The sequence below is a fragment of the Triticum urartu genome, chromosome 1A, assembly GCF_056163025.1.
Source record: "Triticum urartu cultivar PI428250 chromosome 1A, HENAU_Tu73, whole genome shotgun sequence".
Taxonomy (NCBI): Eukaryota; Viridiplantae; Streptophyta; class Magnoliopsida; order Poales; family Poaceae; genus Triticum; species Triticum urartu.
In genome coordinates this window covers 365,646,553-365,790,731 of record NC_141873.1, presented here as the reverse complement: position 1 = coordinate 365,790,731, position 144,179 = coordinate 365,646,553, and the positions used below count along the sequence as shown (strand labels likewise).

At 44.4% G+C, this 144,179-nt stretch overlaps 3 protein-coding genes, 1 long non-coding RNA gene and 2 pseudogenes across 4 annotated transcripts; 3 read left to right on the top strand and 3 right to left on the bottom strand.

Annotated features, from left to right (window-relative positions):
* Positions 1-14,510: 14,510 nt before the first annotated feature.
* On the bottom strand, positions 14,511-18,728 carry LOC147991255 (uncharacterized; annotated as a pseudogene).
* Positions 18,729-21,102: 2,374 nt separating this feature from the next.
* On the bottom strand, positions 21,103-29,361 carry LOC147991254 (uncharacterized). The gene is made up of 2 exons (XM_087538589.1): positions 28,489-29,361; positions 21,103-21,468 (listed from the first exon to the last, which is right to left on the bottom strand). Exons 1-2 carry the CDS (start codon positions 29,359-29,361, stop codon positions 21,310-21,312), a joined length of 1,032 nt encoding a protein of 343 aa, XP_087394715.1. The 3' UTR covers positions 21,103-21,309.
* A 2,037-nt stretch (positions 29,362-31,398) lies between these two features.
* On the bottom strand, positions 31,399-33,104 carry LOC125533515 (peroxidase 5). The gene is made up of 2 exons (XM_048696981.2): positions 32,556-33,104; positions 31,399-32,261 (listed from the first exon to the last, which is right to left on the bottom strand). Exons 1-2 carry the CDS (start codon positions 32,991-32,993, stop codon positions 31,695-31,697), a joined length of 1,005 nt encoding a protein of 334 aa, XP_048552938.2. The 5' UTR covers positions 32,994-33,104; the 3' UTR covers positions 31,399-31,694.
* A 26,738-nt stretch (positions 33,105-59,842) lies between these two features.
* Positions 59,843-61,247, top strand: LOC125533499 (peroxidase 5-like). Its single transcript, XM_087538184.1, has 3 exons — positions 59,843-60,183; positions 60,292-60,480; positions 60,570-61,247. The coding sequence occupies exons 1-3, from the start codon at positions 59,962-59,964 to the stop codon at positions 61,119-61,121; spliced, it is 963 nt and encodes a 320-aa protein (XP_087394310.1). The 5' UTR covers positions 59,843-59,961; the 3' UTR covers positions 61,122-61,247.
* Positions 61,248-62,000: 753 nt separating this feature from the next.
* On the top strand, positions 62,001-123,397 carry LOC147991253 (uncharacterized; annotated as a pseudogene).
* Positions 123,398-130,115: 6,718 nt separating this feature from the next.
* On the top strand, positions 130,116-133,407 carry LOC147991252 (uncharacterized). Its single transcript, XR_015612444.1, has 2 exons — positions 130,116-130,419; positions 133,120-133,407. It is a non-coding gene; the product is annotated as an uncharacterized LOC147991252 (long non-coding RNA).
* Positions 133,408-144,179: the final 10,772 nt, after the last annotated feature.

Sequence of the window (144,179 nt, the reverse complement as noted above, 5' to 3'; positions counted from 1 at the left end):
AAGTTCGATTTTACCTTGCAAAAATTAGAGGACAAACAACAAACTCGCCTTAGACTAAAAAAACTCGACATGTCTATTAACTACCATAATTTATGTTCTAGTTGCTGACCTGCTACAAACAATAGTCATCTTGCTTGTATGAATGGAGAAATCTCACTACCCGTGGAAAATAGGTATGGACAGAAATATCCTATTATACAATATGTTGATGGCACCCTGCTCATAATGCCTGCTGACAAGAATCAACTTATGCCTCTCAAATCCTTGCTGCATTTTTTCAGCATGTCCATAGGTCTTCTTGTGAACTACAGCAAATCATCTATTGTGCCCATTAACATTGATAATGCCACTGCACTAGACCATGTAGATAATTTTGGATGCAGAGTGGAAAGCTTACCATTCACCTACTTGGTATTGCCACTTGGAACCACCAAACCATCTTTGCATGACCTCGTGCCAATTAGAATTGATAAAAGATTATCTGGGGTGCAAATTTTATGAATTATGTTGGCAGACTGACATATGCAAATTTTGTTATTGCTTCAATGCATGTTTTTGCAATGTGATCATTCAAAGTGCATTACAATGTTCTGGAACATGTCAATAAATCTAGCAGAAATTTCCTATGGTATGGTAATGACATCAACAAAAAAGGAAAATGCCTTGCTAGTTGGAAGATGGTATGCAAACCAAAGAATCAAGGTGGACTGGGCGTCCTAAAACTCAGAGTTCAAAATATTGCACTACTGATCAAGCACCTCCATAAATTTTATAACCATGAGAACATACCTTGGGTAAATTTAATCTGGCAAGCATATTACTCAAATAATACAGTACCACATGCCAGTAGCAGCAAAGGATCTTTCTAGTGGAGAGACTGCCTGAGCCTGACGAATCTATACAGAGGTATGGCCACTTGCAAATACATAAAAGGTATTACTATTTCTCATTATGGAATTATGTCTGGAATGGAAACATGAAGCACAAATGGGCAGAAATTCACTCTTTTGCTATAGATGAGAACATATCTATCCAACAAGCAAAAAATGTGACTGAATACCACGACATATTTCAGCTCCCATTATCTATGATTGCCTATGATCAATTCAACTTGTTGACGGAATAACTGGATTCAATCAGTGATAGACAAGACAAGGAAATATTGACTTCCATGTGGGGGAATTCAAAATTCACAGCTAAGAAAATCTATAATGCCTTAATGGGAAACCAACAGGCGCCACTACCCATGCAATGGATTTGGAAATCATGTTGTCTACCTAAACACAAATTCTTTTGTTGGCTGTTACTCAGTGATAGAATCAATACCTATGAACTGCTTACCAGAAAAAAAAATCCACCTGGAGAGTACAGTATGTGTCCTATGCAATGATCATAATATGGAAGATAGAATGCATCTACTCTTCAGCTACCCTTTTAGCCAAGGCTTCTGGTGGAGCATAAACATGGAATGTAACACTGACCTAAATATTAATATGATTATCATGGAGGCTAGAAAAAGATACAAGTGGGACTTCTTTGTGGAAATTATTACTATTGGATGCTGGTCTATCTGGAACCAAAGAAATGACAAGGTGTTTGAAAACATACAATTCTTTTTTTTTGAGCCGAAACCATAGAACAATCGTTCTACAGTAATTTTCATTATAAAATGCAACAAAGTACAAATAATACATGACATGCCATGTCCGAGCAAGAATGTCAACCAATACCGGTTCTATGAAACATCGTAATGATTACAGATGAAGTGTTATCCAATTATTGATCATCGTGGCCTTTTCATGCTTAGCTCGAAAAGTAGTGATCTGTAGACTTTCTCTTAGGTAGAATTTCCAAGTAGCTAGATGAATCGGAGCCTGTCTGAAGATCTTATCATTCCTTGTAAGCCAGAGGCTCCAACAACCCAAAATCACAATTTCCATTGCAATATCTGTCGGCAGCTGATCCAGAGTGAGGAGTATTTCATCGTAGGTAGAGATGCCTTTGACTTTGGAGGGAGTGATTACGTTCCAACAGGTCCATGCAAATGGGCAGTCCCAAAATAGGTGGAGAGAAGTCTCCTCTGTGCCATCCCCACATAGAGCATAATTGTAATCCTCAAGATACATGCTTCTGCGATGTAGCATGTTTCTAGTACTAATCCTATCATGGAGAAGGAGCCAGAAGAAAATTTTATGTCTGATTCTACGCGCCGCATGCCAAAGCTTCTTAAAAATGATGTGAGTTGTGCTTGGTCCCATGATCACTTTGTATAATTTCATAGAGGAAAATTTGGTTGAGATACCACCAGTATACCAGTAGTCTCTATCAGCTGTGGATGATCTGTTCATGATGATCCCTTCAATGACATTAAACTGATTAAATGCTTCCAGGGATAAAGGCATGTGGAACAGTTGGCTGAGGTCCTCAAGTTGTTTCACATTACCAAGTGTGATTTCTTTGTTGATTGCAAAAGAGAACAGTTCTGGATACTGAGTTTGCAAAGGGGTGTCTTGCCAATTGTCTTCCCAGAATCTAATGGTGTCTCCAGTGCCAGCTTTACAAACATGCAGGAGCCTGAAAGTGGGTAGAAGTTTGAGCATTGCTTTCCACCAGAAAGATCCAATCATTCTCTCACTGGGTAAAGAGTGTTGATAATAAGACTCCCAGATAATATTCACCCATGGAATGTCAGCTCTATTGAAGAACTTATATAAGGACTTCATAAGTAGAGCTTTATTATGGGTGTGCAAATCAAGAACACCAAGCCCTCCGTGTGATTTAGGCTTGCAGACCTATTCCGATGATATAAGTGCAGCACCTATGTCCTGTGTACCATATTTCCTCCCAAAACAGTTCATGAGGTAGGAATTGATTTGCTTGATCACTGTCTTTGGAATCATCAGTGTGCACATGAAGAATGTTGGCATGCTAGTAAATACTGACTTTATGAGAGTAAGTTTGTCACCAGAGGAAAGCAAGGTGGAGCAGCCTAGCAGCCTATTTTCAATCCTCTTTAGCATAGGCACAAAATCTTCAATTCTTGGTTTGGCAGTGCAGAGGGGCAGACCAAGGTATTTGTGTGGGAGAGTACCAATATTACAACCCAGCAAATTTGATAACTCTTGCATCTTCTCAGGAGGAGTGTTGATGGATACCAAAGTGATTTAGAGTAGTTGATCTTGAGACCAGTGTATTCAGCATAATAGTTCAGTAAATGTTTGATTTGTTGGGCCTGTCGGATGTCTGCCTGAGCCAAAAAAATTGTTTCATCTGCATACTGAATAATAGGGTAGTCTGGGCTTGAGGTGTGCCTTAAAGGGGAGCTGATAATAGAATTGTGCATTGCTTCATTAAGCATTGACTGAAGAATATCAGCAACAATGACAAATATCAAAGGAGAGAGAGGATCTCCTTGTCTCACACCTTTCTTATAGAGAAATGTTTGCCAGGGATCCCATTGAGCAGGACTAAAGAAAATCCAGAACCATAGATCATCTTAATCCACTGCATCCATTTGTCTCCAAAACCTTTAGCCTGAAGGACTTGTATAATAGTATCATGACTGAGCATATCAAAAGCCTTCTCAAAATCCAATTTTAACAGAAAAAGTTCATCTCTGCTTTGGAAACACTAATGCACATACTCATAAGCCCAGGCCAAGCAATCTTGAATGCATCTGTTGTTCAGAAATCCATATTGATTCTTATGCACTAGTTTTAAGATAACCTTCTGTAATCTGTTGGCCAGGAGCTTAGTGATGATCTTGAGAGTACAATTCAGCAGAGAAATGGGCCTGAAGTCTGATGGAGTGGTAGCATTGTCATTCTTGGGAATGAGAGTAATAAAAGAGTAGTTGATGCTCTGTATATTTACATTCCTAGCATGAAAGTCATTAATGAGATTGTAGAAATCCTATGCAATAATATCCCAGCAATGCTTGAGGAAAGCAGCATTAAAACCATAAGGTCCTGGAGATTTATCAGCTGGCATATGTTTGATCACCTTGTCAATCTCTTCCTTAGTGAAAGGAACTTCCAATTCGGCAGGGTCATCCAGGGGATTCAGTAGTTGGTGAAGTAATAATGGATTTTGAGTGTCTGCCTGTGTGCCCAACCTGTCTTTAAAAGCTCTGAAGAGAATAGCAGCCTTGGCCTGGTGATCATGATGTTCAAAGCCTGATTCATCTTTTAACATGGCAATGCAGTTGTTTCTAAATTTAATGGTGTCTTTTGCTTGGAAATATTTGGTGTTGGCCTCCCCCATCTTGATCTTTCTAATTGTGGCTCTCTGTTTCCAATATTTTCTTTGATTTTCCAGAGTGTTTGCCAGGTGAGTCTTTAGGATGTCTCCGCCATTGGCTTCTTCCTCAGAAAGAGATCTAAATTCCTCAAGATGGCCATAGCATAAGATCAGGAAGTTAGAGTTGTCAATAATCTTTTTTAAGTCGGACATCTCCGTTGACCAGTTTTTAAGTCCTTTTCTCAGCCTCTTAAATTTAGTAGCAATGATCTTGGCACTGTCTAGTTCATTAATTGGCTGAGTCCAAATATTTTGTACAATATCTCTGAATTGGTGATGTTCAAGCCAGAAGTTTTCAAATCTGAAGATATTGTATTTAGGGATATGAGAACCAATGCAAATTTTGATGGGGACATCGTCTGAAGTGGTTTTAGCAAGAGGGAAGGCAAAAGTGGCAGGGTATTTGAGTGTCCATGCTTCAGAAGTGAAACACCAGTCCAACTTTTCAAGAAGAGGAGCATCCTACATGTTACTCTAAGTGAAATTTATGCCTCTGAAAGGGATGTCAATCAGGGCTTGTCTGCTAATGGCCTCAATAAATGAAAGCATATCATTAATGTTCCCCCCATCTCTGTTCCTGTTATGTGGATATCTAATGTAGTTGAAGTCTCCCAAAACAATCCACTCAGTATTATCTGGCAATTGAAAGGTTTGAAACCAGTCAAGGAAAATTGTTCTCTCATTTTGCTGACTAATAACCCACAAGTATAGGGGATTGCAACAGTTTTCGATAACTAAGAGTGTCGAACCCAACGAGGAGCTAAACGCAGAACAAATATTCCCTCAAGTTCTATCAACCACCGATACAACTCTATGCACGCTTGATGTTCGCTTTACCTAGAACACGTATGAAACTAGAAGTACTTTGTAGGTGTTGTTGGATAGATTTGCAAGATAATAAATATTACGTAAATAAAAAGTAGGGGTTGTTTAGGTAAAGACACAAATAAGTTAGTTTTAGTAAAGAGCTTTTTGTGACGAGAAAGTTATTTGTCCCTAGGCAATCGATAACTAGACCGGTAATCATTATTGCAATTTTATATGACGGAGAAGCATAAGCTAACATACTTTCTCTACCTGGATCATATGCACTTATGATTGGAACTCTAGCAAGCATCCAGAACTACTAAAGATCATTAAGGTAAAACCCAACCATAGCATTAAAGTATCAAGTCATCTTTATCCCATACGCAACAACCCCCTTACTCGGGTTTGTGTTTCCGTCACTCACACAACCCACTATAAGCGAATCATGAACGTATTGCAACACCCTACAGCGGGGATCCCTCACGCTTGCACGACACGGAGAGCACCATAGGACATCGCCAATAATAAAACATACAACTCAAACCAATCTTGGTCATCAAATAGCCCATAAGACAAAACGGATCTACTCAAACATCATAGGATAGCCATACATCATTGGGAAATAATATATAGCATTGAGCACCATGTTTAAGTAGATATTACAGCGGGTAAGAGAGAGGTTAAACCGCTGCATAGAGGGGGGAAGAGTTGGTGATGATGGCGGTGAAGTTGTTGGTGAAGATTGCGGTGATGATGATGGCCACGGCAGCGTTCCGGTGCCACCGGAAGAGAAGGGGAGAGGGGGCCTCTTCGTCTTCTTCTTCCTTGACCTCCTCCCTAGATGGGAGAAGGGTTTCCCCTCTGGTCCTTGGCCTCCATGGCATGGGAGGGGCGAGAGCCCCTCCGAGATTGGATCTGTCTCTCTGTCTCTCTGTTTCTGCGTTCTCAGATTCTTCCCTTTCACCGTTTCTTATATTCCTGGAGATCCGTAACTCCGATTGGGCTGAAATTTTAACACGATCTCTATCCGGATATTAGCTTTCTTGCGGCGAAAGAAGGGCACCAACCGCCATACGGGGTGGCCACGAGGGTCAGGGGCGCGCCTGCCCCCCTGGGGCGCGCCCCCCTGCCTCATGGCCCCCTCGGACATCGTATCGCGTGGATTTTTCTTCCCAAAAATCATATATATTCCAAAAAAAATCTCCGTCAGTTTTTATCCCGTTTGGACTCCGTTTGATATAGATATTCCGCGAAACAAAAAACATGCAACAAACAAGAACTGGCACTGGGCACTGGATCAATATGTTAGTCCCAAAAATAGTATAAAAAGTTGCCAAAAGTATATGAAAGTTGTAGAATATTGGCATGGAACAATCAAAAATTATAAATATGACGGAGACGTATCAGCATCCCCATGCTTAATTCCTGCTCGTCCTCGAGTAGGTAAATGATAAAAAGCATAATTTTTGATGTGGAATGCTACCTAGCATGATCTTGATCACATATCTAATCATGGCATGAATATTAAGATACGAGTTATTCAAAGCAATAGTCTATCATTTGACATAAAAACAATAATAATTCAAGCCTACTAATAAAGCAATCATGTCTTTTCAAAATAACATGGCCAAATAAAGTTATCCCTACAAAGTCATATAGTCTGGCTATGCTCCATCTTCACCACACAAAATATTCACATCATGCACAACCCCGATGACAAGCCAAGCAATTGTTTCATACTTTTGACGTTCTCAAACCTTTTCAACTTTCACGCAATACATGAGCATGAGCCATGGACATAGCACTATAGGTGGAATAGAATGGTGGTTGTGGAGGAGACAAAAGGAGAAGATAGTCTCACATCAACTAGGCGTATCAACGGGCTATGGAGATGCCCATCAATAGATATCAATGTGAGTGAGTAGGGATTGCCATGCAACGGATGCACTAGAGCTATAAGTGTATGAAAGCTCAAACTGAAACTAAGTGGGTGTGCATCCAACTTACTTGCTCATGAAGACCTCCGTTTGAGGAAGCCCATCATTGGAATATACAAGCCAAGTTCTATAATGAAAATTTCCACTAGTATATGAAAGTGATAACTCAAGAGACTTTCTATATGAAGAACATGGTGCTACTTTGAAGCACAAGTGTGGTAAAAGGATAGTAACATTGCCCCTTCTCTCTTTTTCTCTCATTTTTTATTTTTTGGGCCTTCTCTTTTTTTTGGCCTTTCTCTTTTTTATTTTTTTATTTTGTTCGTCCGGAGTCTCATCCCGACTTGTGGGGGAATCATAGTCTCCATCATCCTTTCCTCACTCGGGCAATGCTCTAATAATGATGATCATCACACTTTTATTTACTTGCAACTCAATATTACAACTCGATACTAGAACAAAGATATGACTCTATATGAATGCCTCCGGCGGTGTACCGGGATGTGCAATGATCTAGTGTAGCAATGACATCAAAAAACAGACAAGCCATGAAAACATCATGCCAGCTATCTTACGATCATGCAAAGCAATATGGCAATGAATGCTCAAGTCATGTATATGATGATGATGGAAGTTCCATGGCAATATATCTCGAAATGGCTATGGAAATGCCATGATAGGTAGGTATGGTGGCTGTTTTGAGGAAGGTATATGGTGGGTTTATGGTACCGACGAAAGTTGTGCGGTACTAGAGAGGCTAGCAATGGTGGAAGGGTGAGAGTGCGTATAATCCATGGACTCAACATTAGTCATAAAGAACTCACATACTTATTGCAAAATTCTATTAGCTATCGAAACAAAGTACTACGCGCATGCTCCTAGGGGGATATATTGGTAGGAAAAGACCATCGCTCGTCCCCGACCGCCACTCATAAGGAAGACAATCAATAAATAAATCATGCTCTGACTTCGTTACATAACGGTTCACCATACGTGCATGCTACGGGAATCACAAACCTCAACACAAGTATTTCTACTAATCCACAACTACCCACTAGCATGACTCTAATATCACCATCTTTATATCGCAAAACTATTACAAGGAATCAAACATATCATATTCAGTGATCTACAAGTTTTATGTAGGATTTTATGACTAACCATGTGAATGACCAGTTCTTGTCATCTCTCTAAATAGATATAAGTGAAGCAAGAGAGTTTAATTATTTCTACAACAGATATGCCCACGCTCTAAAAAATATAAGTGAAGCAAAAGAGCATTCTACAAATGGCGGTTTTCTATGTAAAGAGAAACAGGCAATCCAAACTTCAAATGATATAAGTGAAGCACATGAAGCATTCTATAAAGCCATGCTCAAAAGGTATAATTGAAGTGCAATGAGTATTCTATAAATCAACCAAGGACTATCTCGTACTAGCATGGCGCATAAAAGAAAAATGAAAACTAAATGCAAAAGACGCTCCAAGATTGCACATATCGCATGAATGAAACGAATCCGAAAACATACCGATACTTGTTGAAGAAAGAGGGGATGCCTTCCAGGGCATCCCCAAGCTTAGACGCTTGAATCTACTTGAATATTTACTTGGGGTGCCTCTAGCATCCCCAAGCTTGAGCTCTTGCCTCTCTTCCTTCTTCTCACATCGAGACATTCTCGATCATCGAACACTTCATCCACACAAAACTTCAATAGAAAACTTGGTAAGATCCGTTAGTATAATAAAGCAAATCACTACTCTAAGTACTGTTGCAAACCAATTCATATTTTGTTTTTGCATTGTGTCGGCTGTAATATAGCTTTTCCATGGCTTAATTCACTGATATAAATCGATAGTTTCATCAAAACAAGCAAACTATGCATCAAAAACAGAATCTGTCTAAAACAGAACAGACTGTAATAATATGAACATTCACCATACTTATGATACTTGAAAAATTATGCGAAAATTATTAAAAATAAAAAATTTGTATATAAAGACATTGCAAAAAGAATCAGAACCATTTGACGTTCCAGATAAAAATGTAAAATCGCGCAATACAGCCAAAGTTTCTATCCTGCACCGTACAAACCATCAAGCAAATGTAAACATCCTAAAGGCAAACCTTGGCACATTATTTTTATAATACAATGGAATTGTATAAGGGGGTAATTATTTTTATTGAAAATTTTCTGTAATAAAGATTCACAAAGTTTTCGTGAGCATGAACAAAGTTCAAGGAGCTCCCCCACTTCAACAATGCTTGTCTTTCTCACTTTCACTTTCCTTTTTGAAAAAGTTTTGGGTTCCCCTCTTTATTTTTGTTGTTTTTAAACTATATGAAAGCACTCAACAGAAATAAGTGACTCTCTAAAACTTTCGGGTTGTCTCCCTGGCAGCGCTTTCTTTAAAGCCATTAAGCTAGGCATATAGTGCTCAAGTAGTGAATCCACCCGGATACCAAGGTATATCAAAGCCAATTTTAATTAACAATGATTTGTAATTTAGTAGTGAGCACAAAGTAAAACATATCATGTAACAACGAAGTCTAACTCTCTTCCTATGCATCGGCATGTCATAAAAGAACAATTCATGCACACAAAGTAAAGGCCAATGCATAGTATAAACAGTTTCTTGCAATTTTGTTGTATTGGAAACATAGAGAGGTGGAGATATAGTTCCTCTCTCATAATAATTGCAAGTAGGAGCAGCAAGCACATGCATATTATATCTATCAAAATCATCATGTGCAACGGTATAAGGCAACCCATCAATATAATCCTTAATAAGGGTAAACTTCTCCGATATAGTGTAGTTGGGAGAATTCAAAAAGATAATAGGACTATCATGTGTGGGTGCAATAGCAACAATTTCATGTTTAACATAAGGAACTATAGCAAGTTCATCTGCATAAGCATAATTCATATTGGCATCTTGGCCACAAGCATAGCAAGCATCATCAAAAAGGGATATCTCAAAAGAATCAATGGGATCATAGGAATTATCATAGCATTCATCCTTCGGTAAGCATGAAGGGGAATTAAACAATGTATGAGTTTAAGAGTTACTCTCATTAGAAGGTGCGCACGGGTGATCAATCCGCTCTTCCTCCTTTTGTTCTTCGCTCTCCTCCTTATCTTTTTTATCCAATGAGCTCACAGTTTCATCAACTTCTTCTTCCATAGATTCCTACAAAATATTAGTCTCTTCTTGGACAGCGGAGACTTTCTCAATAAGTGCATTAATATCGGAATTGTATTCATAATTCTCATAGCAATATTTAAGGATAGCTAAATTTTCAGGTCTACAAACCGGATCATCAAAATCTTCAAACTCTTTAAACATAGATTCAATTTCATAAGCACCCATAAAAGCAACAAATTCTTCTATTTGTTCCACATCATAGTAATCATATATACCATTAGCATAAGAAGCTAAGGTTTTATTATCATTAAATTCGCATAAAAAGGGAAGGTGTGGAGCCTTCATCCTAGAGTAACAAGTATAATCGTATCTCAAGCATAGTTGCCTAGCATACCAATTCAATATATGAATTTGATCCCATAATAGTTTCCCTTTTTGTGTCAAGCGATAATCCCTAAAGTATTCGCGTTGATCCAACGTTACTCCCATTACATAATTGAATGGGGTTTTCTCAGGATTATTAAAGTAGTACATAATATCTTTCACATAACCAGCATCGAGGGTTTTAGGAGGTTCCCCATCTCCATGAGTAGCAAGTACACCTAATTTTTTTGGTATTTCGTGTTCCATATCCATAACTAAAGATAAAGAACAACTAAGAACAGCAAATAAAAATTACTTAGTGATAAAGCAAACAAGCACACACGAGAATATTCACCCCATGCTATTGCTCCCCGGCAACGGCGCCAGAAAAAGGTCTTGATAACCCACAATTATAGGGGATTGCAACAGTTTTCGATAAGTAAGAGTGTCGAACCCAACGAGGAGCTAAAGGCAGAACAAATATTCCCTCAAGTTCTATCGACCACTGATACAACTCTACGCATGCTTGATGTTCACTTTACCTAGAACAAGTATGAAACTAGAAGTACTTTGTAGGTGTTGTTGGATAGGTTTGCAAGATAATAAAGATTATGTAAATAAAAAGTAGGGGCTGTTTAGGTAAAGACACAAATAAGTTAGTTTTAGTAAAGAGCTTTTTGTTATGAGAAAGTTATTTGTCCCTAGGCAATCAATAACTAGACCGGTAATCATTATTGCAATTTTACATGAGGGAGAGGCATAAGCTAACATACTTCCTCTACTTGGATCATATGCACTTATGATTGGAACTCTAGCAAGCATTCGCAACTACTAAAGATCATTAAGGTAAAACCCAACCATAGCATTAAAGTATCAAGTCCTCTTTATCCCATACGCAACAACCCCCTTACTTGGGTTTGTGTTTCAGTCACTCACGCAACCCACTATAAGCGAATCATGAACGTATTGCAACACCCTACAGCGGGGTTCCCTCATGCTTGCGCGACATGGAGAGCACCATAGGAAAGCCCCAATAATAAAACATGCAACTCAAACCACTCTTGATAATCAAATAGCCCATAAGACAAAATGGATCTACTCAAACATCATAGGATAGCCATACATCATTGGGAAATAATATATAGCGTTGATCACCATGTTTAAGTAGAGATTACAGCGGGTAACAGAGAGGTTATACCGCTGCATAGAGGGGGGAAGAGTTGGTGATGATGGCGGTGAAGTTGTTGGTGAAGATTGCGGTGATGATGATGGCCACGGCAGCGTTTCGGCGCCACCGGAAGAGAAGGGGAGAGGGGGCCCCTTCATCTTCTTATTCCTTGACCTCCTCCCTGGATGGGAGAAGGGTTTCCCCTCTGGTCCTTGTCCTCCATGGCGTGGGAGGGGCGAGAGCCCCTCCGAGATTGGATCTGTCTCTCTGTCTCTCTCTGTTTCTGCGTTCTCAGATTCTTCCCTTTCACCGTTTCTTATATTCCCGGAGATCCGTAACTCCGATTGGGCTGAGATTTTAACATGATCTCTATCCAGATATTAGCTTTCCTGCGGCGAAAGAAGGGCACCAACTGCCTTACGGGGTGGCCACGAGGGTCAGGGGCGTGCCTACCCCCCTGGGGCGTGCCCCCCTGCCTCGTGGCCCCCTCGGGCATCGTCTCGCGTGGATTTTTCTTCCCAAAAATCATATATATTCCAAAAAAAAATCTCCATCAGTTTTTATCCCATTTGGACTATGTTTGATATGGATATTCTGTGAAACAAAAAACATGCAACAAATAGGAACTGGCATTGGGCACTGGATCAATATGTTAGTCCCAAAAATAGTATAAAAAGTTGCCAAAAGTATATGAAAGTTGTAGAATATTGGCATGGAACTATCAAAAATTATAGATACGACAAAGACGTATCACTCACAAGGTCCATAAAAATTAGACAGGATCCAGGAGTCTCCATTATGCTTGGAAGTGAATTGGATGGAGATGGAGAAGTCATTGATGTGGAATAAAACCCCAGAGAAAACATGATCATTCCAAGCAACAAGTAGGCCTCCAGAGGCCCCAACCGAAGGCAAGAATTCAAACTTAGAAAAACTTCTAGGGCAGAAATTCTTGAGGAAGGAAGGATCAATGAGCTCTTTTTTAGTCTCTTGCGAACAAAGGATGGAGCTTTTGGACTTCTCAATCTTGTTTGAAATGGCAGTTCATTTTTTAGGGTCATTAAGACCTCTAGTGTTCCAGTTTAGAATGGACCAATCTCTAGTTGGCTGAGGCATGAATAGAACCACTAAACTGAACTCTGAAAATCATACCACAATCTAGACTTGTCAGGAGGTAACAGAGCAGCTAATCCAAGCATGGTTACAAAAGAAAGGTTCTGAGTATAATAGAGGGGATCAGAATAGCTTAAGTACAAAGATATAACAAAGTGCAACTTCCACATAAAAACAAAAGTATTCTATCTCCCGAGCTGTGAAAGGAGCTCCAAGCTTTAGACCCACATCTTCTTCTTGTCCTTGGCCTTCTTATCTCCCTCCAGAGATGGGCCACCAGTCTGTCCCTTCTTGGCTCTCTTGTTCAGCAGCTCCTCAGTGGTGTCCTTCTCAGAAACCTTGCAAAAGGAGGTATTCAGACTCTTAATGATCTTAGCTGAAAGGACTGGTGGAGCAGCATGACATGCAAGACATTCTTTGTCTCTACACACAGATTTTTTGAAGCCTTTAGAAAGTTTTTTCAATCTGCAACTTCTCCTTACCTCTGTTTCCACCAGAGGAACATTGTCCTTTCTCTTCCTATTGTTATGAAGTTCAGAGGTGGAGGAGGCTGAGATAGGTTCAGTGCTGCCCTGATCAGCAATAGGTGAGTTATCATTCCCTTGAGCTTCTTGAGAAGGGGAGGACAGAATGAAGGCAAGTGAGTTTTCCATGGGGCATTGATCTAGGATTGCAAATGGCAAAGTGGTTGGGCATGTAGATGATTGCAGAATGATGTCCCAAACATTGGAGGAAATAAATTTAGTAGCCCATTCAAATTTATCAGGAGATAAGAGAATAACTGACAGAAAGTTGATCCATTCTGTACGTACCTGAATGACTTTGGTACTGCCAGGAGTAGGGGCAAAATGTTTCTGCCAGATAAGAGAGCCTTCTCTACCTAGCAAATCCTCTCCATTGAGAGGAAGATCAGTGTGGTTGCCAACATCCTCTTTGTTTTGTCCCAGTTCTATGATCTGAGAACCTGAGCATATAGAGTGATCCTGATTAGCATAAATGGGATCTAGAAAACCTGGAGGAGCAGACATGTCAGAGGGAGCCAATTCACTTGAAGCAGTTTGAAGAGCAGCAGACTCCTTGCCAGAATTATCAATCTGACCAATCAAATCTGGATGATGCAGAATTTCTTTCTCTGTAGCTACAGGTGCATGCTGAGGATCAGAGTCAGGTTCAAGGCTGTTGATCTTCCTCTCCTGAGAAATGATGGCAACTTTGTGACTAGTAGTGAGGAATTCATTGATCATAGGGTCTTCCACAGCATCTCTGTGGAAATTGGCAGGTTGTGAATGGTAGGTCTCCAACAGAGGATCTGGTGCTAGATTCAGCAAGTGAGCTGCTATCACCACTGGCACATGGGCCTCCAGGACAGGCAATTGGGCCGCATCTGGAACAGGTTCTTGGGCTGCTTCCTCTAGAAAAACCTGCTGGGCCATAGGAGCTGGAGCTGGTCCATGTGGATGAGCATCCAAATTTAAATATGGGATAATGGGCTCGATTAGCGCCAAGGGACCATTGGCAGAAGTACCAGTACTCATGCTGTTGTCAGTGGGTGCCAAAGAAACATTTATGCTGATGTGTGCCACCAGAGCCAAATTTTCTTCTCCCAAGGGTTCCATCAGATCCTGGAGTTCCATGAATTCACCGGCATGGATTTCAATGTCTGCTTCTTGTGGCATAGCCTAGTGACCCCAACCAGGCAAATCCTCCTGCTCATCATCCTCATCAATGTGATTGTTCTCATCCTCTAGTTGGTCTTCAGCCATAACAACATCAGCAAGAATGTCAAGCCCAAGTTGCAGGTTTAGTTGATTTTGTGGCTGAATATGTCCATGAACATCATCATTCTCATGTTGTTGCCGAGGACCAAGGAAATGATTGTGTTGATTTGGGTGAAAATTGGCCATAGGAGGGGCAGGGTGTGGGTTCCCATTTGGATCAATGGGGTCCTCATCTGGAGCTTCACCACCAAGAATCTGTTGCTGCAGAATGACCACTGGCACTGTTAAGGAGTCTGTCTGAAAGTCATATCCTTCTCGAAAAACAATGCTGGCTGGAATGTCTCTCAGTTCTTCCACTCTCACTTTGACCATAAGATTAGCTCTAGTACTTCTCACTCTGTCCCAACTCAGAAATTTACCAAACTTACTCACAGCATTGTTGACCTCTTGAATATTCCGCTGGTCAAAAGGGTATCCGCATAACAGAATCCACACATCTCTGTTCATCACCAGTCTCCTCCAGTTCAGTCCCTTATTGTGGGGTTGAAAAATGACATGCACATCGGTGAACTGATGCGGGCCATTAGCAACCAGGGCATCCCGATCAAAAACACTATTGAGCTTGACATAAGCTTGACCAAATGGGCATGGCTCGACCTCCGAAAACCCCAACTGCTTGTCATTGAGAAAGTCAGATAATACCTCTCTGATGGTGTCGAAAGCCACAGGAAGATTTGGCATGGGGACGATAGTTGCAATCGCCCACTCTTCGTGGGTTGTCGGCGCCGCCCCGTTAATGACCTTAATCCTTGCAGGTCGGCCCACAACATCAATGCTGTGGTGATTGGGCGGGATGAAGGGCGCTGGATCGAATGGGAAAGAAGCCATCGTTGAACTGTTGAGCTTCGGCGGAGTGGAGGAGGGGGGAGGGATGCGGAGCGACGGATGGTAGCAGCTTGGAGGCGATGGGAAACCAGGGAAGTGCTGCGGTGAATGCTACCAACCCGGAGTGAAAGTAGAGGAGAATTAAGTTGATTGGACTGATTGGTCGGCGGGGCGACGGCATGATTAGTCACAATCGCGGGAACAGTGAAAGGTTGCCTCGGAATTGCGATCGCCGGGCGATTTGGTGGATTGGGCTCGTTAACAGGGTTAACTGGGCCGCGCCCTGAGATAGAGTAACAATCCTTCTCTATGTGTCCCCATTTTTTGCAACGGCGACACTTGATACGGTTTGTGCATGCAGGCCTGCTATGGCCCGTTAGGAGGCAGCGTACGCAAAATGCAGGTGGGTCTATTTGAATAGGCGATGATCCCGCCCTATGAGCAGTAACTGCAGCATTTACCGCGTTTGAATTCGGATAGCACTGAAGGCTCGTTGATGGATCCCATGGATCACGCTGATGTTGATCCCGTGAAGATCTAGGAGCAGCATTACGAGAATGATCGAAGGTAGCAGGTGATCTAAGAGCTTGAATGTAGGATTTCCTAGGATGGTTACGAAAGATATGGGTCCATTCATCCTCCTTCTCTTGTAAATATTGATCGAGCTCCCAGCAAGAGTTCGGTCCACCATTGTCCCAGAGAATAAAATTAACATTGAGAAGAGGAATAGAGATGTTACCTCCCTTAATGATCGAAAAACCTACTTCCTTAGATGAGACCGAAAATTTAAATGACCGGTTTTGAAGCAGATGAACTCTGAACAGAGAAGCTCGGCCACCAAAGCAGGAAAGAAGAATGGTGCTTACGAATTCCTCAGTGAGGCGGATCTTGGATCTGGTGAATTCAGCGATTAGGAGGAACTCCTCCATATCCTTAACATCTTCATAGTTGATGGGAACACCCCACTTTCTCCAAACCTCCGCGGCGAAGTCTTGGCCGACGTCAAAATTCAGATCTGCTAGAGCAATGATGAGTGAAAGTCGGCGGTCACCACAGACGAAGAGTGCTCGGCGTTGGGGTGGGCGCCGGGGCCGGAGTGGCCACCGGCGGCTAGGGTCGCCTAGGAGTACCTAGGAGGTGGAGGTGGAGGTGGAGGTGGAGGCAGATTACAACCCTAATCAACCGCTGAAACTGTGGCCTGAGAGCTGCGTCCCGTGCTCGGGGATCCGTCCGTTCTCCAGCCAGTGGCGTTGCTCCATAAACATACAATTCTCAATCCAAGCATGCAAAGATAATTTCAAAAATACTTCAGAGGCACTATAATCAGGGCTAAACCCAGCATCAAGGAAGGCATACTCCCATGGCTAGATTATGTGTAATAAAAATTGTATTTTATTTATTTTACTAACCATTTTGTAACAGGCATACATCGTTCCATCTCTGTAACTAGACCTTACCCCTATTAATTTTAATGAACAAGGATCACAGTAGGGATTTTCCCTACTGTATTTGGTCAAAAAAAACTACCATAATTGATACCATCGGCAATGAAATTGCACGCTTATATTCTAGACTACAAAACTTCAAATCTATTTTTACAACAATGTGCACGGCTCACAGAAACCGGAGTACGCTGAGAACTTTAGAGAAGGATATGTCTTGGTTCGTGCGGCCGTGCCTAAATGGTCAACCCATAAGCATGCACTCACGTAGGCATGTACAGTAGGTGTTATTCGTTATTATTATTATTATTATTATTATTATTATTATTATTATTATTATTATTATTATTATTGTTGTTGTTGTTGTTGTTGTTGTTGTTGTTGTTGTTGTTGTTGTTGTTGTTGTTGTTTATTCAAAAAAATCATCTTTGAAAAAAAACGTTCACCACGCCTTACAAAGATGTTAACGTGGTGTAAAAACTGTATTCGCGTAACATTTCAAAAGTGTTCATAGCATTCACAAAAAATGTCTGTAATATTTAAAAAGAGTCTGGATGTTTCAAAAGAATAATCGTGGGGTTTGCAAAAAAAATACATTCTAAAAAATCTTCATGTAATTTAAAAAAATCTTACCACTAGAAAAACTGTACATGACTATTTTAAAAATGTTCACGTGTTTCTAAAATAGAGCCGTGGCATTTTAAAAAGTTTATAAAATGGAAGAAATGTTCATGTAATTCAAAAATTGGTTCATACCATTCAAAAATGTGCACGTGACAATGAAATAAAATTATTACATGTTCCAAAAAAATGTTTATGAAGTTTTAAGAAAATGTTAATAAAGTGTAGAAAAACATGTCCCCATAATATATTTAAAATATATATATATCACTTGTTACAAAATTAAAACATGTATTTTTGGAAAAAATATGTTCATCATGTATTTTTAAAAATGTAAGCGTGTACCAAAAAATGTTATGTTTGTATTCAAAATATGTACGACATGTATTGCATTTTTTATATGTGTTTGAAGAAAATGAAATAAAAATTAAAAAAGCGTGAAGGAAAACACAGAAAACAAAAATAGAAGAATATAGAAAACCGAAATATAATAAACCAACCAAAACCTTCCAGAATGTTCCCAAAACCGCTATTCTCTCCTGCAATTTGGGCCACGTCCCGCTAAGCTAGGAACGACTGGAGTAAGCGATAAATAGCCCTGGCGAGAACTGTAGGTAATTTCTTAGGAATTTTTTTTGTAACCCGCCATCAAGGCACTTTATTACTGATTAGGCGGTACAGCATCTGATTGCACTTGGGCAATCAGGAACGCAGGGATTACATCAAAGGAGAAGCTATCGCACTCCATATTCAGTGCTTTCTTTGCACACAGATGAGCCGCAAAGTTCAAACTACGATTAGAAAACACTAACGAGAATCCGTGAAGTTGTGAGAGATACGTCTTCATCTCTCTGAAGATATGTCCGGCCTCGGAGCGGTCATGTCCCGCTTCCCATGCCGTCACAATCATCTGGCAATCTGTCTCTAAGATCACCTTCTGGTATCCTTTTTCCATAGCCATACGCAGAACATCTCTACACGCTAACGATTCAATGATGAATGGGTTTGTTATAGCTTCATACTTAGTTGTCTATGCTGCGACAAACATACCTGAGTGATCCCTCGCAATTGCCCCAGCCCCCGCACACTTTTGTGCACATCCGATTGCACCGTCGGTATTAATTTTGATCCACCCAGTTTCAGGAGGATCCCATTTCGGCTGACGTTTAGCTTGTTGCTCCTCCATTGCGGGGATATCAATAGCTCTGACAAACTCTTGTATCAGCTGCATGGACCTATGTGGTTGGGAGCCAATTTCCTTGTGAGTGTACTTGTTTCTGTTGTTTCAAATCGCCCACAAAACCAACACAGCCACCGCTGCATCCTTCTTACACATGAAGTTGTGATCTAGTAAATCTTTCGCCCACGTCGTCACGCAGGGAGTTTCAGCTCAAAGAAATCACTTGCTGCATCCCAGAACAGCAGTGCATGTTCGCACTTTATCAGTGCATGAAATAAGGATTCATCGCTTCCCCCACACATTGGGCAAATTGCATCCGATCTGATATGGCGCCTGCATAACTCCCCATGTGCTGGTAACATATCCTTCAGTACTCTCCACATAAAGACTCTAATTTTTTGTTGTACTTGTAGCTTCCATAAAGCCTTCCATGTTACTTCTCCACCATCAGAAGATAAAGTCTGAACTTGTAAGCTGAACTTTTTGTCCATTGCCATTCTATAAGCCGACCGGACAGTAAACGATCCAGATTTCTCCCATGCCCAGCCCCAAAAATCTGGGCATCCACTTCTTGGTCGCGGCATGCTCAATATTGCATCTGCATCAGGAGCAATAAACATACTCCGAATCAAATGAGTGTTCCACCGCCCTGCTTCGTCGAGAAGATCAGCAACTATCTGTACTGGTTCATTAGATAGACGGCATATGGGTTTCATGGACACAGTCCCAGCTATCCACTTGTCATGCCATATTTCTGTCGTCCTCCCATCGCCGACGCGCCTTATCAGGCCTTCCTTCAACATGTTTCTACCAACAATGACGGCTCTCCATGTAGGTGATGCACTCCTTGGGCAATCTGCACTCAAGAAATCACCATTAGGATAATGCCTCCCTTTTAGTACCCGTGCACATAAGCTATTTGGCCTCTCCAATAGCCTCCGTGCCTGTTTCGCTAACATTACATCATTAAAAGTCTCCAAATTTCTGAATCCCATCCCACCTCTATATTTTGAGATGGACATTTTATCCCAAGACTGCCAGTGCATTCCTCTTTTATCCAGCGATCCAGCCCACCAGTACTTAGACATTACTGTCATGACTTTTTTGCACAACCCCTTTGTGAGCTTGAAACAGCTCATAGCGTAGGTTGGTAAAGCCTGAACCACTGTCTTAAGAAGAACTTCCTTTGCTGCACAAGAAAGTTTTTTCTCACACCAGCCTTGCACCCTACATCTTGAACACTCATGGATGTGTTCAAAATGACGTTCTGTGAGCCTACCAGAGGGAGTTGGTAGCCCAAGGTATTTTTTGTGAGCGCTTCTCTATGAATATCCAATGCATTTCTTACATCCACTCGAACATAAGCTCCAGAATTCCCACAAAAAATATCGAGCTCTTTTTCTTATTAGCTTGCTGACCCGAGCCTTCCCTATACACATTCAGAATTTCATTAAGCCGAGTTGCACTCCTTACATCGGCCTTCATGAACACAAGACAATCGTCTGCAAATAAAAGATGTGAGATCCACGGGGCAGTAAGGCCCACTCGGATTCCTCTGTCAATCCAACCGGCATCATAGTTCTTGAGCAGACATGATAGACCTTCTCCACACAACAAGAACAAATATGGGGATATGGGATCCCCTTGTCTAACTAGCGAGCTATATTTTGGGAGTGGAAATTTGGCTCCCAAACACTACTGATTTTTTATACATGTACGGATGGATGTTTTCCACGTATTTACAAAATATTAAGCAGTATGTTAATTTTATGGCTACACAAGAAAGATAAATTTCCCTGAAATAAAAAATGACAGAAGGCATGAGCTATCCTCATTTCCTCCAAAGACAGGAGTTCTATAAATTTTCAATCAAGTAGATGTACTCCCAACAGTAAACTGCAAATGGTTGTAATGAAAGAAGACATGAGGCCTGAACACAATAGAAGTTTGTACCAAACAAGAATCATGTGTAGTTTCCAATTCAAAAGGTTCCATTTTGAAGCATTATTCCTGTACATAGTTTTGTTTTAGGGCTAGCGTTTCAAATTGGTCGATCGATCTTGCTCCAGATCGCTCCCTCCAAAATGTGTGTCGTCTTCCGCTGTCCCCGCATGACCATTTCCTACTGCGCCTTGTCCTTCCACGTGGAACACTTGTCTACACATTTTTTTCCTTAACCCAACCGCATCTGCCTCCCTGTCTCTTTTCCATGTCGTAGCTCGCGCGGATGCACCGCTTTTCCTTCTCTACAGCCACCTCTCACCACCGCTGCAAGTTGCGATTCTCCTTCTCTGATGTCTACCTCCCCCACCCACAACTGCGGATGGAGAGGTTGTTGTCGCTGCCCTCCTCCCTCAAGGACCGGCAGATGCGAGCACCTGAATTAACAATAAATAAATCTAGAGATAGAGTTAATAGAGGGTCCCCAATTGTATTTTTTTCAAAAAGGAGGGATTCCCCGGCCTCTGCATCAGAACGATGCACACGGCCACATTTATTAAAAAGAGTAAATAAGGTTGAACAAGGTCTTAAAGTCTGCAGACAAAAGGAGCGGCAAGCTCACACAGAGCCTCAATGCCAAAACAGAAAGCCTAACAAGCCACACCGGCTGGCAAATTAACAGATAGGTAAACTAATCGCCTATCCTATTACATGACCGCCATCCAAACCGGTTGAAGATATCCCGCGCTACCATCTCCCACCGGACAGATCCAGTAACCAAACGCTCCCTGGCCTCCGACGGAGTGAGTAAGGACCACATACGGATCAGCGCAGTAGCTCGGAATAAAACCTGCAAAAAATGAATAGTTGTTGTTGTGTTAAAAGCCAAATCATTTCTGCAGTTTCAAATTGCCCATAACAACGCACAAACTCCTACACGAATGTGTCTAGCTGTTTTGGAGTCTATCCCAGCAAGCCACGTCCCGAATAACGTGTTGACCGAAGTCGGGGGAGTAATGTTAAAGGCAATTTGCACAGAGCGCCACAAGCCTCGTGCCAACGGGCAGTCAAAGAAGAGGTGTTTGATGGTCTCCTCCCGATCACAGAAACTACACCTAGTAGAACCTGCCTAGTTACGCTTAACTAGATTGTCCTTTGTTAAAATTACTTGTTTATGTACAAACCACATAAACACTTTAATCTTTAAGGGGACCTTAACTTTCCAAACCTCTTTGGAACTAGGAATCACACTTGAGTTAATGATATCAATATACATCGATTTAATTGTGAACTCCCCAGATCTAGTAAGCTTCCACCACAACTGATCGGGCTGAGGATTTAACTGAACCCCCATCAATCTCCGAACCAAGTGAAGCCATGCTTCCCATCGGTCACCCACAAGCACCCTCCTAAACTGAATGTTCAGCAGAATGGACTGCAGAACCGTGGCAACAAGAGCCTCACGGCGCTGAACAATACGATAAAGGGACGGATAGTGGGTCGCCAAAGGTGCGTCGCCAAGCCACGTATCCTCCCAAAATCGAGTGTCATTACCATTACCGACAATACACCTAGTTCTGTTAAAGAAGGTAGCTTTGATTCTCATGAGCCCCTTCCAGAACGGCAAATCATTTGGTCTCATAGTGACCTGGGACAGGGTCTTGGACTGCAAATATTTACTGCGTAAGATCTGCGCCCATGTTGCCTCCGTCTCAAGTGCCAACTTATACAGCCACTTACTGAGCAGGCATCTATTCTTGACTTCTAGATTTTCAATACCAAGCCCCCTTGGTCCTTTGGTCGACAGATAATATCCCATTTGGCCAGTCGGTATTTTCTCTTAAGTTCATCACTCTGCCAAAAGAATCGGGATCGATAGAAGTCCAGCCGTTTCCTAACCCCAACTGGGACCTCAAAGAAGGATAAGAGGAACATAGGTAAACTCGTGAGCACCGAGTTAATAAGGATCAACCGGCCTCCATAAGACATGAGTTTTCCCTTCCAGCAACTTAGTTTCTTCTCAAACCGATCCTCTATGGACTTCCACTCACTGTTTGTTAGCTTACGATGGTGAATGGGAATACCTAGATACGTAAAAGGTAGAGCCCCAACTTCACAACCAAACAATTGTCTATATGCCTCTTGTTCATCTTTGGCTCTACCAAAGCAGAACAGCTCGCTTTTATGGAAATTAATCTTAAGCCCCGTCAATTGTTCAAATAAGCATAACACTAACTTCATGTTTCTCGCTTTGGCCAAATCGTGTTCCATAAAGATGATAGTATCATCAGCGAACTGCAGGATGGACACACCACCATCAACCAAATGAGGCACCAAGCCACCCACCTGACCGGCCTCTTTTGCCCTTCCTATCAGGATCGCCAACATGTCCACCACAATATTGAATAATATTGGAGACATAGGATCGCCTTGTCTCAATCCCTTATGCGTTTGGAAATAATGACCTATATCATCATTCACTTTGATTCCAACACTCCCTTTTTGCGTGAATGCTTCCACCTGGCGTCACCAAGCTTCATCAAAGCCCTTCATGCATAAGGCCTGTTGAAGGAACGGCCATTTGACTTTATCATATGCCTTCTCGAAATCCACTTTGAAAATAACCCCATCAAGTTTTTTCGTGTGGATCTCATGGAGCGTTTCATGAAGGACCACCACCCCTTCCAGGATGTTCCTGTCCGGCATGAAAGCCGTTTGAGTAGGCTGCACCACGGCATGCGCAATCTGTGTTAGCCTATTCGTCCCAACCTTGGTAAAAATTTTGAAACTGACATTCAGAAGACAGATAGGCCGAAATTGCTCGATTCTCACGGCCTCTGTTTTCTTAGGAAGCAGGGTTATTGTTCCAAAATTAAGCTGGAAAAGCTGCAAATGTCCCGAGAACAAATCATGGAACATCGGCAACAGGTCCCCTTTAATAATATGCCAGCATTTCTTATAAAACTCAGCCGGGAAACCATCCGGACCGGGTGCCTTATTATTTTTCATCTGGGAAACGGCCTTGAAAACCTCCTTTTCCGAAAAAGGGTCGGTTAATATATCGTTCTCCACCGCAGTGAGTTGAGGTACATCTTCGATTCTAGACTCATCCAGAGACACACAGTTCTCCTCTGGTGGTCCGAACAATCGTTTGTAGTACTCGGTAATGTAAAGCTTCAAATTATCCTGCCCGATAATCGTACCCTCATCTTGTTCTAGCTGGAAGATTCTCTTCTTCCTATGTTTGCCATTTGCAATCATATGGAAGAATTGAGTGTTCGCGTCCCCCTCGACCACTCTTCGTACCTTGGCCCGCAGAGCCCACTTTAACTCTTCTTCCCGAAGCAGTTCTTTCAACCTCTTCTCAGCATCAAGCTTAGTATGAAGCTCGGTGGCTGGCAACACCGTGGTTTCTGCTTTTACATCTAAGGACTGAATGAGGGCAAGGAGTCGTTCCTTTTCAACCCTATATATCCCACTGAGATGTTTAGCCCATCCACGTAGGAAACTTCTCAGATGCCTAATCTTATTCTGCCAGCGCTCAAGCGCATTCCTACCGCCTGCTTCCTTAGCCCACTCTCTGGCTACGAGATCCAGGAAGCCTTCTCTTTCAAACCACACAAGCTCGAATGAGAACAAATTCTTGTTGCCCGAGTAGGTAGCCCCACCAGAGTCAAGAAAAAGAGGCGTGTGATCAGAAATCCCGCGAGAGAGAGCCTGAACAGTTACGAAGGGAAACTTCTGTTCCCATTCGACACTTGCGAGTACCCTATCCAACTTTTCAAACGTTGGATTTGGCATGGCGTTGGCCCAAGTAAACTTCCTACCTGAAAGCTCAATCTCTCTCAGATCCAAGCTTTCAATTATAGTGTTGAACATAAACGGCCATCTCCCGTCAAAATTATCATTGTTCTTCTCGTCACGCCTCCTAATAATGTTAAAATCACCCCCAACGAGAATGGGGAGCTGCTCAGAACCACAAACTCTAACCAGGTCGGCCAGGAAGTCCGGTTTGAATTCTGCCTGCGCGGCGCCATACACCGCCACCAGAGCCCAGTCAAAACCGTCGACCTTGGATCGCACCCTGAATTTTACAGCAAAATCTCCCATGACCACACTTCGAACTTCGAGAGAATCGCATCGAACACCAAGTAAGATCCCTCCCGATCTCCCTCGCGGCGGCAGACAATGCCAGTCAAACTCAATACCCCCCGATAGAGTGTTAAGAAAGTCTGGTGAGAAATTTGCTCTACCAGTTTCCGACAACGCAATAAAATCCAATCGATGCTCAACGGATGCATCTGCAAGAAATCTTCTTTTAGCCAAGTCCTTAAGACCTCTGCTATTCCAAAAGATTCCTCTCATATCTCGTCGTGGAATTTTTTAGCGGTGCGGATCCTAGCACTCCTACGCACAGCAGACGTTGGGTAAATCTTGCGCTTCCATTTGCGCTTAGGGCCGGTCCTCGCATCCACCCGGTCCTCACTCCCCGTTTCAGGGGGACCAACAACATCCATCTCTACACTCTCATCCTCCTCCTCCGGCTCCGGGAGGGGAGGTGCGAGATCGGCACAAAAATCATCAGGCACCCGAACTCCCAAGGCATCAATCTCGGAATCATTCATGGGTTTGACGGCAGCTAAGTTTCGAATCATATCTAAAGCCCTCTCGGCTTCTAGATCTAGCAAATCATTGATGGAGTTAGAAATTTCACCCTCATTATTACCTAGTGAAATCCCTAGTTGGTTCGCATTATCAACAATCTCATCATTTGAAAAATGCAATATGGAATTAGAAGTATTGACCGACATACCAGTAGTGACCTGGACGTCACGAAGCTTGGCCGCCCTCACGGCGCACCGTTGCTGCATGTCGTCCACCTCCGGACGGCCCTGAAGACGGCAGCTCAACCGTCGGCCCTCAGACGCCTGGTCCGGAATCCCGCCGAACTGTATAACCTCCTCCCGAGTGAAGTTGCCCGGGGATTGACCGCCTGTCACCCCCCGAACAAGCAGCTGCTCCCCACGGCTGGGAGAGGGCGCCGAGTCAGCTGATGGGGAACCAAAGGCCACCTGCCCCCGCTCCCCATCCACCCCAGACCTTCGGTCAGGAGTGATCGTCGGCGCCAACAGTGGGGCGGTCCCCCTGGGCGCGGAAGGTGAAGAGGGTCCCGAGGCCACCCGCCCGAAGCTCCCTCCATAGGCCGGTCCGGCCACCTGCAGAATCGGCCCAGCGACCGGTGAAGAGGGCGCCGAGGCCACCCGCCCCGACCCCCCTCCCGAAGGTATCTCCACCCTCACGGTCTCACCGACCCGAGCGAGAGGAGAAGGGGGCGCCGAGACCACCTGCCTCGACCCCCCTGCACAGCTCGAAACCACCACCTGTAGTTCCGCCGTCTCAACACAATCCGGCAAAATCTCTATCTCCGAAATCTCCTCCGCGCTAGAATCCTCCACACCCGGGCCCTCAAAGTCCAAAGCGGGTAGAGAGTGCTCAAAATCATCAAAAGACTCCACTCGCTCGCTCCAAAGCCTGGGAGGTGCAGTAGCAGGCTCAATAGATCCAAACCTCAGAGTGGTTGACGGCACTGAAGCAGAAGGCGCCGTCCCATCTCCGGTCGTCTGAGCAACAGACCCCGGTCCCTTGGACATCTCTCGTCCAGGATCAGCGGCCGGAGTCTCCTTAGCTCCTGCACTCTCATCATCCTCGTGCATATCAACATCAGTGGCAGCAGGTGCCTCAGCAAACAAGTTGTCATCCTCAAACTCAATCCTGAGGTTGTAAGCCTGGCCTTGATAAGCCCACTTGACCACATCAGGCACAAACTCAATGTCCAAAATGCTGACCAGTAAGCGAGCAACCCCATGAGCTCTAGTAAAGGCCATATCCACACGGTCCGGCTTTCCCACCATGATGCCCAAACTCGCAACTACCCTAGCATCCTGCATAGGTTTGGAAGGAGCTCCCAAAAACCGTAACCAAGCCTGGGTAAGAGGTGTACCCTGAGGTTCAATCAACTTCCACTCGTGGAACTCAAGAATGCCCTCAGTACCTGGCACTTTGCACATCCCGAAACTCAAGAGCCTCTGTAAATCCTCCACTGTCGGGAACTCAACCCTGAACAAGTTTGCCTCTAGACTGACAAGCTCCCAGTGGAAATCCCCTGGGGCCAGCTCCCGAAGCCGCTGCACAATCTGGGTCTCAGAGACTTCTCCTTTAGTTACTTTAACAATCCCAGTTGTCACACTCTGAACCTCATCAGTAACCTCCCTCTCGGTCGGAGACTCAAAGAATGTGAGCTCAGCACAGTACACTCCATACATCATAAGGTTCGGTACTTGCTCCCTCAAAAGCGGACAAACCCCCGACTGATGGGCTGGCTTGCCACACGTATCACATAAAACAGCCAACACTCAGCAATGAAATGGCCCTTATCACCACAACGGTAACATAACATCCTTTCTTTCTTGCGCGCATACTTGGCCGCTCTGTCTTCTACCGACATAGACCCAATATCACCATTAGCAGGGACCACCACGTCAGCCAGTGCCGTTACCACCTCCATAGCCTGGCAAGACAACTCAGGTTCCGCAGTAACCTCGCCAACAGGTGTCTGGTCCACAATAACAGGATGCTGTCGTGGACGATAGCGGCCACCACGGCCACCTCGGCCACCACGGTTACCACAGAAACCACCGCGGTTACGATGAGCCGGTCCAGACGCCCCTTCGACGAAACCGCCCGTTGGCCCCAGGAAGGGCCTCTCGGCCGAGCCATCGCTCTGCCCGGCATACCCCCGTCCACCACCCGTAGACGAGGATCCCCGGTGTTGTCCATCTCCATATGCATTATACCCATCATCACCCCACTGTCCACGAGGCGCCGATTGAACATCTCCACTAGCAGAAACCTGCGGCGCCTGTGCCTGCTGCAACACCGGCACTGTCGAGTTGTGCGCCTGCCTTGCCATGAAGTGCGGCGGTCTAGCCCCAGCCTGAATCGCCAACGGTCGTTGGCCATTAGAGGCCGGAGGAGGCGGCCTTGGGGTCGGGACACCGCGGCCCGCGACAACCACAGGGTTCGGCACCGGCGGCCGAGGTCCACCCCGACCCGCAGCAGGCTGCGACAACACCAGCGTGGTTGGCCGTGCACCGGCAGCGCCAAACCCGCGGCCAGCAGAGCCAGACCCAAGCGCGCCACCAGGTAGAGGCGGTCTTGGGCCGCCTACGTCCGGCGCCGCCCGGCCGGTTCCAGCACCCGGAAGCGTTGGCGCACCGCCCCGGCCAGCCCCGAGCGGCACACCCGCGCCGCCGCGACCCGTCCCCGCAGGCATACCACCACCGCCGCGGCCACCTCCGGTCGGCAACGTTGGCCCTCCATGACCCTCAGCGCCCGGAGCGGCAGGCTTGGCAGGGGGCACTCCTCGACCGGCCATGCCGCGGAGAGGGGGGATGCGCCTGGCACGCCCCGCACCACGATCAGAGAAACTCGGCCGACGCCCAACACCGCAAACCCTAGGTCTTTCCGATCGACTCCACACAGGAGAAGCGTCGATGCATGGGGGTGTAGACGTACGTGCCTGGTCACACCGGGCCTCATACCCGACGAACATAGGCCCAGCAACGGTCGGGCCCGGTTCACTCAGAACCGGCCCACCCCCAGGCAAACCGAAATCGCGGCCCAAGAGCATGTTCAAACGCGCCTCCCGCATGCCAGCGATCCCGACCGGCCGCCCCGCCGGCAACTGCGCCGTGGCCGTCGCCGATCGCCGGGATCCAGCACCAGAATGACTCGATCTCTTCTTCGTCTCAACTTTTATCCACGAATCCGGCCGAATCAAGTCAAAAACGGTGAGGTTTGGAAGGCTAACCTTCGGAAGGGGTCCTTTCCATGGCCGGACAGCCGTCGCCGCCGTTCTCCGATGTACGACGCGACGCACCATCTCCTTTCTGCCGTCCGCGTGTAGCCCAACCCTCGCCGGATCGTCCACCGGCAAGATCCTGTCCACCGTTGAGGCAACCTCATCCTCATCATATCCTGAATGAAATAACTCACAGAATAGATCAGATGGCGTCGGCGTTGGCGGAGAGGACACCGGCTCATCCCCATCCTCGCCCGCCTCGTCGTCTTCAGATCCGGCCAGCGCCCAGAACCGGCCACCAACCCGTTGATGAGCCACCGGCCCCAAGGACCGAGGTCCGGTGATCGCCGCACCGCGTCCCGCGGGGTATCCCGCCTTGTCGCCATCCATCCCTCTCGGTTTTCCATGAAGCCTCGTTTCCGTCAGGTCAATCAGCTCCGGTCTCTTCGGACGAAGATCCACCTGTACAGAATCATCAACCAGCACGTCAAATCCATCAATCTTGAAACGATGCCCTACCTCGATCAAGTCGCCGTCCGGCCAGAAGTCGCCGGCAAGGATGTCATTCTCCAAATCGAAGAGAACCAGCCAACGCGAATGAGGAGTAAAACGGACGCGGCCTTCAATCCAGATCCCAGGAACCGTCTCGGCGTAGAAATGAACACGCCATTGCGTGAATTTCCCCTGGCCCCGCCCGATCTCAGCCGGGGAGCCGTAGTCATCGCGCGATCCCGCCTCCGTCGCCTTTTCGCCCGACGCGAGGTCGGCCGGCGGTGGCGGGGCGACCGCCGGGACGCCACCCGGCTCCGCCTCGAGATCCATCTGACCAAGCTTTCTAGTGATAAGGGAGATCCATAGATTGCACAAGAAGTTGGAAGCCATGGAACGCCTCAAAAGCTTTGATTGATAAAGGCATAGAGAATGAGTGCGGACTTATGGTGCTATGGCACCACAGAGGCATGTATTTTCAAAAAAAAATCAAAAACCATATTTAGAAGTTAAAAAACTGTAGAAACTTGTATGTGTTCATTATGGATCCATAAAATTCTATTTGAAAAAAGATTGTAATTTATAAGCTGTACACCAAAAAATTTCCGGCCCAACAACAACAAAAAAGACCCATTTGAAAAAAAAATTGTCATATTTTGTACGCCACCTGTGAGAATAAAATGTTATGAATTTTTGCACATACGTAGTATACATGTGTATGTGTGTTTACAATTACTAGCAAAAGAGTCCGTGCGTTGCAACGGGAGAGAAAACATAACACACGTTCTTGACTCAACAACCATCACTCAAGAGCACAATAGGTCAATCTTCTTTATTTTTGCGAGGCATCATATTTGTGTTCTTAACTCAACAACCATCACTCAAGACCACAATAGGTCCATCTTCTTTATTTTTGCGAGACATCATATTTGTGTTGCCGCTTATCCTCCTTCTCACCCTCGCCGGCGATGGCCTCGGTGTTCACACAAAACAACAAAAAATGTGTGTTGAATATGGTTAATCATATGGCGTCTCTCTCTCTCTCCTTCCTCACCCTCTCTCTCTCTCTCGCTTTCTCTCACTCTCGCGATGAGAAATCTGTTGTTTTCCCCTGTGACATTTTTCAGAGATATGCATGTGCAGTTATCGATGTTTTCTTTTCCGTATATGGTTATAGTGGGGTGTTTATTTGCAATCTGGATCGCCGCCGGTATGAAAAAAATGGATCTTGCGCTATAAATTATAAGTTTGCTTCCATAACAATATTTAAAAAATATTTAACAGGTAAAATTAACATCATATTTAGATTCCACACATTTTTCTAATAAAATTTCATATATAATATGTTAAAATCGAAGCTATGGTTTAAAAGATACAAATAATTTAGAAAATCATTTGGTTTGACTCAAATATATTCCATAATAATATTTAAAAATATTTAACAGGTAAAAATAATATCATATTCATATTCTACATATTTTTCTAATCAAATTTCATATATAACATGTTTAAATCAGAGTTACGGTTTAAAAGATATGGATGATTTTAAAAAACATTTGTTTGACTTAAATATGATCCGCGGATGAATTATCTAAAACATCAGGGGGGTTTCAAAAGATGTAAAATAACGGTTCGGGTGTGACTTAAATCCGGACGGCGGGTTGATTTCAAGAAAAGACAGGGACTTTTGTGTAAAATACGAAAATAATGATTCGTTTTAACTTAAAACAGGATCGCGGGTTGAATTATCTGAAATAGAGGGACTTTTTTGAAAAAATATCATGACGGACGAAAGAAACTCAATTAGCTTTATTATTAGGTAAAGATAAAGATAAAGATTATTTTGGCGCTGCAGAAAATGATGTTTTGAGAATGGTCTCCAAGCAGCTTGGGCATCATTGGCATTTTCCACACAGAGAGTCCTACTAAAACTATTCACACAAGTCATAGAAATTCTTCCTTACAACGTGCCAACATATTTGAAGGAAATCACAATTGAAACTATCAGATGATTTATTGGGTTGCTGAGCTGCCACAACCCAATTAGGCAACTCTTCAGAATCATGACGAGTGGCAGTGTGGTCTTCTTCCTGTGTTGAGTGCGTGAGGTGATTGTTTCAAAAAAAAGGAAAAAGGAAAGAGAGAGAGAGAGAGAGAGAGAGAGAGAGAGAGAGAGAGAGAGAGTGCGTGAGGTGATGACAAATGAAGCGGAAGAATTTTAAATTTTCAGTAATCCATTTATTTTCCTTTGATATGTAACATGTTGATTTTCCTTCAAGGAAAAAGGTAGCATGCACGATGGCATTTTTCATGCTCGTTTTTTTGAAAGACATTTTTAATGCTTCGATTGATGGTCCGGACCATACTCTGTTCAAAGTTGAAACACGTCCGGATGGAGCTGACAGATGAATCCTTAATCTCACTACAAGATAATTAACATTGTATTTTTATTTATTTAGTATCATCAATTTGGCACACGAACACTCACAATTCACAAAGCTAGTAGTAGCTAGTTACAATTTCCTCAAAAGACACACACACACCTCAGCCGAGAATGAATCAATACATATCGATCGATGAGCAAAAGAATAGGCGGAGTACTACGTACATGGTCAAATAAGAACGCTAAGTGCTACCACGGGTCCACGTCCAATCCAAATGAATCCATCGCCACTCTTCTAAACAAGAAAGATGATCCTTGATGCATGTCGCCATGGATGGACCGATCATACGACTCTGCAGTTGGCCCTGATCTTGCCGCTGCTGCCGGTGAGCGCGCCGATGTACCCCATCTTGACCATGGCAGCGGCGAAGTCGCTCTGGAAGGTGGCCGGGTCGTTGGCGTAGGAGACCACCTGCACGGCGGTGTTCCCGTCGCTGAGCAGCGCCTGGTCGGAGGCGAGCAGGCCCCGGTTGGACATGACGCCCTTGTAGAACCCTTCGTCGAAGGAGTTGGGGGTGACGGCGTCCATGGGCACCAGCGGCCCCGGCGCAGCGGACGCGCCGCACTGCTGCGCCAGCTGCGCCACGTAGCCGGGGTCCATGGTCGGGTCCTGCGCCGTCGGGGACGGCGTCTGCAGGCGGCTGCTGAAGGAGCTGCAGTGCGAGCCGCCGATGGTGTGCGCGCCGGACAGGGTCACCAGGTCCTTCTGGCTGAGCCCCTTGGAGGCGAAGATCTTGGTGAGCTGGTTCACGTTGGGGGTCGGGGGCGGCAGGTTGCCGCCCGTGTCCTGCGCCCGCGACACGCCCCCGTCCCTCCGCCCCGCGGGCACCTGGTACGCGTTCCCGCCGGTCTGCGTGCGCACACACAGTCACCATCAGCGATTGACAGACTAAACAACGGCATCGTGTGCGCATGCAGGTGCAGCTAGTAGCGTCATGTGGTGCACAGAAAGAAAAGGAGAAAGGCAGGGGACACAGATGGCAGATCACATAAGCTTTACGTACTCAGATTCTGATAAACCCATATGATCATGTGCTGTGTGGTTTCCTAAAGCGACAGTTTATATACTGTATTAACCACAAAATGCAGCCGATTATATTAAAGCCGGGGCTAATGATGCATGGGTTTGCTTTACGGCACGTACCAGCGCGACGCTGTCCCTGGCAGCGAAGGCGAGGATGTCGGCGCAGGAGACGACGCCGAAGCAGGCCTGCTCCACCCGCGCCTTGATCCGGTCGACCACCTCGAACCCGCGCAGGCTCGTGTTGGGCCCGGCGTCCTTCTCCGCCGTGTTGCCCTTGGTGGAGTCGACCAGCACCGACGCCTCGCAGCCGCCCACGAAGCAGTCGTGGAAGTGGAGCCGGAGGAGGCCCGCCGCGAGGCCCGGGTTGCCGGACACCGCCTTGCTCACCTCCTGCTGCACGATGATCTCCGCCGCCGGGCACGAGCTGTCGTAGAACCCCACCCGCAGCTGCGCGCGCACCCCCGCCGTCGACGCCATGATCAGCACCACGTAGGAGAGTACCACCGCCGCCGCCTGGACCAGGCCCATCGCGCCGCCCCGTCTCATCTGGACCTCCATTGCCGCTTGCTGGTACTCGCTCTGTTGGCACTGACACTCTTTATACACTGGCTTAGTGGCTTAGCTATACTTCTCTGCTAAGGAAGGGGAGAGCTGATGAGTGGAGCGTGTTAAATAGTAGAAGGTTTACGAACGATTAAACATTGGAGGGAAGGGATTAAGGGGAATCTCGACCGATTGGCGGTGCATGTGCGGCCGGAGGAGGAAAAGGGTTGGTAGTGGAAATATGTGGTGGACAGAGTGGGGTCGCGCGCGGCCATGGCTTTTCTGCCATGATTGCTGGCAATGGAAAGGCTGCGAGATCTGCGGCACTCCAATATTTTCACCTGCATGCAGTACTATGTCAAGCCATGGATTCCCCCAGAGCTGCGTATGCACTCCATTTTTGCGAGGAAGATGAAGTGGCGATTGTTGCTGCATCTTGTAATGCCACGGCGGCGTCGTGCATGCAAGAACTGTCATGTCCTGACACTAGAACTAAAAAAAGTTGGCAGATACTACTGCTTGCGTTGTTGTTTGGACGATTTAATTACAGCCAAGACTGAAGTATGACTTGCGTCTCCTTGATAATTCAGCTCTGTCTGAGCTGGTAGTCTTGTTCATCTCCGGAACTGAGATTTGTAGTAGTACGTACTACTATATTTGTGACCAAACCAAGCTTAATCATTGAGGCCTCGTTGCATGTTGGGGGAGTCCGATTGCTCAATCTTAACTATATAACCTGAATGGTCCAATGAGTACCTTTACTCTATTTTAGATTTTAGATGCTGCTGTGTCTTCGTTTTTTCTGCATGTAGCAAACGCCTAAAAGGGGCAGAGGCATCGGATACACACGGCATGCATAGCTAGCAAATCCCGATTCCTGACAGGCAAGCTCCATCCAGTCAGTGTAGAGATGCAAGCAGAAATAGCAAATGCGCCACAGCTAGAACGAATCCAGCAGGGCGCGAATGACTGTCCCTATTTCTTCAAGCTTAACCATGGAACTGAGAAGTTACGACATTGTTGCAGAGCATCTATTGTCTGTAGCAACCTTAGCAGCTAGCTGGCCATGAGTTCTTCTTTTCGAAAAGGAGGAAATTTACTACTCTTTCGGCCTCTGCATGCACCAACTGAATATGCATGCGGCCACATGGTTTCAGACGTGGTGATGCATGCGATCGAATGCAGCAAGATAAGAATGCTATTTAGGCCAAGCGGAGATACTGTATGTTTTAACCAAGAACAAGGAAGTACAGATACAGATCCACAGATTAATCTGCAGTGCACATGCAGTGATGCAGACCGTGCGTGTTTGGTAGATCGGGCTCGGGTCATGACAAGACTTATGTGGACTCTTGCCGTCTGAGTTGGTCTGAGCTCAAGGTAACGACGGATCATTCGTCCCGGCAAAGACGCAGAGTGTGGATCGAGGGAGCAAGTTCAAAATTTTATAGGAGGGTTCCTCGATCGACATCACATGATAGGTGAATATTCATGTAGAAAAACATAGCTGACTGCGTTAACTGAGTGCGTTGGAAGTGGCGGTCGGTCAGATGCATACATACTCCCGCGCATGGCGAGAAGCAGGAAGGTTGTGGCTCGAGCGAAACGAAAGCAATGTGAACGCTGTTTTTATGCTATAAACCGGGTGATGTCTTGGAATCTTGTGAGTGGTGTAACCTTTGACATGCTGTCATCGATGATCACTCGTCGGCCCCTTTTCTTTCGAACAGAGAAGCATCGGCTTTCCGATTCACGGTGCATAGATTAGGCTTATGACGTAGCCTGCACATGGCAAAAAAGTTGGAAGGCGCGTACCGCGTACCGCGTACGGGTAAACCGTTGCCCCCAGCCCAAAACGGCTGGCTGCCTGGCTAGGAGCAGCGACATATTTTGCTGTCCGAAACCGCAACCCGGAACATGTCTATTCACACGGACAACCGTAAGCCATGGGCCATAACAGCAAGCCGGCAAGGAGAGCAAAAGATTTGTCATTTTCATTGATTTGTCATTTTAGAAACTCTGAAGTAATACCGTTGGATTATATCCAGATGGCTAAGAATCTTACAAAGGGGCTATGACGGCTTGTGATAGAAATTCATCGAGGGAGATGGGCATGAGGCCCATGTTAGTTGCCATGGCGGTAACCCAACCTATGTGATCGGAGATCCCATGAATTAGGTCCTGGAAAAACAATCCAACGGTCAACTCGAGAGAGTATCCTTACTAACCCACTTCATTAAGGATGCAATACTATCATAATCTGTAAGGCAGACTAACTTTTGTCTTAATGTGTTTCAAAGTTTGTGTAAGCAAAATGCTATTCTAGAGAGCATTCTTTGAAAGAACACATTTATGTGATCCTGGCAGCTGGTTACAACCTATGAGATTGGGTATTGGTAATATCTAGGAAGCTCACGAGAAGGTAGCGAGTATGGCTAATATGCTTCATCCATGGGGTTTAGCTTTCGGCAACCACGCATCAGCTGACAATAGGCGAAACTTCTGCATGCTAAACTAACAATTCAAGGCATACTTCATTGTTCAGTTATGAAGAAATCTAATCTTGTTGCTCTAGTTAGAAGTTCAACTTAACAATATCCACTATTTTTTGGTAATCAAACATTGTTCGAAACAGTTGACAAACTTATGTGCCTCGAGATCTGGTGGCGGATTATTGGATTATAGATGGGCTTTGGCACATATAAGACAATAAACCCTGATTAATCTCTAAGGCTCATTTAGGTACATTGCAAGTGGTGAGAAATTTAGTATCACACTGATAGTGGAGTGAGAGTGAGACCCCTTTATAATGACTGCTCTACGACATGCCATTGGGAGCTTGAGAAGACGAGTTGTTCATGTGCGCTTCGCCTCCTCCGTTGCCCGCCTCACCTCGTCTCGTCATGACATGTGTGCGCTCCACGGGTTGCGAGAATGAGCCGTGCCTTATTTTTGCCGGTCAGAAATGGTTAATTAATCTCGGATTAATTGACGAGTTGCTACAATAGTGCCACTATACAAGACGTTAGACCGTGGGCAGTTCGCGGACTCGGTCGTGGGCCTATATAACGAGGCGCTGGCTAGTAGAGTGAACGCTAACTCACTCACTTCCTCATGCACAAATCTAGCTGTCATCTAATGTTCCTTTCTCTGTGCTGTTTCTGACGATCCCATCCCGACGACTGCGTGCACCGTTGGTCGAGCGGCCCATAGTGTTATGGTTGACCTATAAATGAACTACTAGGGTGCCTCTATATCTCGCCTTCAGCGAGTCTGGCTGCTGACTCGCTGAAGGGGCAGGCGAGTTAGGCCGGCCCATGTGCGGGGGAAGCCACGAGCTCTTTTTCTTGTTTTATTCGCGTTTTTTGATTTCTTTTTTTTGCTTTATTTTTGTATTTTTATTTATACTTTAAAATATTTTAAATATATATGTTGCCAAAAAAGCATTTGAAAAATATTGAACAAGTATTTAAAAACTGTTGAACAAGTATTTGAAATTTTTTCGATCATGTATATAAAAAAATTAACCAAGCGTGTGAAAAAATGTTGAACAGATATTTGAAATATATAGAACAAGTATTTGAAAAATGTTGAAAAAGTATTTGAAAAATATTGATCATTTATATAAAAATGTTAAGAAAGCATTTGAAAAAACATGCTGAACAAGTATTTAAAAATGTTAATCAAGTATTTGAGAAATGTTAAATGCTTATATAAAAATGTTGAGCATGTGTTAAAAAATGATGAATTTTTTAATCATGTATATGAAAATGTTAATCAAGTAGTTGAAAAAATATTGAACAAGTGTTTAAAAAATGTTAATCAAGCATTTGAAACATGTTAACTGTGTTTATAAAATATGTTGACCATGTATTCAAAAAAATTAATATTTTTATTTGAAAACTTTTAATCAAGCATTGAAAAAAATTTAAAATGTATTAAAAATTATTGATCATGTATTGGAAAAATGTAATCGAGCATTTTAAAATATTGACCTTATATAAAAATTGTTAAATTTGTATATGATAAATGTGAAACGTGTATTAAAAAATATTGTTGACATATACAAAAAATGTAACAGAAAATGAAAGGAACAATGATAACTAAAAAATTAAAACCCAAAAAGAAAACAAATTCGAAAAGAATATGAAAAAAGAAGAAGAAACAAATGCAAAAAAATGAGAAGGAAAAAATAATAGATGAAAAAAAAGGAGAAGAAGAAAAAAAACGAAAAAGACTGGCTCGGGTCGCTTCAAGTAGGTCGCGTCCCTACTACTAACCACTGACGAGAAGTGGGCAGAGCGTCTACCAACCTCGTTGATCTCCTCGGACCACAGATCGAACCCGTGTTCTCCCCCTTTATAATTTCTATTTTCTTTAATCTAAGATGGGTTGGTTGAAGTACTGTACACACTTCATCGAGGGCTCTCTATCGTCTCGGTAAATGCGAGATATAGTCGGTGTGGAACTAATGGTCCAGAATAGACATAGAAAGGTATTGGGCTATGCCAAGTGCGTCACTTTGTATCCAAGCTACTCTTGCTTATGCATCTAGGCTAGACCGGGCCTTCAGCCCTCCTAGCCCTAAACCCTAGAAGAAGGCTTAAAGATAAAACAATAATAATCAAAGACCTAAAATTTAACCAATCTGTCTATCACGATACTCCTTGAGGCCACAAAGGTGCATCTTCGTCGATCCTCACCTTCACTGCTGCCCAAGGAATCATCACTGGCTATGATGTCTACCAAACAGGCCAGCTGCAGCGCTACTCTCTCTTCGGTCGCGACAGTGATGGATCCCATTCAGGAAGTACGACGAGAGTGCCGGCATCCAACTGGACGCGTCCATCTCTTACGGGGCTGCACGGTGCAACCCTCGTGTTTTAAACATGTTTTATCATTAAAACAAGGTTTTGTGTATACTTAATTATTTCTAACTGAATTATTGGTAAAACTAGTTTTCTGGAAAAATCCAACTAAAATGTGTTTTCTTAAAACTAGACGTTAATCCTACTTATCCAAACAACCACTTGACAAGTGGCCCATGAAAGTCTTTAGCTTGTTTGTTAAGCTTGTTATAAGCATGTTTAACGAGCGGAACCATGACACACTCGTTAAACTTGTGAGTTATAAGCTTTTGGTTCACCGCTAGTGATGGCTTCCCACAGTCGCCTTTTTCTTCTCAACCATTATTGCACGAAGTTTGATTTAAATTTTCGGTAGTCGTCCTCTTCGTTGAAGATGACATCGTCTACAATAAATAACCTTTGTCCCTTCGTTCAACGGCGAGATCTTTTTCCCGACGTCAATGGTGGTGTTGGAAGATTAATATTTTTTCTAGGTATGGTTCTTCAGATCTTGCTTCGGCAGATCGGATTTGGATTTTTTTTCTCATGGTCGCCGCGAGGAGGATTGTCCTTGCAATATCTGTCCCGACTGCTACGTCCTCGACAATAGTGATTGGTACTCTTGGCTCTCGGCGACTTCGACCTGGTTGTTTGGTTTTTTGTCCCTGGAATATTGGTGTTGGCGCTCTTGCCGATGTTGGTTGATTACTTTAACACTACTAGGAAAAGGGCTATAGATAATATAGACACTAATGGCGTACCAGACATGTGGTGCACCACTACTATATAGCAGTGGCGCGCCATGGGCTGGTGCGCCATTAGTGTCTTTTTTTCCAAAAATACTAATGGCGCGCCACTACTATCATTTTGTTTTTTTTATAAAACTACTAATGGCGCACCACAAGCTGGTCCGCCATTAGTAACCAGGGTTACTAATGGCGCATTTGTGGGTGGTGCGCCATTAGTAACCTGGGACCAGCTAGATATTTTGGACAGCCACACCTACACACTCACTTTTCCCACTTCATTCTCTCCACCTCCTCCTCCAAACTTGTCTCGGCTGCCTCCTCCTCCTCACCTCATTTGCACCATAGATTCATCCAAATTAAATGGTTAAATTACCTTTTTTTGATAGGTAAGTAAGGGGAAAGCTATCTTTATGTTGTAGATCTACTTTTTTTCTCCCTCCAACAAAGTGCACATGCACTTTTTATGGCCTTACTAGATCTATGTATGTTTGTGGTGTTGCATATGTTTGTGGTGTTGCATATATGTTTGTGTTTGCACGTACCGGTATTTGAAATACGATAGTTGCCAATATTTTGCCAGAATGTTGATTCATTTCCGTTTTGGCGAGAATTTTGGCACTATGCATTCTTTTTTATCATATTTTTAGGAAAAGTCATGCCAGATTTTTTCTTGGTTCTAAAATATTGTTTTGCTCAACCCCGCAGGCGACCATGGTCCGCACGATGACCGAAGGCATCGTGAATAGGTTTTTGAGCTCCGTGAAGGCCGAGATGCTTCAAAAGAACGAGACGGAGATAAGATGTCCGTGTCCAAGATGCAAGCTGAAGAGCCTTATTGCGGACCCGGATTCCGGGCAGGTGCGGGACCACCTGCTCTTGCGTGGTTTCATGGATGGCTATCGGTGGCAAGGTGATGAAGATGACTATGAAGTCGTCCATGGGGGCCGGGCAAGAAATGAGGAAGGGCAGCAAGACAACCACCGCGGCTCGGGCGGGCGAGGAGACGAAGAATCTTCAGGACATGATCACGACGGTGATGCTGTACACAGTCATCATGTAGAAGATGCAGGACATGATGATGAGGAAGATCAAGACGAAGGGCATGATCATGAAGATGAAGATTCCGGAGCAGACGAAGATGGACCATCGATGGGCTGGGTGCAGGACCCTCATATTTAAGAGCTGCTTCTCAAGCAGACGGATAACGCAAGAGCTGCCGCCCGAGAGAAAGCCAAGTTGGATCAACTGGAGATAGACGTGGTTTCTCCATTGTATGAAGGATGCAGGCCCGAGGATACCCGCCTGAAAGTAACGCTCATGGCTCTGGAGATGAAGGTAAAATACAAAATGACCGACGCATGCTTCGACGAGAACATGTCATTCTGGCACGAACGTCTTCCCAAGGGGAACAAGTGCCCGACCAGTTTCGAGGAGGCGAAGAAAATCGTGTGTCCTCTGGATTTACCACACGTGAAATACTATGTGTGCATGAACAATTGCATTATTTATCGGGACGAGCACACGGAGTCTACCATATGTCCGGTGTGCGGCGTCACTCGATACAAGAAGAGGAAGAAAGCTCCTCGAAAAGTGGTGTGGTACTTTCCGATCACTCCTCGTCTGCAGCGGTATTTCGCGGACCCTAATCTAGCAAAGCTCCTGCGTTGGCACGAGGATAGGGAGGAGAAAAAGCGAGAAGATGATGGAAATGATCCGGAGGTAAATAAAAAAGACAAAATGTTGAGTCACCCTAAGGATGTGAGCCAGTGGCAAGCGTTGAACTTTGAACACCCAGAATTTGGGGACGATCCAAGGAACATCGTGCTGGGCGCGAGCACCGATGGAGTCAATCTGTTTGGCAGCCAGAGAAGCACACATAACGCCTGGCATGTGTTTGTGTGGATGTACAACCTACCCCCTGGTTGTGCATGAAGAGGAAGTGCATTCACATGAGTATGCTAACTGAAGGGCCGAAACAACCAGGGAACGACATCAATCTATATCTGGGGCTGCTGAAAGAGGAGATAGACACGTTGTGGAAAACGCCAGCCAATACGTGGGACGCTGCAGAGAAAGAATATTTCCCTATGAGAGCCGCACTGCTCACGACGGTGCACGACTATCTCGGTTACGGATATCTCGCGGGGCAGGTGGTCCACGGATTTTCTGGATGCAGGTGCATGGATGACACAACGTATCGCCAGCTAGATAGAGATCCCAGGGCTTTGAAAACCGTGTTCATGGAACATCGAAGGTGGCTTCGCGACGACAACCCGTGGAGAAAACACAAGGATCTGTTCGATGGTGAAACCGAACCCCGAACACGCCCGCGTACGAGGAGCGGCAAGGAAATAGATGAGCTGTTGAAAAATTGGAAAGATTGCCCACTGCCGGGAGAGAAGCAAAAGGCGCCAGAGCCGGGAAAGAAGCAAAAGGAGCCAGAGCCGCTGCTGAAGGTATGGAAAACAAGGTCTGTTTTCTGGGACTTGCCGTACTAGAAGATCCACCGTGTGCCTCACAGTCTTGATGTCATGCATATCACGAAGAACGTGTGCGAGAGTCTGCTTGGTACCCTGCTCAACATGCCAGAGAGGCCCAAAAATGGGCCGAAAGCAAGGGCAGACTTGAAATCAATGGGCATCAGGGAGGAGCTTCACGCTAATGATGATGATGATGAGGCGAAGCAGGACACGGAAAGTCGTCGCAAAGGCAAAAAGGACAAGAAGACCGGAAATGACTATCCTCCCGCGTACTTCACTCTAAGTCAGGAGGAGATTGAGCAGTTTTTCACCTGCCTCGTAGGAGTAAAACTTCCTTACGGTTACGCGGGGAAGATAAGCAGATACCTAGACCCAGCGAAGCAGAAGTTCAGCGGGATGAAGTCTCACGACTGTCACGTGCTGATGACGCAGATACTTCCAGTTGCAATCCATGGGATCATGGACGCGCACGTCCGTGAAACGCTATTTGGCATATGCAAATTTTTGACGTCATCTCTTGGAAGTCGGTTGGCGTGAGGTAACTCAGAAGGCTACAGGAAGAGATCATGGTGATACTATGAGAGCTTGAGATGTACTTCCCGCCCGCATTCTTTGACGTTATGGTGCATCTGCTGGTCCATATCGTGGAGGATATCATCCAACTCGGGCCGACGTTCCTGCACACATGATGTCGTTCGAAAGGATGAATGGTATCATCAAAGGATACGTTCACAACATGTCACGTCCAGAAGGAAGCATAGCCAGGGGCTTTCTGACCGAAGAGTGCATCTCCTACTGCATGAATTATCTTGGCATCGAGAACCCCGTTGGTCTGCCCGTCAACAGGCACCTCAGCAGGCTCGCTGGATGGGGTCACCGCGAGGGTCGCCGCGAAATGCATGTCGACTTGGAGGGTCGACTCGCCGACTTTGAAAGAGCAAACCTAATCACGCTACAACACATAGACGTGGTCGATACTTGGGTGGTAGAGCACAAAACCTTTATTGAGAAGACGTACAATGACCTAGGCCAACAGAGGACGGACGGAGATATAATCAAAGAGCACAACTCATGTTTCATGCGTTGGTTCAAGAAGAAGCTTCTGTCGTACCCTTTACATAAGGATTCTTCCACGGAAGAAAAACTCATATTCGCCTTGTCACAAGGCGCCGAGCACAACCTGATGACCTATGAGGCGTACGATATCAACGGCGACACATTCTACACCGAGGACAAGGACATGAAGAGAGATGGTTATCAGAACTTCGGGGTAACGATGGAATCCTACACCGGTAATGAAAATGACAGATACTACAAAAGGATCGAGGAGATCTGGGAGCTGAGCTACGCTGGAGAGAAGGTCCCGATGTTCCGTGTTAGATGGGCCAAGAGCGTCATAAAAGAAGACCGGTATTTCACCACCATGGTTATACCCGAAGCCAAATCCAAGACCTCGGGCGCAAACATCACCATGAAAAATGAGCCATGGGTACTGGCTTCCCAAGTGTACCAATGTTTCTTCATTATCGACCCGTCAAAACCCAGTCGTGTTGTCATGAGGAGAGGCAAAAGGAAGATCATCGGAATGGATGGAGTCGCCAATGAGCAAGACTTCGACAAGTACGGCGACCCGAAGATGGAACATGACGACGACGATGAAGTGCCATACACCACAAGAAGAAGAGGACCACCTTACCTAAAGGACGTCCGTTCAATAGAAGAACTCTATTTGCGAAAAAGAAGGGAAAGAAGATTGTGAAAAGATAGCTAACTAAGATCAATTGTATTTAAATCGTAGTCTTCATTTCTCGATTATATTTCATGGAAACTTTTTGAACTCATGAATATTTTTAAATTTCATGGGCACCTTTTGAATTCATGAATATTTTTTCAAATTTGATGATATTTTTTCATATTCGATATGAAAAAATATTGAATATTCATGAGGACACTCGATCTCGATCCCCCTCCATCTCGATCGCTATCCCCCTCGCTAGATCCCCCTCGCCGCCGAGCACCCCCCGCACCCTTCCCTGCTCCTCCGCCGCCGACGACCCACCGCTTCCTCCCCCCTTCACCGCCGCCGACGACCCACCGCACCCTTCCCCGCTCCATCGCCGCCGACGACCCACCGCACCCTCCCCCGCTCCACCGCCGCCGAGGACACCCCCGCACCCTCCCCCGCTCCACCGTCACCGACGACTCACCGCACCCTTCCCCGCTCCACCGCCGCCGAGGACACGCCGCTCCACCGCCGCTAACGAGCCCCCGCACCCTCCCCCGCTCCACCGTCACAAATGAATGCAACTAAAAATCCAAAAAAACAAATTTGATTATATTTTCAAATAACAAATTTGATGATATTTTCAAATAAAAAATTTGATGATATTTTTTCATATTCCTAAATATTTTCAAATAAAAAATTTGATGATATTTTAAAAAAAATCATTACTGTTTTTATAAAAATATTACTGTTTCATATTAATATTCATTTTCTAAAAAATTATTAGATGCAACAAAAAATAATAATAACAAAAAATACTTATGGCGCACCACTGGCTGGTGCGCCATTGCTATCTAAAAAAAGATTACTTATGGCGCACCGCTCGGGAGTGCGCCATTGCTATAAAAAAACATACTAATGGCGCACTGCCACGGGGTGCGCCATTAGTAATCTTCCCCCCTAGCTAATTCGCCCGATCCCTTCGTCCCTCCCTTGCCAGATCCACCCCCCCTCGATCCACACCCGCTCCGACGACCCCCGCGCCCCGCCTCGCCGTCTCGGTCCTCGCCGCCGACGGCCTGCCGCCACGACTGCCAGCCCGACCCACTGCGCTGACCCACTGCGCCGTCGCCCCACTCACTGCGCCGCCACCCGATCTCTGCTACGTCTTGAGCTTGCGTTGGTTTTCCCTGAAGAGGAAGGGATGATGCAGCAGAGTAGTGTAAGTATTTCCCTCAATTTTTGAGAACCAAGGTATCAATCCAGTAGGATCCCACGCTCAAGTCCTTCGTACCTGCACAAAACGATAGCTACTCGCAACCAACGTGATTAGGGGTTGTTAATACCTTCACGGTCACTTACGAGAGTGAGATCTGATAGCTATAATATTTTTGGTTTTTTTTGGTATAAAGATGCAAAGTAAAAAGTAAAAGCAAAGTAAAAAAGCAAAGCAAGATTAAAGTGATGGAGATTGATATGATGAGGATAGACCCGGGGGCCATAGGTTTCACTAGTGGCTTCTCTCAAGAGCATAAGTATTCTACGGTGGGTGAACAAATTACTGTTGAGCAATTGACAGAATTGAGCATAGTTATGAGGATATCTAGGCATGATCATGTATATAGGCATCACGTCCGTGACAAGTAGATCAAAACAATTCTGCATCTACTACTATTACTCCACTCATCGACCGCTATCCAACATGCATCTAGAGTATTAAGTTAAAAACAGAGTAACGCCTTAAGCAAGATGACATGATGTAGAGAGATAAACTCATGCAATATGAAATAAACCACATCTTGTTATCCTTGATGGCAACGATACAATACGTGCCTTGCTGCCCCTTCTGTCACTAGGTAAGGACACCGCAAGATCGAACCCAAAGCTAAGCACTTCTCCCATGGCAAGAACTACTAATCTAGTTGGCCAAACCAAACGGATAATTTGAAGAGACAAAGATAACCAATCATACATAAAAGAATTCAGAGAAGATTCAAATATTATTCATAGATAGACTTGATCATAAACCTATAATTCATCGGTCTCAACAAACACACCGCAAAAAGAAGATTACATCGAATAGATCTTCACAAGAGAGGGGGAGAACTTTGTGTTGAGATTCAAAGAGAGAGAAGAAGCCATCTAGCTACTAACTATGGACCCGAAGGTCTGAGGTAAACTACTCACACTTCATCGGAGAGGCTAGGATGATGTAGAAGCCCTCCGTGATAACGGCCCTCTTCCGGCGGAGCTCTGGAACAGGCCCCAAGATGGGATCTCGTGGATACAGAAAGTTGCGACGGTGGAATAAGGTTTTTGGCTCCTGTTCTGATCGTTTGGGGGTACGTGTGTATATATAGGAGGAAGAAGTACGCCGGAGGAGCAACGAGGGGCCCACGAGGCAGGGTGGCGCACCCTAGGGGGGCGCCCCCACCCTCGTGACCGCCTCTTTTGTTCCTTGGAGTAGGGTCCACGTCTCCTGGATCACGTTCGGTGAGAAAATCACGTTCCCGAAGATTTTATTCCGTTTGGACTCTGTTTGATATTCCGTTTCTTTGAAACACTTAAATAGGAAAAAAACAGCAATTCTGGGCTGGGCCTCCGGTTAATAGGTTAGTCCCAAAAATAATATAAAAGTGGAAAATAAAGCCCAATATAGTCCAAAACAGTAGATAATATAGCATGGAGCAATCAAAAATTATAGATACGTTGGAGACGTATCAGGCATCCCCAAGCTTAATTCCTGCTCGTCCTCGAGTAGGTAAATGATAAAAAGAGAATTTTTGATGCGGAGTGCTACTTGGCATAATTTCAATGCAAATCTTCTTAATTGTGGTATGAATATTCAGATTAGAAAGATTCAAGACAAAATTTTATATTGACATAAAAATAATAATACTTCAAGCATACTAACAAAGCAATTATGTCTTCTCAAAATAACATGGCCAAAGAAAGTTATCCCTACAAAACCATATAGTCTGGCTATGCTCCATCTTCACCACACAAAGTATTTAAATCATGCACAACCCCGATGACAAGCGAAGCAATTGTTTCATACTCTAACTTTTTCAAAACTTTTTCAATCTTCACGCAATACATGAGCGTGAGCCATGGATATAGCACTATAGGTGGAATAGAATGGTGGTTGTGGAGAAGACAAAAAGGAGGGGAAGATAGTCTCACATCAACTAGGCGTATCAACGGGCTATGGAGATGCCCATCAATAGATATCAATGTGAGTGAGTAGGGATTGCCATGCAACAGATGCACTAGAGCTATAAGTATGTGAAAGCACAAAAAGAAACTAAGTGGGTGTGCATCCAACTTGCTTGCTCATGAAGACCTAGGGCAATTTGAGGAAGCCCATCATTGGAATATACAAGCCAAGTTCTATAATGAAAAATTCCCACTAGTATATGAAAGTGATAACATGAGAGACTCTCTACTATGAAGATCATGGTGCTACTTTGAAGCATAAGTGTGGTAAAAGGATAGTAACATTGTCCCTTCTCTCTTTTTCTCTCATTTTTTATTTATATTTTTTTTGTTTGGGCCTTTTCTCTTCTTTTTTATGGCCTCCTTTTTTTTTATTTGGGCTTCTTTGGCCTCTCTTTTTTTCGTCCGGAGTCTCATCCCGACATATGGGGGAATCATAGTCTCCATCATTCTTTCCTCACTGGGACAATGCTCTAATAATGATGATCATCACACTTTTTTTCTTACAACTCAATACTTAGAACAAAATATGACTCTATGTGAATGCATCCAGCGGTGTACCGGGATATGCAATATGACAATGATGGAGTGTGTCATGATAAACGGAACGGTGGAAAGTTGCATGGCAATATATCTCGGAATGGCTATGGAAATGCCATAATAGGTAGGTATGGTGGCTGTTTTGAGGAAGGTATATGGTAGGTGTATGATACCGGCGAAAGGTGCGTGGTATTAGAGAGGCTAGCAAAGGTGGAAGGGTGAGAGTGCGTATAATCCATGGACTCAACATTAGTCATAAAGAACTCATATACTTATTGCAAAAATCTAGAAGTTATCAAAGAAAAGTATTACGCGCATGCTCCTAGGGGGGTAGATTGGTAGGAAAAAACCATCGCTCATCCCCGACCGCCACTCATAAGGAAGACAATCAATAAATAAATTATGCTCCGACTTCATCACATAACGGTTCACCATACGTGCATGCTACGGGAATCACAAACTTTAACACAAGTATTCTTGAAATTCACAACTACTCAACTAGCATGACTTTAATATTATCACCTCCATCTCTCAAAACAATTATCATGCTTCAATCTTTTCTTAGTATTCAACACACTCAAAAGAAAGTTTCACAAATCTTGAAATACCAAGCATATTATTATTAAGAAAATTACCATGCTATTAAGAGACTCTCAAAATAATTTAAGTGAAGCATGAGAGATCAAACAAATCCACCACCGTGCTCTAAAAGATCTAAGTGAAGCACATAGAGCAAAACCATCTAGCTCAAAAGATATAAGTGAAGCACATAGAGCAAAACTACTAGCTCAAAAGATATAAGTGAAGCACATAGAGCAAAACTACTTAGCTCAAAAGATATAAGTGAAGCACATAGAGTATTCTATCAAATTTTAATTCATGTATGGCTCTATCAAAAGGTGTGTACATCAAGGATGATTATGTTATACTAAGACACAAAGACACAAATAATACAAGACCCTCCAAGCAAAACACATATTATGTTGGTGAATAAAAATATAGCTCCAAGTAAATTACTGATGGAAGTGGACGAAAGAGGGGATGCCTTCCGGGGCATCCCCAAGCTTTGACTTTTTGGTGTCCTTGGATTATCTTGGGGGTGCCATGGGAATCCCCAAGCTTAGGCTCTTGCCACTCCTTGTTCCATGATCCATCAAAAGAATTCACCCAAAACTTGAAAACTTCACAACACAAAACTCAAAATAGAAAACTCGTGAGCTCCGTTAGCGAAAGAAAACAAAAGACCACTTCAAGGTACTGTAATGAACTCATTCTTTATTTATATTGGTGTTAAACCTACTGTATTCCAACTTCTCTATGGATTATAAACTATTTTGCTAGCCATAGATTCATCAAAATAAGCAAACAACACACGAAAAACAGAATCTGTCAAAAACAGAACAGTCTAGTAATCTGTATCTAGCGCAAGATCTGGAACCCCAAAAATTCTAAAATAAACTGATGGACGTGAGGAATTTATCTATTAATAATCTTCAAAAATAATTAACTAAATATAACTCTTCAAATAAAAATGACAGCAGTTCTCGTGAGCGCTAAAGTTTCTGTTTTTTACAGCAAGTTCAACAAGACTTTCCCCAAGTCTTCCCAACGGTTCTACTTGGCACAAACACTAATTAGACACAAAAAACACAACAAAAACAGAGGCTAAATAATTTATTTATTACTAAGCAGGAGCAAAAAGTAAGGAATGAAAATAAAATTGGGTTGCCTCCCAACAAGCGCTATCGTTTAACGCCCCTAGCTAGGCATAAAAGCGAGGATAGATCTAGGTATTGCCATCTTTGGTAGGCAATCCATAAGTGGCTCTCATGATAGTTTCATATGGTAATTTTATTTTATTTCTAGTAAATTGTTCCATGCCCTTTTTAATGGAAATTGAAATCTAATATTCCCTTCCTTCATATCAATAATCGCACCAACCGTTCTAAAGAAAGGTCTACCAAGAATAATAGGGCAAGAAGGATTGCAATCTATATCAAGAACAATGAAATCTACGGGCACATAATTCCTATTTGAAACAATAAGAACATCATTAACCATTCCCATAGGTTTCTTAATAGTGGAATCCGCAAGATGCAAGTTTAGAGAGCAATCATCAAAATTACGGAAATCTAGCAAATCACACAAAGTCTTGGCAATAGTAGAGACACTAGCACCCAAATCACACAAAGCATAAAACTCATAATATTTAATTTTAATTTTAATATTTGGTTCCCACTCATCATAGAGTTTTCTAGGGATATAAACTTTCAACTCAAGTTTTTCTTCATAAGATTGCATCAAGGCATCAACAATATGTTCGGTGAAGGCTTTATTTTGACTATAAGCATGTGGATCATTTAGCACGGATTGCAACAAGGAAACACAATCAATTAAAGAGAAACTTTCATAATTAAATTCCTTGAAATCCAATATAGTGGGTTTAGCAACATCAAGATTTTTATTTCTTTCAATCCTACTTTCATCAATTTCATCATTAAGATCTAAATACTCCGAATTTTTAGAACGCCTTCTAGGTAAAGGAAGATCATATTCAGTTTCATCAAGATTAATATTGCAAAATAAAGATTTAATAGGGGACACATGAATAACTTTTAGATCTTCATCTTGATTTTCATAGGAATTGGAGGAACACGCTTTAATAAAGGCATCTTTGGAAGCACGCATCCTAGTGGTTCTTTCTTTGCACTCATCAATGGAAATTCTCATGTCTTTGAGAGACTCATTGATATCATGCTTAGGAGGAATAGATCTAAGCTTTAAAGAATCAACCTCAAGAGAAATTCTATCAACGTTTCTAGCCAAATCATCAACTTTAAGCAATTTCTCCTCAAGCAAAGCACTAAAATTCTTTTGTGAATTCATAAACTCTTTAACACTATTCTCAAATTTAGAGGGCATCTTATTATAATTTTCATAAGAGTTGTTGTAGTAATTACCATAATTATTAGAAGGATTACTAGGATATGGCCTAGGATTAAAATTCCCTCTATAAGCGTTTTTACCAAAATTATTCCTACCAACAAAATTCACATCCATAGATTCATTGTTATTCTCAATCAAAGTAGACAAAGGCATATCATTAGGATCAGAAGAAACACTTAGTAGCAAATAATTTCATAAGTTCATCCATCTTTCCACTCAACACATTGATTTCTTCTATCGCATGCACTTTTTTATTAGAAGATCTTTTAGTATGCCATTGAGAATAATTAACCATAATATTACCTAGGAGTTTAGTAGCATCTCCTAAAGTGATTTCCATAAAAGTGCCTCCCATGGCTGAATCTAAAAGATTTCTAGAAGCAAAATTCAATCCGGCATAAAAAATTTGTATAATCATCCACAAATTCAAACCATGAGTAGGGCAATTACGTATCATCAATTTCATTCTCTCCCAAGCTAGTGCAACATGTTCATGATCAAGTTGTTTAAAGTTCATAATATCGTTTCTAAGAGAGATGATCTTAGCGGGAGGAAAATACTTAGAGATAAAAGCATCTTTGCACTTGTTCCATGAATCAATACTATTCTTAGGAAAAGACGAAAACCAAGCTTTAGCAAGATCTCTAAGCGAAAAAGGAAATAGCTTCAATTTAACGACATCATTATTGACATCTTTTTTTCTTTTGCATATCACATAAATCAACGAAGCTATTCAGATGAGTAGCGGCATGTTCACTAGGAAGGCCGGCGAATTGATCTTTCATAACAAGATTCAACAAAGCAGTATTAATTTCACAAGATTCAACATCGGTAAGAGGAGCAATCGGAGTGCTAAGGAAATCATTATTATTGGTATTGGTGAAGTCACACAATTTGGTAGTATCTTGAGCCATCGCGACAAGCAAGCAATCTAACACACGAGCAAACAAAAGCAAACGGGCAAAAAGAGGCAAATAGATAGGGGGATAGAGAGAGAGGGCGAATAAAACGGCAAGGGTGAATTGGGGGAGAGGAAAACGAGAGGCAAATGGCAAATAATGTAATGCGAGAGATAGGGATTGTGATGGGTACTTGGTATGTTGACTTTTTGTGCAGACTCCCCGGCAACGGCGCCAGAAATCCTTCTTGCTACGTCTTGAGCTTGCGTTGGTTTTCCCCGAAGAGGAAGGGATGATGCAGCAGAGTAGCGTAAGTATTTCCCTCAGTTTTTGAGAACCAAGGTATCAATCCAGTAGGAGCCCACGCTCAAGTCCCTCGTACCTGCACAAAACGATAGCTACTCGCAACCAACGTGATTAGGGGTTGTCAATCCCTTCACGATCACTTATGAGAGTGAGATCTGATAGATATAATATTTTTGGTATTTTTTGGTATAAAGATGCAAAGTAAAAAGTAAAAGCAAAGTAAAAAGCAAAGCAAGATTAAAGTGATGGAGATTGATATGATGAGAATAGACCCGGGGGCCATAGGTTTCACTAGTGGCTTCTCTCAAGAGCATAAGTATTCTACGGTGGGTGAACAAATTACTGTTGAGCAATTGACAGAATTGAGCATAGTTATGAGAATATCTAGGCATAATCATGTATATAGGCATCACGTCCGTGACAAGTAGATCGAAACGATTCTGCATCTACTACTATTACTCCACTCAACCGCTATCCAACATGCATCTAGAGTATTAAGTTAAAAACAGAGTAACGCCTTAAGCAAGATGACATGATGTAGAGAGATAAATTCATGCAATATGAAATAAACCCCATCTTGTTATCCTCGATGGCAACGATACAATACGTGCCTTGCTGCCCCTTCTGTCACTAGGTAAGGACACCGCAAGATCGAACCCAAAGCTAAGCACTTCTCCCATGGCAAGAACTACCAATCTAGTTGGCCAAACCAAACGGATAATTCGAAGAGACTTGCAAAGATAACCAATCATACATAAAAGAATTCAGAGAAGATTCAAATATTATTCATAGATAGACTTGATCATAAACCCACAATTCATCGGTCTCAACAAACACACCGCAAAGAGAAGATTACATCGAATAGATCTCCACAAGAGAGGGGGAGAACTTTGTATTGAGATTCAAAGAGAGAGAAGAAGCCATCTAGCTACTAACTATGGACCCGAAGGTCTGAGGTAAACTACTCACACTTCATCGGAGAGGCTAGGATGATGTAGAAGCCCTCCGTGATAACGTCCCTCTTCCGGCGGAGCTCTGGAACAGGCCCCAAGATGGGATCTCGTGGATACAGAAAGTTGCGATGGTGGAATAAGGTTTTTGGCTCCTGTTCTGATCGTTTGGGGGTACGTGTGTATATATAGGAGGAAGAAGTACGCCGGAGGAGCAACGAGGGGCCCATGAGGCAGGGGGCGCGCCCTAGGGGGGGGGCGCCCCCCACCCTCGTGACCGCCTCTTTTGTTCCTTGGAGCAGGGTCCAAGTCTCCTGGATCACGTTCGGTGAGAAAATCACGTTCCCGAAGATTTTATTCCGTTTGGACTCCGTTTGATATTCCGTTTCTTCGAAACACTGAAATAGGCAAAAAGCAGCAATTCTGGGCTAGGCCTCCGGTTAATAGGTTAGTCCCAAAAATACTATAAAAGTGGAAAATAAAGCCAATATAGTCCAAAACAGTAGATAATATAGCATGGAGCAATCAAAAATTATAGATACGTTGGAGACATATCAGTCTCCTCCGCCCGTAAGCCCCCCTCCTCCTCCGCCCGTCCATCGCCTTCGGCCTCCTGCCCCTAACTGACTCGACTCCCCTGGCCTCCGCATAGAGCACGGGGCCCGCTGCTACGCCGCCATCGCCGTCGTCCTTGACCGCCTCTCCCCTCCTCTGAAGGAGCACGGGGCCCGCTGCTACGCCGCCATCACCGTCGTCCTGCCTGATCTGAGGCGCGATTGGGAGGAGAAGGGGACACACCCTCGTCCTCAGCCCGCCATCGACGCACCCTCGTCCTCAGCCCGCCATCAACTCACCCTCGTCCTCCACTCCTCCACGGTGAGCCATCCTCTCTCTTCCAACTCCCTGTTCTGAATTTGTACTGCGAAGTCTGAAATTTTCATCGTTATTCTTAAGTCTCAAGTTAGCTGAACACTTAACTTAAACATTTCTGTCAAACTAAAGCAAGTAAACACTTAACTGAATTTGCAATGACAGGCTCTTTCACCAATGTGAAAAATGAGGGTAAGAACTAACAATGTGCATAACTGAATTTTTGGTCTAACACCAAGATCTCCTACTGCTGATCAATTGAACGAAACCCACTGTTGACTGTACCAATTGAACAAAGCTGCAGGGTACATTATGTTAAAGATTTCCTACTTTAGTGATTTTTAGGAAGAGCGCTTAAAAAATTTAGTCAACATTGATTTATGAGGGTCGACATTGATTTAGCTGCAGGGTACATTTTGTTCAAAGTATCACGTCATTAGAAGAGGTGTATCTTTGCTGCATATATTTTCAGAATTGAACTAACAAGTGTTTTACTTGAAAGTGGTACTAGTAGCTGGGATGGGGTGGGTGGGCGTGGGCCGTAGTATTTGTTTTAGAGCATCTTTGCTGGATGTATGTTCAGAAATGTGTTAACAGGTGTATTATTTACAGTAGTAGTTGCAGATGATTTCTCTTGTCTTAACTGAATAATCATGTATTACACAATGTTCTTGTTTTTCTTCATAGTTTGCAGCATTTTCAGATGTACACTGTTTTCCTATGTCTCAAAATGTTCCTAATTTGATATTTGAAAGTAAGTGTGTGGTTTGAAATTTTGATCTGATTATGGCATCTAGAATTATGTCAGTTTTGTTTTGTAACTAGAAGACCAAAGTGTGTTACTCACCTGGGATCTTCACTGTTAATTTTGTAATATTCCTTATATTGAAATCGAACATGATGGTGATACTTGATATTTTTGAGACATGGCATCTCCCATGACTGAATCAGCAACAAGGGGAGTTGATTCCATTTCTTGGTTTTTGTAAAAATTTAATGGACCTGGGCCTAGTTAAGTATAGGCTTGGGCTTGTGGTTGAATGCTACCGTTGTCCTAGCCATGTATTTTCAGAATTGAGCTAAAGATTTGGGGGGCAGTATTTCTGATTTTAGAGCACCTTTGCTGGATGTATTTTACAGCAGCTGTTGGAATCAAAACAATGCTTGTGGGTTGTCCTGTTAAGTTGAGTGAGTCATTAGAGGGCAGATAGAGTCACCCACACCAATTAATGTTTATGAAGAAGAAGAATAAACCTGTTGCTGCTGCTGTTATGCCTGTATTCACTGCTGCTGCTGCTGTACTTGTGATGATGTTGTACTTGTGATGATGCTATTTGTGATCTTCTGAAATGACCCATTGGCGACTTCATTACGCGTGGATAATGATTTTGCAGGCACCCCGAGAGGCCCTTGAGTTTGCCGGAATGTCGATTAACTTCCGTTCCGGCAAACTCGGGTACTCCATATGTCCTATTTTCAGCAAAGGTCATGCTGAAATTTTTCGTGAATTTTAGCATGACTTTGCTAAAAACAGGACATATGGGGTACTTGCGACTAATGCATGGGCCAGGGTATCTTAGTACTTAATTAAGTAGGATCAACTGCCTTAGCGTCAACCTAGCTAGGGTGCCTCGGCATCGATAAACCCTAAATGATGAAAACTTAACTTAGCATTTAGGGTGCCTCAGCGTCCACAAACCCTAAATTATAAAACCTTGGCTTTTAGGGTGCCTCGGTGTCGATAAAAACCTAAATGATGAAAGCTTAGGCTTTTAGGGTGCCTCGGCGTCGACAAACCCTAAATGATAAAAGCTTAGCTTTTAGGATGCCTCGGTGTCGACAAACCCTAAATGATGAGACCATGATCTTGTTCCTTGACAATAACCAACTTTTTGACCAAACTTTTTTCCTATTTAGAGCGAAACATGGCCCACAACGATGAGGCCGGCGGTTCAGGCAAGCAATTCTGGGATCTGTCCCAGGAGATGGAGGAAGAACCTCACCGCTATGAGGACGTCGCGAAAGACACCGATCCTGACTACACAGCCCCTAGTGGCGTCGGGGATGACACCACTGATGGTGCCGCCGAGGATGCCACCACTGATGATGGCAGCGCACACACAGATGCAGCCAACCGAAGAGGCAACAGAAGGACCGGCGCCCGAACGTGCTCCGCACCGTCAAGGAGGAATTTACTCAAGTGAACTCCGACGGGCATCCAACGGCGCCCAAAGAATTAGTCAAGGGGTACTCGCTTTAGCTCGGGTGCATTCTCCGGAGCACCGTCTCGATCAACACCGAGAACCTAAGGCATAAGGGCTGAGGGAATTTGCGCAACCTCCTCTTCACAAAGCTGCACGAACGATATAAGTTCCCCGCTGACTTTGCAAACACACGCCTCTCAGGGAATAAAGTGAACAGTACCGCCCTCACGACGATGAGCACGGCCCTTTCTACTTGGAGAAGCGCGGTGAAGAGAATGATTGACAAAGGTGATAGTTATGAGAAGATCAAGACGGAAAATCCTTCGATCATCGAAGATGACTACAAGGAGTTCAAGATCAAGTGCGAGAGCAGCGCAACCTCCGAATCAAGTCAGTGGGGAAAAGAAATGCGGGAGTTGAACTTAGGGGAACACAAACTCGGTCCCAGCGGTTACAGAGTGGCGGAGCCTATATGGGACAAGGAGGACGCTGAGCGTGCCGAGCAAGGCCTACCGCCCCGCTTCGAGAAATACCGTGACAAGCAGACCAGGAACTATGTCAGGGCCCGGTACAAGGAGGACCCGGTAACAAAGGAGCTTACCACGGATCCGAAGACCAGGGCGCTTGAGCTTGTTCTGGTAAGGAATACACCCCCGCGTAATTAGCTCCATATGGTTGCATTCTAATTAATGAAGCCAAATTTCTAAATGGTTCACATTCCTTCCGCAGGAGACTAAAAGCAGTAGCGCGGGGTCGTCTCAGAGCACCCCTTGGGACAGGACTCTAAATAGGGCGTTGAACATAATGAAAAACAAGGATAAGCTCAGTAAGCCGTCGTCAGCTAGTCGTGTGGCCGGCAAAGGCTTGTCCACAAAATGGTTGTCATACTATAACGCTGGTGGGCGAAAGGAGAGAAAGACCAGCTCGGAAAGCCAGTCGCGCGAGGTTCAAGAACTCAAGGCACAAGTGGCGTGCATTCCGGAGATTGTCCAAGAGCAAGTGCAATAACAACTGGGATCGATGCTCACCGCCATTGTGCCTACCTTGATTCAGGGGCTGACGACGTGGATTGCGGACGGCCAACAGGGGCCGCCCCCGGTTCCCAGCTTCACGGCCAGCAACTCGCACAACGCGCAAGCGGCGCCATTGGTGTCTCCGGCGGAGGAGGTATTGGTGTCTCCGACACCGGCACGGGCATTGGAGCTTAATGCACCCGGGTGTACGCCGGCCGGCACCTCGGCAGCAAGCGGCCCCTCCATCAGTTGCACGCCCGCCGTTGGCGGTGCCTCGACATTAGCCGACCTCAACACCATCACGGTAACTAATTAAGCCTCTCGGCCGATGACTTCATCTCCTTGCCTTTGACAGGGCATCCCTGACGCCCTACATGTTTTCGCAGGGCGCCGCCGACGTTCCATGCACTCTCCTACACTTCATGGGCGGCGAGTTGATCGATGTCGCCAAGGGAAGAATCATTCAACCAGGCAATCCCGTGTTCCACGGTAATCCGATGCCACCCACCGTGTGTAGGGTTGAACTGGTTCAGGTGCTGCCAGGCTGCGACGAGTTGTTACCTCCGATTCGACCCGCTGGGGCCGACGAAGATGATGTGATGACCCTCAGCACCTGCGTAAGCTGGCCCCCGCTTTGGCCGAAGAGCCAGATTCGTTTGGGGGCGAGGGACACCACCCCACAAACAACACCGCCAGTCGTGTCGGCGCCAAGCCATGGCAAGACCGCCGCAACGCTACCGGACATCCCTATGGCACAGGATCTGGATGACAACGACAACGACGATGGTACATTTACCAACGTCGATAAGTACTTTGCCGAACATGGGTACGGTGATGAATTCTTTGGGCCTCCTTCTCAAGAACCCAACCCTGAAAAAGACGACCGCGATCATGCTGGTACCGCGGAGAAACCAAATTGCAACAGGTGTCGTCTGGCGTTCAGTTCTCAGGAGACGCCTCCAGCTGCTGCCTTCACCAAGCCTCAGATAGCCGAGGTGCCAAATATTATCAACCCCAACACACTCAAGAAGGCGGTCTGTGAGCAGAACTCGATCCCATTACAGCAGAAGAAGAAGGGATGGAAAAGAAAGAGTAACAAGGGTGCCAGCCAGCCGGCACCGAGTACGATCCGTGCTCAGGACGGTCCACCTTCACCTAAGGATATCTCGAGGAGGGTGCATGTGGCGGGTAGGCCGATGCTACCGACTAATCTGCTCAATGCTGCAACCGGTGCTATGCGGAGTCTGCATGACGGTGTTCTTTCTTTGGAGAAGCAGCGTCTCTCCAAGAATGATGTGGCATACCCGGTTTTCGTGGCCAAGGTGCCAAAGGGCAAGGGCTTTGTGGATAACGCCATCGGGGGTACGATCATCCTGTGGTTTGATGACATCTTCGCTATGTTTAACCTTCATCCGCTGCACTACACCTTCGTTCGGCTATTTTTGCTGAGTATGGAGATGCGGATCATTAGAGACAAGACACCGGACATCGTGATAGTCGACCCCTTCTACATGCGTGCCAAGCTCTTGGGCAACGCTGGGGACCGACAAGTCGCGAGTTCTTACCTCGAAGGCGTCATTCTGGCAAACCCAGATAAGGATAACTTTCTCGTGCCTTACTTTTCCGAGTAAGTCATCCCCTCACCGCCCAGTAACATATGATTTCTTAGATTTCGATCGTTCTTTTTTTTCTAACATTCCGTGTTTGTGCAGTGACACACATTGCACACTCATCCTCTTAAGCCCGAAATATTCCATGGCCACGTATTTTGACTCGGACCGTCAGTCGAAGAAAGACTATACAGATATCGAGAAAGTTCTTGATGATGTTCTCCCCGGGTATGCCAGATCTGGAGGCACCTTCACCAGGCCAGTTCGTAGGTATGGCAAGCACGTGTTCGCCCACACTACGACGTTCCCCTGTGTCAAGCAGCCGCCTGACGGTCATACGGATGCCTACTATGCCTCCATCACATGCGGGCGATCGTACGGGACCATAATCACCTTCTGCTACCAAATAATCTCAAAGATTGGGCCACAAGATTGTCGGCAATCCAGGACGCGGACATCAAACAGGAATTCTTTCGCATCCAGTCGGAGTTTGCAGAAATCATCCATCAAGATGTCCTTCGTACCTCAGGGCAGTTCTACCTCAGATATCAACCGTCCAACAATGAGATAGACACAACGCTACAAATGCAGGCTGACAACGCCCGCGATTTCATGACCATCACGAGAGACGGCGGCTTCATCCACGCTCCGGTCCCTGAGTCGAGTCGAAAGTAGTGATGCTATGTGTAGTTCTGAAACATCTATTGGCTCATGTTGTAATTAAACTTTAATGAACTTACATGTCTCTTTGGTTTGGACAGTCGTTCAACTTATATGTAATCAATGCTATTTATTAGTAGGACCATGAATCGTGCTATTAATGTGTTGCTTTTCTCTTCCGATCCTTTTGTTGCATACTTATATATTGCTTATGTATTGTCTGTGAATTGTTACTAACGTTTTGTTTGGCTAGTGCATAGAGATGCCGTCGTATGTCGTGTACAAGGGTAAGGTTCCCGGAGTCTACGACGACTGGGAGGAGTGTCGGAGACAGATTCACCGTTTCAGCAGTAACAGTTACAAAGGGTACACCACTAGGGCGGAGGCGGAAGTTAGATACGCGCACTATCTAGCGGGAGAGAGGAGGGAGCGTTGGAGGAACCAGATACAGATCAGTTTCATCGCGATGATGCTCATCGTGATGACCGCAGCTCTCTTCTATGTGATGGTAGTTTAGATGATCGATATCGACTTGTAATGTGAAGACAAACTCGCTACTCGCGGTTTCGAGACTTGTAATGTTCTAACTTTGTTCGGTATTTTAAATTCGGAGACTAATATGATGAATTGTATTCGGAGACTAATCTTCTATTGTATTCGATAAATCTGCTGTTTATATGTTGTGCTCTCTATATTATGTGCAGTAATATGTTTTGTAACCTGTGCAAATATCAGAAAAGAAAAAAAATCCCTAATATTCATACTAGTGGCGCACCACTCAGCACACTAATGGCGCACTGCAAAAAGGACTCTAATGGCGCATCATCCACTAGTGCGCCATTAGTATGCCAAAGCACATGGGTAAATATGCCCCCTGGGAGGCATACTGATGGCGCATCGTGGGCTATACTAATGGCGCACTGCATGGTGCGCCATTAGTAAAAAATACTAATGACGTGATACTAGTGGCGCACCTGTAGTGCACCATTAGGGCATGTACAATGGTTCTATCTTAAGAATGCCACATAAGATAAATGATGAGGTGGAGGAGAGAGAAAGCCTAAGATAAGACTAAAAGATGACTCATTGTAGACATCTTTTCTTGTCATCTCTAATTTACATGCAAAACTTAAGATAAGACTATCTTATCAACCATTGTACATGCCCTTAGTAGACAAAACAGGTGCGCCACTAGTAGACATTTTTCTAATAGTGTAATGACGGCGTGCGTGCATCTCAGCCTCGGCATTGCGGTTCAAATTAAAACAATGGGAGAACCCTCGTTGATATTTACATGTGTGTGGTTTGATACTTTTATTATGTTCATACGTCTGCCTTCGGAAAAGTACAAAATTGTGTCATGAAAGAAAGAGGAGTTTGAAGATCTCCAAGATTTGCTCGTTTATTTTAGACTTTATTTTATAATTGTTGTAGTCAGCTCATGTATCTCTACCATGTATAATTTGCTACAATAATATATTATGGTATTGATTGTCAAAAATAATAATTATTGCACGATGATATACAGATTCCATCCCGCGGGATCTAAACACGGCAGCATGTCTAGGTTGGCCGGGACACGGTCGCGTTCATCATTCAACGCCGCTAGATAGCTACCTCCCGGCCAGCTGCAAGTATAGCATCTCACGCATGTCCTGGGGGAGGCCTACTCGTACTCGACGCCTCGATCACGAAGACCAGACCACGAATTTAAAACGAGATAAGACAGCTCGTCCTTTGCTTCGTGCGCGCCTCAAATGCACGCACGAATCCTCGACTACGACCTCGCATTGCATCCTCGTCCTAATTAGCAGCTCCCCTCGCGCTCTCGTGACTCGTAGTATATATGCACCTAACCGCACGTCGTTAAAACCAAACCACCGTGTCGAGTTCCTCCTTGGCTCCCGGTACTAGCTAGCCAAGAGCTGCACCGGCCATCTCGCCTCACCGTGGCGGTGATCTTGGAGACGATGGCGATGAGAGGAGTGCTGGTCGCCGTCGTGGTCGTGGCGGGGCTGCTCCTGCACGCCGCCAGCGTGGCCGAGGCGCAGACCCTCAGGGCTGGGTACTACAACCAGACGTGCAATAGAGCCGAGAGCATCGTGTTCGAGGAGGTCCAGAAGGCGTGGAATGCGGACAGGAGCATGCCAGCGGCCCTGCTCCGGCTGCACTTCCACGACTGCTTCGTCAATGTAAGGCTGCACTAAGCACGTCCCGGTCTCCATCGCTGTGGTGCGTGCATACGATCCGGTGCTCAGTTTTTTGATCAACTGCAACGTGCGTGTGCGTGTGCGTGGCAGGGGTGCGACGGGTCGGTGCTGCTGGAGTCCGGCGACAACCAGGCGGAGAAGAACGCGCCGCCGAACCGGAGCCTCCGCGGGTTCGAGGTGATCGACAGGGCCAAGGCGAGGATCGAGGCCGTTTGCAAGGAGACGGTGTCGTGCGCCGACATCCTCGCCTACGCGGCCAGGGACAGCGTCAGGGTCGCGGTACGTGCACCAAAGTCAGGTTCAACGACTTGTGATGTCGATCACTGACGATCGACCAAATAATTGGGGATTCGCATGCATGCATGCAGACCGGCGGGTACGAGTACAAGGTCCCCGGCGGGAGGCCGGACGGCACGGTGTCGCGGGCGAGCATGGCGAACAGCGACCTCCCTCCTCACAAGCAGCGGAACGTTGACCTGCTGGCGCAGTACTTCTTCAGGAAGGGCCTCTCCATGGACGACGTGGTGGTCCTGTCGGGCGCGCACACGCTGGGGGTGACGCGGTGCGGCACCTTCGACTACCGGCTGATGAGCGACCAGGACAAGGGCATGAACGCCACGTTCAGGAACGAGCTGAGGCGGCAGTGCGGCTACGACGCGAACAGGGTGGTGCCCCTCGACGCCGGCAGCCCCTACGGGTTCGACACCAGCTACTACGCCAACGTGCTCGCCAACCGCACCGTGCTCGAGTCCGACGCCGCGCTCAACTCGCCCCGGACCGTGGCCAGGGTCAGGGATCTCAGGGCCGCCGCGCCGTCCGCCTTCTTCAGCAGCTTCGCGGTTGCCATGGGGAGAATGGGCGCCATCCGCGGCGGCAACCCTGGAAAGGTCCGCGTTAACTGTAGGAGGGTCAGGACGTGATCGACGTGCGCAGCTTGACGATCGAATTATCACACTTGAATTCTTTGTTTCGTTTTTTAGGGGTATACTTTAATTCTTTGTTTCGTGATTGTTTTTTCGAAAAAACAAAAACCAAAATATTTGTTTCGTGATTGTTGATCGGGTTTTTTCATGATAATACATGTCTCGTTCATATCATAAACAATAAAATATAAATTACGTAAGGACCGACATAACAAAACTAAAAAGATAGCATAACATTTCTCAGCTTGACACCAACGTCTGTCATCTGCCTTTAGCATTACCACAACAACCATAAAAAAAATGATGGATCGCCTCCTCAATCGAGCTCGACGCGGCTCCATCCTGATATGCAACTTTGCGGACCTTCCAAGATGACTCATCAAAAATAAAGTCATTGTCGTTGAACGTATCAGACCGGGGCAACACCCCGGACACGCCATCGAACTCCAGATCTGCCACCCCACCACGACTAAGATCCCGAAAGAGGAAACCATGCCTGCCATCCACGAACCACAAACCCAGCACATGTTTTGTCTTCCAGATGTTGCCGATGTAGACCACAATCTGCATCCACTCCTGAACTAACTTCCAAGCTCCGTGTCGACGCCGGAGCAAACGTCGTCGCAATGGCGAAGCCCGAGGACACATGTCCATCATGAGGATGTTGCCGCCGCCACGTCATTCTTACTTGAACAGACTGGTTTTCAAATCCATCCCCAATCATAGGACCGATGGCCTCGTCAGCGAAAGATTCAAAAAATCTTTATTCAATGCCGTCATCGTCGCTGCCGAAATCAAGACGACAATCTAAAAACGTAGACTACAAAAGGGTAAAACAATCCACACACATGGATCTGACGACCCCACTCACCACCGATGACCGAGATCGCCGACGGAGGGGAGCCGCCGGAGGACGGCCTGAAAGATGGCCTCTCCTGGTTTCAGCCGCCAGGGAGGAGAGATGCGTACACGACTACTATGCCGGCGATTGTTGATCGGTTTGATAATTAGCAATAACAATGTAGCACTGCAAACAACGGAAAATACCTGCTGTAAAAAACCAGAAAAATACCAAGATACACTTCCTTTCTAGGGAAGACCATGATTAGCTTTATTAACTTAGATCACATTTATATCGTTTGCTAAAGAAAAATGCAAAGACTAGGAGGTGTATCCGACCACATAGTTGGTGGATCACCGCTCCCAAAACTAGCTAGTTCTTGGGGCAACCATGTTTGATTCTCTCATACAATGCTCCATAGTGACTTTTCCGAACTCTTTTAGCAAGTTACGACATTAATCAAGAATAGGTGCTGGCGTGCTGCCACAAAAGTGAACACTCTTCATTCATATTCGGTGCCTCCACGACTATTAGACTATCAGATTGGATCAGAATCTTGTGACACCCAAGGCTACGGCTAGATAATAATCCTTGACGCATAGCTTCTGCCTCCGCAAGTATGATGATACACCTGGTTGTATGTATACCTACTAAAAAATTGCGAACAAAATGTAACAATTCAGGAAAAAGTGAAAAGAAAAAGACTTCGAAATTTTTCGGCAACAAACTCAACCTACTGACGTACTCATATAATTTTTTTGACAAAGAGACACTATCATGAAAAATCTGAGCATAACAATACAGAGAGTATGCACATGTAATATAGTACTGATTTAGTTTTCTTTTTCGCCAACAATAGCATGAAAGTCACCCCCCCCCCCCCCCCCCCCCTCTCCAAAAAATTTACGTGAGTGTAACACTTTATCAAGTTTGTCACGGTTGCACCCACACCCATGTTTCATTCGTCGCCCTCCTGTAAACAACATGTTTGTTTTGGAAAGTCACCTTCTCAGCCCGAGCTCAAATGAGCTCGGGTGAACAGTAAAATCGAAACAAAATAAAAAAAATCTGAATATTTTTTGTGACAAACATTGACAAAATTCTAAGAGCTTGCAAAATTTATCTTGGAATCACATTTGTGGAAGTCATGGCAGAAAAACAAAATCAGTGCTCCAAAATGCTTTCGAAAGTAGCATTTTCAGAGTATCATTTTTGTTTTCTTCGTCACGCATTTCAAGAATGTGATTCCATAGTGAAAAAATTCAAGCTCTTAGAATGTTTGTTAAAAAAAATTAAGATTTTTTTTAATTTACTGCTCACCCGAACTCATTTGAGCCCGGACTGAGAAACTCCACTTCGGTTTGTTTTGGGCTTTCGATCAGTTCACTACATGTGCAATTTTTGGGGCACTGCTCCTATAACTCGCTTGCTGCGGATTGTAGGTCGCGCTCGCCTACAGAGGCGAAGCACATGGGCCAAGCCATATGTTTCACGTACACGACATTCACATATCGTTGGTCCGATGGTTCAATGGACAGTGTTATCTCCTGCCCAGCAGATTTTAAGTCTTAGATTTGACTAGTAGAATGCCCATGTATTGCTACAGGCTTTTCGTTGTATAAAACACAGTGAGTTTTTGTGCCTTCTATCAACATCGCTTCAACACCCTTGTCGTTGATAGATTCTTTTTGAAGGTCTACATAATCCATCTCAATCTCTCTCATACTCTATAAACATAAATATATATAGAAACACACCTTATGTATTATCATGCACAACAACTATATAAAGAATAATTATTCATATGCACTTCCTCTGATTGTGTAAAACTCAGTGATTTGTTAGCTCGATCCATCATAAAGCTTTGTCAATCGACATTTCAAAACATCATCATAAGCCATCAGTTTTTATCTCTGATCTACAAAAGTGAACATATAAAAATAAATAAAAATAAGCTCAGATGCATATATATATATATATATATATATATATATATATATATATATATATATATATATATATATATATATATATATAAACTCAAATGAGAGTAGGTGACCGTTTCTAGTCGGAGTGAGTGGTATCATGCTTTTTAGTAGAGTGAGTCGCATTCCAATTCTAGTAAGCTATAATCTCACATGTGAATCATTTCCTGTATTTTTTCTTCAGAGATGACTTGTTGGGTTATCTTATATTTTTTACTATATAAAAGTATGTGACATTTCTCTTGTAGCAAACAAATGCTTACCCTAAAAAAGATACATCTTTCTTCTGATTTATTTTTTAAAAGAGCAATTCACTCTCTCATTTTTTCACCGCATGACACAACGCTCACACGCACATCTCATTCCTCCGTCCTGCTCTCCTCGATGACGTCGTTGCCATCTCTCCGCCACGGAGTTCAGTCCACACCTTCCTCTTAGCGCCGCCTGACGACATCGCCACCCCCCCCCCCCCCCCTCCTCTTCCCTCTATGGTGTCCACAACCAATTCCCAGTGCCAAGGAATGCACACTATCATAACCGCCCATGATATATGAAATGGTACATATCATACGATAACGGACGCATACTCTAGTGGTTCAACATCAATCTTGTCTGACATATACCTTATACCAAACTAGATGATGCCCCGCACGTTGTTGCGGGAATATTTTGAAATATATTTCAAAGATAATGATTTTATGGAAATAAGAATATTCAAAGAAATAATATGAGGGCTAAAACTAAAAATATGTATGGTTCATTATTTTGATTATTGTATTTTCGTAAAGTATTTATTAAATATATCATGCATGTTTGAATGTTGAGGTGAACCTTTTCCTATGACTCATTGAATATTGAGGTGGGCCTTTTCTAATGCATGTTGCTTGATGATGTGTCATGCTTGCATGTTAAGAGAAATAGATTAGTGGGGGCTAACTATTTAGATATAGAAGATATCCACACATTTCCATAAAATAACAATAAATGATCAAACAATTGTTCTATTTCAGAAAATAATATGTCAAACATGATGAGATATGCTTTCCACGATGTGATATGCTTTCCATCTGTATAATGACAAACTGATTTTTCGGCTCTTTCTCTCTATCAATAATTGCCGTGTCTCCTTAACCACGCTCTATTTAGAAGAAAAAAAATGATAATTCTACCCCTCCCTTCCATTCTCGACACCATGTTTGAGCTCTCTTTTCAATATCTATACTTCCCTTCTTGATTGTTTGTCCTAACAGCTGAAACCTGAGCATTTTGCTTCTTAAAACGGAATGTGAGCGAAACCCCACAAGATAAGACATATTTCAGGACCGAAGAAGCACACTTGACAAATTGTTCCTACTTTGTGAAATTCCTACTTCCTAGCTATATTACCTTTGCTAGAGAATTAATTCAAGTTCTAATCCTCAAATATTGGGAAGGAGAAACTACCATGCCAAGCAACTTATTTATGTTGTCATTAGATCAACTTCTTTAGGTTGTTATGGGAGAAACAAAGGGCTGGAAGAGAAAAGGAAGAAGATGAACCAAAATAACCACAAAAGGTAAAGCATAATAAGAAAGACTCGCTCATTATTTTAACTGACCAAGCTTTAGACTCTCTACTTGATTTTGCTTCTCTATAGGAGTACATGGCTAATTATATGCTAACATAAAAGAAGAAGGCGAAATACCAAATGTATTTTGTGCTAACATAATACTGGCTTCTTATTTGCTGCCATTTCATTGTGTGTGTTGGAGCATTCCTGCCACCATACCAATGTGTCAATACAGCATTACTGCAGATGCGCACTATGAAAACAACATGGAATTAGTTATAACATCCAATATTTTGACAAAATGATGGGTTCCTTCTACCAACGACATGCTTCCAAGCCCAAACCAGCTGAAAATACAAACAATATAAGCAAGCCGAAGTCACTAAAAGATATGCATGTCCAGTAAATGATAACCCTAACATCCCTAGGACAGTCTTTTGCAATATAAAAATGGAAGACCAACTAAACTTTGCAACAATCACTACTTATTACAGTTTTATATGAAAATCGATTGACTATCACTATTCATCAAACAAATAAATCTCATATATCATACGACAAATGACCTACTAAGTACAAGTTTCTAAAAAGGAGATGTATTAAGTTGTTAAACTCTCCAAGAACTGTAGAGAAACAACTCGGCGAATCATAACTTACGATCTTGCTTTTTGAATGTGCAGCCCATAACCAGAGAAATCACTACAAAGAGCAACTGTAGTTGCGCCTCACCCCAAAAAAGGCCATCTCACTACAAAGAGACCAATTAGTATCTCACGCCGGTTGATGAGTTAGTCTCTTTAATTACACTTTGCTTCATTAAATGATCAAACGATGCACCCTTATATGTGGTAGTGTTGTTACTCTGCAACTAAAAAAGTCTCTATGTGAACTTCTTTTTTTGCTTGGTATCCAAACAAAGCATTTTCATTTCGCCACTTTATTGGGCTACTATTCACTCATAGGATTCTGAGATATGATGCCTTACTATTCATTTTATTATTTCTCGCTAGATTACTTTCAGTTCAATAGCGGTCATACGACAAACCATTAAATTTGAAGAAACATGGAGAAGTCTAAACGATATCAATTCTATTAGTATGAAAAACAAGTAGATGTGAGTAAACTCTAAAATATGAGTTAACACTGTATTAAGTGGGAAATCCTAGAAAGAAGTTTAGCATATAGTTAACACTGTATTAAGTGGGAAATCACAAATACGTACAAACTGGACAATATGGCATACCGCATGGAAAAAGAAAACACTACCACATACACGGCACCGCATGACGCGCCCTTCCTCTCGCGTGTAGCATCTGAAAAACAACTACAAATTTATTATCATGTTTGCGTTGACTCTACAAATTTAGAATATGCCCACAGACATAGTAGATATATTTAGTTCTTTTGTGTGTCAATATATTCAGGAAAGAACAATCTTACATCGAGTAGGAATTAAATTCTTCTACCAAGAAATCATGAGCCTGCTTTATGAGATCAACATTTCCACACAAAAATTTTATTTTACTTTCTGTTTACACAAATGTGTTTTCTGAAGCAAGATCTTTAAAACAACCAATATTGAATTTAGCACTTGAAATTATTGACAATTAACTCACCAGGCTTCAAACTTGTTTCGTCCAAATTCATTAATTCCATGTGAAAAAATCAATAATGTTTTATTCCGTTTCGCATAAATAATCTTATTGTTTCACTATGGCTCGCCATGTTCCGTAGCGTATCATAATGTTACACTGTTTACCAAAGTGTTTCATCGTGTGTTACTGTGGTTTAAATTGTTTTGTATGATATGTAAACCTTAGTAAACAAGAGTAGCTTATATCCAGTTTCATTCGGGGGCATCGTGTTCCAGAATGTACCATCGTGTTTCACCATGTTTCAAAATTTGAATTTTAAGTTGAAATATAATCAAAAGTGGTCTCATTTTAGAGTCCTCATCCTCATAAACACAAATATAATGGATCATAAAATTGGACTTCCGGTTGAAAATATAAAATAGATTACGACTTGGGAATAGAATGAAAATGCGCGGGATGATGGAGCATAGCTAGAGCAGTAGTGAGAGAAAAGGCTTACCAACTATAAGCTGTAGTCGTGAATGCATGTGAATCTCCAAGAAAATCAATGGCTGCTACATGCACGGCATATCCCTTGCATGGTAGACATGCCTTTCTCTACATTGGTTCTGCAATGGCGTGGAGCGCTCTGTCGCCAGGTATGCCCTCGTGGTGCCAAGTGGACAAATTATACACTCGATCTTCTGAACACATCGAGGACCGCACGAAGAGGCATACACCAGGAATTTGAACAGATGAACTTTGAGGTGAGCAGCCAGGCGGCGGAGGAATGTTTTGATTCTTCACTCTCCTAAATGGCCTCCTTCCAAACATGGCCTAATATGAATCCCCCCTCTTTCCACCAACACATGTTGATTCCTTGCCATGCACTGTAGTATACACACATGTACACCACCATCAGTTTCAGTTTGGTTTTGTTCAGTTGAGTTGGTATCAGTCATACATGTATGTATGTACACAACAACTGTTTCATGGAGGAAAGCAAATGTAGATGTAAGCTTACCAGTCTAACTGCTCCTTCCTCAAGGCGCACAAGTCATTTATCAACACTCTCCAGGTGCTCGAGCACATCGTCCACCTGCAGTGACACCATCTTGACCAAACACCCTAGTGCGGACGACCTGCAAAAGGTCCATGACATCATTCACAGATACATAAGTGCCGCCAACTAATTAATCTCGTCATATACAACAATATACATCGCAATACAATTAATTCATTCTTCGTATAGAACTAACAAGAATCAACAACGGAAAGTCTGTAGCTGTCAAAATATGTCTGACAATGTTCCATTTTCTACTACCTAGCAAGAACAGAATAGTACCAAAAGATTTAGCATGAGATTGATTACCTTGGTGAGGAAGAGAGAAGGTCGGAACAGAATCCTGTCACTTACTCCTTGGGCCCTTCATGTGCCGCACGCCGTTAGTCTCCTTCCCCTTGATCTTCCCGAGCCTCCTTGGCAACTACTGAGTGAGGAGCGGCGAGCCGACGCGATCGGTCGGGACTCGGGAGCCTAGCCAGCACCAGCGGCTCCCTCCAACATCACCGCCGTCCGGAGAGGGATGCGGCCACAACATAAGTGATCATCGGCCATGGCTAGGTGGACGAGACCGGTGGCACGATTTGATTCGATTAGAGCGCTCGCACACAGTCACCATGTCCGGTGGCCTCTCACACCCGAACTGATCCAATCTAGGCAGGGTTCGTCACCGACAGGAGAAGAGATCAATCCAGTCTAGATGGATCGATCTTCACTCAAGATATTTTGGTGGGGCACACGGTGGCGGTGAACCTAGAAGAAGATAGAGGGTCGATCGACATAGGATGGGAAGGGTCGTGCGATTCGGTTTCATGGGCGAGAAAACCAACGATGAGGTGGTGGTGGGAGGTGGAGGCTAAAAAAATCATGCCTATCGAACTACCAACTCGAAGAGAGATATTTGTTGTTAGAAAAGGCGAGGATCGATAAATTAGGAAAGTTAAGATTTGAAATTGATTGCTATGAAACTGGATTTTATTGTTTGGTAAGTGCTATCGGATCCTGCCTATTTGTAACATATCTGGTTAGGAAAGTTTGAAAAGCTTAGGAAAGTTTTTATTGGGATGGTAAAAAAATCAACATGAGGATATGGCGGTGGGAGGTGGGACAAAAATAAACCAAACGAAAAAAACCAGCGAAATAAAACGGTTGAAAGTGGTGGGACGAAAATAAACCGTACTATTTAACCAAGTCAGACATTAAAAGTAGAGATACTGGTGCTAACATTTTACTGGATCTATTCCATGTCTTCTGGTGATGTGCATTCAGTGAGAGGAGATGTTTCCGTCGACAATGACGATGTCTATGACGACTTCGCCAATCTAAAGATGATGTGTCGACCCAGTCTCTCAGGGATACTCATAGGGGTAAGCTGTGTGTATGTGTGTTTATAAGAATGAGTGCATGTGTGTATATGAGCGTTTCGTATGTACTTTTATAAAAAAAAAATATCACTTATCTCCTATTTGTTTCGTCTTTTGCTTTTTTTGTCTTTTCTCCTGTCTTTCTTAGGTAAAATACAATAATATATACTACCTCTGTTCGAAAATACTCGACGGAGAAATGATACATCCATCGGCGGTATAGCATCCATTTCTCATAAATATATTTTCAGACGATGGAGGCGGAATAGCATCCATAGGCAATGAAGTTCCAGTTCACTCGTGCCCAGTGTAAGGTGGATCTCATGGGAATCACACCATATGTCAAAGAATTGCTGGATGAGGGCAACCGAGAGGCCCCCTTGCAGGTTTATGTAACTGATCCAAGCATTATTAGGCAACTCCAATGCACGATCTCACCTAAACATGAATCCATGCATGTTTGTTTGGGTTAAAATGAACAGAAATAACGGCCCAATAAGTGAACCAAACAGATGGGTCTGTTTTTTGTCCGCCAGTGACCCATTTCTGGTCCAATTTGGGTATGGTTTGCGTCCGTGCGGACGCATGCGGGCGCTCTCCATGTCCTCCCTCTGGCCTACCCATCGGTGGCACGTACGCATTTCCTCCCTCCCCTTCACGCCCCAGACCCTCCCGCCCTCGCCGGGATAGCCGTCGTTGCCAGATTTTCGACCGCTCTGTTGCTGCCCTAGGCTTGCCGCCCCGCAACCATGCACTCCCCCACCCGCCTGCCGCTTCGGAGGAGTTTTTGACGACATTTGTGGCCTTTTCTTGCCGCCACCTGTGCTAGAGAAACCACGGTCGCCGGTGCCGCCCATCCCTCCAATACCATCCACATCGCGCTCCAAGGCCGTCTGCCGCCCTCGTCTCTGCTTCGACAGGCTTGTTGCGTGTACGGTGAGGTCGGGGTGTTCTTCACCGGCCGCATATCCACCACGAGTGCAACGTGTTCGGCACTTTGCTCGCAAGGTACAATGGATAGTAGGGATGAGTATGTTTTTCAACAACTTCATTTGTTCATCGGACGATTCATCATTGAACAATAAGGAGCTTGTAGTTGCGGCTTTGGTGGTCAATGACCACACTGTTGCGTAGTGGCCGAGGTTCAGGGGGTCAATCCGGGCTATGCTCTAGCGTTGTATCGCAATAAAGAGAGCGGCCATTGCTTATTCTTCGCTGATTACTTTCAGTGCACGTTCCCGCTCTTCAAACCCCATATTTTCTGGCGCTGCTTCCGGATGGCGAGGCATGTGTTCAACCGTATTCGGGAGGGAGTGGTAGCATATGATGATTACTTTGAGTGCAAGGAGGATGCCATTGGAAAGGTTGGCTTCTCCTCTTATCAGAAATACATTGCAGGTATTCGTTGCTTGCATGCGGAATTCACGGTGATCTTGTGGATGAGTACGTTTGCATGAGTAAGTCCACATGTCTCGCATCAATATACATGTTTCGCAAGGCCGTGGTAGCAGTGTTTGGCCTTGAGTACCCCGAGAGAGCCAAATGTCATAGATACAGACCGGTTGTTGGCGATCAATGCAGATAGAAGCTTTCTGGGAATGCTTGGTAGCATAGTTTGTATGTACTGGAAGTGGAAGAACTGTCCATTTGCTTGGCAGGGGCAGCAGAAGGGGCATGTGAAAGCTTGCACTGTCATTCTTGAAGCAGTGGCTTCACAAGATATTTGAATCTGGCACTCTTTTATCAGCATGGCTGGTTCTCACAATGACAACAACGTTCTTCAGCGTTCTTCAATGTTCACAAGGCTTGCAAAAGGCCAATGCCCAGAGGTCAACTTTGAGATCATTGGCCACGACTACAACAAGGGATACTACCTAGCTGATGGTATTTATCCTTAGTGGTCAACTCTTGTGAAGACAATATTCAATCCACAAGGAGAGAAGAGGCAGAGATTTTCCCAAACACAAGAAAGTGCTAGGAATGATGTGGAGCGTGCTTTTAGTGTGCTCAATATCGATGGGCTATCGTTCAACACCCTGCTAGAACATGGAGCACCGAGAAGCTTTGGGAGGTGATGGCTGCTTGTATGATCATGCACAACATGATAATGGAGATGAGCGTGATGACAACATCTACAACCAAGGTTTCAATTTTAGGGTGCAAATATTGTACCTGAACACCAAGAACCGGCAACGTTTGTTTAGTTCACCCAATTTCATCATGAAATACGTGATTGGCAACCTCACATTTAACTCCAAAATAACTTGGTTGAGCACATGTTGACTCACCTTGGCAACCAGTAGATGTATCAGTTCATTTTGTTTTGATGCATTTATGACAATTTAAATTTGGTTGTAAGCTTTCTAATTTTTATTCGGTTGTAAAACTATTCATTATTGTGATAGTGATACTATGTGATTTATTTGGTTGTAAAATATATGCAATGTTTCTTTTTAGTTAGATATATGCATGATAAATGTATACATTTGGCCACCGGCCGGCCAACCGAACCAAATGCATTTGTCGTTTGTGCGCGTTGCCCACGCAAACACCGAAGCGGCCGGACTGTCCCATTTTTTAAGCTCAAATCGTAGAACAATCGTTCCGGTAGATTTTCATTAATCAAAATAAAGTTTACAAATATAAGGAAGATAGAAGAACCTAATCAACCAATGCCTTGTCTAGGAAACATGAGGTAACCATAAAGAGGGACTAATTTTCTCTGCCAACATCGTAGATGTGTAGTAACCCACCCCTCTAAGCGCCTTGATATGTCTCCAATGTATTTATATTTTTTATTATTCCATGCTATTATATTATGAGTCTTGGATGTTTTATTACATTTACAACCAACTTTATATCATTTTTTGGGACTAACCTAATAACTTAGTGCCCAATGCCAGTTGTGGGTTTTGCATGTTTTTTACTTTGCAGCAGTACCAAACGAAGTCCAAATGCCACGAAACTTTTTAAAGATTTTTTTTCTGGTGATAAGAGACCCTGGAAGCTTCTGGAGGCAAAGAGAAGATGGAAGAGGGGCCCACTAGGCACCAGGGCGTGCTAGAGGCCTCTAGCGCGCCCTGGTGGGTAGTGGGGCACACGAGCATCATTTTGACCTACCTTCGCCTCTATAAATACTCTAAAATACCAAAACCCTTAGGGGAGTCCACAAAATACTTTTTTCGTCGCCGCAAGTTTCAGAACCACGAGATCCAATCTAGAGGCCTTTTTCGGCACTCTGTCAGAGGGGGAAACGATCATGGAGGGGTTCTTCATCATCCTTGCTGCCCCTCCGATGATGAGTGAGTAGTTTACCAGAGACCTACGGGTCCGTAGTTAGTAGCTAGATGACTTCTTGTCTCTTTTGATCTTCAATACAATGTTCTCCTTGATGTTCTTGGAGATCTATTTGATGTAGTTACTTTTTACGGTGTGTTTGTTGGGATCCGATGAATTGTGAGTTTATGATCAGATCTATCCATGAATATTATTTGGATTTCCTCTGAACTCTTTTATGCATGATAATTATATCTTCGTATTTCTTCTCCGATTTATTGGTTTGGTTTGGCCAACTAGATTGATTTATCTTTCCATGGGAAGAGGTGCTTTGTGATGGGTCCGATCTTGCGGTGTTCAATCCCAGTGACAAAAAGAGACCTGAGACATATGTATCGTCGTTATTAAGGGTAAAAAGATGGGGTTTATTCACACGTGAGTTTATCTTGTCTACATCATGTCATTTTGCTTAAAGCATTACTCCATTTCCCATGAACTTAATACACTAGATGCATGCTAGATAGCAGTCGATGTATGGAGTAATAGTAATAGATGCAGGCAGGAGTCGGTCTACTAGTCTTGGATGTGATGCCTATATACATGATCATTGCCTTGGATCTCATCATAATTATTTGCTTGTCTGTCAATTGCCCAACAGTAATCTGTTTACCCACCGTATGCTATTTTCTTGAGAGAAGCCTCTAATGAAAACTATGGTCCCCGGGTCTATTTTCTATCATATATTAAAACCAAAAATACCTTCCTGTAATTTTTCTTTATTTATTTTATTTTTTATTTTACTTAGATCTATTTATCAAAACCTATACAATTTAATCTTGCTCATAACCATTGAGGGATTGACAACCCCTCTACGCGTTGGGTTGCAAGTGTTTGTTGTTTGTGTCCAGGTACTGTTTACATAGTGTTGCTTAGTTCTCCTATTGGATTGATAATCTTAGTTTCATAACTAAGGGAAATACTTATCTCTACTGTACTGCATCATCCCCTCCTCTTCGGGGAAATCCTAACATAGCTCACAAGTAGCAGGAATAATTTCTAGCGTTGTTGCTGGGCAGACATCATCAACATCTATCAAGTACCTACGCATAGAATTTCATCTCCTTGAATTTACTTTATTTTCCATTTGCCTCTCATTTTCGTATCCCCCACTTCTAAAAAGTTTTTACAAAAATACAAAAAATATTTTCTGTTTACCTCTTTATGTGTTTTCTTGTTCGCTTGTTTTGAAACTATAATCATGAGTGACTTTGGTATGGCAGAAATAGATGATGGTAGAACTCCTAAAATTGGAAGTTACACTAATCTTGATGCTAAAACTTTTGTTTTGGGACAAGGGAATGTTATAGGAAAAAGTCATCCAAGGATTCTTTAATTGAGTTGTAACTTTGACTTGTGATGATGCTCATATACTTAGAAGAACTAAAACTTATGCATAAGCTATTTCCCCACTTGTTCTTAACCTTAAGAGAAGATTTATTCACACTCATCCTACCTTGCAAAGATTGTTTTATGAGTTACCTGTTATAAAAGATCCTAGAGCTAAAAAGATAGCTACCCTTGTCCTTATGAATGAGTTTGATCACATAGTGCGGGAAGCCAGGGAGATCTTGGATTTTCATGGTATGAACCGTGAAAACTAGTAATAGATGAGATCCTTTATAATAGTGATTATTTATAAAGGTATTTTCTTCGCAACGATCGCATCTTTAATGAGAACCTTAAAAAGGAAGTTCCTCCTTTGAGTATGATCCAACAAATTTACAATGATATTAATCAACAATATTCTTGGATTGTAGCCAGTAATCAAGGGGGATTTGCAGATGGGCAACTTGCTAATGCTAAAATTTCTATGGATGATGTGTTCCATGTTATATTTGAAAAACCTCATGATGAAAATACATTTGTGGGAAAGAAGAAGAGACATGACAATACTTGAAACTTTGCATTATGCCTAGCTAGGGGCGTAAAACAATAGCGCTAGTTGGGAGGCAACCCAATAGTTATATTTTAATTTTTTGTTTTCAATAAATATACAATTATGCTCCTGTTATGATTGTGTTTTAGTGTTTTAATTAGTGTTTGTGCCAAGTAAAGACTTTGGGTGATAGTTGATTTGATTATGTGCATTAACAGAAACTTTTGCGTTCAGTAGCGGAATTGTTAAAATTTGCTGGAGAGTGATAAATTCTGATTCTTTTACATGATTGGTATACAAATTGCCTACGTTGTCCTAAGTTTTCAGAATTTTTGGAGTTATGAAGTATGGTCAAAGTTCAGAATACTACAGACTGTTCTGTTTTTGACAGATTTTGTTTTTGTTGCATTGTGTGCTTATTTTGATGAACCTATGGATTGTATCGAGGGGTATAATAAATGGTAAAGTTAGAATACAATAGGTGTAATGCAATAACAAAATATGAATGGGTTTGCAATAGTAATTAAAAGTGGTGATTTGCTTTATTATGCTAACGGATCTCACAAAGGTTTTGTTAAGTTTTGTGTGATTGAAGTTTTCAAGTTTTGCGTGAGATCACGATGGATGAAGGAGTAAGGAGTGGCAAGAGCCTAATATTGGGGGTGCCCAAGGCACCTCAAGCTAATATTCAAGGACTCCCAAGCAACTAAGCATGGGGATGCCCCAGAAGGGATCCCCTCTTTCTTCTAACGACCATCGTTAACTTTACTTGGAGGTATATTTTTATTCGTCACATATCATGAGTTTTGCTTGGAGCGTCTTGTATTATATGAGTCTTTCTTTTCTTTTCTTTTTAGTTTGTCACAATCATCCTTGCTGAATACACTTGTTTGAGAGAGGCACACACATATCATGATTTGCTAGAATAGTCTATGTGCTTCACTTAAATCTTGTGAGCTAGGCAGTTGCTCTAGTACTTCACTTATATCTTTTTGAGCATGGCGGTGGTTATATTTTGAAGAAATATGCTCTCATGCTTCACTTATATTATTTTGAGAGTTGGAAAATTTTAAAGAAATATGCTCTCATGCTTGACTTATATTATTTTGGGAGATGTAGTTTTTGAAGAAAATTTTATGCTCTTGTGCTTCACTTAGATCTTTTTGAGAGTTAATAATAGTAATGGTAATTTGCACAACATATGAATTTGTTCCCAAAGTGATAGATATTCAAGGGGGGTATAATAAAAACTTTCATGAATATCATTGGACATTATGAACTTGATTCCTTGCAATAATTTTGCAATATGGAGATAGTGATATGTGAGTCATGTTGGTGAGTAATTATGCTTTAGTAAGAATATTAGTATTAAGGTTTGTGATTCCCTATGCATGCACGTAAAGTCAATAGTTATGCAATGAAATTATATCCTACTTGTGGTGGATTATTCAGGGTTAATTACTTTCAATGCTTGTTTATGACCGTTTTTGTTTTTTGGTTGGTTGCTTCTCAATCTATTTGCTAGCCTTCCCTTGTACTAAGCGGGAATACTGCTTGTGCATCCAACTCCTTAAACCCAAAAATGTGGCAAATGAGTCCACCATACCTACCTATATGAAGGAAATATGCCCTAGAGGCAATAATAAATGTTATTATTTTATTGCCTTATATCATGATAAATGTTTATTATTCATGCTAGAATTGTATTATCCGGAAACATAATACTTGTGTGAATATATACACAAACCAAACGTCACTAGTAAGCCTCTACTTGACTAGCTCGTTAATCGAAGATGGTTATGTTTCCTAACCATAGACATGTGTTGTCATTTGATTAATGGGATCACATCATTAGGAGAATGATGTGATTGACATGACCCATTCCATTAGCTTAGCACCCGATCGTTTAGTATATTGCTATTGCTTTCTTCATGACTTATACATGTTCCTATGACTATGAGATTATGCAACTCCCGTTTACCGGAGGAACACTTTGTGTGCTACCAAACGTCACAACGTAACTGGGTGATTATAAAGGAGCTCTACAGGTGTCTCCAAAGGTGAATGTTGGGTCGGCGTATTTCGAGATTAGGATTTGTCACTCCGATTGTCGGAGAGGTATCTCTGGGCCCTCTCGGTAATGCACATCACATAAGCCTTGCAAGCATTACAACTAATGAGTTAGTTTCAAGATGATGTATTACGAAACGAGTAAAGAGACTTGCCGGTAACGAGATTAAACTAGTTATTGAGATACCGACGATCGAATCTCGGGCAAGTAACATACCGATGACAAAGGGAACAACTTATGTTGTTATGCGGTCTGACCGATAAAAGATCTTCGTAGAATATGTAGGAGCCAATATGAGCATCCAGGTTCCGCTATTGGTTATTGACCGGAGACGTGTCTCGGTCATGTCTACATTATTCTCGAACCCGTAGGGTCCGCACGCTTAAGGTTTCGATGACAGTTATATTATGAGTTTATGCATTTTGATGTACCGAAGTTTGTTCGGAGTCCCGGATGTGATCACGGACATGACGAGGAGTCTCGAAATGGTCGAGACATAAAGATTGATATATTGGAAGCCTATATTTGGATATCGGAAGTGTTCCGGGTGAAATCGGGATTTTACCGGAGTACCGGGAGGTTACCGGAACCCCCCGGGAGGTATATGGGCCTTAGTGGGCTTTAGTGGAAGAAAGGAGAGGTGGCCAGGGCCGGGCCACGCGCCCCTCCCCCCTAGTCCGAATAGGACAAGGAGAGGGGGCGGTGCCCCCCCTTCCTTCTCTCTCTCCTCTTTCCCCCTCCCGAATCCTATTCCAACTAGGAAAGGGAGGGAATCATACTCCCGGTGGGAGTAGGACTCCTCCTGGCCGGCCGCACCTCCCCCTGCTCCTTTATATACGGGGCAGGGGGCACCCCTAGACACACAAGTTGATCCACGTGATCATATTCTTAGCCGTGTGCGGTGCCCCCTTCCACCATAATCCTCGATAATATTGTAGCGGTGCTTAGGCGAAGCCCTACGACGGTAGTACATCAAGATCGTCACCACGCCGTCGTGCTGACGGAACTCTTCCCCGACACTTTGCTGGATCGGAGTCCGGGGATCGTCATCGAGCTGAACGTGTGCTAGAACTCGGAGGTGCCGTAGTTTCGGTGCTTGATCGGTCGGGCCGTGAAGACGTACGACTACATCAACCGCGTTGTGCTAACGCTTCCACTGTCGGTCTACAAGGGTACATAGATCACACTCTCCCTTCTCATTGCTATGCATCACCATGATCTTGCGTGTGCGTAGGAATTTTTTTGAAATTACTACGTTCCCCAACAGCGGTATCAGAGCCTAGGTTTTATGTGTTGATGTTATATGCACGAGTAGAACACAAGTGAGTTGTGGGCGATATAAGTCATACTGCTTACCAGCATGTCATACTTTGGTTCGGCGGTATTGTTGGACGAAGCGGCCCGGACCGACATTACGCGTACGCTTACGCGAGACCGGTTCTCCCGACGTGCTTTGCACAAAGGTGGCTAGCGGGTGACAGTTTCTCCAACTTTAGTTGAACTGAGTGTGGCTACGCTCGGTCCTTGCGAAGGTTAAAACAGCACCAACTTGACAAACTATCGTTGTGGTTTTGATGCATAGATAAGATTGGTTCTTGCTTAAGCCCGTAGCAGCCACGTAAAACTTGCAACAACAAAGTAGAGGACGTCTAACTTGTTTTTGCAGGGCATGTTGTGACGTGATATGGTCAAGACATGATGCTAAATTTTATTGTATGAGATGATCATGTTTTGTAACCGAGTTATCGGCAACTGGCAGGAGCCATATGGTTGTCGCTTTATTGTATGCAATGCAATCGCGCTGTAATGCTTTACTTTATCACTAAGCGGTAGCGATAGTCGTGGAAGCATAAGATTGGCGAGACAACAACGATGCTACGATGGAGATCAAGGTGTCGCGCCGGTGACGATGGTGATCACGACGGTGCTTCGAAGATGGAGATCACAAGCACAAGATGATGATGGCCATATCATATCACTTATATTGATTGCATGTGATGTTTATCTTTTATGCATCTTATCTTGCTTTGATTGACGGTAGCATTATAAGATGATCTCTCACTAATTATCAAGAAGTGTTCTTCCTGAGTATGCACCGTTGCGAAAGTTCTTCGTGCTGAGACACCACGTGATGATCGGGTGTGATAGGCTCTACGTTCAAATACAACGGGTGCAAAACAGTTGCACACGCGGAATACTCAGGTTATACTTGACGAGCCAAGCATATACAGATATGGCCTCGGAACACGGAGACCGAAAGGTTGAGCGTGAATCATATAGTAGATATGATCAACATAGTGATGTTCACCAATGAAACTACTCCATTTCACGTGATGATCAGACATGGTTTAGTTGATCTGGATCACATAATCACTTAGAGGATTAGAGGGATGTCTATCTAAGTGGGAGTTCTTGAAGTAATATGATTAATTGAACCTAAATTTATCATGAACTTAATACCTGATAGTATCTTGCTTATTTATGTTTGATTGTAGATAGATGGCCCGTGCTGTTGTTCCGTTGAATTTTAATGCGTTCCTTGAGAAAGCAAAGTTGAAAGATAATGGTAGCAATTACACGGACTGGGTCCGTAACTTGAGGATTATCCTCATTGCTGCATAGAAGAATTACGTCCTGGAAGCACCGCTGGGTGCCAGGCCTGCTGCTGGAGCAACACCAGATGTTATGAACGTCTGGCAGAGCAAAGCTGATGACTACTCGATAGTTCAGTGTGCCATGCTTTACGGCTTAGAATCAGGACTTCAACGACGTTTTGAACGTCATGCAGCATATGAGATGTTCTAGGAGTTGAAGTTAATATTTCAAGAAAATGCCCGGATTGAGAGATATGAAGTCTCCAATAAGTTATAGCTGCAAGATGGAGGAGAACAGTTCTGTCAGTGAGCATATACTCAAAATGTCTGGGTATAATAATCACTTGATTCAATTGGGAGTTAATCTTCCAGATGATTGCGTCATTGACAGAATTCTCTAATCACTGCCACCAAGCTACAAGAGCTTCGTGATGAACTATAATATGCAAGGGATGAATAAGACTATTCCCGAGCTCTTCGCAATGCTGAAAGCTACGGAGGTAGAAATCAAGAAGGAGCATCAAGTGTTGATGGCCAACAAGACCACTAGTTTCAAGAAAAAGGGCAAAAGGAAGAAGAAGGGGAACTTCAAAAAGAACAGCAAGCAAGTTGCTACTCAAGATAAGAAACCCAAACCTGGACCTAAGCCTGAAACTGAGTGCTTCTACTACAAGCAGACTGGTCACTGGAAGCGGAACTGCCCCAAGTATTTGGCGGATAAGAAGGATGGCAAGGTGAACAAAGGTATATGTGATATACATGTTATTGATGTGTACCTTACTAATGCTCGCAGTAGCACCTGGGTATTTGATACTAGTTCTGTTGCTAATATTTGCAACTCGAAACAGGGACTACGGATTAAGCGAAGATTGGCTAAGGACGAAGTGACGATGCGCGTGGGAAATGGTTCCAAAGTCGATGTGATCGCAGTCGGCACGCTACCTCTACATCTACCTTCGGGATTAGTATTAGACCTAAATAATTGTTATTTGGTGCCAGCGTTAAGCATGAACATTATATCTGGATCTTGTTTGATGCGAGACGGTTATTCATTTAAATCAGAGAATAATGGTTGTTCTATTTACATGAGTAATATCTTTTATGGTCATGCACCCTTGAAGAGTGGTCTATTTTTGATGAATCTCGATAGTAGTGATACACATATTCATAATGTTGAAGCCAAAAGATGCAGAGTTGATAATGATAGTGCAACTTATTTGTGGCACTGCCGTTTGGGTCATATCGGTATAAAGCGCATGAAGAAACTCCATACTGATGGGCTTTTGGAACCACTTGATTATGAATCACTTGGTACTTGCGAACCGTGCCTTATGGGTAAGATGACAAAAACACTGTTCTCCAGTACTATGGAGAGAGCAACAGATTTGTTGGAAATCATACATACAGATGTATGTGGTCCGATGAATGTTGAGGCTCGTGACGGATATCGTTATTTTCTCACCTTCACAGATGACTTAAGCAGATATGGGTATATCTACCTAATGAAACACAAGTCTGAAACATTTGAAAAGTTCAAAGAATTTCAGAGTGAAGTTGAAAATCATCGTAACAAGAAAATAAAATTCCTATGATCTGATCGTGGAGGAGAATATTTGAGTTACGAGTTTGGTGTACATTTGAAACAATGTGGAATAGTTTCGCAACTCACGCCACCCAGAACACCACAACGTAATGGTGTGTCTGAACGTCGTAATCGTACTTTACTAGATATGGTGCGATCTATGATGTCTCTTATTGATTTACCGCTATCGTTTTGGGGATATGCTCTAGAGACGGCCGCATTCACGTTAAATAGGGCACCATCAAAATCCGTTGAGACGACGCCATATGAACTGTGGTTTGGCAAGAAACCAAAGTTGTCGTTTCTGAAAGTTTGGGGCTGCGATGCTTATGTGAAAAAACTTCAACCTGATAAGCTCGAACCCAAATCGGAGAAATGTGTCTTCATAGGATATCCAAAGGAAACTATTGGATACACCTTCTATCACAGATCCGAAGGCAAGACTTTTGTTGCTAAATTCGGAAACTTTCTAGAGAAGGAGTTTCTCTCGAAAGAAGTGAGTGGGAGGAAAGTAGAACTTGACGAGGTAACTGTACCTGCTCCCTTATTGGAAAGTAGTACATCACAGAAACCTGTTTCTGTGACACCTACACCAATTAGTGAGGAAGCTAATGATAATGATCATGAAACTTCAGAACAAGATACTACTGAACCTCGTGGATCAACCAGAGTAAGATCCGTGCCAGAGTGGTACGGTAATCCTGTTCTGGAAGTCATGCTACTAGATCATGATGAACCTACGAACTATGAAGAAGCGATGGTGAGCCCAGATTCCACAAAATGGCTTGAAGCCATCAAATCTGAGATGGGATCCATGTATGAGAACAAAGTATGGACTTTGGTTGACTTGCCCAATGATCGGCAAGCAATTGAGAATAAATGGATCTTCAAGAAGAAGACTGACGCTGACGGTAATATTACTGTCTACGAAGCTCGACTTGTTGCAAAAGGTTTTCGGCAAGTTCAAGGGATTGACTACGATGAGACCTTCTCACCCATAGCGATGCTTAAAAGGATACAGTTACCTCGGCAAGTTCAAGGGATTGACTACGATGAGACCTTGTCACCCGAATCATGTTTGCAATTGCCGCATTTTATGATTATGAAATTTGGCAAATGGATGTCAAAACTGCATTCCTGAATGGATTTCTGCAAGAAGAGTTGTATATGATGCAGCCGGAAGGTTTTGTCGATCCAAAGGGAGCTAACAAAGTGTGCAAGCTCCAGCGATCCATTTATGGACTGGTGCAAGCCTCTCGGAGTTGGAATAAACGCTTTGATAGTGTGATCAAAGCATTTGGTTTTGTACAGACTTTTGGAGAAGCCTGTATTTACAAGAAAGTGAGTGGGAGCTCTGTAGCATTTCTGATATTATATGTAGATGACATATTGCTAATCGGAAATGATATAGAATTTCTGGATAGCATAAAAGGATACTTGAATAAAAGTTTTCCAATGAAAGACCTCGGTGAAGCTGCTTACATATTGGGCATTAAGATCTATAGAGATAGATCAACACGCTTAATTGGACTTTCACAAAGCACATACCTTGACAAAATTTTGAAGAAGTTCAAAATGGATCAAGCAAAGAAAGGATTCTTGCCTGTGTTACAAGGTGTGAGATTGAGTAAGACTCAATCCCCGACCAATGCAGAAGATAGAGAGAAAATGAAAGATGTTCCCTATGCTTCAGCCATAGGCTCTATCATGTATGCAATGCTGTGTACCAGACCTGATGTGTGTCTTGCTATAAGTCTAGCAGGGAGGTACCAAAGTAATCCAGGAGTGGATCACTGGACAGCGGTCAAGAACATCCTGAAATACCTGAAAAGGACTAAGGATATGTTTCTCATATATGGAGGTGACAAAGAGCTCATCGTAAATGGTTACGTTGATGCAAGCTTTGACACTGATCCGGACGATTCTAAATCGCAAACCGGATACGTGTTTACATTAAACGGTGGAGCTCTCAGTTGGTGCAGTTCTAAACAAAGCGTTGTGGCGGGATCTACATGTGAAGCAGAGTACATAGCTGCTTCGGAAGCAACAAACGAAGGATTCTGGATGAAGGAGTTCATATCCGATCTAGGTGTCATACCTAGTGCATCGGATCCAATGAAAATCTTTTGTGACAATACTGGTGCAATTGCCTTGGCAAAGGAATCCAGATTTCACAAGAGAACCAAGCACATCAAGAGACGCTTCAATTCCATCCGGGATCTAGTCCAGGTGGGAGCCATAGAGATTTGCAAGATACATACGGATCTGAATGTAGCAGACCCGTTGACTAAGCCTCTTCCACGAGCAAAATATGATCAGCACCAAAGCTCCATGGGTGTTAGAATCATTACTGTGTAATCTAGATTATTGACTCTAGTGCAAGTGGGAGACTGAAGGAAATATGCCCTAGAGGCAATAATAAATGTTATTATTTTATTTCCTTATATCATGATAAATGTTTATTATTCATGCTATAATTGTATTATCCGGAAACATAATACTTGTGTGAATATATAGACAAACCAAACGTCACTAGTAAGCCTCTACTTGACTAGCTCGTTAATCGAAGATGGTTATGTTTCCTAACCATAGACATGTGTTGTCATTTGATTAATGGGATCACATCATTAGGAGAATGATGTGATTGACATGACCCATTCCATTAGCTTAGCACCCGATCATTTAGTATGTTGCTATTGCTTTCTTCATGACTTATACATGTTCCTATGACTATGAGATTATGCAACTCCCGTTTACCGGAGGAACACTTTGTGTGCTACCAAACGTCACAACGTAACTGGGTGATTATAAAGGAGCTCTACAGGTGTCTCCAAAGGTGAATGTTGGGTCGACGTATTTCGAGATTAGGATTTGTCACTCTGATTGTCGGAGAGGTATCTCTGGGCCCTCTCGGTAATGCACATCACATAAGCCTTGCAAGCATTACAACTAATGAGTTAGTTTCAAGATGATGTATTACAAAACGAGTAAAGAGACTTGCCGGTAACGAGATTAAACTAGGTATTGAGATACCAACGATCGAATCTCGGGCAAGTAACATACCGATGACAAAGGGAACAACGTATGTTGTTATGCGGTGGTCTGACCGATAAAAGATCTTCGTAGAATATGTAGGAGCCAATATGGGCATCCAGGTTCCGCTATTGGTTATTGACCGGAGACGTGTCTCGGTCATGTCTACATTGTTCTCGAACCCGTAGGGTCCGCACGCTTAAGGTTTCGATGACAGTTATATTATGAGTTTATGCATTTTGATGTACCGAAGTTTGTTCGGAGTCCCGATGTGATCACGGACATGACGAGGAGTCTCGAAATGGTCGAGACATAAAGATTGATATATTGGAAGCCTATATTTGGATATCGTAAGTGTTCCGGGTGAAATCGGGATTTTACCGGAGTACCGGGAGGTTACCGGAACCCCCCGGGAGGTATATGGACCTTAGTGGGCTTTAGTGGAAGAGAGGAGAGGTGGCCAGGGCTGGGCCGCGCGCCCCTCCCCCCTAGTCCGAATAGGACAAGGAGAGGGGGGCGGCGCCCCCCCCCTTCTTCTCTCTCTCATCTTTCCCCCTCCCGAATCCTATTCCAACTAGGAAAGGGGGGAATCCTACTCCCGGTGGGAGTAGGACTCCTCCTGGCGCGCCCTCCTCCTGGCCGGTCGCACCTCCCCCTGCTCCTTTATATACGGGGGCAGGGGGCACCCCTAGACACACAAGTTGATCCACGTGATCATATTCTTAGCCGTGTGCGGTGCCCCCTTCCACCATAATCCTCGATAATATTGTAGCGGTGCTTAGGTGAAGCCCTGCGACGGTAGTACATCAAGATTGTCACCACACCGTCGTGCTGATGGAACTCTTCCCCGACACTTTGCTGGATCGGAGTTCGGGGATCGTCATCGAGCTGAACGTGTGCTAGAACTCGGAGGTGCCGTAGTTTCGGTGCTTGATCGGTCGGGCCGTGAAGACGTACGACTACATCAACCGCGTTGTGCTAACGCTTCCGCTGTCGGTCTACAAGGGTACGTAGATCACACTCTCCCCTCTCGTTGCTATGCATCACCATGATCTTGCGTGTGCGTAGGAATTTTTTTGAAATTACTACGTTCCCCAACACTATATGTAGTATTGCCATGCTATTCCAAGTAAATTTGTATGTGCCAACTCTAATTTTCAAAATGAATTTCCGTTTTGTGTGACCATTCCACTCATGAAGCAGCAGAGGGTGGCCAATATTTTCTATGCTAAGTATTTTATTCTCACGATGAGTGTTTATTCACTTTTCATTGCACGAGAGTGTGGAGGGTAATAGGGATTCCTGGTACCAAAATGATTTTTTATGTTGTTAATAATAAATTCCTTGGAAAGTGTTGGCATGGAAGGCACCCGAGGATACATCTAGCCAACGATTGTGAAAGAATGGTGGAAAGGAAATAAACTTTACTTTCTATTTGGGAACCGCCTATGATTTATCTAGCATGGAAGATATTGGGAATTCTCGATCATTTTCATTGACAGGAAAAGCATGCCTCTCAAAACAATTTTATCTCTCAATTTAAGCTATGAGCTCTGGCACCTCTACAAATATCTGCTTCCCTCTGCGAAGGGCCTATCTATTTATACTTTTTGCAATTTTTATTTTTATGTTGAGTCCTCATCTTCTCTTACAAAGCACCAACTAGGGAACACTATTGTCATACTTGTGTATTCGATGTAGTTAATATTTGAGTGTGTTTCATGAATGGATCAATGATTGAGCATAATGGGCTAGGTATAACTTTCTTTAGCGTTGATATTTTGAAAGACATAGTTGCTTGTTGATATGCTTGAGTATTGATGTCTTCATGTCAAATTATAGAATATTGCATTGAATCATTCAACTCCAATGTCCATGCTACAAAGAAAAGAATATATGATGGATATGTTAGGTAGAATTCCACATCAAAAATTCTGTTTTTATCATTTACCTACTCAAAGACGAGCAGGAATTGAGCTTGAGGATGCTTGATACGTATCCAACGCATCTATAATTTTTTATTGTCCCATGCTATTGTATTATCAATCTTTGTGTTTTATATACAATTACAAGAAACTTTATATCATTTCTTGGGACTAACCTACTAACTTAGTGCCTAGTGTTAGTTGCTGTTTTTTTGCTTGTTTTTACTTTGCAGAATATCAGAACCAAACGAAGTCCAAATGCCATGAAACTTTTTGGAAATCTTTTTCTGGTGATAAGAGACCCTGGAAGGTTCTGGAGGCCATGAGAAGATGGAAGAGGGGCCCACTGAACACCAGGGCGTGTCAGGGGCCTTTAGCGCGCTCTGGTGGGTACTGGGGCCCACGAGCATCATTTTGACCTACCTCCGCCTCTATAAATACTCTAAAATACCAAAACCCTCATGGGAGTCCACGAAATACTTTTTCCGCTGCCGCAAGTTTCAGAACCACGAAAACCAATATAGAGGCCTTTTCCGGCACTCTGCCGGAGGCGGAAACAATCACGGAGGGTTTCTTCATCATCCTTACTAACCCTCGGATGATGCATGAGTAGTTTACCACAGACCTACGGGTCCGTAGTTAGTAGCTAGATGACTTCTTCTCTCCTTTTATCTCAATACAATGTTCTCCTCAGTGTTCTTGGAGATCTATTTGATGTAATGACTTTTTGTGGTGTGTTTGTTGGGATCTGATGAATTGTGAGTTTATGATTAGATCTATCCATGAATATTATTAGGGTTTTCACTGAACTCTTTTATGCATGATTATTATAGCTTCGTATTTCTTCTCCGATTTCTTGGTTTGGTTTGTCCAACTAGATTGATTTATCTTGCCATCGGAAGAGGTGCTTTGTGTTGGGTTTGATCTTGCGGTGCTCAATCCCAATGACAGAAAGGGACATGACACGTATGTATCATTAAGAACAGTAAAACTGCACCTAATCCCTGCAATCTCAGGGATTAGGCGTTTCTGGCCGTTTGATTTCGTTTGTTAAACGTCCTGGCCATCCAATCTAAAGTTAACACCATGTTGGCTGCGAACTGGGCCTATCGTCACAAGGGCAGCTACTCTCGTAGCTATTTTGGAGCCCTGTTGTTAATTGGGCCATCTTTTCCTGCTCGGCCCAACGCAGCGAAGGCCCTCTCCTACAAGCGCTCCCCTTTCTGTAAAAGAAAAAAACTCGCTCCACACAAGAATGAATCAAGGGCGGTTGAGAGGATGCGACGGGCGGTCGAACAAGAGCGGATGCAGCGGCCGCTCGATTGAGGCGAAGCAGGCAACCTACGGTGGGATCGTGCCGATGCGCGAGCGAATCCAGCCTACGATTCACTCACGAGCGAATCTAGCGTGAGGGGATCGAGCAGAAACGCCTGATGTGGGTGAACCGAGGACCGGTCGATCCGCCTACAAGGTATGGAGGTGTGGGGGACTCGGGCGATTATGGCGCATTATCTCCTGGAAACTGCTCCACCCAGCCTTAATTAACACAATCATACTTCAGTTTTGAATCAGGCATTCATGTCTCGGGGCGACCTCTCGTTTGCACACTTCAGTTTCCAACTGATGCGTCTATATATGCTTCCTCCCCGGCCACTCTTGGCTCACCCTCTCTACTCCAGCAGCACAAAATATTCAAGATCATGTTCGGGTAGATCTCCCTGTGTTCTTCCTTATGCGTATGTGTTATGGAGATTGCTGCCCCAAGGTGAGCAGATCAAATCTTATTTTGTAGTATCCAATCAGTTCTTATATATGATAAATATGGTGAATACCAATTCTTCGGTTTTGATCAAGATCTGAGATGGCATATTTTCCAGCCTCCATGTGAAAATTTGTTTAACTTTCAATTTATTCAGTTTGGTAATTTTGCCCGTTCAAAGTTTATGTGTTAATCTGGGTAAGTAACTGTTTACTTGTACTACAACTGATGCTAATTAAGCTAAAGGTTTTATGAGTTGGTAAAACGTCGAATTGTTTTGTGAAAAGTAGTAGCAGGCACATATGAACTTGAAAACATAAACTAATATAATGGTCATTGTCGGTGTCAAAACCGGCGGATCTCGGGTAGGGGGTCCCGAACTGTGCGTCTAGGCCGGATGGTAACAGGAGGCAGGGAACACGATGTTTTACCCAGGTTTGGGCCCTCTTGATGGAGGTAAAACCCTACGTCCTGCTTGATTAATATTGATGATATGGGTAGTACAAGAGTAGATCTACCACGAGATCAAGGAGGCTAAACCCTAGAAGCTAGCCTACGGTATGATTGTTGTATATGGAGTTGATTCCCTACGGACTACAACCCTCTGGTTTATATAGACACCGGATAGGGTTAGGGTTACATAGAGTCGGTTACAATGGTAGGAGATCTTGAATATCCGCATCGCCAAACTTGCCTTCCATGCCAAGGAAAGTCCCATCCGGACACGAGACGAAGTCTTTAATCTTGTATCTTCATAGTCCTGGAGTCCGGCTGAAGGTATAGTCCGGCTACCCGAACACCCCCTAATCCAGGACTCCCTCAGTAGCCCCCGAACCAGGCTTCAATGACGACGAGTCCGGCGCGCAGATTGTTCGGCATTGCAAGGCGGGTTCTTCTCCAAATCTTGTGTACCTGTAGGAATAATGTCCAATTTTTGTAATGTAGTGCTCCTCGGCTTCCACACCCAATAATGGCCGCCTTCCATGTGTCAAACGAATGCGAAAAGCCGGGGCGTTTTTACATCCACACCCCTAGCCGTATAAATGAGCCGCCTATTTAACGGGATGGGGATTTAGGTCCAAACCACATCTTCTCCTTTCCGCGAGTTATCATCAGAGCGCTTCCAGCAAAGGTCCATTCCAACATGACCAGCCGTCGCAGCTCCTCCCCTCGCCCCTCCGGTCCCAAACCCGGGGACTGGGAGAGTTGCACCATCCCACATAGCGAGTTAGTTTCGCTTCAGGCCAAGGGATTTCTCCCTCAGGCATACATGGTCCCGGTCCGAGCCGGTCTCGCCACCTACAATGGCGGAAAACAAGCGGAGAGCACCCCCAACCCTTCTAAAGGAGAGCGGGTGTGCCTCGTCCCCTATCTAATAAGGGGAATGGGATTTCCAATTCATCCATTTCTCCACGGGCTTCTGGAGTTCTACGGCCTCCAGCTGCACAATCTCACGCCCGCCTCCGCATTGCATATTGCGGGTTTCGTCGCCCTTTGTGAGCTATTTTTAGGCGTTGAGGCTCATTTCGCGCTGTGGAAGAGGTTATTCTGCCTGGTGCCCCGTTCTCAAGAGGGGTCTATATACCAAGTGGGCGGAGCCGAAGTATGGCGCATCGCCGGGACCGGATACCTATCCGGAACCCCAAAGAAGGCGTCCGAGGACTGGCCTTCAGAATGGTTTTATGTAGATGACGTCCCGCTATCGGACCCTATCCGGGTCGGTCTCCCTGAGTTCAACAGTGCTCCATTGAAGAAACGCTTGAGCTGGCGTCCGCGGAGCTCTCAGAGAGAAAGCGACAAAGACGTCCTTTACCTGATGGGCCGGATAAGACTATTGGCTCATTCCGGACTAACCATGATTGGAGTCATGGCTGCATGCATTATGCGGGGGGTGCAGCCGCTTCAACATAGAGGCCACCCCATGTGGGATTTCAGCGGGGAGGATGACGCCACACGTTACGGTCGTAAGGGGCCGGCCTCAGCCGCCGCCTTAGTAAAGATCTTATCCTCTTTGTACAAGGGAGAAAAGGAGGAATTCCTCCGCCTCAACCGGCGGGCCGGATTCAGTATGTACGATCCTCCAAGTTGGGTAAGTGAACAATTGTGCTTGCCCGTTTGTTTTATACTCCCATGGTTAGATAGGTAGTCTAACGACTTCAATGCAGGAACTGCGACAGGAGGTAAAGGATATAAGCAGCCGCCCTCCACAGCCCGAGGACCCAAAACGGTCCCTCAATCCGGACTTCGAAGAGGATCCGGACATATCGGTGGAGCTTATCGACGGGGTGTTCCATCAGCTAAGCAAGGACAATACCTTGGTAGCCATTACGGCGGATTACCCAGGGTTAATCCCGGCCTCCCAGGTGACAGAGACCGGGGTCTTATTCCCTTGAAAGAGATTCCACCCTCACGTAGCCCGGTGTTTCTGACGACAGCCATGTTTTGCAGGGGAGATTTCCGAGGCAGGAGGCCGAACCTGCGGCGGCTAGCCAACGAGGGGCCGCAGGGCCCCGTGGGGCAAAAAGGAATGAAGTCCGGACTGAGATGCCGGCGCAAAGGTATAGTGCACCCTCTGTTTCCCTGGAGTTATTCTGCCAGGGCATATTAACGTTCGTGCTATCTTCAGAACGAAGAGACCTCGCCGGACTACATCCGGAGAGGTTGCCCATCGCGCCTCCACCAGCCAGGCTCCAATGTCTGGCCAGGAAGCAGAGGCAAGCACAAGGCGCGCACCGGACGCTCCTCCGACAGAGGATGCGGACAGGCTGTCTGCCACAAATTCTGAAGTGGAGAGTGCCATGAACCACAGGCGTCGCCGGACAATTCTACGCGACGCTTGTTTCTCCCAAGAGGCTTTAGATGCCTTTAATTCGGGAGATGCGTACCTCCGTGCCGCTCAAAATGGTTTAGCCAGAGCCACGGAGCAGTATGTAAAAGACATACGGGTAAGAAAATTTTGGTTAAATATATATATATATGCCAGTAGCCCCCGAGACTTGAAGCAGTTAGAGGAACTGATTTAAGGATCATTTAATATGCAGCTTCTTACAGAGAAGAATACCGTACTGTCCCAGGAGCTGGAAAAGTGCAAGGCCCAACTAGAGGCGGCACTAGCCGCAGCAGGGGAGCCCAAAGAGACCCCCTCAGGTAAGATACACTTCGAAAGATTAGTATTGTGCGGTGTGGGTGCAAATCTGACAAATCATATTGCAGATGGCGCCGGACTCGATCCGGACAAGCAACAACTCTTACGCCGGCTAAAGTCCGGTGAGAGTACGTTGACAAAGGTGAGGCGAGAGAAGAATGATCTTCAGGATGCCAACACCAAGCTGGACGTCGAACTTAAAGATGTTCGTGGCCAGCTGTCAGACTCCACGAAGGAGAATCAGCGGCTTCGACGCGGCATTTTTAGTAAGTGCTTGAACGAACTTTGAAAAAAGAGTTCGGCGAGGAAGTCGACTAACAAAGTAATGTCTGTAGGTATGCTCACAGGTCGTCCTGCAGAGGAGATGCCCGGTTCTACGGGTGACCTTCTTCCCGAACTCTTGCAACTGCATGAGCGAATTCGGCAGGCGATGCGGGATATTGCCCAAGCCTTATGGCCTTCCCACTCCGTGCCCGAGGACCTTGGAGAGCTTGCGGAGAAGCTGAAGGGAGCTCGGCGGCGCTTCCGGTTATGGAAGATATCGGCCTGCCGACAAGGCGCTAGGGAGGCCTGGGCCATGGTGAAGACCCGTTTTACGAAATCTGACCCAAACCACATGGCCGAGGTCGGACCAGTGGGGCCTGACGGGAAGGAGATCCCTGTAAGCTTAGTATACGGCCAAGTAGAGTTGGCCGCGAAGTATTCCCAGCAGGACTGTAAATTAGACAGCCTGTTAGATGGTATAGAAGAGGAATACAATCAGTCAGAATGACTGTGTAATTTTGAATTGACATGTGTAATGCCTTCTAGCCGGATTGTAGATCGTTTGTCGTTGCCGACCTTTTCGCTTCAACCTCGGGACCTGATGGTCCGGAGTGTGTCCGAATACCCTAGCGGTTATATAAGAACCGTGGTATGCGTGGAGACCAGGCGTAGGGGTCATCAGTGCTTTATCAGACAAGTACCCAACTAGTTATGTTATATTACATGGGTAGTAAGAAACATCTTCTAGAGAGAATAGTTCCGTTAAGGGTTCCTTTCGCTGGGAGGCATGCCCTAAGGTGCATGTCCGGACTGCGTGAAGAGACGCAGAAAAAAAAGGCATCTAGGGGCGCATAAAATGAGTAAAAAGATCATCTTTTATTTCACCGACCGAATATTCCCTTAAGAACGCTAGCTTTCGGCTTCACCCAGTCTGAGGTACACATCCGGCTGACCCGGCAGTAACAATCGCAGAGGTGCTCCCTTTACCGCCTAGCCGAACAATCGGGAACGTAGGGGTAAGCACAGGAGCCAGGCAACCCAGCTTGGCCAAAACTTAAGTCATATCGATGCATATAATGGTGAAGAAAAAAGGTACATGCGGAAGTTTTGACGCATGTGTTGGGCGTGAAGCCCGTATAAATAAGCTTCTGTTAAAGAAGCCCCTAGGTTTAATGAGCGCAAGTGGCGCGTCACTAGATGAGCCTTTAAGGGCCATGAAAGAAAAAAAATGGGAAGGAAAGAAATGTAAGACAGAAAAATACAAAAAGGGATGGACAGAGGAAGGAGACGAACACAGAGTCCGGCACTAGGCATAGAATCTTCGGAGACGGGTGGCGTTCCATGGGTTCAGCTCGAGTCGGTTGTTCGACGCATCTCGCAGGCGGTATGCCCCACCAGTCAGGACTTGGTCGATTATGAATGGACCTTCCCACTTGGGCTTGAGTTTGTCCTTTTTCTTATCCGGCAGGCATAGAACTAGTTCGCCAACATTGTAATTTTTGGCCCGTACTTCTCTGCTTTGATATCTTCGGGCCTGCTGTTGATAAAATGCGGAACGGGCTTTTGCCACATCGCGCTCCTCCTCCAAGGCGTCCAAGTTGTCCTACCGATCGAGCTCGGCTTCTCTTTCTCCGTACATGCGCACTCTAGGTGAGTCATGAATTATGTCGCAGGGCAGAACTGCTTCTGCGCCGTACACCATAAAAATGGTGTGTACCCGGTGGTGCGATTTGGCGTGGTCCGCAGCCCCCATAGCACGGAGTCGAGCTCCTCTACCCAGTGCGTGTTAGATTCCTTGAGGGACCGCACCAGTCTGGGTTTGATGCCGCTCATGATAAGACCATTTGCACGTTCGACCTGGCCGTTGGTTTGTGGGTGATATACGGAAGCATAATCGAGCTTGATGCCCATGTTTTTGCACCAGAGTTTTACCTCGTCGGCGGTAAAATTTGTACCGTTGTCGGTTATGATGCTGTGGGGGACGCCATAACGGTGTACAACCCTGGATATGGAGTCTATCACAGGTCCGGATTTGGCCGTTTTAACAGGCTTGGCTTCTATCCATTTGGTGAACTTATCCACCATGACCAGTAAGTATTTTTTTCCTATGGGTTCCACCTTTAAGGGGTCCGACCATGTCAAGCCCCCAGACCGCAAAAGGCTAGGTGATGGGTATAGTTTGGAGTGCGGTGGGTGGCATATGGCTTTGGTTGGCAAAAAGTTGGCAACCAGCGCATCGTTGGACTAGGTCCTGAGCGTCTGCTCGGGCCGTCGGCCAGTAAAAGCCTGTACAGAAAGCCTTGCTAATGAGGGACCGAGCAGCGGCGTGGTGACCACCGAGTCCGGCATGAATTTCAGCCAGGAGGTTCTGCCCTTCCTCTTCGGAGATGCACCTTTGAAGGACTCCGATAGTGCTTTTCTTATAAAGTTCTCCCTCATGGACTCTGTAGGCCTTAGATCGCCGCACTATGCAGCGGGCCTCGTTTTGGTCCTCCAGGAGTTCCTGCCTTGTAAGGTAGGCTAGGAATGGTTCTGTCCACAGGGCGATAACCGCCATTATTACGTGGGCTGAAGGTGTAATTTCGTTGGCAGAGCCTCCAATTGTGTCAGATTGTTCGGCGTCGAGTGGTGCGGCTGGGTTCGGGCTATTATTTGCGGGTTCCCCCTCCCATGCTACGGATGGCTTGAACAATCTTTCCAAAAAGACGTTGGGGGGGCTGCATCGTGTTTTGCTCCGATGCGTGCTAGGACGTCCGCCGCTTGATTGTTTTCTCGGGCTATATGGTGAAACTCCAGCCCTTCGAACCGAGCTGAGATTTTTAGGACGGCATCGCGGTAAGCTGCCATTTTTGGGTCCTTGGCGTCGAAGTCTCCATTTATTTGGGATATCGCGAGGTTTGAATCCCCGCGTACCTCTAGGCGCTGGATACCCATGGATACTGCTATCCGGAGGCCATGTAGGAGGGCCTCATATTCGGCTGCATTGTTGGAATCCGTGTACACGATTTGGAGCACATATTGGACTGTGTCTCCTGTGAGGGACGTCAGGACGACGCCGGCCCCCAGTCCGGCCAACATTTTGGAGCCGTCGAAATGCATAATCCAATTTGAATATGTGCCGTACTCCTTAGGGAGCTCGGCCTCCATCCATTCTGCGACGAAGTCGGCCAAAACTTGCGATTTAATAGCTCGCCGTGGCTTATAGGTTATATCGAACGGGAGAAGCTCGATGGCCCATTTTGCAATCCGGCCCGTTGCATCACAGTTGTTGATAATATCGTTTAGTGGCACTTCCGAGGCTACTGTTATGGAACACTCTTGAAAGTAGTGTCGTAGCTTCCGGGATGCCATGAATACCGCGTATGCAATCTTTTGATAATGCGGGTACCGTGATTTGCATGGAGTGAGGACAGTGGACACGTAGTAGACCGGCCTTTGAAGGGGGAATTTGTGTCCGTCCGTTTCCCGCTCGACAACGAGCACTGTGCTGACAACTTGGTGTGTTGCTGCAATGTACAATAACATTGGTTCGCCGGTGATTGGCGCGGCCAGGACTGGGTTTGTTGCCAATATGGCTTTTATTTCATCAAGTCTGGCCGTGGCGGCATCCGTCCACTCGAAGTGTTCGGTGCGCCGAAGGAGGCGATAAAGGGGTAGTGCCTTTTCTCCCAAGCGGGAGATGAAGCGGCTTAAAGCCGCCATGCACCCAATTAATTTTTGTATTTGTTTAAGGTCCTTTGGGACATCCAATTGTGACAAAGCTCGGATCTTGGCTGGGTTTGCTTCAATTCTTCTACCGGATACAATGAAGCCCAAGAGCTTTCCGGCTGGAACGCCGAAGACGCATTTTTCTGGGTTGAGCTTGATGTCATATTGTTGGAGGTTATCGAATGTAAGCCTCAAGTCGTTCACTAGGGATTCGACATGTCTTGATTTGACGACCACATCATCCACATACGCCTCCACTGTTTTGCCGATCTGGTTTGCCAGACATGTCTGGATCATGCGCTGATATGTTGCGCCGGCGTTTTTCAGCCCGAAGGGCATTGTGTTGAAGCAGAATGGGCCGTATGGTGTGATGAATGCTGTTGCAGCTTGGTCTGATTCTGCCATCTTGATTTGATGGTAACCGGAGTATGCGTCGAGGAAATACAACAAATCGTGTCCTGCAGTGGCATTGATAATTTGATCGATGCGGGGGAGGGGAAGGGATCCTTTGGGCAAGCCTTGTTAAGGTCTTTAAAATCGACACACAGGCGCCAGGATTTGTCCTTCTTTGGTACCATCACCAGGTTTGCTAGCCAGTCCGGATGTTTTATGTCTCTGATGAATCCGGCCTCCAATAGCTTGGCTAGCTCCTCTCCCATAGCCTGTCTCTTGGGTTCGGAAAAATGCCGAAGGGCTTGTTTGACAGGTTTAAATCCTTTTAGGATATTTAAGCTGTGTTCGGCCAGCCTGCGTGGGATCCCTGGCATGTCTGAAGTGTGCCAGGCGAAGATGTCCCAGTTCTCTCGTAGGAACTCTCGCAGTGCGGCGTCTGCATCAGGGTTCAGTCGTGCCCCGATTGAAGCTGTTTTATTGGAGTCCGTTGGATGGACCTGGAATTTGACTATTTCGTCGGCTGGCTTGAAGGATGTGGATTTAGATCTCTTATTGAGTATCACATCATCCCTGTTAACCGTGGAGCGCAGCGTAGTCAGTTCCTCGGCCGCTAAGGCTTCGGATAGCGCCTCAAGGGCTAATGCGGCCGTCTTGTTTTCGGTGCGGAGTGCTATATCCGGATCACTAGCTAGAGTGATAATTCCATTCGGCCCGGGCATCTTAAGCTTCATGTACCCGTAATGGGGTATTGCTTGGAAGAGTGTGAATGCTTCCCGCCCTAGTAAAGCGTGATATCCGCTCTTAAACGGGGCCACCTGAAACGTGACTTCTTCGGACCTGTAATTATCCGGCGTGCCGAACACCACATCTAGTGTGATTTTTCCTGTGCAGCGCGCTTCCCGACTGGGGATTATTCCTCTAAAGGTTGTGCTGCTTCGCTCGACGCGGTTCCAGTCTATTTCCATTTTTTGAAGGGTTTCCTCATAAATGAGGTTCAGTCCGCTGCCTCCATCCATGAGCACCTTGGTGAGGCGAAAGCCGTCCACTATGGGACTGAGGACCAATGCGGCTGGTGCTCGGGCTGTTCGGAATCTAGGTTCATCACTTGCGTTGAAGGTAATGGCAGTGTCGCTCCATGGATTTATTATTGCAACTTGATAGACTTCGGCGAGGCTGCGGAGTGTTCTTTTTCGCACATTGTTTGATGCGAAAGTCTTGAAGACTGTGAGAACGGTACTGGTGTCCTTGGGCTGGCTTTCTGCGGCCTCCGGAATTAAGAGGTCCTCGCCGATTTTGGCCACCTGCCGGAGTATCCAACATGCTCTAAGGTTGTGAGTTGGTGTGGCGTCCTCTGTACTGTGAATTCTACAGGGTCCATCAAGCCATCTTTCCAGTATGGTTCCATGCCCTGTAGAGGGTTTTGGCTTTTTGGTGTTTATCCCGGGTGTCCTGTGATGATGCACCCTCTTAGTTCGGACGGGATTACTATTCAAGGCCGAATTATCCCAAAAATTTATTTCGGATTTCCAGGCGCTTTCCATCGCACAGTATTTTTGTACTATGGACGCCAAGTCAGCGAAGCGTGTGATATCACGACGACTTACGGCGTTAAGGATTCCCTTGTCCGTGCAATTACCGCAAAAAATTGAGATTGCGTCTTCCTCACGGCAATCCTTTATCCTGTTCATAACCAGGAGGAATCTGGCCCAGTAATGATGTACTGTTTCCTCGGGCCTCTGCCTGATTTGGGAGAGATCACTTATGATTGGGTGGGCGGGTGTCGTTGAATCTGAAACCTCACCCAATCCAAGATTCGTAGGCCGAAGAGTTTCCGAACTCTGAAGTTCGGATTCTTGGATGTTGTCCAGTGAATCTGGCCCGTTGCCTGATCCTAAGCTCAGGTCTTGAGTTATATCTCCCCCTCCGCGGGTATCCGTCTTGGAGGGGTCGGGAATTCAGACGTAGCTAGTCCTTAAAATAGATGAAGGGTCGCCACACAGCGTCTCTACCACGGCAACGTGGTGGGTGACTTGGGGAGAGTTAATTTCTCTTATATCGGGTTTAAGCCCAACCTGGTCGTAATCCGTAGCGACCCCCAGGGCAGCGATGCGATCCAAGAGCTCGTTTACGGAAGAGAGCTCCATTGGATCTAGCTGCTCGACAAGCTCCGAGCTGATGTGTAGGCTGCTTTTGATGACCCGAGAGGTCACCGTCGGCGCAACATCCGAACAGGCGGTCATGAGGAAACCACCTAGCCGGAGGGTTTAGCCGACAGCCAAGGCTCCCTTAGCAACGGCGCCGTCTTTAAAGACGGGAGGAGGCATCCTTCCTGATTGTGACGGCACAGAGGAACTCTCAATGAAAGCACCAATGTCGGTGTCAAAACCGGAGGATCTCGGGTAGGGGGTCCCGAACTGTGCGTCTAGGCCGGATGGTAACAGGAGGCAGGGAACACGATGTTTTACCCAGGTTCGGGTCCTCTTAATGGAGGTAAAACCCTACGTCCTGCTTGATTAATATTGATGATATGGGTTGTACAAGAGTAGATCTACCACGAGATCAAGGAGGCTAAACCCTAGAAGCTAGCCTACGGTATGATTGTTTTATATGGAGTTGATTCCCTACGGACTACAACCCTCCGGTTTATATAGACACCGGATAGGGTTAGGGTTACATAGAGTCGGTTACAATGGTAGGAGATCTTGAATATCCGCATCGCCAAACTTGCCTTCCACGCCAAGGAAAGTCCCATCCGGACACGGGACGAAGTCTTCAATCTTGTATCTTCATAGTCCTGGAGTCCGGCTGAAGGTATAGTCCGGCTACCCGAACACCCCCTAATCCAGGACTCCCTCAGTCATGGTTTCATCCTCTCCGATGACTAATGAATCTTAAGATATTTTGAGTCATAAGAGGAGCTAAACGTAGCTTCCATTTTAGTGTTATATTCAAGTATGCCATCTTAGGTGAAACAAGTAGATAGGATACTATTTTCTGTCCTTCTGTGTTCTCCTAAAATTTGTTCAGGACATTGTGAACTAAATAACTAACATATCTATTTTGAAAGAATGTAGGATCCAATTCCATTTTTCCTGATTGTGCATCTTTTTACTGTCCTAAATTTCGTCAGAGTTTCTTTCATGAAATTTAGGCCTGACATATTTCTACTTAATATTACCAGTTGTTCATTTCAATGCAATGCAGTTGTTTTGACAATTTGTATGCTATATTTTTTTTGCGGGGTGACTATTTGTATGATTTACATGCACACACAAAAAATCAACGGACGATCCTATCAGAACTTGATGATTTTCGGAACCTAATTAGACTGGACTTGTACAAGAACGACATTTGGGAACCTGGAAGGCCGGTTGTAAGCTCGCCCACCTGCGTTTGATCCACATGGCTCCAATCACCTGATTTTTTTGGAAACTTTTGTTGCTTCTAGGTAAACGAGTGGCGATTTGTTGGCTCGATCGCATGGTTGTAAGCTCGTTTACCCATGTTTGATCCACAAGGGTGCATCATTTGTACCTAACAACGTACCCATAAGGAAGGGAACTTTCCTCTTCAACCACGTTTTTGTGTGTGTTTCCAGTCACTTCCAAGAATGAAGTTTGCCTAGTGAAAATATGGTACAGTTTTTGTTGTGTGTGTGTGATGTGTTTTGTTGCTTATGAAGGGGAGCTGCATGGGTTCTGAAAGGCTGAAAATTATACAACTACATTTATGCAGCTCTAACCTTGTTACCAAGGTTCACATGGATTTAAGTGTTTTTTCCTCTCTTTGAACAAGCTGAAAACATCAAGTTCACCTTCGAGCAGAAGATGATGTGTTTCGGCTTGAGAAAAATTGACGTGGCAGATGATATAACTCCAATCAAGACTGAACCTCAAATGATCTGCTTAAGAACAGACGTAGGAGCATTTGACATTTATTCACCTTGGAGCAGAAGATGGTGTTTTTGGCTTGAGAAAAAAATTGAGGTGGCTGATGATATAACTCCAACCAAGGCTGAACTTAAATGATCTCCTTAAGGAAAGATAGAGCAGCATTTGACATTTGTTAAAGCATAACCTTTTACTGGTGGTGTGGCAGGGGGCTAGATCAAAATTTTGTTGACGTATAGTTGTTACTTTTTAAAGGTCTCTTGTATTTGTGTGCTTGATTTGGCAGTACGACCTGTAAAAAATACATGTGGAATGTTTGATAATGTGTTTTGGAGCCTCTCACTTCATAAGCAAACTAATTGCAGGTCTTTATCTATATCTATACCAATATAAAAAGACCCAAAGGGGCAGATCCAACTGATCTCGGCCATCAAACTAAGTCAATCCAACGACCTAGACTGCTCCAATGGCGAGCGTTAAACGTGTTTAACGTGCAATTAATATCATACCAAATATTGCACTAATCACATAATTAACACACAAATAATAGCTTACCTAATATTCACATGCAATGAATATATTGCCTAAATATTAATGTGCGTTGCACGTGCGCATTTACTATTTTTCATAAAGGCCGGAGTGAGCTTTGTGTCTATGAGATTGCATGATACATATTTGGCATGGAAAATTTGTAGAATTAGTTCATCTCAAGGAGTCTATCATAACTATATATAGTTACTAATTTTCAATTAGTATCTTGCGCTCTGAATTTTGATATTCAGTTTCTGGTAAATGTAACTTCATTGTTTTGCAATTCCTCCAAGTATAGTCCCAAAGCTTACAATTCTTGTTCATAATACATTGACCGATTTGGTAATACTAACTATCATTATATTGTAACATGGATGGGCGCGGCAACGCGCGCCTTCGATGATCTAGTTTCTATTAAGGGTAAAAGGATGGGGTTTATCTATACGGGAGTTTATCTCGTCTACATCATGTCATCTTGCTTAAAGCATTACTCCATTTTTCCATGAACTTAATGCACTAGATAGCGGTCGATGTGTGGAGCAGGAATCGGTCTACTAATCTTGGACGTGATGCCTATATACATGATCATTGCCTTGGATATCGTCATAATTATTTTATTTTTTGTCAATTTCCCAACAATAAATCTCCTAGTCAATGTTTGTATGAATTTGATAACTACATTATCAAGCAAGATCATTTCAATGCAAATGTTATGAAACAATTGAAACAAAATGGCTACATGATTGATCACTTGAGTGACTTGTTTTTCAGATTTGTTAATGATGCCAAGGGTGTAAGTAAACATGCTTCCATGATCCAAACCTAGTTAGAACAAGTTGCTAAATCTCAAGGTGAATTTCTCAATAAAATTAATAACAATATGAATGATCATGTTGTTAGAGTAATGACTAGAGGAGGTAGAATGACTCAGGAGCCACTTTATCCTGAAGGTCACCCTAAAAGAATTGAACAAGACTCTCAAAGAATCAATGTTGATGCACCTAGTCCATCTGATGTAGGGTGGAACCCTAGATGTCTGATCTTTCATGAAAGGAGCGGATCCCAACGACGAACACGAAGAACACGAGAGAATCACTCAAACCAACGAGATTAGGTCACACATATGCTAGATCCTCGAAACACAGAAGGAGATACAAGATCCACGATCAACAAAGGACGATACAAAGGTAACCAGTTCTTCTCCGTGAGGAGGTCTTGAGGGGTCTTCCCACGAAGGGGTCTTGAATCCAAAGAGGATCTGATCCGAAGAGGTGTCGGTCCCTCGCAATGGAGTAGATCTGGATGGATGAGCGAAGCTCTATCTCACATATGAGCTAACACAATGCTAACCCTAGAAAGGAGGTGGAGGTGGTCTATTTATAGTCTAAGCCACGAAGGGGTAAGTGGGAGAGAGATACAAGGCCAAAGGCCCAGCTGCGCACAGGTAGGTACCGGACGACCGGTGGGGGTCGGACGTCCGGCGCGCGTCGGACGTCCGCTGATTCTTATTGGGACAGGTGGCGTCGGACGTCCGGTCGGGTCGGTCGTCCGGTCGCTGGGCTCGGTCTGCGGCTGGTCGAGGGTGTGTCGGACGTCCGGTGGACGCCGGTCGTCCGCGCGCTGTAGAGTGTCGGACGTCCGGTGGCACGTCGGACGTCCGACCACTATAGACTCCGCAGCTCCGTCTTCTTCCGTCGTCGCATCCATGCTTCCATCGCGGATGGTGTAGTTGTACATTTGCGCTCGTACTCCTCCTCGTCGTCCATAGTGTTCCGACAATACCTATGCATGCACACGAGAGAAGTGTCAAGTAGTATACCATTCTCGAAGGGTTCAAGTGAGCATGTGTAAAGGAGATGATTCACCTTTGTGTATGTGAAGTAGATGTCGCACGTGTCACTCACCGAGCGGACTCTTGATATGGTGATGTCCATAGGATGCTCCGCATCATCTCCTCCCCCCTTGGGAAAGATCCGAACTCGGATCGAAAACCAAATCACCATGGGAAAGAGATGGCTTCGCCGTGTAGAAGTGTACGTTCACCAAGTACTTGTCATCTTGAAGGTCGAAATGGGCACTCTCCAATGTCGCACCGTCTAGTGATTCCTTCAAAAGGACCAAGAACAACAAACACTTGAAAAACAAATGTGGTTAGCGTTAGTGCAAAACCAAGCATTCAAGAGGTGATTCACCCAACAAGTGTCATCATCAAGCATAACATATGGTGTGACAAGGGATTGTGACATGACATGTGAGCACATAAATTGAGCACAAAGAAGGACATCATGGAAACAAGCATGTAAATGTGAGGTAGTGGTGCAAATATGTGTAACAAGAGAAGAAGCATCAACCTGTAACATCCCAAGCATGTAAATGTGAGGTAGTGGTGCATACATTAGATCACCTTTGCATATCATATTTTATTGCATTTTGGCGTGATCCTAGAAATTCTACACAACTCAAGGACCTACGGAGAGAGTTGGGAATTTCGTTATTTTCATATTTGAGTTTTTCTCGAATTTTGAAAAGAGGATCGTTTGATTATAATTATTTTCTCTTCGAATATTTCTTTTATAAAAATAAAAAAGAGAGGATAAAATGACTTCCTCAAAATAAAGAAATATTGGAGATTTAATGTTAAAATCAAATAAGAGTTTTATTCGGAGTTTTATCGCTATTTTATTTGAATTAGGAAAAAATATGCGTTTTCAAAATTGCATTAGAGTCCCAAATAAATGTTCACCTTGTCCGGTAGATTTCTATAGGATGGGGAAAATTTATTTCAGGATTTTTGGAGTCTGTTTAGTATTTCTTTTATTTGTTTTTCTGCGCGGAATATTTTTTAAAAGAAAGTCAACCGACCTTGGGCCGTATCCGCCCGGGGGAGGCTTTATAAGCCACGCCGCTTGAGGCCGCAGCCCACCAAGCCGCCCAGCCCGCCTCGCGCCGCCCTGCCCTAGCCGCCGAAGCCGTCGCCGCGCCGCCCCGCACCGCCCCGCCGGCGACCCGCCGCACCGCCGCGGAGCCGCTCGCCGGCGCCGCCGTTCGCCGGACCTCACCGGAGGTAGCCGCCGCCGCCCTCGGTTTTCGCGAGAAAACCGATCGGGTTTTTTTCTCGAAACCCAAGACCCCGTTTTTAGATTGTTTTTCGGTTTAGTTATTTAGCGGGCGTTCATACATACGTTCGTTTTAACGAACGGTTTTCGCCCGTTAGCCGCAGTTAGCGAACGTTCGTTCGTTAGTCTGTTCGTCAGTTTTTCTTTTCCTCAGATTTTTTCGCGATTATTTTCGACCGCGATTTTTGATCCGATTTTCGTTTTAGTATAACTTTTTGCTCGTTTATCGGAATCAGGTGATTCAAGCGCCTAGAGTTTCGTCTCGAAGCCCTCTTTCTGTTTAATCAACTTAAACAAGTTTTTGCTACTGTAAAATTTGACTTTAGTCCAGATTAGTACGAAGCTTGTTTCTTTCGCAGTTTGAGTTTCGTTGCGTCGTTCGATTTGATTCTTTTTGCAAACTGGAGTTCTTAAGTTGAACTTCCTGGTTAGATCTTCTTATTTGGGTTGACTCATGCATCTTTGCTTGTTTGCTTATTGTATGCTTGTTTGATTGCGATAGAGTACCCAGAGTGCAAAGTGTGCTACTATGAGTCTCTAGGTTTCACGGATCATCAGCAAGGCAAGTAACACTTTGATCATACCTCTTTATTACCCAGTTTTATTGCATTAGATCAATCCTCAAACACTTGCATGGTTAGGATCTGAATAAATTGTGGGTTGGGAAGTAGATGAGGTAGTACCTATTCACCTGTTTGTTATCAAACCCTGGGAGTTACTTCTACGTTGCTTATATTGCTATGCTATGCTCGTAGACGTGGTTTGGGTTTGAGTGTATCCATGACAGATGTGAGTTGTTAATTAATGGTTAACTTAAGGTGGCAACTTTAATACACATCTGGGTGGATTGAGGCACCTGGGGAACCCAGTGATTGCCTGTATTTTTGGAAATCCCGGGGTACCGTGTGATTCTCCTATGGACTGCCACCCAGGCTCAAAGGGATCATAAGATTATTCATGCTGGAAACTTCCGTGTGCAGCCACATGCCATTATGGGCTCTGGCATAGTTGAGTAAGTTGTGGGAAACCTTTCCATGATGGGCTAGCAGATGTAGGGGATTGCAAGTGTACAGGCCTATCTATCGGTTAAGGGGACCTCTTCGGAAAGATTGTGTCTCGGTAATCCGTTTCTCAAACATCATGCAGTGCGAGAAATACAATGGAGGAGATCGAGTCTTGTGGGGAAAAGTGCACAAACCTCTGCAGAGTGTACAAACTAATCTTGGTTAGCCGTGTCCCCGATTATGGACATCTTAAGTATCTAGTTCTTGGATTATCATGTGGATCTCATCACTTTTAATATAATTTTTTTGGATTTTTAATTACTTTTAATTGGGATTGAGATGGGGTTTACCATTCTCAATGTTTTCAACCAACTTTGTAGTTAAATAAAATATATTCCTTTGTAGTAGGGAAAAATTGGCTTTTCGCAAAACATATTAACCATACAGCCTCCACCAGCCATATATGCATTTGGTGATAGCATTATCCGTTTATTACTCTTTTGTGTTACATTGCTAGCATATTCCATGTGTTGACGACCCATTTTCGGGCTGCAACATATCATGTTGCAGACTTTTTAGACGACGAGTAAGGAGCCTTAGGTCGTGGTCTTTCACTCAGTGATGCCGTTGGAGTTGATGGACTCACTTTATCTTCCAAGCCTTCCGCTGTTATCGTATTAGATGGCCTTAAGCCATATTTATTGCAATAAGTTCTCTTTTGAGACATTCGATGTAATAAGTGTGTGATTGCTACTCTGTTATAAATCCTCAAGTACTGTGTGTGTCAGCATTACCGATCCAGGGATGACACTGATGCACAGAGATCAGACTGTTTGAGGTCTGGTCGCTACAAGATGGTATTAGAGCACATGCCGACTGTAGGACACGACCACTAAGATAAAGCCCTAGATCACTACTCTCTTCTCATTTCTGACTCCTCTCCATTTTCTACTCTTCAGGATGGCTAACGCAAGGAACAAGTTTGCACAACCGGATGAAGAAACACCCTTTGGATGACACTTGAAGGAAGTCACTAAGTACCTGAACATCGGAATACCAAGCTTCACCGGGACTTACAACGCCACTTTACTAGAAGAGGAGCGCTGGTTGATTCAAGTTCAAGTTCTAGGAAGGACATTTACGTCAGTCACTGAGCCCATAGAGTTTTCCTTTGATGCACCAGCATGGAGTCTAGGAAAGAGTATGGCATCCCACATCACCATGGAACGCATTGGAGAAGTTTACCACAAGGATCTCAAAGATACCATCTACCAGATTTGTGGGCGCCGAGATGAGAAATGGGAGATGATTAGCACCAGGAAGGATAGATCCATTGCAGCTTTCATCCGGGAGTTAAACCAGCACATTCGTTGCCAGGAGAACCAGATGTGCGCAGGCATGATAGATCTGAAGAAGGCGATGACAAGGATTACGGAACTAGAGGAAGAACTCAAGTCTACACGTGATGGATACGAGGAGGAAATGACGATACTAGTGGAGATGAATGATGATCTGACAAGGAAGCTAGGAGTATTCATAGGAGACCCCACGCCAGGAGGTGAAGATGACGATTCCACTTGCCCGGAGAACTACATCATCATCGACGACACCGACTCGGACCCCGACGATAGCGATGATGACTATGTTGATGAAGCTGGAGCAGATATTATGGAGTCTTCGACCGAGCAATTTTTCTAGTCGACCACCATATGAGTAGTAGTATTCCACCATGTATATAGTATAGTCCGAGCACTTTTGTAACGATAGTTCTAGAACGATTGTAAGCCCTTGCTGATTGATTGAGTGATATGATCGTGTTCATCTCATGTGCATATGGGTAGTGTTTTCTCACTAGACCTCATTCTATTCCATTCTCTTCCCTCTAAACCCTCAGATGCCTCCGAGACGTGACCCTGGATTTACCTTTCCACCGGAGCTCACTCAGTTCATCCAGCAGTAGAATACCTTGATGCAGTTGTTAGTTCAGAACCAAGGCAACAACAACAACAACAACCCACCACCACCACCCCTAGTTGACAACTTAGCCCGTTTTCTGAGGTTGCAGCCGCCGGTGTTTTCCAGTAGCACCGAGCCGATAGTGGCAGATGATTGGTTCCGCAGGATTGGGAGGGAGTTAACCACTGGAGGATGCACAGATGTTGAGAAGGTGCGTTTTGCCGTGCACCAATTGGATGGACCAGCAGCCTCATGGTGGGAGAATTACACAGCCACTTTTCCTATAGCCAATGTTACATGGGACCAGTTCCAGCAGGCCTTTCGCACTGCCCATGTATCCATAGGAGCTATGGCCATGAAGAAGCACGAGTTTCGCAACTTACGCCAAGGAGGGCGCACCGTTGGCCAGTATGTGGATGACTTTAGTAAGCTAGGATGTTATGCCCCAGATGACATCGCTATAGATGCAGCAAAGCAGGAGAAGTTTCTAGAAGGACTGCATGATGAGCTGAGCATGTAGTTGATTGTGGCAAATTTCAATAACTACCTGGAGTTAGTATATAGAGCTCTCATGATTGAAGGGAAGCAACAGCAGATTGATAACCGCAAGAGGAAGTATGGACAAGGGAAGTATAATTCTGGAGCTCAGTAGAGACCCCGTTTTACCCCGAACTCGGGAGGACTTGTCCATAACCATGGAGGTCACAATCACCCGGGAGGGAGTTCGCACAACCATAGTGGCCCAAAGAACGGGAATGGTAATGGAGGAAGCAATGGACAGAACCGTTCCAACCCAGCAACCCCCGCCAAGAAAGACCTAAGCCACGTTACTTGCTACAAGTGCCAGAAGACCAGACATTACGCCAATGAATGTCCTGAAGCTAAGAATGGAAACAACAATGGAAATTCTAGGAAGAAGCCCAACCCTTTCAACAGGGTACAAGTGAACCACGTTAACATGGAGGAGGTTGAAGCCCAACCAGATGCAGTAATAGGTAAGTTTTTGGTTAAGTCATTTACTGCAACCGTTCTTTTTGATACTTGTGCATCGCATTCATACATATCAAGGGGATTTGTGGATAAGTATAAGCTGCCCACCAAAGTTCTTAGTACACCTATGTTAGTGAGCTCGCCAGAAGCAGAGTATATGGAAAGCCAAGGATGTTTTCAGATGCCATTGACCATAGGTAGACATGTTTTTCCCTCAGACTTGATAATTTTGGAATCGCAAGGTTTGGATGTGATTCTGGGTATGGATTGGCTATCAATGCATGGAGGAAACATCGATTGCGCCAGTAAGTCGATTTTTCTCACCACCCCAGAAGGAAGAAGGATCAAGTATGTATCCCTGCATGCGCCGATTAGGACTCAAGTAAATTCCTTATCAGGAGTTGTACAGGAGGAAGTATCAGTGGTGAAGGATTTCCCGGATGTATTTCCAGAAGAGTTGCCAGGCATGCCACCGGATAGAGACATCGAGTTTTTGATTGAGCTTTTGCCAGGCACAGGGCCAATATCTAAGAGACCATACAGGATGCCCGCACAGGATTTAGAGGAAATTAAGAAGCAAATTAAGGAGTTACTGGATAAAGGTTATATTTGCCCAAGTTTGTCACCTTGGGGATCACCAGTACTTCTAGTGGAGAAGAAGGATGGATCGTTGAGGATGGTTGTTGATTATCGAGGATTGAATGAGGTGACGATCAAGAACAAGTACCCACTACCGATGATCAATGATTTGTTTGATCAGCTGCAAGGAGCTAAGGTGTTTTCCAAGATCGATCTGCGATCAGGGTACCACCAGTTGAAGATTCGAGAGCAGGATATACCTAAGACAGCTTTTACCACAAGGTACGGGCTATATGAGTATACCGTTATGTCATTTGGCCTGACTAACGCACCTGTCTATTTCATGAACATGATGAATAAGGTGTTTATGGAGTTTTTGGATAATGGAGTTTTTGGATAAGTTCGTTGTGGTGTTCATTGATGATATTCTGGTCTACTCGAAGAATGAAGAGGAACATAAAGAGCATTTGCGATTAGTACTTGGGAAGCTCAGAGAACATCAGCTATACGCCAAGTTCAACAAGTGTGAGTTTTGTTTGAAGGAAGTTGGATTCCTTGGACATGTTATATCCAAAGAAGGAATAGCGGTAGACCCTGCCAAAGTCGTCACCATGACAAATTGGGAGGCACCCACGTGTGTTGGACAGATCCGGAGTTTTCTTGGACTCGCAGGATACTACCGAAGGTTCATTGAGAATTTCTCGAAGATTGCAAAGCCTATGACGGAGTTGTTAAAGAAGGACACCAAATTTAAATGGACTGAGGAGTGTGAGGCCAGCTTTCAGGAGTTGAACAAACGTTTGGTTGCATCGCCAGTGTTGATCCTGCCAGATCAACACAAGGATTATGAAGTGTATTGCGACGCTTCTCGTCAAGGACTTGGAGCAGTGCTTATGCAGGAAGGAAGAGTTGTTTCATATGCCTCACGACAGCTTAAACATATGAGAGGAGAAAGTAATCCAAGAACTGGATGCAACACACAAGGCATATATATCATGATGCATGGAATGGTGAAAATGACTAGTCGAAGCAAGATCTCTAGCAAGTGTGCAATCAACTGGTCCAAGATGAACAATAAGTCTCATGGTGCGAGCAACACAAGTAGTATGATCCGTAATATCCATGCTCAATAAAGATGTCACCTTGAAGGCGTGTCCTTGTGCATTCTTCACATTACCGAAGTGGTAGGAAAGGTGGTGTAGAAGCGAATCGTGGTCGAATATATGAGGCTCGCTCTCAAGAGCTCGAATGGTCAACTCACGTGAAGTGGAAGTCAACACAAAGTCCAAGTATCCTACACATGCACACAACAAAACAAAGAACGTATGCGCATGGTAGATAAACACATCATCCATCATGATGGTTCTCTTATTTTGCACACAAACATTAGTAGCACAAGTGCATGAATAATATGCTGCAATAATGGCTATAGGCATGACACTAGGTAGATGGTGCAAAGAGGTAAGACAAGCATGCTTCACAAGAAATATGTCAAAATCTCCAAATATATATGAGAATGCTATGGTGGCAATCTCATGAGCAAGAGTAGAATCATTGTTGCACTCAATACATGGAAAATCGTCTAACATGAGAGTGGCAACACATGGAGATATATGACAAGATGCAATAACAATCATGTGAAAGCATGTAAATGGTTGTCATCAACCGCATGAAGTGAGCAAGTATGAATCATTGGTGATGCAACATAAGCAAGCATAGTAATCAAGTCGTGCAAGCTAGTAGTGTGAAGATGCAACACACTAGAGGAAATCATGGCAACCATGTCATGTGAGCAACTAATAGGCATATGCAATGCACATGACATATTGTAAGCACGAACACAAAGCAAGATCATAGTATAATCATAGGCATGGGGCACAAAGCAAACATGGCAATAACAAGTGATATCTCCACCAAGCTTGCAAATACACGTACAAGTACTAGAATCAATCATCATGTGTAATGCAAAGCATGGGTCACAAATGCATGTCAAAGGTATAGGAATGAACATATCATGCAAAGTGAACATGGCAAGATGGGCATATAATATGTAATGGACAATAACCCGTAGCCAAGTGAAGGCCATGTAGAAGAAATGCGCGAAGTTTTTGCACAATGGGAACGGTGTGAAATACAATCCATGTGATCCCAGATCATCGTTGCTCTCTAGAGCTCGTTTTGTCAACTCATGGGGTTGTGAGGTTGACAAGTATTCATGGGTACCTACACAAAAGAGACACAAACAAAAGAAATTGTGTGTGTGGTAAATGTACACATCATCCATCATGATGTGTCTGTGCACGTGAGAAATAGCACAAGATAAGCATCGCTCAAAGAAATTTGAAGCATGGTATAAGAACATGTCATCCATCATGAAAGAATAGTTGTTATGTATAACACGATGGGGACACAAATTGAGAATGCAAGTATATGGCACAGCAATAGCGTGTTTATTCATGGGAAGCATATTGTGCACACAAGTATTGGGATCATGCAATGGATGGGATGGATCAAAATCTCCTAAAATGTATGAGGAAACTATGGGGGTCTCCTCACACTAGTAGATAAAGTGCCTTTAGTCCCGGTTCTGGAACCAGGACTAAAGGGTCGGTACTAAAGCCTCCCCCTTTAGTCCCGGTTCTTATACGAACCGGGACTAAAGGCCCTCCACGTGGCCGCTGCCTGGAGGTCCACCTTTAGTCCCGGTTGGTAACACCAACCGGTACTAAAGGAAATTTTATGATTTTTTGAATTTTTTTTGAATTTTTTTTATTTTCAAATTTCTGAATTATTTTAACCTCTAATCTCTAATCACCCCTCATCACTGCTCAATTTAACCTTTAATCTCTAATCACCCCTCATCACTTCCCGAACGGTCACCCATCCTCTCACTACTGCAGCCTAAGCACGCTTAACTTCCGGGTTCTATTCTTCCTCGTTTCCAAGTTTGCACTTGTTGTTTTCCTGACAATAGTAAGATGTCAATCCTATTAACCCTCAGGAATTTAGCTTGAGCATGTAGTCACACATTTCACTGTTTGAGTTTGAAACTTATTGTTCTAAAAAACAATAATTATTTAGTAACACTAATATTTCTTGAATAAGTAGTTTGACCATAGTTTGACCCTAGTTTGACCACAGTTTGACCATAGTTTGACCAGATTTGACCAAATTCAAAAAAATTGAAATAATTATTTAGTAACACTAATATTTCTTGAATAAGTAGTTTGACCATTGTTTGACCATAGTTTGACCACAGTTTGACCATATTTGACCAAAATTCAAAAAAACTAAAATAATTATTTAGTAACACTAATATTCTTGAATAATTATTTAGTAACACTAATACTTCTTAAATAAGTAGTTTGACCATAGTTTGACCAGATTTAACAAAAATTCAAAAAAACTGAAATTTGAGCATAACTTTTTTTCCTTTTAGAATGTGAGGATTCTAAAAATTTGCAAACATGCCTTAGGTTGTCAAAATCGGAAGCGGATTTTCGTTCTGAACATTTTGATATATTATATGTTTTTTTCCGACATCATATGCAAAAGTTATAGCCATTTTACATTTTCCCTACATTTTTTTGCAAAACATGTCCAAATTTAAGTTTTTAAATTTTCCTAACTAGTAGATGTAGTAATATAACTACCGCTCGAAGGATTTTATTTTTTGAAGTTTTTATCATTTTCTTTTTATTTTTTTGAAACAAAAAAGGCGATCCACAAGGGGGGTGGTAGAGTTTGAAAATGGGACCTTTAGTCCCGGTTTGACACACAAACCGGGACTAAAGGGCATTGCACCCTTTAGTCCCGGTTTGTGTCTTAAAGCGGGACTAAAGGTCTAATCTTTAGTCCCGGTTTGAGACACAAACCGGGACTAAAGGGCATCACACCCTTTAGTCTCGGTTCGTGCCTCAAACCGGGACTAAAGGGCTCAGGTGAACCGGGACTAATGCCTTAGCCGCACGAACCGGGACCAATGCTCACATTAGTCCCGGTTCATGACTGAACCAGGACTAATGGGCTGACCCGGCGTGGACCTTTGCCCCCTTTTCTACTAGCGTCATGAGAAATATTGGAAACATCATATGGAGAAAATGGGCAACACCCACAACAATGCATATCCGAAGCTAGGTGGTCATGGCATGGCATATGAGATAAATGATGCAAAGGAAGCATATCAATATCATCGTAAGAAAAACAAATGCCAATAACCATGGGCTTGTCATCTATGCCATAAGTGCAAATTGGGTTTATTTTAATGGCATATGCATAGTCACTACGATGAGATTGCAAATATGACACGTGGTTGATCTCATACATAGCATATGATAAATCAAGCGGGTTGTCAAACATGATGTGACCTAGAGAATTGTCACAAGAAATCCTATGTAACATAGCATCACAACTAATAGACTCCACATGAGGATCAACATACTCATCATAAATGGGCAAATCATTACATGGGGAAATCATACTAGCATGAAGCATGGTAATAGGTTGATAAACATCATGCAAGCAATCAATGTCCAGGATGTCCACTAGTGTGACTAGAGCATCACCTTCACCTATGTTACCTTTGTCATTCGACTCATTGAAGGAAATATGCCCTAGAGGTAATAATAAAGTTGTTATTTATATTTCCTTATATCATGATAAATTTTTATTATTCATGCTAGAATTGTATTAATCGTAAACTTACTACATGTGTGAATACATAGACAAACAGAGTGTCACTAGTATGCCTCTACTTGACTAGCTTGTTAATCAAAGATGGTTAAGTTTCCTAGCCATAGACATGAGTTGTCATTTGATGAACGGGATCACATCATTAGAGAATGATGTGGTTGACTTGACCCACCCGTTAGCTTAGCACTACGATCGTTTAGCTTATTGCTATTGCTTTCTCCATAACTTATACATGATCCTATGACTATGAGATTATGAAACTCCCGAATACCGGAGGAACACTTTGTAACATCCCAAAATTCTAAATTTTGGAATGTTATAATAAATAGATAGATTTGATTGATTGTTTGATTGATTGTCTGAAAGTGAGTGAATTCGAAACTTTTGAAAGTTAAATGAGAGGGAATAAATGGACTTACCCAAACTTTCATATTTGCTTTATGATCTCCATGAATTCAAATTCTTTTCAAATACAAAACCCTTGAGCGAAGATGATATGACTTCTTCCATTTAAATTAAATGAAAGGGTATTTGAAAATAATTGAATTTCAATTGGAAATATTTCAATTCATAAACTTCATGCAGCTCAATGATTTTCATGAGAGAAGATAAAATGACTTCTTCAAATTATATGAAATATGAGTTGGGAGTTTCAAAGGATTAAATTCAGAGTTCTTTTGAATTTATTTTCAATTTGGAGTTATTTGAGTTTTACTCAAATTATTTTTCTCCAAAAATAAAATATATGGAAAATAGGGTAACATGATTCCCTACAATAGAAAATTGGAGAAAAATTTATTTGAAATAATTTTGGTTTTTTTTAAAATGATTTTTTTGGATTTTATTAGACCAGTAGCACTCTTTGAATTATCTGATTTTGTGTGTATTTTATTTAATGCTAGAAAAATATCCATGTTGTTGGAAATCTTTTTCTGAAAATTTTGATATATAATATGCCTATATAATATTTTTCTTTATTTTGCTTTTATTATTTTAATTGTTTGGAAATGTTTTTTTGTAAAAAAATCCCCGACTGGGCCGGCCCAGCTCCTGCCAGGCCAAGGCCCAGCCCAGCAGCGCCGCCCCTCTCCCTCCCGAGCGGGAGACCCGCTCGGGCACGCCGCCGCGCCGCCATGGACGCCGTGACCGCCCCGGCCTCTCCATGGCCCCTCGCCCAAGCCGCCCTCTGCTCCCCTCCCTTATAAAGCCGTCGCCACCGCCGCGGCTTCTCTCTCCTCGCCACACCGCTTCTCTCCGCGCCGCCGCCACCACAGATCGCTGTCGCACCGCCGCTAGCTGCTGCCTCCGCGCCGCTGCTCTGCCGCGTCGCCGACCGCTGCCCGCGCCGCATCGCCGTGCCCCGCGCCGCCTCAGCCGTGCGCCTCGCCATCTCCCCGACGACTGGAGCCGCCCGCCGAAGGCCCATGCCGCCTCGCCGGAGCTCGCCGGTCCGATCTGCCGCTGCCGCCTACCGCCGCCGGTTTTCGGCGAAAAACCGATCGAACCGGTATAACCGCCGTCTGACCCGGTTTTATTTTAAAGTTTGGTCTTTTAAAAAAAACCTAGACAAGATCTGTTTTTTTAGGTTTTATTAAACAGTGAACGTCCACTGTTTAGACCTTATAAGCGAATGTTCGCCTTTTAGTCTTTTTCTTTTTCTGTTATTTTCGGCCAGGGACCCATCCGTGAATATTTTCTTTATAGATCAGTCCCTGGTTTTCAAACGATTATAACTTTTTGCTCGTTAGTCGGAATTAGACAAAACCAACGCCCACGTCTTCGTTACGATCTCCTCTATCTAGTAAAACAACTTAAACATGTTTTTGAAAAGTTTAAAATTTGAATTAGATCAGATTTGAATTCAAACTTCGTTTAATCATAACTTGAGTTTCGTAGCTCCGTTTGAGTTGATTCTTTTTGCAAATCGAAGCTCTTGACCTAAACATTCTAATAAGGCCAAATTCACATAATTTTGGTACTATTAGAAATTGTTTTATGTTGCAAGAGCTATTTGCTTGGTTTTGATGTTTTGCGAATCGACTTCTTCGTTCTTTCTGATCTTTTGAGTGATTGCTTATGTGTGGTTACTATTGCTTGCTTACGATAGATTGACCGGAGTAAGACGAGTAGATCTATCAAGAGTTTTGAGTGCGAATCATCTTCATCAACATTGCAGGCAAGTTCACACTTTGATCATATTCCTTTAACACCCAGTTTTCATTGCATTAGATCAAACCTCAAACATTGCATGATTAGGATCTAATTAAATTGTGGGATGGGAAGTAGTTGAGGTAGTACCTATTACCTGTTTATTATCAAACCCTTGGGAGTTACTATTACGTTATGCTTACTTCACCATGCTATGCTCGTAGACGTGGATTGGGTTTTGAGAGTATCCATGACAGATGTGAGATTCTTAATTAATGGTTTACTTAAGGTGGCAACTTAAACACACATCTGGGTGGATTGAGGCACCTGGTTATTCCAGGATTGCCTGTCTAGGCACCTGGGTAGATCAGGATTGCCTGTTTTTTTATGGATCGCCACCCAGGCTCAAAGGGACCATGAGATTTTTCATGCTAGAAACTTCCGTGTGCAGCCACAAGCTATTATGGGCTCTAGCATAGTTGATTAAGTCATGCGAACTCTTACAGTGGTAGACTAGCAGATGTAGGGGATGTAGGTGGTACAGTCTACCCGATCATAAGGTGCTAGCGCTTTTGAAAGACTATGTCTCGGTCATCCGTTTCTCAAACACCATGTAGTGCGAGAAACCAAACGGAGGCGATCGAGTCTTGTGGGGAAAAGTGCGCAAACCTCTGCAGAGTGTATAAACTAATCATGATTAGCCGTGTCCTCGGTTATGGACGTTTTGAGTATCTAGTACTTGGATTATCATCTGAATCTCATCATGTGACTTTAAATAATTTTGTTGGGTTTAATGATGTTACTTAATTGGGATTGAGAATGCTGTCAACCATTCTCAATGTTCAACAACCACCATGATAGTTAATTAAAATGTATTCCGTTGCAGTAGGGGAAAATTGGCTTTTCGCAAAAACCTTATAACCATAGAGCTTTTCCACCAGCCATATATGCATGTAGTGATAGCCATTGTTCATCATTTCTCTCTATGGTGTGAATTTGCCAGTACATTCAATGTACTAACCCTTTGTGGCTGCAACGTCTCATGTTGCAGGTTTATCTTACGACGAGTAAGTGATATGTTAGGGTTACGATTTTGACACTCAACTTTGCCGTTGGTGTTGATGGGAATCCACAACCTTGTTACTTCCGCTATTTTGGATTGAGGTAATAGTATTTACGTTACTTATACATGTGATTTACCTCTGTTATAAATCCTCGAGTACTGTGTGTGTCAGCATACCGATCCAGGGATGACACTTAAGCATAGAGACTTGATCCATTCGGGTCGGGTAGCTACACACTTAGTGTGCTATCAAACGTCACAACGTAAATGGGTGATTATAAAGATGCTCTACAGGTGTCTCCGATGGTGTTTGTTGAGTTGGCATAGATCGATATTAGGACTTGTCACTCCGATTGTCGGAGAGGTATCTCTGGGCCCTCTCGGTAAAGCACATCACTATAAGTCTTGCAAGCAATGTGACTAATGAGTTAGTTACGAGATGATGCATTGCGGAACGAGTAAAGAGACTTGCCGGTAATGATATGGAACTAGGTATCGAGATACCAACGATCGAATCTTGGGCAAGTAACATACCGATGACAAAGGGAAGAACGTATGTTGTTATGCGGTTTGACCGATAAAGATCTTCATAGAATATGTAGGAACCAATATGGGCATCCAGGTTCCACTATTGGTTATTGACCGGAGGTGAGTCTCGGTCATGTCTACATAGTTCTCGAACTTGTCGGGTCCGCACGCTTAATGTTCGATGATGATTGGTATTATGAGTTTATGTGTTTTGATGTACCAAAGGTAGTTCAGAGTCCTAGATGTGATCACGGACATGACGAGGAGTCTCGAAATGGTCGAGACATAAATATTGATATATTAGATGACTATATTCGGACACTGGATGAGTTTTAGAGCTTACCGGATATATATCGGAGTGCTGGGGGGTTATCGGAACCCCCGGGGGAACTAATGGGCCTCTATGGGCCTTAGTGGGAAGAGAGAAAGGGCTAGGAGGGGCTGGCCGCCCCCCCTTGGATCCGAATTGGACTAGGGGAAGGGGGCAGCGCCCCCTTTCCTTCCCTTCCCCCTCTTCCTTCCTTCCCCCTCTCTCCCTCTTGGTGGATTCTTACTAGGACTTGGAGTCCTAGTAGGATTACCCTCTTGGGGGCGCGCCCTAGGGGCCGGCCGGCCTCCCCCTTGCTCCTTTATATACGGGGGCAGGGGCACCCTAGAACACACAAGTTGACAGTTGTCTTAGCCGTGTGCAGTGCCCCCTCCACAGATTTGCACCTCAGTCATATCGTTGTAGTGCTTAGGCGAAGCCCTGTGCCGGTAACTTCATCATCACTTCCATCACGCCGTCGTGCTGATGAAACTCTCCCTCAGCCTCAGCTGGATCAAGAGTACGAGGGACGTCACCGAGCTGAACGTGTGCAGATCGCGGAGGTGCCGTGCGTTCGGTACTTGGATCGGTTGGATCACGAAGACGTTGGACTACATCAACCGCGTTACTAAACGCTTCCGCTTTCGGTCTACGAGTGTATGTGGACACACTCTCCCCTCTCGTTGCTATGCATCACCTAGATGGATCTTGCGGGTGCGTAGGCAAATTTTTTGAAATATTACATTCCCCAACAGTGGCATCCGAGCCAGGTCTATGCGTAGATGTTATATGCACGAGTAGAACACCAAGGAGTTGTGGGCGTGGGTATATACATATTGCTTGCCATCACTAGTTGATTCTTGATTCAACGGTTCTGTTGGATGAAGCGGCTCAGACCGACATTACGTGTACGCTTACGCGAAACTGGTTCTACCGACGTGCTTCGCACACAGGTGGCTAGTGGGTGTCTGTTTCTCCAACTTTAGTTGAATCGGACTCAATGAACATGGTTCTTTCTGAAGATCAAAAAGCAATCACTATACTGCGTTGTGGTTTTTGATGCGTAGGTAAGAACGGTTCTTGCTAAGCCCGTAGCAGCCACGTAAAACTTGCAACAACAAAGTAGAGGATGTCTAACTTGTTTTTGTAGGGCATGTTGTGATGTGATATGGTCAAGACGTGATTATATAAATTGTTGTATGAGATGATCATGTTTTGTAACACAGTTATCGGCAACTGGCAGGAGGCATATGGTTGTCGCTTTATTGTATGAAATGCAATCGCCATGTAATTGCTTTACTTCATCACTAAGCGGTAGCGATAGTCGTAGAAGCAATAGATTGGCGAGACGACAATGATGCTATGATGGATATGTTGGGGAACGTAGTCATTTCAAAAATTTCCTACGCACACGCAAGATCATGGTGATGCATAGCAACGAGAGGGGAGAGTGTTGTCCATGTACCCTCGTAGACCGTAAGCGGAAGCGTTAGCACAATGCGGTTGATGTAGTCGTACGTCTTCACGATCCAACCGATCAAGTACCAAACGTACGGCACCTCCGAGTTCAGCACACGTTCAGCCCAATGACGTCCCTCGAACTCCGATCCAGCCGAGTGTTGAGGGAGAGTTTCGTCAGCACGACAGTGTGGTGACGATGTTGATGTTCTACCGATGCAGGGCTTCGCCTAAGCACCGCTACAGTATTATCAAGGTGGACTATGGTGGAGGGGGGCACCGCACACGGCTAAGAGACGATCAACTCGATCAACTTGTGTGTCTAGAGGTGCCCCCCTGCCCCTGTATATAAAGGAGCAAGGGGGGAGGCGGCCGGCCTAGGAGGAGGGCGTGCCAAGGGGGGAGTCCTACTCCTACCGGGAGTAGGACTCCTCCTTTCCTTGTTGGAGTAGGAGAGAAGGAAAGAGGAGGAGAGGGAGAAGGAAAAGGGGGTTGCACCCCTTGTCCAATTCGGACCAGAGGGGGGGGCGGCGCGGTGGAGGTGGAGACGGGCGGCGGCGGCGCGGTGGAGCCGGGGACGGGCGGTGGCGGCGGCGCGGTCGAGCCGGGGACGGGCGGGGATAACCTAGCGTGCGGTCGAGACAGAGCAATCGAGGAGATGCGGTCGGGTGGGGGATTTTCTTTTCTTAGTTTCCATTATTTTGCCGTCAGTGGGACCAAAAGGAGACGGCAAAGCAAGGCTCGGTGCCAGGTTTTTTTTCTATTAGTTCACCGTTAGTAGGACAGCAGGCAGACGGCAAAGCAACTAACTTTGCCGTCAGTGGATAACAAACACAGACGGCAAAACTGGGGCACCGTTACCTACCGTCAAACTAGACACGTGTCCATCCTTTGCCGTCACTCAGTGAAACAACAGACGGTGAAGAGCCAGTTTGCCGTCTTGGTTTCTTTACCATCATCCTTTCTCTAGGTTTGCCGTCAGCCAGTGCGCTCACAGACGGCAAAGAGCAGATTTGCCGTTAGTCATACTTTGCCGTAAGCTCATGACGGCAAAGTTTTCTTTGCCGTCTACCCCGACAAAATGCTGACGGCAAAGCCGCTCACTCACAGCAAACTAGCAGTTTCCTGTAGTGAAAGTTCTCCCCCTCTCTTGTGGAGATCTATTCGATATAATCTTCTTTTGCGGTGTGTTTGTTGAGACCGATGAATTGTGGGTTTATGATCAAGTTTATCTATGAACTATATTTGAATCTTCTCTGAATTCTTTTATGTATGATTGGTTATCTTTGCAAGTCTCTTCAAATTATCAGTTTGGTTTGTCCTACTAGATTGATCTTTCTTGCAATGGGTGAAGTGCTTAGCTTTGGGTTCAATCTTGCGGTGTCCTTTCCCAGTGACAGTAGGGGCAGAAAGGCATGCATTGTATTGTTGCCATCAAGGATAACAAGATGTTTTTTTATCATATTGCATGAATTTATCCCTCTACATCATGTCATCTTGCTTAAGGCGTTACTCTGTTCTTATGAACTTAATACTCTAGATGCATGTTGGATAGCGGTCGATGTGTGGAGTAATAGTAGTAGATGCAGGCAGGAGTCGGTCTACTTGTCTCGGACGTGATGCCTATATACATGATCATACCTAGATATTCTCATAACTATGCTCAATTGTGTCAATTGCTCAACAGTAATTTGTTCACCCACCGTAAAATACTTATGCTCTTGAGATAAGCCACTAGTGAAACATATGGCCCCCGGGTCTATCTTCATCATATTAATCTTCCAACACTTAGTTATTTACTTTGCTTTTATTTTACTTTGCATCTTTATCATAAAAATACCAAAAATTATTATCTTATCATATCTACCAGATCTCACTCTCGTAAGTGACCGTGTAGGGATTGACAACCCCTTATCGCGTTGGTTGCGAGGATTTATTTGTTTTGTGCAGGTGCGAGGGACTCGCGCGTAGCCTCCTACTGGATTGATACCTTGGTTCTCAAAAACTGAGGGAAATACTTACGCTACTTTGCTGCATCACCCTTTCTCTTCAAGGGAAAACCAACGCAGTGCTCAAGAGGTAGCAAGAAGCATTTCTGGCGCCGTTGCCGGGGAGGTCTACGCAAAAGTCAAACATACCAAGTACCCATCACAAACCCTTATCTCCCGCATTACATTATTTGCCATTTGCCTCTCGTTTTCCTCTCCCCCACTTCAGAGAAAATTGGATATTTGCCACTTTCAATACGTGGCTTCTCAAAATTGCCACTTCCAAGATGGGCTTCGCAAAATTGCCACTTTGCTCGTTGGCTCCTTGATTACCATACCACTTCCCTTCTTTTAGTGATTTCTTTTTTCCTTTTCCATTTATAAGCACAGGAAAAGACCAAACTACCCCTGATTCTATACATGTACGTATTGTCCACATTCTAATTGATACTAACTGATACGAGAGCGCACCGGCCGCCAAAAATACCGTGTGTGTTGCATCATCGATCTCCTCGACGCAGGGTGTCGCAGATGGCTTAGACGTCACGTGCCGCCGATCTTCTGAACGTCTCGTGCTGCCGATCTTCGACGTCCCGTGCCGCCGATCTCGTCAACTCCGTGTGCGGCCATTCTCGTCGCCGCGTTCATGGATTCTGGACGGTATTGTATAGAGCCTTATCCTGCTTTGTTCAAAAATCTGTAGCGATTGATCTCTCCTTACACGGCTGATTAACAAAGCGCTGCATCATGTGAGTATGGAATCTGTGTACAATCGTGATTCCTAAACTGCTCCCTGCTAGGTGAAACAATAGCCTACATCTACAGTTTACATCTAAATTCTTGATAGCCTATATCTAAATCAAGAAAGGTGGGAAAGGTCATTGTTATCTGGCATTGATGGGCTGCCAATTTACCTGTACAGTTTACTATTTATCTTTGATAATTTCGAATAACATAAGTTGGTCTGACAATGATGGGAGCAGTACTAGATATAGTAAGAATGCAAAAAAAGAAAGTGATGTGTATTCGATAAAGTAGAAAGAGCAGAGTTCTCACAACCACTAATTCAACAGAGCTGAACCTTGAAAGATTCGTTTCTTCCTGAAATCATAATGAGAGGTAAAAGTTATCCTAATTGTAAAGGCAGTAGAATTTTGAAATAGTAGAATTTCTGAATCATCATGCATCAATGAAGAAGGGAAATAGTAAACAATCTGGAGGAATTTATGTTCCGCTACATATATGCTTTGTAAAAATCTGATCATGACTTTTGACATGTTTATGACCGCTAACCCAAACTTGTGTTCATGTTTTCTTAATTGTTTCAAGTAGGCATGACCCAGAGGCAACGCTTATTTCAGAAGTCGATTGGGATAACTTGCAGATTGTGGAGACACATGATGACGAAGGTAGAATTGAACTACTGAGTGAGGATCAGTTATGTGAGATTTTGGGCTTGCAGGATGAAGAAGAGAAAAAAGATAAGAGTGAACCAATGGGTCGTAGAATGGTTGAGCAGGGCAGTGATAATGATGGTCCTGCCATTCCTGTTAGTGATGCCATACCAAATGAGGTAGTGATTACATATGATAAGGACCACCCAAAAATGGACCTTGGCACAATGTACCCATCAATGAAGGAATTTAGGTTAGCAGTGAGGCAATTTGCCATCAATGAGGAGTTTGATATAGGCACGGAGAAGTCAGATAAAAAGAGATTTAGAGGGTTCTGCAAGTCAAGTGAGGATTGTCCTTGGAGGATTGTTGGCAGCCTACAGGATGATAAATGTACTGTAAAGGTGAATATGGCTAACTATATAACCTCCATTCATTATTTATTTTTTGTATCTCTGTGTATGTCTATTTACTATATAACTTTCCTTCATTTTTAAATTCTATATGTGAAGGTCACAGTTTTAGTTGATCAACATGATTGTGTTTCAAGCAGCAGGGTGAAGACCATAACGCCATCGCAAGACTGGGTATCTAACAAGGCTGTGAGTATCCTTAGGAATTCACCTAATATGGGTGCTAAAGAATTACAGAAAAAGTTGCAAGAACAACACAAAGTCACGATTCTATATGACACAGTCTGGAGAGGGAAAGAAAAAGCTCTTGCAGAGGTTTATGGTAAATGGGAAGAGAGTTTTGAGATGTTATATAAATGGAAGGCTGAGGTACTGAAGAGGTCACCTGGAAGTGTTGTGGAGATTGAAGTACTAGAAATAGATGGTAATGTGTATTTTCATCGGTTTTTGTGCACTTAAACCATGCATTGATGGCTTTTTGGAAGGATGTAGGCCACATCTGAGTATAAATTCTACTGCATTGAATGGAAGGTGGAATGGCCATTTAGCCTCAGCTACGGCAGTTGATGGTCACAATTGGATGTATCCACTTGCTTTTGGGTTCATTGCATGTGAGACAGAAGACAATTGGACGTGGTTTATGAATCAACTTAAGATGGCAATAGGAGATCCTCCACTTCTTGCAGTGTGCACAGATGCTTGCAAAGGCTTGGAGAATGCGGTGAAGAATGTGTTTCCCAATGCTGAACAAAGGGAATGTTTTTACCATCTTATGAAGAATTTTTCAAAAAGGTTCCATGGCTTTGGAAGGATGTATCCTGCAGCAAGGGCTTATAGGGAAGATGTGTTCACTGAACATATGACAACAATCATTAAACAATCAGATGAGGTATGGAAATGGTTGAGTCAGTACCACACTCTCAAGTGGATGAGGTGTGTCTTCAATCCAGATATCAAGTGTGACTATATCACTAATAATGTAGCAGAGGTTTTTAACAACTGGATCCGAGACATTAAGGATTTACCTGTTGCTGAACTAGCTGATAAGATTAGAGAGATGATCATGCTTTTGTGGAGGAAGAGGAGAAGGATTGGATAAAGGTTACCACCTGGACGGATACTACCGGCAATTATGGTTCAGCTGAGAGCAAATACTAGAGGTTTGGGGCACTTGATAGTAGTGGAATCTGCTAATTGGAGTGCAGAGGTGTGGGATAATAGTAAGAACTGTGAAAGGCATGTCGTGAAGCTAAATCAGCAGACGTGTACTTGTCTTGAATGGCAGCACACTGGTAAGCCATGTCAACATGTCTTGGCCTTTGTGACATCCCAAAAGAGAGTAAACCTTGAACAATTTGTGCATGAGTACTACTCTGTGGACAGATTCAAGGCTGCTTATGGGAGAGAGATTGAGCCAATGACAGATAAATCACAATGGCCACCTGTGGAGCTACCATTTGTTGTGGGGGAACCACTTGCGAAAAGAAATAAAGGAAGACAAAGGAAATTGAGGATCAAAGGATGTCTTGAAGGTGGCCACAAGAAAAAAGGTGCCAATGATGCTCCCAAGGATGATGATAGCACCGCTCCCACCAATTCTAAGGGAAAGAAAATGATTAGAGGGCCAGTGACTTGCAAGAAATGTGGCGAAAAGGGTCATAGGCAAGCTAGTTACAAGTGTCCACTCAATGGAACCAAAAAATGGCAAGTGTTTTTCTTTCAGTCAAAGCTTAAATTATCACATCATGCCAAAAATAATCTTTTTTGTTGAATTGCAGGAAGAGGAAGCCTAGAAAGAACAATACAAAAGCTAGGCCAGCTGAACCTAGCACCCCACAAAGACCTACTAGAGAACAAATATTGCAGGACAGTCCAAGCATGGTCACTAGAAGGTAAGCTGCAATGACAAATTTCTCTATGTTCAGCAATGTCCAAATGGGGAAAAAATACTTTATCTAAATGTGATAATATATATATATGTGTGCAGCCGCCTTGCTATCTTGTTGGGAGAGGGTAGTTCTTCACAAACCACTAGAACTACCCCTGAGAGGATGCCAACAGCAGCTCCACCAAAGAAGATGACCCCAAGGAGGATGCCAGCCACAGCTCCACCAAAGAAGATGACTCCAAAGAGGAAGTTATCCGTTGGATGAATGATCTGTTTGAGATGGCATTATGTCAGATGTGAACAAGTACTTTCAATATGCTTGTTATGTAGAAGTGAACTTACTAGTAGTTTTATTCAGTGTGTTGATTATGTGAGATACGAACTCACAATTTCAATGAGCTTGGAACTCAAAATTTAAGTGAGTCGTGAGATGCAACAAATTATGCCCAGTTTATGTCTCATTATTATTATTCTCATGTCGACGTACTGTGTGGATATATAGCAGATTATGCTTAGTTTTTGTCGTTTACAGTATGGTTGTTCCAAAATTTTGTTCTGGTCAATACACTCATATTGTAGAAATTTGTGGTCTGCTGTGTGGATATAAATATCCAACATTTAGTCAGCACAGTTTTCTCATGTTCAGATTAAGATGTAAAAAAAACTTTCAGTGCTCGCCCTTCTCATGATCTTCACTTTCCATTCAGGGAAAACAAATGATTCTTTGCCTGCGTTATTGGAGCACAAGATAGTACAGTGGTGTGTGACAGCAGTCCAAAAAGGTTCAACAATAAAATCTGGAATGCTCTACAGACACAACTAGAGAACATCCTTTAGACAAAACGGGAGCATATCAGGTACAGTCATATAACCAGCAGTTAATTTGGGAAAATCTTGCATTCTGACTAAAACTTAGGACATTTGAGAACATCTTGCATTCTGACGAAAATTCAGATAGGAAAAGGGGTACTGAAGCAACCCAGGGAACTGAAAATTAGTACTATATCATACTTCTGGTGATATATCGTCATGGTTTTAAATGCCATAAAACAATCTTGCATGAATCCTAACACAACAATCAAAAACAATTCTATTTCTCTGCAGTCAGAACAAATGTACGCACTCTTTCACTCTCCAAACAATCTGGGCAACCTTCTCTGCATAACACTACCATTTTCTCCTATTTTCTCAAACATATGTGCGCCCACGTCCAGAGGAACTCCCGCCGGCTGACAACAACTCCTCCGTGGCCACGCCCCATCTCCCTCCACCTCCTCATCCTCCTGGGACGCACCCTCCCGCCTCCTCATCCCAGCCGAGTGGTGAGACCGGGACGAGCGGCGCGAGCGCCGAGCAGGCGGCCGGACTGAGCGGCTATGGCGCGCGGGCACAAGGGTAAGCGATGATAGCAGTCGGGCTGAGAGAGCGACAACGGCGACCGGGCAGGCGGCGTCAGCAAGGTGTTTGTGTGGCTCGTTCTCCCCTCTGCTCGAACGAGAATACCAGATGCAGATAATCAGATCTCAGTACTTGTACTGTATACATAGAATCAGGGGTAGTTTGGTCTTTTCCTATGCTTATAAATAGAAAAGGAAAAAAGGAAATCACTAAAAGGAGGGAAGTGGCGTAGTAATCAAGGAGCCAAAGAGCAAAGTGGCAATTTTGTGAAGCCCATCTTGGATGTGGCAATTTTTAGAAGCCACATATTGAAAGTGGCAAATATCCAATTTTCTCCCCACTTCACCCTTGCCGTTTTATTCGCCCTCTCTCTCTCTCTATCCTCCCTCTCTTTCTCTATTTGCCTTTTTTTCCTTTTGCACTTTCTGCCATTATGTCTGAAATTGGGAAAATTATTGTCAATTTTGACAATAATAATATCATGAAAAATTCTGATGCTCCTGCTGAAGAACCCCCTATCTTACATAAAACAAATATGTATTGGTAGTGGTAATATTATTGGAAAAGGAGTTATCCAAGATTTATTTACTTGTGTCGGTGCTTTGCCTTCTATGGGTAGTTCTATCCTTCATAGAAATAATAGTCTTGCGGACGCTATTGCCATGCTTGTAGTTGAACTTGAAAGACAATTCATGCACATTCACCCTTGCATACAAAGGATTTTCCTAGAATTTTCTAATATTGAGCATTCTTCTGTTAAGCGTGCCGCTACTATCTTTTTGGCTCATGAGTTTAGATTCATAATAAAAGAGGCCAAAGAAATCTTTGCGCATTATAGGGTGGACACTTGTCGTCCTCCCATAGATCGTATCCTTTTTGATCAAGAAGAAATAATGCGCTTTCAATCTCTAGACTATGTTGCTTTCAATGATAATCTTAGAAAAAGGGTTCCTACCAATGTTTTAGTTGATAGAATTTCTGAACTTAATGATGATTTGGCCATTCAAAATAATTAACTAGGATATTCTCTTGAGTATAGGCTCACAAAGTTCTGTCAAAAGAATGCTTATAACGATGAATTGGTTGTGCAATACGAAGGGCCAAAGGAGGAACCTATACCTCCCAAGGTTGATCTTGGGGACTTTTGTCCCATTGGAGTATTTAGGTGACATTAGAGTTGGTTGATGTGTATCACATGGTGTTATTTTAGTATGAACTCTTGGATAGATCGAACGGAAAGAATAACGTTGCGTTATTTTAGTATGAACTCTTAAATAGATCGCGCGGAAAGAATAACTTTAAGGTGGTTTCGTATCCTACAAACAATTTCTGCTTATGTCCTCCGCCGCTAGATAAGAAGTTTGGAGTGATTCTTCATCACACGTTGAGGGATGGTTATATGATCCAATTAGATTAGCATTGTTGAGAGATTGCACTAGTGAAAGTATGGACCCTAGGCCTCATTTTTAAGCATTGCAATACCGTTTGTGCTCCATTTTATCAATTGCTACCTTGCTGTTTTTATTGTTCCTATTACAAAAATCCATATCTACTATCATTACTACACACTACTTCAGGAAGGTCCAAACGCGACAGTCGAATCAGAGACCATTCGACGAAACTATGTGCGATACATCAATCACAAACGATGATGTAATAAAACTATCAAGAAAGATGCAAAACGTTTGTGATGGGGGTGACATCAAACACGATTCATATTGGAGTTGCGTGTGTGATGCGTGGCAAATGGTTAATCCAGAAGAACTGTTTGCGATGATGCAGAACAACATAAATGGGTAGCCATATGAGGGTGTGTGCGATATACGGCATACAGTTCACTAGGATGACTGTGTGTGATTAGGCAACACAATAGAAATGGTTCAACTGAACAAGATGTGTGTGATACGTGGCAAACAGGTCCGTAATTAGAAATGTGTGCGAAGACCAATAATAACACACAAGATTGCTGCTAATAAGTCGTGTGATTTGCTCTGTCTATGGAAGAATAACATATGTATGTATATATATTACTGAAATAAATATCCAATTACATAAGTGACTATACAAATCATTCGCACACACCTCAATAAACAACTGTATGCATTCTAAACTAGGAGAAACGATCGTCTAGTCATCTACTTCTTGTGACGCTCCCGCCACTGCTCTGTGGCTCGATCCCTCGTTTGGGGTAGGAAGAAGACACTCCCTCATGTCAACGATCCGCATGTACATCTCGTAGCTTGTGTACGCGTCCTTGGTCTCATACTTGACGTGTTGTTCATCCAGTCTCTCATGCCAGACACTCTGCCAGGTGTTCTTGTCCTTCTTGCTCTCATCCTTCATCTTCACGTAGAAGGGGTCGATGATGGACGAGGCGAGGTCAACCAGGGTGTTCTGTTTGTTGTCGTCGCCGCCCCAGACCTTGTAGTGGTCCTGGATGTTGACAAGATTCTGGCATTTCAAACCTGAAACCTTGAGCGCTTTTAGATCGTTGGTGGTGTTCGCCGTAGCAAAACTGTAGTTGGAGCTGTTGATCAACCTGGAGAAACGCTTGCAAGGCCTTGTGGCCAGGTGGTAGTGGTAGACGAGGACGTCATCTCGCACGCACAACTGGGCGACGACAACCTTCTGATCATGCCCGGCATGACCGATGGTGTACTCGAGGTCGAAGCCGACCACTTGGTACTTGTCCTCAGCAAGCTACTGCTCCAAGTTTGGATGAAGCTCTCCACCAAGACCGGCTCGTTCGTGTACACCACCGAGAGGGCCTTCCCCCTCATGTGGGTGTCCACTACGTGATGCATGGTGAACTGCGCGCCATTGTCGTCACCGGCCGTTGGGAGCGCCATTGGAGCCACGGGGAGCGCGATTGGAACCTCTTGATGTGCTCTCTCTATGTGTTGTCGTGGGTGTGCTTATTGTGTCGTGTGGTGCAAGAGATGAAGGTAAATGGCCGCGAGAATAAATGGGAGCCGGGCGGCCTGGATTCTCGGCGCGTCTGCATAGCAGTTTTTGCAGCGGGTAACTGCATCATGGCGCCGCGCCCGGCGCAACCGCATGCACACGAACGCGCGTGATCGTGCACCGGCACCAAACACTGGCAGCACGCGTGGAGGGATGAGAGAAGAGTGCCCGAAGAGACGCGAGAGCAGAGCACGCGTGGCAGGACACGAGCAGAGCGTGTCGTGACTACCTCAACCGCAAGCAACCACACACATGGAGCAGTTGAACATGCAGGAAATGGCCGTCTACAATCTGGCCGACAGTTGTGTTGCTGCATAGAGAGTGCCGTGTGCTACTACCGCCGTCTTGTTCTATTAGTCCCATTTATATTCTGTGCCATATTTTGACCTTAAATTTAACCAACAAAATGTTAATGCATGTTACAAAAATTATATAATTAGAAACTATGTTCAAATACAAATCCAACGATATAATCTCTGGCGACATGCATTTGTATTTTATTAGTTAAATATATAGTCAAAATTTGGCACAAAAATATATAGACGACTTATAAACCAGGACGGAGGTAGTAGGTAATTTAATCGCCAACATTTTTGTTTTATTAACCGTATGTGTACGTGTCCTACTGTCCTCCTCTCGCACGTCTTGTCACCCCGCTACCACAGACAGCTTAGAGAGCAAACTTGAGCAGTGCGTGGGGGCGTTGTTTTGGCCAAACACTGGTGATCCTATTCCCGCGGAACCACACAGGTTCCTGCGGAAGCTTCCCACCCGAGTCGGTGAAATCCCCCAAAATCCCAATGCTTATTGGCCTGCTATATAAGCCCTCACGGTCAGCGAGTCCTGCGTCGCATTTTCCCCTCCCTCTCTGTGGCTTATCTAGTCCGCTTGTCCCACAATCGCCAATGGCACCGGCCCGTCGTCGCCGCTTAGCCACTTCGTCATCATTAGAGGACAGCTCTAGTTGGGAGCCTACACCGCGGCGGCTGCGTAGCCCCAACATAGTGTAGTGCGTGCGGCGTCCTGTTGGATGTGCACGGAACACCCACCACACACTCCGCCGCCGCTGCCCGTCGGCAGCTATTGCCGGCTGCCGTTGCCGCCACCCCACCATTTGCCGCCATGGCCGCCACAGCACCGTCGAAAGCCAGGGCCATCGCCCTCTCCGCTGCCGCTGCCCGAAGGTGGGAGATAGCCGTCATGGCCACCACCCCACTTTCGACCACTGCGGCCATCACCCGCTCTGACGCGGCGGCTCAAAGGCAGGAGGTGGTGGTCGTGGCCGCCACCCCATCATCGGCCGCCGTGGCCGCTAGCCCTCCGTCGACCGCCGCGGTCATCACCCGCTCCGTCACAGCCACCCGAAGACGGGAGGCAGAGGTGCAGACCTGCACGTGCGTCAGTGACCTTGCGCTCTACATCGAGTTCCTACGGGAGGAGGAGCGCCTCATCGAGCATGCAAAGGGCCTTACTTCCGCCGTGGCCGCATCACACACCACCGCAGAGGCGAGGTATCAGGAGATCTACGAGGAGAACCACTACTTCAAGAGGGGTCATCTGGAGCGGTAGAGGGCGTTCGAGGTGACCGTCGCTGAAGGTGCAACAGCAGCAGTCACCGTATTGCAGTTGTCCAGCTCGTTGGTAGGCTCCTCCTCCTCTGCCTCTTACTGAGCACGCTCGGCTGAGGAGAGGCTACCGGAAGTAGTACAAAGCCCCTCCGTAGTAGTAGTATTTTGGGGCTATTTCGTGCAGTTCATCTGACTATAGATGTGGTGAAACTGTACAACGTACTTAAAATTAGCTAGTATATATAGTTGAACTAGCTATTTCGGTACGTTGCTGGCAACAATTGTGGAAAATTTTGGTCGGTTCAGCTGTCGAGTTGAACTTTTTTTTATAAAGAACGACTGCTTAATCTATGAATGAAATCCATGCTTAATTACTGAATTTTAGTTGCAAAAATTAGATAGTTGTAACACCCCTAGTGTCATGCTATAGCAACCCTCTGTGATTAAGCTAATCATTTTACTAAACAGTACTTGATCACCTTTGATTCAAATATCCTTTGAAAATTTCACTTTCAAATCAAATTCAATTTGCAAGTGAAATATGGAATTGCACAAAAGTTGCTGAAAGATAGTTCATCTTTTACACAAAATTACATAACATTTAATTGTTATGGAAAACAACATCACCTCCAAGCCAAGATGGACTATAGCATTTTAAAACAGTGGCAAATCAGCAAATTAATTGCTTTTCCATTTATGCAAAATTCTAACAGCTTCAATTAGATTTCAAACTTTTTGTGGCAGTGCATAATATTTTGTTGAATTTGTTTTGGCCAGTGGCATATTTTTGCAAAGTCATTTGTGGATAAAGAAAATGCAAAAGCTACTGGAAAAGTAATATTACAGTAAAAAAAGAAAAACGACATAAAGCCACTGTGCTACTGGGCTTTAGGTAGCCACCGTGCAGCCCGGCCCGCGAGCGTTGGCCTTCCCCCACCTCTCGACACTATCGCGCCAGGCCGCGCGCCATGGCTTTGCAGGCTGAGCCCCGCGACTCGCCAGTGCCCCGGAGGGGATAAGAGCCACCCCAACCCCTCTCTCTCCCCCCTGAAACCCTAGCCCCCAAATCCCCCCATCTCCCCCTTCCTCGTGCCGTGCCCTCTCTGTTCGCCTCGCCGAACGGCTCCAAGGCCGCCTAGCCGTCGATCCCGTGGCCACCGGCCACCGTTCGCCGCACCGACTAGTCCAGGAGGGCCGCCACCGTCTACTTCGTCCATCCAGAGCATCAAATCGAGCGGAGCCGTCCCGTGCGCTCGCCATCGAGCTCCTATTCACCGCGTACATCGCCGGCCGCCGTCGTCGATTGCCTCGTCTTCGGTCCACCTCCGGCCTCCTCGTCGCTTTCGTTGGAACCTTCGTGAGCTCCTTTTCCAAAAACCCCTCCCCCCCTCTCGATTCGTCGCCGTAGCTGTCGTCCCCAAGTTTGTGGCCCCCATGGCCGGAGCTAGAACTCCCGTGCGTGCCCGCAGTGCTGCTCCCCCGTGCCTGCGCCCCGCCCTGGCCTCGTCTCCGCGTGCCGCGGCGCGCCCGCAGCCGCCTTGCCCGTGCTCGGCCATAGCCGCTGCTGCCCACTGCTGCCCCGCGCGGCTGGCCGCGCCGTTCTGCCTACTCCGCTGCTTGCTGTGTTGCTACTGCTCCTTGATGCTGTTGTGCCGCCGCCGCTGCTTACTACAACGGCTGCTGCTCGAGTGCTGTTGTTGCTTACTACACTGCTGCCATAGCTGCTGTAGCTAGGGATTAAGGCGCGCAAGGCCATGGCCTGTGCCTTTTGTGCATGGCCGGATGGCCCTATGGATGAGGCCGGCCACTAAGTTTAGTTTAGTTTGGCTATAATTAGTGATTAGGTATAACTAGTAGTCTATGGCATGTGGGACCTCCTTTGATTAAATTAGTTAGATGTTTTATTAACGCATGTGACAATGACATATGGGCCACACATCCCGTTGACCAGTCAAATTGACTTGGTCAACCCAACCCATGGTCCCACCTATAATACACACTAGTTAGCACAGCCCCATGTGGCAGAAATAATTAGGTATTTATTTTCGAATTGAATTAACTAATAAAATCTTTTAGACTTTGGGAAATTCATTTAAAATAATCCGTAACTCGGATGAAAATGTTTTCTACATAAAAATTGCTCAGAAAAACGAGACGAATCGGAATACGCGGTCCGTTTACCTGTCGGATGCCTCTAACTACCTGAAGATGGAACATTCCCCCTTCGGTCATCTGTCTGACATATGTCCGGAACCAGGAAAACATTCCTGGTTGAATTCCCCCTTCACCTATTCGTGTATACATACGTTAGGTCACACCCAGCACATCTTATTGCCATGTTATGCCTTGTGATGCATTGTTTGCTCTATATTTACTGTTTTTCCCCCTCTTCTCTCCGGTAGACCCCGAGACCGATGCATCCCCTGTGTTCGACTACGTCGGCGATGACCCCTCCTTGCCAGAGCAACCAGGCAAGCAAACCCCCCTTGAGCATTCCGATATCGCCCATTTCTTTCCCTATCATGCTTGCATTAGAACTGCTATTGCTTTCTGTATGATCCTACTCTGATGCATAGCCTGTTTTTGTTACCTGCTTTCATACCTTACCTGCTTATCCTAAACTGCTTAGTATAGGTTGGTTAGAGATCCATCAGTGACCCCACTTTGTCCCAGTTGCCTCGCTTTATGTTGGATGAATCGATCAACGTGATCGACGTCCAGGCCCCGACATCGCACATCACCCCCTAGTTGTACGACTCTGCAGAGTACCATCGAGTGCCTAGGGTGGAACCTCTTACATCAGTCATGATGAGATCTCTATAGTGTAGCTATACGGTCGAGGTCATCGAGGGTGATTTCCTCCTTAACCACTTCCGTTACGGCTCTATCGTGCAACCCCTCAAGTGTGAACCTCGAGGGTGGATCCTCTTACGTTCACCTTGATGATAACATCGAGTGGAATTCACCGGGGGTGATTCCTCGGGTTTTCCCCTTGGTGTTAGACACACAGTTACTATGGTTACTATTACTTTACAGTGAACCATGTTACTAAAGACGGGTCGGCCCTGAGGGGTACCCGCGCGAGCTTAATAGTGAGTGATGTGGAGTCGGGTTGACCCGGAAGGTGCCCGCGAGATACTTACGAGGCGTGGCCGGGCATTCTTAGCCTTGCCGCAAGTACTCGAGACGGGGCGAAGGGGTCACATCTTTCGTGAGTCTCTGGTCCTGACCGCAAGACCAACACACTAACGGTTTGGATATTTGATCCGAGGGGCCTCTGGCCTAATAACACTAACCATCATGTGGGCATTGTATGGGCGTTCTGCGTCGTATGCATCGGCCGAAGCTTTTTAGACGTCAGCGACTGAGCGGCGCGCGTCGGGTTGGACTGGTAAGCTCCTTCCTTTTTAAGGAGGTAGCTAGGTCTGCTCACCGGCCGCCCGCGCAACGTGCAGGAGTTCCTGGGGCGATGGCCCAAGACCCCTGGGGGCATAGGTTTAGTCCGGCGTGCTGACCTCTCTATTAAGCCTAGGTCGGGTTGCGGCATATTGTTTGGCCGAGGCCGGGCATGACCCAGGAAAGTGTGTCCGGCCGGAGTTAATCGAGCGTGGTGGGTAAGTTGGTGCACCCCTGCAGGAAAGAAAACATCTATCGATAGCCTGTCCTACGGTAACAGACACTTGGAGTTGTATCCCGATCGATACAACTAGAACTGGATACTTGAGGTGATAAATGATAGTATGGTTCTGGGATTGCTTTCTCGCAGGGAGTCGAGAAAGGATCTCTGGCCGAGGTTGATAACACTACTACTACTTTACATTATGTCGGTCTGTACTCTTTTATATGTTGCAAGATGCTTGAAGATGCTAGTCTTCGATAGGCTAGGCTTCCCCCTACTCTTCTGGCATTCTGCAGTTTAGTCCACAGATACAACCCATTTGTTTGATACAGATGCATACTTAGTTTAGATCTGATGTAAGTCTTGCGAGTACTTTGGATGAGTACTCACGGTTGCTTTGCTACCTCTTTTCCCCCCATACCCGATTGTTGCGACCAGATGACGGATTCCAAGAGCCATATGACGCCACTGATGACTACTACTACCCCGAGGGTGCCTACTACTACGTGACGGCCGCTGACGACCTGGAGTAGTTAGGAGGCTCCCAGGTAGGAGGCCTTGCCTTTTCGATCATTATTGCTTTTGTGCTAGCCTTCTTAAGGCAGGCTTGTCTAACTTATGTCTGTACTCAAATATCGTTGCTTCCGCTGACTCTTGTGTATTCGAGCTGATGTATTCGAGCCCTCGAGGCCCCTGGCTTGTAATATAAAGCTTGTATTATTTTAATTTGTGTCTAGAGTTGTGTTGTGTTATCTTCCCATGAGTCACTGATCTTGGCCGTACACATTTGCGTGTATGATTAGTGTACGGTTGAATCGGGGGCGTAACAAGTTGGTATCAGAGCCGACTGCCTGTAGGTAGCCCCCTTTCCAACTCCTTGACCGAAGTTGAGTCTAGTCATTGAAAAACTTTTACTAACATGGTTGTGTGGCTTACGGGCCCACGTCGCCATTGGGTGGTATTAGGATCTTTTATTCCTCGTCTATACTCTAGGACTCTGATCTCTCTTCTATTCGGGTTAAAGATTTTACTAACTCTAAATCTAGGTTCTCGTAACTACTTCCTCCCGGAGAGCCCTTCATTCCAGATGATCGATTGGTGCACCAGAAGATTCCGGAGATATTCTTCGATGTTTTGCCAAGACCCTTGTGCCCTTCACCGTTGCAATTCCCTACCATCGATGAATCCCTATGGATAGCTACATACACTTGCCGCCCAAACCTTCTTTTCCAATCGCTATTTTGATTACAAGATACCCTGAAATACTTTTCGATATTCCGAGAATCGTTGTGCATGCTGCCTTGCAGCTCCTTTTCTGCATGAATACATGTTCGAATAATTCCTCACACCTATCGAGGATTTGTTCTCCTAGTTATTCATGCGTTTCACAAAGTACCCCAAAATGCTATTCGACCTTCCGAGAATCCTTTGCAACCTATTGCTTTGGAAAGTCTTGTGTGCCTGCATTATGGTTGATTCCATATTTCTAGTAACCTCCGTTGACATCCTCTGTCACTATCGTTTCGAGTACCCTGATCCAATATGTTATGAATGCTCGCAATCCTCAATTAGATCCTAGTATGCATCCTTCCGACTCAGACCTTGATTGATTGTCGATCTGTATCGATCCAACTCAATTATGTTTTGATCAAAGCCTCTGCTTCAGATCTTCTGATTTGAAAATGCAATTCCTTTGTATTCAAGCTTTGAAGTTATCCAGTTATATCTATAATCCGATGCCTTTGCATTCTTTCTTCTTCTGGTTGAGTATCGATAGTCACATCAGATCCTTTATGGACCGCCATATCCTTGGTTGGATTATTATCCGACAATGTCCTTCTTATTCATTAACCTTGTGAGTTCTTCCCTGACGCATAATGCCTCTGGTAAATTCTATCATCTGCTTTTGTCAACCATGCTCTGCTTTCGAGCTAGTATATATTACTATTCAAGCCTGTGGTATATATTCCTAAGATGCCACTGTGGGTTAAAACTATGCCTTCCCTAATCCATGTGAACCCGATAGTTTTCATGAGTCATGCTATTCTGGTGTTTTACCAATTATAATTTCAACACTACAACTTCATCGAAAGCAAGAAGTGAATGGAAGGTTATGCATTGAAGAAGTGGGAGTCGACCTCAAACTTTTTGTTCATGCCCATGGACCCGATTTGGAACTTATCATGGAAGCTTATTGTGATAATATTAATCCCCTTGTTATAAGTTCATCTGGTATCTATGTTTGGTCCTTTGCAACCGTCGTTCTGACCATGATTGTTCCCCTTTGATTCCATTTCTCGGACAAGTTAAAGCACTTGTCTTCTGTAGATCAATGCATATTTTCAACCTCTATTTTGATCTTCCTTCGTATATTACCCTATGTATCTCGATAAGGACAAAGAACTATGTTGCTTCCTATGAGTCTTCATCTAGTATGGCCTCTCACCGATATCAGATTCCCCGGGTTCTGAGTTATTAGTCACTCGAGAACGCCGGTAAGTGAATCGATTCCGCACTCTGGTTCTATAAATCTAAGTAATTTTCATTGCTTACGAGTTTAATAATCCTTCGAGTCATTCCTAGCCTGATCGGCTATACAATTGTCATGCTAAATTTTAGGGTCTTTTACATTTGTGTCCCTAACTCGAACCCACTACTCAGATTTGCCCTTAATTTCGAAGTGTGCTCAAATTTGCCCCTCTGCCGTTAAGTGTCCTTATAGAAATGCCCTTCCGTGCCGTTACCGTCCAGTCAAAGCCATTTGACCGCTATTTGACCGTTTCTTTGACATTTTTGCCCCTGTCTCCTTGTGTCACTTATGGGTGGGGCCCATTCTCAAAAAATAAAACAAAAACCCTTTCTCTCACCCCTCTCTCTCACACACACTTATAGGTGGACCCAACTAGAAAAAAAGGGAAAAGGACAAGCTACTTCTCTCTCTCACGTCTCTCTCCCTGCCCAATGACAGGCCGACAACCACTCTCTCTCTCACAACTCCGACGAGGGTGTTGAATGGCCACCGCCGCCATTGCTGGTCTTCCTTGACGCCACAACCCACTCGCCCTCATTCTCTCTCTGTCGCTCACCCTTTTTCTCTCTCCCCTCCTCTAGCCCTCTCCCGCAAGCCCACCGGAGGCCGCCCTGTCGCCGTACTCAGTCCAGCACATGGGCAACGGAAACCCCAGGCATCGCTAGCTCGCCAGGATGCTCGTACGGCATGACATCACTGCCCCAGCCGACGAATTTGACCAGAGAAGTCCAGTACCAAGAGCCAGGATGCATCTGCATCGCCTTCGGCCTCGGATTGGCACCGTCGATTTGATGCCATTGAAGCACGCCGATGGATCCTAGCCGCTCCCCGGGCCTCATGGTGTACATCAGAGGCCGCGGGCATCCTCCATAGCAAGACCTATAACCTCGGGTCGTGTTCCCCGCGAGTTCTGTGCTCTGCCATGGCCGCCATGGTTGAAGTCCTCGCTTCGGTCTTCTTCGAGCCACAGCGGCGCCGTCATCGTGCTCCTAGTGAGCTCGTTAATGTCACGGAGCTTCCCCTCTCCCCCTCGCATGGTAGCTCCCCCACTTGCTCGGTCCAAAGCCGCCGCGGGAATGGTCGCCACCGTTCGCTCCGGCGACCATATGGTCCAGAGAAAACATCCCTGGATGCGGCAGATCCAGGGCTATCGCCTGCTTCCCTCGTCCAGCCTCCTCGCGGCCTCCCAACGTGCCACCGCCGTGGCAAGTGGTCGCCGTCGGTCACTGTTGGCCTAATCAACAATTAATTGAAACAAAATATGCAGAAAATATTAATAATCCAATAACAGTGGGCCTAATATCAAGTTTGAATAGTCCTTTTCTAGATTGGCCCCACATGTAAGTTATCAGTGAGAGAGAGGGGGTGAGAGAAAGTGTTTTTTCATTTTATTTTTTGAGAGTGAGACCCACCAGTAAGTGGCACATGGACACAAGGGCAAAAATGTCAAAGAAACGGCTGGTTAGCGGTCAAACAACCTTGACTGGACGGTAACGGCTCGGAGGGGCATTTCTATAAGACCACATGACGGCGGAGGGGCAAATTTGAGCAGACTTCGAAATTAGGGACAAATCTGCGTAGGTGGTTCGAGTTAGGGACAAAAATGCAAATGGCCCTAAATTTTAACTATGCTACTTGGACCTTCTTCTCAGTGCACAATTTTCGATGATGAGCTAAGCTTACGTCAATCATCCTTGTCTTATCGTTTCACCTCGAACAACAAGCTTGATTCCGAGTTTGTGTTGTATCCGTTGTTCCAATAAACTTTCGCTTCATCATTCCTTTGACTTGACGTCATCTCCGAATGATTACATCTTCATGAAATCTCTCGACAAACGTGTCATGATCATCATCAACATTCTAAACTCTTCCAGGATATCAATCGAATTCATGATGAGAACTACTATCCTAGCCCCTCGATGATTTGTGTTATCATTGAAAACATTCTTGCCTTCCCCCAACACAAACTTGTTCATATAATTTTCGAAATACATCCTTTTTGACATATCAATGGATTGCTGCTACACCCATCGGCCACGTCCTCATCTTTTTCCTAATAAAATTGCATGAGGTGCTCTAGAAAATTCCCGATGGATCCTTTGTGTTCTCAAGGTCTAACCTTTACCTGATGACCATGTCAATGCTATCTCGAAACATGTCTCTGATAATTCGATCTTCAATGAGAACATTTGAAGCAATGCTATATTTTCTTTATCAATTATCCTAACATCGTTGTATGGGTAATGTCATGAAATTCCTCTCCCCTTACCTAAATTGTTTCTTTTTACTTTCTATCATGTCATGGGTATCATGCTTTGCTTATCCTTGAGAAGGATATACCCTGAAATATGTGTTTAAACATATTTTCCTTTCCGTTGTTCTATTTAATATGATACTCAAATTTTTCCTTTCCATTCTTTTGTTTAACCTTTCTTGTAATCTAACTTGTCTGAGCAGAGATAATTCCATGCTCATGTAAACACCTCGGTGTACAAGACCTGTCAGTAAAACCTTGTTACTATTGTTGATGACATTCCGGTAACCATCGATGGATGAGAACTTTGCCTATCGGTCCGCCTCGTCTTAACAAGCAGCAAAACGGCTCTCTTTGTCCCTCGCCCTTGGTACCAACATTGTTGCCAACATAATTGACGAGCTATCCTCTGACCTGCCTTGCCATCATGACCGTACAAAATGTTTACGCCTTCCTGCTTTTAACCCACATGGTGGGCCCATAATCCATAATTCCATAGGATCGAAACCTGACTCTCCTGTACAACCTTGATTCTGAAATACTCTTTGCACTTGGCTTTGTATGTAGTTTACGAGCTAACTTCCTCACCATGATTCATTTCGGTATAAGAGGCAACATTATTCCTCATTGCTCTGAACCCCTTCATCACCTGTTATAGGCATCAACTTGATGCCTACCCGGTTAAAACTTGTTGAACCTCCTTATAACACTCTCAATTTGTTTCCTCATGCTTCTAAAATCTCCTTCCTTGAGATAATTACCGGATGCCAATCCTTTCAGACATTCGTCCTTATAGTTTTCCCCTTCTACCCTATTCGTAAGTACGATGGAGTTTCTGAAGAAAGGACGAGGACTTCATCATGACGCCCTAATTCAGTGAAATGAAGGCATCAACGAAAGGGATCAACTCCTTCGAGAAGGGCAATCAAGACCATGAAGATTTGTTAGAATTTCATAAACAATTCATTTCCCCTTACTCCACCATAAGTCTCGGGACGAGATTTCTTGTAGTGGAGGAGATTTGTAACACCCCCAGTGTCATGCTATAGTAACCCTCCGTGATTAAGCTAATCATTTTACTAAACAGTGCTTGATCACCTTTGATTCAAATATCCTTTGAAAATTTAACTTTCAAATCAAATTCAATTTGCAAGTGAAATATGAATTGCACAAAAGCTGCTGCAAGATAGTTCATCTTTTACACAAAATTCCGTAACATTTAATTGTTATGGAAAACAACATCACCTCCAAGCCAAGATGGACTATAACATTTTAAACAGTGCCAAATCAGCAAACTAATTGCTTTTCCATTTATGCAAAATTCTAACAGCTTCAATTAGATTCCAAACTTTTTGTGGCAGTGCATAATATTTTGTTGAATTTGTTTTGGCCAGTGGCATATTTTTGCAAAGTCATTTGTGGATAAAGAAAATGCAAAAGCTATTGGAAAATTAATATTACAGTAAAAAAAGAAAAATGACATAAAGCCACTATGCTACTGGGCTTTAGGTAGCCACCGTGCAGCCCGACCCGCGAGCGTTGGCCTTCCCCCACCTCTTGACGCTGTCGCGCCAGGCCGCGCGCCATGGCTTTGCAGGCTGAGTGTAACATCCCAAATTTTCAATTTGGAATGTTATACATAGATCATTCATGCATATCACATTTTATTGCATTTCGTTTTGCGATCCTCGAAATCCTAAGCAACTCAAGGACCCTCGAAGAGAGTTGGGGATTTCCCAGCTTTCATATTTGAGTTTTATCAAATATTGAAACGAGGATTTTGGTTTTAATTATTTTTCTCCCCGAAAATATTTCATATTAAAATACATGAGAGGAGATAATATGACTTCTCGAAAATAAAGGAAATATTGGAGGAAAAGGATTAAAATCAAATATTTGATTTTTATCCGGAGTTTATTGCTATTTTATTTGAATTAGAAAAAGTGCACGTTTTTCAAAGTTGCATTTTAGGGCCAAGAAAATGTTCATCTCGTTCTAAATATTTTATTTAGACGGTGAAAATTTGTTTTGGAATTTTTAGAATTTTATTTTATTTTCTAGGTTTTTTTAGTTTCGGCGGAATTATTTAAACAAACGCGCGTAGTGGCTAGCTGGGCCGAAGCCCAGCCGCCGGCCCATTTTCCCCTCGCCGCCGTCTCCCTCCTGGAGACCGCGCGCCGCCGCCACCGCCTCGGACCGGAGTCCGAGCCGGACTCCTCCTCCCCGCCGCCTTGCCCCCTCCTCCAAGCCGCCCCCTCCCCTCTTTAAATACCTCCGGACCCCCGCCACCACCACCAACCCCGCCGCCCGAGCCCCGCCGCCCGACCGCAGCCGCCGCTGCCTCGCCGCGCTGCAGCCGCCGCCCCTCGCCGTGCCGCACCGCCGTCGCCCCGCCTCTGCTGTTGCCGCCCGCCGCCACAGCCCCGCCTCGCCGGAGGTAACGCGCCGTTGCCGCCGTCGGTTTTTTTTAAAAACCGATCCGTTTTTCTAGAAATCCTAGTTCATTTTTTTATAGATCGGTTCACCAGTTTTTCTCGGTTTAGTTACTTTGCGGACGTTCGTCCGTACGTTCGTTTTAACGAACGGAGTTTACTCGTTAGTAACAGACAACGAACGCTCGTTCGTTAGCCTGTTCGTCAGTTTTCTTTTCTCGGATTTTCCACGATTATTTTCAATCGCGATTTCTGATCCGATTTTCGTTTTAGTTTATCTTTTCGCTCGTTTGTCGGAATTAGGCGATTCAAGCGCCTAGATCTTCGTCTCGAAACCCTCTTTACGTTTAACCAACTTGAACGAGTTTTTGCTACAGTAAATTTTGACCTTAGTACAGATTAGTAAACGGATCTTGTTTCATTTGCCGTTTGAGTTTCGTTGCTCTGTTTGATTTGATTCTTTTCGCAAACCGGAGTTCTTAAGTTGAACTTTCTGGTTAGATCTTATTATTTGAGATTTACCTGTTTTTCTTTGCTTGATTGCTTATGTATGCTTTTGTTTGTTTGCGATAGAACAACCGGAGTGCGAAGTGTGCTACTACGAATCCCTAGGTTTTTGCGGATCATCAGCAAGGAAAGTAACACTTTGATCATACCCCTTTATCACCCAGTTTTTATGCATTAGTTCCAATGCTCAAACATTGCATGGTTAGGATGTGATTAATATGTGGGTTGGGAAGTAGTTCATGAGGTAGAACCTATTGCCCTGTTATATTCAAACCCTTGGGAGTTACTTCTACGTATTGTTTATGTTGCTATGCTATGCTCGTAGACGTGGTTTGGGTGAGTGAAATCCATGACAGATGTGAGATTGTTAATTAATAGTTTAACTTAAGGTGGCAACTTGAATACACATCTGGGTGGATTGTTTGTTGGGCACCTGGGGAATCCAGTGTTGTCCTAGGATATCCCGGAGTACCCGTGTGATCATCCTATGGTCCGCCACCCAGGCTCAAAGGGAACTGAGATATTTTCATGCTAGAAACTTCCGTGTGCAGCCACAAGCTATTATGGGCTCTAGCATAGTTGAGTAAGTTGCCTGAAGCTCCCGAAGAGGCGGATCAGCAGGTAGTGGGATGTAGGTTTGGTATGGTCTGCCCGGAGTAAGGAGTTAATGCTTCTGAAGGACTGTGTCTCGGTCATCCGTTTCTCAAACACCCTGTAGTGCGAGAAATCCAACGGAGGAGATCGGGTCTTGTGGGGAAAACTGCGCAAACCTCTATAGAGTGTATAAACTAATCATGGTTAGCCGTGTCCCCGGTTATGGACATCTTGAGTATCTAGTACTTGGAGTATCCTAAGTATCTCATCACTCTAAACTAATATTGTTGGGTTGTTAATTACTTTAATTGGGATTGAGTTGGAGGAACCTTCTCAATGATGTTTCAACTACCATGATAGTTAAATAAAACATATTCCTTTGTTGTAGGGAAAAATTGGCTTTTCACAAAAACTATAACCATAGAGCTTTCCACCAGCCAAATATGCGTTTAGTGATAGCATTATTCTATTCTTGCTCTACTGTGTTATTTTGCCAGCATATTCCATGTGCTGACCCGTTTTCGGGCTGCAACGTATTATGTTGCGGATTTTTGAGACGAGGAGTAAGGTTCATTAGGTCATTGCCGTGCAGCTCAGCTATGCCGTTGGAGTTGATGGACTCACTTTATCTTCCAAGCCTTTCGTTATTATCGTATTAGATGGCCTTAAGCCATATTTACTGTAAGAAGTTCTCTTTTAAGACATTCGATGTAATAAGTCTATGATTGCTACTCTGTTATAAATCCTCGAGTACTGTGTGTGTCAGCATTACTGATCCAGGGATGACACTGAAGCACAGATACTTGGCCGTTTGAGGTTTGGTCGCTACAAGATGGTATCAAAGCACACGCTGAGTGTAGGACACGACCATTAAGCTAAAGCCCTAGATCACCATTCTCTTCTCATTTCTGACTCCTCTCCATTTTATACTCTTTAGGATGGCGAACGCAAGGAACAAGTTTGCACAACCGGATGAAGAAGCACCTTTTGGAAGACACTTGAAGGAAGTCACTAGGTACTTGAACATTGGAATACCAAGCTTCACCGGGACGTATAATGCCACCTTGCCAGAAGAGGAGCGCTGGATGATTCAAGTTCAAGTTCCAGGAAGGACATTCACGCCAGTCACTAAGCCCATAGAGTTTTCCTTCGATGCACCAACCCAGAGTCTAGGAAAGAGTATGGCAGCTCACATCACCATGGGACACATTGGAGAAGTTTATCATAAGGAGCTTAAGGATACTATCTATCAGATTTGTGGGCGCCGAGATGAGCAATGGGAGATGATCAGCACCAGGAAGGATAGATCAATTGCAGCTTTCATCCAGGAGTTAAAACAACATATTCGTCGCCAGGAGAACCAGATGTGCGCAGGAATGATAGATCTGAAGAAGGCAATGACTAGGATCACGGAACTGGAGGAAGAACTTAAGGCTACTCATGAAGATTATGAGGAGGAAATCGTCGTATTAGTGGATAAGAATGCCGACCTAACAATGAACCTAGCAGTATTCTTGGGAGACCCCGCACCAGGAGGAGAAGACGAAGAACCCAAGGAGATTCGCCCGGAGGACTATATTATCATTGACGACACCGACTCAGACCTCGACAATAGCGATAATGACTATGAAGACGAAGCTGGAGCAGACATCATGGAGTCTTCAACCTAAGAATATTTTTAGTAGACCACCACATCAGTAGTAGTATTCCACCATGTAAATAGTATAGTCCGAGCACTTTTGTAACGATAGTTCGATCGATTGTATGCCCTTGCTTTATTGATTGAGTGAAATGTTTGTGTTTGTCTCATGTGCATATGGGTAGTGTTTTTCTCATTAGACCTCATTCTATTCTATTCTCTCCCCTCTAAACCCATCAGATGCCTCCGAGACGTGACCCCGGATTTACTTTCCCACCGGAGCTGACTCAGTTGATCCAGCAGCAGAATACCCTGATGGAGTCGTTAGTTCAGAACCAAGGCAACAACAATAACAACAACAACAATCTGCCGCCACCACCACCAGTTGATAATTTAGCCCGCTTTCTAAGGTTGCATCCTCCGGTGTTTTCCAGTAGCACCGAGCCCATAGTAGCAGATGATTGGCTCCATAGGATTGGAAGGGAGTTAATCACTACATGATGTACCAATGCTAAGAAGGTGCGTTTTGCCCCACATCAGTTGGATGGACTAGCAGCCTCATGGTGGGAGAATTACACTGTCACCTACCCTATAGCCACGGTGACATGTGATCAGTTTTAACAAGCTTTCCGTTCAGCCCATGTCTCAACTTGAGCTATGAGTATGAAGAAGCGTGGGTTTCGCAACTTACGCCAGGGGAACCGTACTGTGGCTCAGTACGCGGATGAGTTTAGCAAGTTATCTCGCTATGCCCCTGATGATGTGGCCACAGATGACGCAAAGCAGGAGAAGTTTATGGAAGGGCTGAATGATGTGGCCACAGAGCATGCATTTGATGGTGGCAACATTCAACAACTACCAGGAGTTGGTAGATAAGGCTCTTATGATTGAAGGGAAGCAGCTGCAGATTGAGAGCCATAAGAGGAAGTATGGACAGGGAGGGTACAATTCAGGAGCTCAGCAGAAGCCTCGCCTAACCCCGAACTCGGGAGGACTTGTTCATAACCATGGAGGCCACACCCACAATGGAGGAAGTAACCATAATCATACAGGCCCAAGGAATGGGAATGGGAATGGGAATGGAGCAAGCAACAATCGGAACCGTTCCAATCCAGCCAGACCCGCCAAGAGAGACCTAAGCCACGTTACTTGTTTCAAGTGCGGGAAGACTGGACACTATGCCACGGAGTGCCCTGAAGCGAAGAATGGAAACGACAATGGGAGCGCTGGAAAGAAGCCCAATCCATTCAAAAAAGGAAAAGTGAACCACGTCAATGTGGAGGAGGTTGAAGAACAGCCAAACGCGGTTATTGGTAAGTTTTTGGTTAAGACTTTTACCGCCCTTGTTCTTTTTGATACTAGTGCATCGCATTCATACATATCAAGGGAACTCGTGGATAAGTTTAAACTACCGACCCAAACCCTTAGGACCCATCTGTTAGTAAGTTCACCTGGAGCAGAGTATATGGCTAGTCGATGGTGCGACCAGATACCCCTAACCATTGGTAGCCATGTTTTTCCGTCCGACCTAATAATCTTGGA

What these genes read in the sequence shown, in the direction of transcription:
- LOC147991254 (XM_087538589.1), bottom strand. Translation starts at nt 29,361, where the DNA reads ATGGCTTCCAACTTCTTGTGCAATCTATGGATCTCCCTTATCACTAGA. An exon ending in GGAAAGGACCCCTTCCGAAG is followed by an intron (nt 21,469 to 28,488) that starts GTTAGCCTTCCA and finishes CATTTTTTGCAG; the next exon opens with GTTTTATTCCGAGCTACTGC.
- LOC125533515 (XM_048696981.2), bottom strand. Translation starts at nt 32,993, where the DNA reads ATGGAGGTCCAGATGAGACGGGGCGGCGCGATGGGCCTGGTCCAGGCG. An exon ending in CCAGGGACAGCGTCGCGCTG is followed by an intron (nt 32,262 to 32,555) that starts GTACGTGCCGTA and finishes GTGCGCACGCAG; the next exon opens with ACCGGCGGGAACGCGTACCA.
- LOC125533499 (XM_087538184.1), top strand. Translation starts at nt 59,962, where the DNA reads ATGGCGATGAGAGGAGTGCTGGTCGCCGTCGTGGTCGTGGCGGGGCTG. An exon ending in TCCACGACTGCTTCGTCAAT is followed by an intron (nt 60,184 to 60,291) that starts GTAAGGCTGCAC and finishes TGTGCGTGGCAG; the next exon opens with GGGTGCGACGGGTCGGTGCT. An exon ending in GGGACAGCGTCAGGGTCGCG is followed by an intron (nt 60,481 to 60,569) that starts GTACGTGCACCA and finishes GCATGCATGCAG; the next exon opens with ACCGGCGGGTACGAGTACAA.